This window comes from Macrotis lagotis, chromosome 1, assembly GCF_037893015.1.
Source record: "Macrotis lagotis isolate mMagLag1 chromosome 1, bilby.v1.9.chrom.fasta, whole genome shotgun sequence".
Taxonomy (NCBI): domain Eukaryota; kingdom Metazoa; phylum Chordata; class Mammalia; order Peramelemorphia; family Peramelidae; genus Macrotis; species Macrotis lagotis.
This window is the reverse complement of record NC_133658.1, coordinates 403,545,052-403,689,230: the sequence shown is the minus strand read 5'-3', so window position 1 is coordinate 403,689,230 and position 144,179 is coordinate 403,545,052. Positions and strand designations below refer to the sequence as shown.

Genomic DNA, 144,179 nt, shown 5'->3' with positions numbered 1-144,179 from the left:
TTTGGCCAGTTTTTATGATACTAGCTCTAGATGCCAAAAACTACATATGTATAAAGTTTCTTTACAATTCTTATGATAGCTTTAATTAATTATAGGACATTTTCTTTAATTCTTTATTGGAATATAATGTCCAGATTCATGGGCTGATAGGTTTGCAGACAGAAGGAATATGGAAGCCTTCCATTACCCTGGTATATAGTTTATCCATACATGATGACATGAATTGCTCAAGGGTAGATAGATAGGGATTTTCTTAATGATTGTGGAAATATTAGAAAATGTGGCTTAAATGTTTACAAAATTGAATTATGGTAAATTTTTAGAGTCTCTTTGAAAAGTTTGATTGAGTCTTCATTTAGCTAGTAATTTCTTCAGTTCTCCATTGTGCAAATATAAATGTACTCTATACAATTATTCAGTTTAATTTGACAAATATTTATTACATGGGCAACCAGGTGACACAGTGGAATGACTGGGCATGGAGTCAGGAACTTCCTGACATATATGGCCTTAGACACTTATTAGCTATGTGACTCTGGGCAAGTTATTAACCCTGTTTGCCTCAGTTTCCTCATTTGTCAAATGAGTTGGAGATAGAATTAGTATCTTTGCCAAGAAAACCTCAAATTGGGGTCATGAAATTAGACACAAATTGTAATAACTAGCAACAAAATTTATTAAATGCCTTCTATATGTTAGGTATTATGCTAGGTAGGTACTAGGAACATAATTGTTTATTCAGTCAGTATTGTATCCAACTCATTTTGACCCCATTTGGGGTTTTCTTGACAAAGTTAATAGAGTGGTTTGCCACCTTGTTTGTTATCTGATAGTGTCACTGCACCTTCTAGATGCCCCAAGGAACATAAAGACAAAATAAAATCAGTCTCTGCCCTCAGGTACTTTATATTTCACTAGAGAGAAACAACACATACTCAGATTAATACAAAACACATACCAAATATAAAAATCTAGCAGATAATTTATGCATATAGTATAGTAGGGATTCTTTGTGGGGTATGGATTGGACTAAGTGACCTTAAAGTCTGTGATAATTTTGAAGTTAAGAGAACACTACAAACTGGGTAAAAAAGACAAAGCCTATTTAGAAGAGGGCACCTGACATGAACCTTGAAGGGAGACAGATACAGGGAAGTGAGGGGTGGGACAAATTCCCAAGGTACAGATAGAGAGCATTCCAGACCCAGACAAAAGTATAGCAATGAAAAAGGAGATGTTTGTATAGGCAAGTGTTTACTGGTAAATGTTGAACATTTGGCTCTTCAAAAATTCATGACATAAAGTTTAATCCATCACTTTCTTAATCCTAGGTAATCAATGAAACAATAATAAATCAAGCTCTATTTTGTAGCAGTTGCAAATTTCCAAGGTATAAGTACTCATACTGAAAATTTAATAATTGGCTTGGAAGAGCCAGTCTGAACTAGTTCCAGCACACTACAATACAGTTAACAAGTGGGCCAGTTTAGGTACAACACAGAATGAAAGGGAATAGCATGTTATCAGAGTGGCAGAGAGAATGCCAGACAGGATATCTGATCCTTGAGGTAACAGGAAGCTTCTGAAGATTTATGAGTATGACACGATCAGATCCATATTTTAGGGATAGCAATTTGGCAGTTATGTTGAAGATGGGAGGGGAGAAGGGAGAGAACAGAGGTATCAGAAGAAGAGATCCATTAGAAGGTTCACAGTTCAGGTGAGTGGTAACTAGGGCCTTGGTTGGAGTGATGGTGATGTAAGTGGAGGGAGAGAATGATGTTCTAGAGGTATCATTTGCAAGACTTGGCGACTGATTGGATATGAACAATGAGGAAAAGTGATGGTTTGAGAATAACATAGAGATGACAAACCTGGACAATAGGAAGATGGTGGTGAAAGCAAGAAGGCAGGAAGAGTGCAGGTAGGCTTGGGGAAAAGAATTTATTCCATTTTGGATACGTATTTGAATTTCTTGTGGGCCTTCTAGGTGGAAATGGTCAGTGGTAAATAAGGAGAAAAAAAGAACAAATATTATGAAAAAATAGAAAGCAGAGAATATCTAAGAAGAAGGAATGAAAACTGACCCAAAAAAGGTCATGAGAAGTGGTCATTGAGATCATAGCTAACCTAGTGGAGAATAGTTTCAGTTCAGTGACATTGGCAGAAGTCAGGTAACAATAAATAAAAAGAATAAAGAAATAAAAGAATAAAAACATGAGGAAATATAAACAATTGTAGATATTTTTTCCTAGGAATTTGCCTGAGACAGAGGAGAAATATAGGACAGTGACTTGAAGAGATTGTATGATCAAGTAAGGGTTTATTAAGGATGGGGAGAGAACTGTTATGCTTGTGGAACAAGGAGGAATTTGTATTTATATGAGACATTACAGTGGGCAAAATGCACATTTGATTCTCATAACCCTAGGGAAATAGCTATTATTATTGTTTCTCTTTTCAATTAAGAAATTAAGGATGAGAAAGGGTAAAAGACTTGTCCAGAGTCTTAAAGTTTTAAATATGTGTCTGTCTAAATCAGGATTTGAATTCAGGTCTTCCTAATTCCAAGTCTAATAAGCCTACCCACTAGGAATTCTAGTGGTCTATTGAAGAATTCAGCAAATAGAGAAAGATTGAGGATTAGAGTGGGACTGTGGATCTTTTAGAGACCAGAGAGTAAAGGAAGGGATGGGGTTAAGAGCAAAAATATATTTCACACCATGATTAATATGGCTATGTTTAACATAGTTATACATTTATAACTTAGATTATTCACTGTCAAGGAGAGGGGTAGAGAAGGGAGGGAGAGAGAAAAATGTGGAACTCAAAATTTGAAAAAAATGATTGTTGAAAACTATCTTTGCATGTAATTGGAAAAAAATTTTTTTAAAGGCACAGGTTTACAGATCATCAACATCTTCAGACTGGAATGGGAGATGGCATTAAGAGGCTTTGAGATGTAGACTTGAAGAGGAGATTAAACTCATAATGGATGACTTCTATTTTCCAAGTAAAAGATTTTTTAAAAATTTTATTTATTTTATTTTGAATTTATGAAATAAAACAAGCATTTCTATAACATAGTAGAGTAGGATGAAAAAAAAGATAATTGTACATGAAACTGCAAATCCTGTTTCCTGAGAGTGATGAGCATTGTAGGTGTAGGTGACTTGAGGAAGGAAAAGGTTTGAAACAGCTACTATGGATATTGGAATAGAGAGTTAAAGAAAAGTAAAAGGATTACAGTATAGCAGTAAGGACCCTGTTAATATTAGATAGTCAGTAAATAAGAATTTATTAAATGCCTCCTATGTGCTAGGTATTGTGTTAGATACTGGGGATATAAAGAAAGGCAAAAGACAGTTCCTGCCCTCATGAAGTTTGCAATCTAGGTGAAGACAACATTTATACAACAATATAGGAATAAGTTAATTACAGGATATCCTGGAGATAATTGGCATTTTAGGAAAGGTACTTGAATAAAGAAGGATTGAGAAAGGCTTTCTGTGAAGGTGGAATTATAACTGGAACCTTAAAAAAACCAGGAGGTGGCAATGAAGAGGACATGGGGAACAGTCAATGAAAACATCTAGAGTCAAGAGATGGAATAAACAAAGCAATAATTCAATTCCTGATTTCTAACATTTGCTGATAACTAAGGTCTAAATATTCACACTGAAATTTTAACAATTGGTTTTCATTAGCTGGTTCAAGCTGACTCTGGCACATCCTTGGAGGGAAGGTAAGCTGCCAAGAAAGGAACAAAATGAAATAGATTTATACAGGACAATGAAATATTTGAATAAGCAATAAGGAAAAATTCCTGCTAATATAGATTACAAAATACTACCTTGTACTACTAATATTTTATATTCTGTTCTGAAAGAATAAAAAAACATGAAAACAAGAGAAGCACAGATTGAGGTAGGAATGAGTTTTGATCTGCATCACTAGAAGATCACAGAGCTCTCTAAGTATCAAAGAAGTCAACATTAGAGATGTCCCTACATGAAGGTAGAGGAATGGACAATTTCCTAGGCTTTTTGATCTTGTTTCAATAAGCACACTTCTTGGAAGAAACTGAGACTTTGACTCAATCCTCTTAGAAAAACTTGGCATTGTACTGTAAACACATCTATAATAGGAAAGCTCATATTATTAATAGTTGAGCTGTTTTTTAGAATCTCCTACTCCTGTTAACTGCTCTTAAAAATCTTAACTCACCACAAAAAGATACTTCAATCCCATAGAGTAATTGCTATACTCAAGTCCACATACATATGAAGCATGGCAATTGATATTATGACATGTATGATTTCTTGATGGAAGAAATGACCTAAAGACAGCTAGGTGGTACAGTGGATAGAGCAGTGGCCCTGGAGTCAGGAGGACCTGAGTTCAAATCCAGCCTCTGATACTTAATAATAATCTAGCTGTGTGATTTTTAGGAAAGTCACTTAAACCCATTGCCTTGTCCAAAAAAAAAAAAAACAAAGAAGAAATGACCTGAAGTTGGGGCTGATAGGGTTGAAGTTAGACATCAGAGGAAAGATAAGCAAAAAGAGACATTTCATTCTACAGACTATGTACTATATGAACAAGGTACAATAGGAAATGTTATAGGAAATAGCTAAGATATATTTTTTGTCCTCAGGAAACTTACAATCTTCTCTTTTTTTTTTTTAGGTTTTTTTTTTTTGCAAGGCAAACGGGGTTAAGTGGCTTACCCAAGGCCACACAGCTAGGTAATTATTAAGTGTCTGAGACTGGATTTGAACCCAGGTCCTCCTGACTCCAGGGCAGGTGCTTTATCCACTACGCCACCTAGCTGCCCCTAACTTACAATCTTCTAAGAGAAATAAAAAAATGTTCAGAAATGACTAATCCAACTTATAAAAATATTCTAATCACCCTGAAAAAAAATATCGCTTGCTCTGAGAGATTAGAGGAGGAGGAAAAGATTACTTTTTTTACAGGGGGGAAAAGGATCAGCTGACTCTTGGCCTGAGATTTGATTTTTCTGAGGTGGCTGCAAATGAGATGTAATTTGATGGCTATGAAGAAACACATTGCTCTTTGTCTTTCCCCATATCTGCCCATTTCCCCACTTGCACCCTCATACTTGGAATCCCCCTTTAAAAGTATGATTCCAAGTTATAAGGTCATCCCTGGTAGAAAGGAATTAACATTAGTACAATTTTTAAAATCTGTTTACTGGCTCAGTACTTAAACCCTCCACTCTGCTTGTCATTAGGTACTGAAATATCTAGGCAGGATTTAATGGGTTCTGACATTTTTCCCATAAGTCTTTGCTCTCTCCTCACCCTGGCCCCCCTCCCCATCCTAACATAGGAAGCCTCTAGTGCATTAATCTTAAAAGTCAAATGAAATGGACAGAGTTTTAAGTTGTTTCTTTTTTTAAGTAATAATACTTTAATTTCTCTTCACACACATGTTTTCCCTTTCCTCTACTGGGCTCAGATGCTAGCTGTACATTGCCACAGTCCAGGAAAGGACCTGAGGGTCTCCCTTGGCAGATGCTGCCACTGTTATAGCCTAGGGGCCCTGAAGGCAGCCCCTGGCAAAATTTTTAATTCAACATCAAACTTCAACTTGAAATTTGAAAAAAAAAAACAATTGACAAGATGTCACTGTCTCTGAACCTAGCAAGTAGGGCTTTTAAATGTACCCAATTCAGATTTTGTCAAGCCACAGAAGGGTTTATAATTCTTTTCTGAAGCCAAAGCTGACTGCTTTACTCTGGCCACAAGCTGTGCCCCATCAATTTGACTGCTAGAAAAGTAAAATGGGCCAAAAAGGCCACTTTCACTCAGGAAGAACCCCACAGATCTAACTTTCAGAGCCAATAAATTTAAGGCAGCTTTCACAGTCAATCAGTGACTGGAGATTGATAGTGAAAGTGCATTGAAAGGATGTTACATCAATCTCGGTTGCCTAAATATATTCCCTGGTTTCTTGGCTGCTTAGTACTCTATTTTTCACATCTGTTCCTTCTTTGATTCTCAATCCCCATTGAGCAACCTTTCAGTAAGAAGGATATATGTATAATACTTATTCTAACATCAGATTCAGAGCTAGAAGTGGCCATTGATTGACATTATTTAGTTTAAACTCTTTCCCTGGGAGATGAGACAACTGTGACAGAGAGATAGAACTGTAAAACTAGGGTTATATAGCTACTAGGACTGGAAACTAGGTTTTTTGGTTTGTTTATTCTTTACTCCCAATTCCAGTTCTTTTTCTACTATACCATGAGGGGACTTGCTAATAATCTATATAGATTGAATCAGATACTGCCAGCCCAGTTTTAATTGAGGACAATGATGAAAACAATTTCCTCTGGATCTCTATATATTTGGCTACCAATGGATAACCTGGTGCAGATGCCATAACTTTACAAGATCCTGAACTGCAATGTATTACTTGCCATCTCCAGTGCGGGTAAAGACCTTTAGATTCATTGTACTTTTATGGCCTTGAACAGGACTATTATAGGTTTTAATGGATTAACATTTCCATTAGATTTGCTCCTAGATGAAGGTCAGCAGGATGGTCCTACTTCCTATCTCACATCTAGCCTTGACCATGTTCTTTTCTCATCTCCTTTCCCTGTCACTATTGCTTTGACCAACCTGATGGCCAATTTGAATGTTTGGGCATGCATAGATTGAAAAGTATGAGGGGCGGCTAGGTGGCACAGTGGATAAAGCACCGGCCCTGAAGTCAGGAGTACCTGGGTTCAAATCTGGTCTCAGACACTTAATAATTACATAGCTGTGTGGCCTTGGGTAAGTCACTTAACCCCATTTGCCTTGCAAAAAAACCAAAAAAAAAGTGTGGAAAAATAAGAGAGAAAATACATTGAAGTTAAAGTTAGAAGCCTTGCTCCAGTCCCTACTTTGCTATTTACTACCAGTGACCTTGGGCATGCTACTTTCTCCTCTGAAAAACCAGGAGGTTGAAACAGAAGATTTCTGGGGTTCCTTCTATTCAGATAGTTAAAATGATGGTAATGCTGAAGAATGGAAGGAGGAGGGAAGAGAAGGTTGGAAATGCATTATGGGACATCTTATACCTCTTTAGAAGTGAGGGAGAGGGATGGTTCACAGCACAAAAAGAACATATCCAAGCACTTTTTAACCCTTTAGTCTCCTTACTTTGAGTACCATTTATATTAGTTTAATTAGTAGACTCATTCCTTGTTGTTCATAAAGAATGAAAAACAGGAAAATTTTGTACAATTCTTGTTAGGCATCCAAATTCAGGCCTCATTAAAGGTTTATGGATGGATGTCTCACTTCCAATATAATGTATTTACTGGCTTTGACTTATTACATAAAACATAGTTGACTCTAGTTATAGATTGAAATGAGAAATACAACTGAAGTCTTTTTCCCACAGAACAAGGAGACCATCAGCAGCTGCTTCCCCCTCTCAGTCCATGAATAATGTGGATGGTGATGATGGTGTTATTATTATCATTTGGTATTTCGCCAGTATCTTTCCCCGAAGTACTTAAGGCACTTTATAGACATTGTCTTATTATTCCTCACAAATACCTCCCCAGAGGTAAGGAGAGAACAGAGGTTTTATTTCCATTTTACTGACAGGAAACCTAAGACCAAGAGCCATGAAAGTGACTGCTCCCTTGTCACACAGTGGAGCAGAACCCAGTTCTTTAAACTTGAGTTCAGGACACATTTCAGTAAATTACAAATGTAAAGTAAAAAGAGAAACCAATTGGGCATTGAACTTATTTAAAAGACAGTATCAAAACTTGGTAAATTTGGTCATTATTACCACCATCATTGTTGACTTCTCTTTCTTCCTCTTCCTCCTTCTCCTTCTCCTCTTTCTCCTATATATTGTGTCTTTGAATCCTCCCAACAATCCTCTAAGGCTATTACTATTATAATCCTTATTTTATAGATGGAGAAAAGTGAGCTGTAAGTCACACAACTCTCAGAATCTGAAAACAGATTTAAATTCAGATTTTCTTGCCTCCGAATTCAGTATTACATCTACTATACCATATTATTTCTCCTTCTCCTAAAAAGTATTGATTTAATGTGATATTTCACATAGAATTGTGCAAAATGCTTTATAGACATTCACCAAGGCTCAGTTCAAGTTATTCTTCCTCCAGCCTGAAGGGCTATCTCTCATCCCTGGGCTCCTTTAGCACTCCAAATTGTACTTCACTGTTATATTTTAGCACTGAATAATTACATTTTGAATGGTTCTTGATTTCTGTAAGTAATTAGGTTATATGTTTATTGCTAATTAGAGTATATATATAAGCTCCTTCAGGGCAGAGATATGTCTTATACTTTTTTAATGGAGGCTTTCCCTACACATGCCCAGATTGACTAACATGGAAGCACTTCCCATTGTTCCTCTTACCATGTGTGCTAGAGTAACTTACTTTTATTGGTTGTAAACTGTCCAGATCGAGACAGTCACTCTCTTTCTGATCTTTTTCCTGATTCATCCAGAAGGTAAAGATTGCAATTTACCCACCATATGGCCACTGAGACTAGAATGAGAAGGAGAAGGTACCTTCTCACCCCTTTCTCATTTTTGCTAGCTCCAAAAAATAGATCTGGAGTTTCTGTTCTGTTTCATTTATTTTCAGTTTCAGATGCCAATGATGATCCTCATTCAACCAGGCAATTCAAGTCTTAGTGACCTTGGAGTCAAGATTACAGGTGAGTTGTTGCAACCAGCTAAACAGACCCAGAAAAGTAGGATGTTTGGGATATGGGTTCTGAGACTCGGATTTTACAACTGTAATTTAAGAAATTGAGTTAAAGTCTGAACCTAATTCTATTTCTCTTCCCTGAGACTAAGGTGGATAGAGGAGGAGAGGATTAAGCACCAAGTATTGGGGCAAATTTGTATATTTGTAGGTGAATATTTCTTTGTAAAAGTTAATTTGACAATTAGTATAGTTAGGAGCTCAACCTTGCTATTGTTCGTCCTTCTTTTATAAGAGGACCAATGATGTCCTAGGATTTATGTGATGTAAAGTTGCACAAAGTTGTCAATCTCACTCTCTCCTCCAGAATCATTGAAGTCCATTGGCAAGACAAAAGTCAAGGCTCTACACCTGAGGGGGCACTATCAGTGAGGAGTCATTTGTCATAAGTCTTATTATACCCAAATCCCATTTAAGGGAACTGGAAATCCCTGGGAGACTAGTTGATATGAACTATTTACTTGATTTTCAAACAGAGGGGAACCAGGGTAGCAAGTGTTACTTTTGTATCCCTGGCTGTGTCTTTTACATTGTTGGATACCCAATAGATCTCCAAGGAATATATATTGACTGAAGGATTGAATACCATAGATGCAAAAAATGTGCGTCTGGGAAATTGTAGTAGATAGTAAAGACAAGTGTTTTGCATGAAGACAAACATATTCTAAGAACTCAGTTTATGTTAAAGATAAGTATAAGAATGCTGGAAGATAAAAATTCCATTATCCCGGCTCTCTGACCCTATGTCTAATCCCTAGAAATAGGTTTGGAAATTCAGGACATTTTCACAAAATAAAGTCAGACAAGTCACTCTGGTTATGCTTAAAGCAGTAAGGAGAGTTTGAGACTTTTTATAAGAAACATGAGTTTGTTGGAAAAACAATTAAGAATACAACTAGGGAAGTTGCTGAATCTGGGAGCAGGCAACTTCTAGAAGAAGAATCAGTATTTACAATGGCCCTATAGAGAAAGACTGCCTCTAGATTTGAGTGCCCCTAGCTTTGCTAGTTCTCCATCATGTCTCATAGTCAATGTGGGACATAGCAGGATCCTCTCTCCTCTATACAGGAACTGTTCACAGGTCTGGTATTCTTCAAGTTTTAGAATCAAGTTCTGTTTGGACTCAGAGGGCAAAACCAGGAGCAATGAGAGTGAAAGTTACATTGAGGAAAAGTTAGGCTTAAAGACAAGAAAATTTTCCCAACAATTAAAATCAGCAGGTGTTGGATAGCTCCTTTAATTGAAGATCTTTAAACAGAGGACAAGTGACCTCTTGTCAAAGTAGGAATATTTTGTTCCCAGGTATAGGTCAAACTAAGATTCCTTCAAATTCTAAAATTCTTTGACTTTAATCTAACTACAGCTCAGTACAATAAAATTCAAATATCAAGAATTTATGAAGGATCTGCTACAGACAAGCCACTGTAGTAGTACACAAAGAAAAAGATGAATGGCTCCTGTCCTCAAAAAATTTACATCTTCTGAGGGATATAATAAGTAAAAACATGTAATAAATATATCCTGTACATTCCTTTTACAGGAACCTTCTTTTTCCTGAGGCTTCAGAATTTGGAATAAAAAACAGTCAATCATCCAGTGCTTCATCCCTCACAGTTTCATCCCAGATTCTTTGGGTAAAAGAGGTTCTCGAGTTTTTTGAATGTGTTGACAGTCTGGTGAAGGCTATGAATCTCTTCCAAGAATAATGTTTTTATATGCATAAAATAAAATGCATAGGATTACAAAGGAAATCAATTATTTTAAGATACATTTTCAAACTATATGTTTAAAAAAAAAGAACTTGATGGAGCCAAGTTAAGAATTTTTGGTTGAAGCATCAGTGTTGATCATGATATTTCACTTAAGGGTTGGTCCCTTTTCATGTTGGAGTCTATTTCTACTTTCTTCTACTTTTTACTTTTTCTTCTGCTTTCTACTACTCCCAAGTACCAAGAACTTTCCCCAAAGTAGGGTTATTCCACCCTTCAAATAGGAGTTCATTTCTAATTTCTTTAGTCTCCCACCTATCAAGAACTGACCAAAAAAATGGTGTTTTTTTTTTTATTAAACTATCAATTCAAAGAAAAGCAAAAGTAAGACAAACCAATGATCCATACTGATTGTGGAGAGCACCATCGAAACTGGATGATTTCCATTGTTTCAGCTTCATGGGAAACTGAACAGAAGATTTCTGGCTTCAGATCCCTTCTAACAGTGCTATTCTGTCCTATGGATTGGCTCATGCCAATCCTTGTTTATCCCTACACTGAAAAGGGATATATCTCAAGTACCAGATGGTAACATTCATAAGGTGCCATAAGTCTGACCCTGACAATAGCAGAACTACTGGTAAAGATGTATGTCATCCCTAACTGCCATTTCTCTGCCTTTCTCCTTCACTCTTGGGTCCTATGCACCACATCAATGTTTGATATCATGTCTGGCCATGTTGGCAACTAAATCAAGAAGGAATTGTCCCAAGACTGGCATCCCTGAGGAAACACTATTAATAAATAAAAGACAAGTTGAGAATAAAGAGAAAGTTAACAACCAGAGGGATATGAAAAAAATTTCTGGGAGATGTGTGACCTCTGAACTGAACTTTGATGAAAGCTAAAGATTCTAAAAAGTAGAGATGAGAAGAGATTCCATTGAAATCATTCAGGACCACTTATTCAAAGGCATAGTGGGAGGAGGCTGAATGCTAAGTTCAAGAAATAACAAATAGATCATTTCAGTTGAAATATAGCATCTATGAAGGGAAATAATATTTCTGGAAATGTAGTACCAAGTCATATTGTTAGGAACTTAAATTTCAATCAACAGAGTTATATTTTTCTCCCAAAGAGAATAGTTATAGGGCTCTTTAATGGCATAGAAACTATCAAAAATGGATTAAAGACTAATAAACACATAGATGTATGAATAGATAGACAGACAGATAGATAGACAGAAGACAGATAAAGATGGACAGATAAGTGGTAGAATGAAATCTTATTAAATATTATGTGCTAAGTATTGGCGATATAAATGCAGGCAAACTAGACAGTTCCTACATTTTAATGGGAAGGGAGAGGGGGAGCAATTTAGGTGGCAGTGGATAGAACACTGGCCCTAGAGGTAAGAGGACCTGAATTCAAATACAGCCTAAGACACTTGATTCTTACTAGCTGTGTGACCTTGAGCAAGTAATTTAATCCCATTAATTTACACACGAAAAAGGAAAAAAATAACAAACCCTCTCCCAACATTCTAACAGGGGAAAAATACATATAAAGGAACTAGGGGGAGAGAGAGAGAGAGAGAGAGAGAGAGAGAGAGAGAGAGAGAGAGAGAGAGAGAGAGAGAGAAAGCACAAACAGTAGGGAGAGGGTTAAGAAAAAACAAATTGGTCTGGTTCTAAGATAAGATAAAAGTTCATCTCTCAGAGTTCTCCAACCTGGGGTAAGGTCTAAGGTATCTTTGTAAAGGGGAGCCAGTATTTAGCTGGAGAGCATTAGCAGGTAGCACAGTGAGGAGATGGTTGAGATATAGCAAAATTCAGTTGATGTCAGAGATGGCAACCATGGATTTATCATTCATTTGATTGTTTCTGTTTGCCTGTGACTTTTTCTCCATTGGGGTCAGGTCCCCATCTAACCAGTTCTCAACCTAATCCCCCCATTTTACAGATGATGTAAGTGAGGATCAAAGAACAGAGGCAACTTGCCCTAAGTCATTCAACTGGCAGAGCTAAGTCTAGAATTCAGTTCTCCTGATCCCCATTCATTAGAGTCTGTGGTATTCCTTTGTTAACCAGCAACTCTAGTCCAAATATGTCTATTGTAGGGGTAAAGTGTAATCTGGACAGATAAATTGGCAATTGTTCTAACATAGCAAGTGACATGTTATGAGCAGTCCTACTACCATCATTTTCTACTTCCCAACATTTGCCACCCCTCCCATTCAATTCTTCCATGCAGATGCCATGATATACCACCTCCAAGCACCATAAATTGATTAAGCTTGAAAGAAAGAAATGTAAACAAAGATGAAAGATTTCAGTGAAAGACAGACAGTTACCCACTGTTTGGGAAGGATCTAAGCTATCATGTCTGGAAAAAAAAGCATTTTAATCTCCTGCAGAGAGAAAGCACCAAACACTTTGGAAGCTGGTGAGGGGGACACGTCTGGTTGACATGCATTTTTCATCTCCCTCTTTCTTTGCCACTCATTTTAATTCTCACTGCATAGGCTGAAGTGGTTGAAACTTATCTTTTGAAATTCTCACATCATTTCTTTAGAAAATAAAGAACTTTGAGACCAGTTTAAATCACTAGAAGTAAGACTACTTCTGGCCATTTCTGGAGTACATACCAACCACCAGAAAAGAGAATATGTGTGTTCTGTGTGGTTTCTCTGTGTGTGTGTGTGTGTGTGTGTGTGTGTGTGTGTGTGTGTGTGTGTGTGTGTATACTTGAAGGCAGTGGATGTTAGGAGTTCAGGGAAAAGGACACAATGACAAGATGATTTGTGGGCCTGGTGGGGCCTCTACTAAACTTCATTTTATCAGTTTTGTTAGAGGAAAAAGGAGAAGTAAAGGAAATTGAGGAACAGGATATGATGAATGATACAATGAAATCAAAGTCTGAGTCATTATTTATGGATATTTGAAGGGATCTCCATTCTACTTTCATCGAGTTGTATGGATGAGCTCTGGATTTGGAGTAAAATAAAATGTGAGTTTGCTTTTGCAACATTGGGCAAGTTTCATTTTTCTACTCTGGGCTTCAGTTTCTTCCTCTGCATGATGAGTGGGATGGGGATAGGTACCATGGGGAGAGTTCTGATTTGTAACCTGAGGGTCTGAATTCAAATCCTGATTCTGCTTTTTATTGCTTGGGTTAACTTGGGCAGGTCATTTCTCTTTTCTGGGCTTCAGTTTTTCATCTGTAAAACAGGAGGGTGATGAGAGAAAGAAATTAGACTAGATGACTTTTGTGCATTTCTTCCACTTACAAGCCAAAGTTCCTATGACCTCTGTGTTCACTTCTAGCTCAAAATCAGGTGATCATTTTTATATACATGCCAATATTACTTCCCTCTGCTGACTACATCTAATTTATCCTGTATGCAGTTGGATTGCATATAATTGTTTTCTTAGTATCTCCACCATTAGACTGTGAACCCCTTGAGAGCAGGGACTGTCTTTTACCTTCCTGGGTCTAAGTCTTTAGCATAGTGCCTGACCCATAGTAGGTGTTGAACAAATCTTTAATTTTGTTGCACGCATAAAATCTGTATGCTATTGCCATGAGTTTGATTCCTCTGGGTTAAACCAAAGCATCAGCACTAAATCTCCCATGAATATGTCCAGCCATGTGACCAGGAACCTCGAGGCTACGTAGGTTCACTCAAAAATGAACAGGTCCACTTTCCAATTTACTCTTCATATTAGAGGTCAGTATATCATAAATCCTAAAAACAACAAAAATGATAACAACAACAAAAATGATCAACTATAACAGCCCCCAAATCAGTCATGCATCTAAATAGGACCTTTGTCTAACTTTTGTAAGTGGCAATTCTAGATGTGAGATCTGGATTTATTAGATGCTTTTGTTTTTGTTTTTGCAGTGTCATGTAGACTGTAAGAACCAAGAAAATATCCCCTAAAATCCAGGAGCCTAAGTTTCTCTTGGGAGATATAAAATTATGTAGGAATGTACACTTTTTACAGAATCACTGATTTTATTTATTTATTTTTAGGTTTTTGCAAGGCAAACGGGGTTAAGTGGCTTGCCCAAGGCCACACAGCTAGGTAATTATTAAGTGTCTGAGACCGTATTTGAACCCAGGTACTCCTGACTTCAGGGCCGGTGCTTTATCCACTTTGCCACCTAGCTGCCCCAAAGAATCACTGATTTTATACACATATTTACTGAATCTCCAAGTAGGCAGGGAAGTTTTTGATACTCCTCCCTGCCCCCCACTTTGAACCCACAGGCCCTAAAATTCAATGTTAGCATAGACCCTTCAGATTTACACCTGACTACAAGCTCCCAGCACACCTAGCAAGATTAAGATGAAACCTAGAATATCTATGGATTGTGGTTTGAAACATTTAAATGCTAATTTCAGCCATTTAAGGGCTGAAAGTTAAATGAAAATGTATGCAATTTTCAGCTGAACAATGGTGGAACCACTTCAAGGATTGGGATAACACTGATGTAGGACCTTTCCTTCACTAAAATCCAGTTGCAACCCCTCTGTGCCTTAGTGAACAGTCCTATACATTGCTGTAATTGAAAACTACTTATTTTGGGGTTGCTAACCCTCTTCAGATTTAACTAGGCTGGTCCACAAACCTCAAATGATCACCAGTCTGCAGTTACTTGAGGTCTTTCAATGCCTTGATAGGATTTGCCTCTGCTTGAGCCCCAGAGAATACGGGGCTACATATCCATGCCTCAGTGAATCATTTCAGCTGGACTTTACTATGAAAATAATAGCAGTGATAGTAATTTCATTCATTCATTCATTCATTCATTCATTCAACAAGCATTTATTAAATGCTCATTTCTGTTGATGTATTTGGTGCTGAGAATAAGAAGATAAAATAGATGAGGCAATGTCCTTAAAAAGTTCTCATTTTTACAGAGATAGAGAGTGGGTCTGTGATTTCATTGGCATAGGGATTCTCCCAGGTGGAGAAGTTTCTTCTACAATGCAGATTGGGAGTTTCTCAGAAACTTTGAACCTTAGATTGTTGCCCTAAGATGCAATGATGGATTAAATGACTTGCCCAGGGACAAATATGTTCTGAGTGAGTGTGTGTGTGTGTGTGTGTGTGTGTGTGTGTGTGATCTGAACCCAGGAATTTCTAGTTGTAAGATCTACTCTCTATCTACTATGATAGGCTGCCTCTAATGAAGTCTATTTTGGGGTTCTCATTCCTTTTGTGTGTCAAAGCTGTCATTGACATTCTGGTGAAGTTATGGTTATCTTCTCAGGACATTTTATTTTTAAATATTAATGGAAAAATGGTAAATTTCAGTTAGAGATTAGTCATTCAGTCAATAAGCATTTATTAATGACCTATTAGGATCTAGACATTATACTAAGCAATGGGGTATAAGGCAAAATACTATCCCTAATCTCAAGGGGCTCATAGTCTAATGGGGAATACAGCATGAAAACTATGCATAAATAAGATACATACAGGACAAATTGGAAATAATCAATTGTGTGGGGGGGGACGGAATAGCATTAAGGAGACCAGGAAGGAATTCCTGTAGAAGACGGATTTTTAAGGACTTAAAACAAGAAAAGCCAGGAGGCTGAGATATGGAGAGAGAGAGAATTCCAGACTTGGAGCATCAGTTGGTGTAATCTAGAGATATCATGTCTTATGTGAGGAACCTCTGGTGTCACTGGATTACAAGGTCCTGTTGTTCAGTTGTTTCCAACTCTTTGTGACATCATTTGGAGTTTTCTGGGCAAAGTTACTAGAGGGTTTGCCATTTCCTTCTCCAGCTCATTTTACAGATAAAGAAACTGAGGCAAACAGAATAAAATGACTTGCCCAACTAGTAAATGTCTGAGGCTGTATTTGAACTCAGGAAGATGAGTCTTCTTGGCTCCACTATGCCACCTAGCTCTCCTCAAGGTAGATTAGTGAAAAAAAAATAAAAATGTCAATTTTCCTGTCCTGGACTCTGGGCTAAGAACCTCTGATCTACATCAGCTTTATGTTTACCAAAGCACTTTCGTATGCCTTTAACACAATGAATTACTAAAAATCCAGAGAACTGGCTTATAAATTTCACATTTAACCAACCTAGTCAATTTTTTAGAATGAAAATTTTATCTTTTTAAAAGGGATTTCAAGTTAATCATGAAGATATCCTTGATTGGAACAGTCTTCAAAAAAAGTAGGCTTGATTTTGTAAATGCTTGATTTCCAAAAAAGACAGATTGCATAGACAGCTTATTTCAAGAATGAAAAGTAATGGATGGAGAAACATTTGGATTAATTCATTCCTAAGACATCCCTTCCAACACAGATGAATGAAGAGATTCATATCCATGGAGCTAAGTGCATGAAAAGGTGCCATTTCCATGATTTTCACTTAGAGATGATTCCAACTCTTTTGGTCCAACTCTGTGATTTCATCAAAGTAAGGAACTCCAATTGTTGAAAAACCCTCAATAGATACATAAAGGCAAATCATTTGTAATTTATATTAGAGAGTTGCTAGGGTGGGACAAATGCAGTTAAAGGACTTTCCCATTGTCATTACTGACACATACTTACTAGTATACATCAGAAGCAAAACTTGAACCCAGTTATTTCTGATCCTTTATATTAATTAGGCCAGCATTGATAAATATTTTTACTGTGAAAAGTCCAAATTGTTTTAATAAACTCCAAAATAAAAAAAAATCATCAAGATATTAATATGCCTGGCTGTTCATGACCTGGAGAACAATTTCTCATATCACTTATGCATAACACACAGACATATGCAGACACAAGTGTTATTTAAAGAGGAAATTCCCGACTAAAGTAACAGCATCTGGATAGACTGCCATTCTAATAAATTGTTTGTTTAACTGGTTTGGGATGATGTGGTTGACAAGCCAACATGAAGCTTAAAAAAAAAAACGCTGCCAAGGCAATGTAGTGTGCCTGCGGCTCTTTTGGTCTCCAGTGCCTGCGTCTCTGCTACATTGAATTCACACAGGTCCCAAGGCTCCTTGCTTTAATCTTGGGGCACAATTCACTGACCCTGTGTCAGCCAGGGAGCCAGGCCAGCAGTTCTGATGACTAAGTATGGAAGGGACCTTCCCTTTCACTTAATGTTATTTCTGTACCCACCTGGGAAAGGGCCACCAGATGGAATCATGGCATCAAGGTCTAAGATGAGGAGGGAAGGTAAGGGCTTATCTAGGTGGCCCCCACCATTTTGAGTACAGACTTATTCCTGATAAGTTATCTGCAAATCAAATTTTTGTAAATTGAAGACTATTAAAATTTAAAAGAACCCTGGAGCAAATCTTTTTATAATTATAATAACACACTTATATAGCGCCAATTATTAACTGTGTGACCTTCCTTCAGCAAGTCACTTGATAATATCTATAACTTGTTCTTTAAAGCATACAAAGCACTTGATCTCACATCAACCATGTGGGGTAGACAGATAGTGCAAGTGTCATTATCCCCATTTTATAGATGAGGAAAATTAAGATTTCAAGAATTTAATGAATTTGTCTGTAGTCACACAGTTAATAAGTAACTGAACAAAGATTCAACTTCAGTTCTCACTTGACCTCAAATCACACATTTATTCATTCTTCCCACTACCACCAAAAATTAATATTAGAATCATAGAGCATGAAGAGACTTCAGAAAATATTTGGCTCTAGCCCTATTTGAGTGGAATTTGTCCCTTCTATGACATGACATCCTTAACAGATGGTTAGCTATCTTTGTTATTTTTTTGTCTTTTGCTAGGCAATGGGATTAAGCAACTTGCCCAAGGTCACCACCCAACTAGTAATCATTAAGTGTCTGAGGTCAAATTTGAACTCAGGTCCTCCTGACTCTAGGGCTGGTGCTCTATCCACTGTGTCACTTAGCTGCCCCAGTCATCTTTTTTTTTTTTTTTGCTAGGCAATGGGGTTAAGTGGCTTGCCCACACAGCTAAGTAATTATTAAGTGTCTGAGGCCGGATTTGAACTAAGGTACTCCTGACTCCAGGGCCGGTGCTCTATCCACTGCCCTGCCTACCCACCCACCCAGTCATCTTTTTCTAAAAGATCTCAAGATAAGAAACATTCATTTGGTCAGGTAAAGGATCATCCTCTAATTGTATGTTTACATACCATATTTACTTTAAAGTGAGGCACAATTATGAATTAATCAATAGCATCATTTTAAGAATATGGTCAAAGTGGCCATGAATTTATGGGTAGGGTGAAGAGAATTCAAGGAATTCTCAGTCCTGAGGTAGGGATGGCAAGAAGGGTCAGGCATAAATAAAAGGTGACCTGATATAGTGGAAAGAGGTTTGGAGTCAGTAGTGCTGGGTTCAAATCATGCATTTTTATTAGCTGTATGGAAGATTTTGGAAAAGTCATTTTATTTCTTTGTGTCTCCATTTCCTCATCTATAAAATGAAAGAGTAGGTCTAGAAATTCTATGGTCCTTATATAGAATACTTAATACTACAGGTCTAAAAGATGAGCTAAGGCAAAAAGCTGGGTGGGGTGGGGACAGAGGGAGGGAAGTTGCCTTGGACAGGATTCTATGAGGTTAGAGCCTGCAGGATTTGAAATCTGATAGTTTGTATTATTCAATGATTATCCTCAATTTTATTACTTTTTTTTTAGTTGAAAGAAGATATACTGGTAAGAACTTTAGAGATCATTTGGTCCAATGTCCTCCTTTTACAAATGAGGGAACTGAGGCCCAGAGAAGTTTAGTGATGTGCCCAAGTTGTCAGTGGCATAGCTAGACTTTTTGATTTCAAACCAGTGCAATAGAATTCCTTTAAAACAACATGATGCTGGCATATTGGAAGACTGAAGGAGGAGAAACCACTCAAAAAAAAAAAAAACAACGAACACACTATTCAGCCTCCTTTTCTGTTCACTATTTAGTTCAGTTAAATCACAAAGCTAACAAGACCAAGGTTTATGCTGATATGGTATCCTTTATTTGCAGGAAACAGAAGGCTTGTTTATTGTTAGAGGAAAGATATTGATATGCCAATATTATCATTCTGGTTACTAGTTATAAATCCTACTAAACTTAGTAACCAGTTGTCAGCATTAGAGAGATCACAATTTTTCTCTAGTGTCACCAAAAAAAGATTATAACAGTAAAATATTGGCTATCATAATAGAGAGAAATTGCATGTAATAAACATGTTAAGTTGCCAGAAAGAAAACAAAACAAAACAAAATCTTCACCAAAACAGAGAAATCAACGTCTTCTGCCAGATCACTTCCTCCATATAAGAGCAGGCTGCTCATTGAAAATATGCCCCCCATTTAACCTGTTTTAAATGGGTCAGCAATTGAAGTCAATGGGCAAACAGGTAAACCTTGATGTGCCTGCATATTGCTGTTCAGTTCTAAAATGCTTCCCACAGACATAGGGGATACACTAGACCACTCTGCAAATTCTTTGTAGATTCCCATCTGTGACTTGATGAATATTTGATGCAGTGGCCAGTCAACATACCCACATCAGTGATCCTTCTGCCCAGGAGCAATGGTGCAGTTCTTAACACATAAGAATGGAGTAATTAAAAAAAAAAGACCTTATTCATAAGCCACTTCAAAGTGCTTTTTTTTCCTTTTCAGATAGCAAGTCTGTGGACTTGAATATAAGCCTTGCTATCTACCAAATGACTGTCAGTTCAGAAAGGTAAGTATGAGCTCTTTCTCTTAAAACACATCTTCTTTTGATCATTAAAAAAAAAAAAAGGAAAAAGACCCACATGTACAAAAATATTCAAAGCAGCTTTTTTTGTAGTGGCAAAGAATTGGAAAATGAGAGGATGCCCATCAATTGGGGAAGGGCTGAACAAGTTGTGTACATGAATATAATGAAATTATTGTTCTATAAGAAACAATGAGCAGTATGATTTCAGAAAAACCTGGAAACACTTACATGAACTGATGCTAAGTGAAGTGAGTAGAACCAGGAGAACACTGTACATAATAACAGCAACATTGTGTGCTGATCAACTATGATGGACTTAACTGTTCTCAACAATAAAGTGATCAAAATAATTCTAAAAGACTTGTGATGGAAAATGCCATCCACAGCCAGAGAAAGAACTATGGAGCCTGAATGCAGATCAAAGAATAAAATTTTTACTCTTTTAAATTTGTTTTTTCTTTCTCAAGTTTTTTCTTTTTGTTCTTATTCTTCTTTCACAGCATGACTAATATGGAAATATATGTAACATGATTGTGCATGTATAATCTATATCATATTACTTGCTATTTTGAGGTGGGGGAGGGAAGTTTATTCACTTTATAAAGTGAATGATGAAAACTATTTTACATATAATTGTGATAATTAATTAATTAATAAAGCAAAAAAGAATCAGAAAAAATAACACATCTTTTCTCTATGCTTGCAGTCTATCAGGTAATTTGAAAAGGCTAGGAATGCCCCTCCTCCTTGTCTCTCTGTTGATCAACTATAAATGTCTTGTGAGTCCTGGGGTTAGGATAGTGGTTTTGATACTAAAATCTCAGAATTCAGGCCCAAACTCTAATATGATTTTATGATCTTGGATAGGTTCTTTGGCCTTGGTTTATCCACACAACTTGTTATAATTCAATTCCATTCCTCAAATATTTAGTCCTCCTTTATTGTGTAGTTCTAATGATAACAGGTATTTACATCAACCTTTAAGACTAGAAAAAGACTAGACATCCATAAAATCATTGAATCTTTATTAGAATTCTTCAAGTGGGTTACTATTCCTTGTTTTATGGAAGAGGTAGCTGAGAGGTTAAGGCTCACATAAAGAAAAGGTTCCAGAAGTGGGATTTGAACTAGGTTCTCAGGACTTACGACTAAAGCCGAACATTTTGGGAGTGTAGTTACAGTGGTTCTCGTCTTAGTTCTTTCTTCAGTTCTCCTGACTCAAGGTTAGGCTCTTTTCCCTACTATGTCATTCTAGTTTTTAATAGGTACCAAGGATACTAAGATGAAAATAAGAATTTCTGCTCTTGGGTAGCTAATTAATATAGCATCAGACCTGGAATCAGAAAGTTCTGGGTTCAAACAATAATTACCTAGCTATGTGGCCTTGGGCAAGCCACTTAACCCCATTGCCTTGCAAAAACCTAAAAAAAAAAAAAAAAGAATGGTGGACAAATATTCTGATAATCATCATCATCATCATTCTACATCACTTTCCCTGCCTGGTTTCAACTCCATAGAACAAGATATCCCCTGGTTTCTCCTTCACCGCTTTTCCTGACTCCTTTTATGTGTTCTCTTCCCTTAGATTGTAAGTTCCTTGAGGACAGAAACAGTTTTCTTTCTTTTTTTGTGGGACAATGGAGTTAAGTGACTTACCCAAGGTGACACAGCTAGGTAAGTAACAAATGTCTTAGATCAGATTTGAACTCAGGTCCTCCTGACTCCAGGGCCAGTGCTCTATCCACTGCACCACCCATCCCCACCTTTCTTTTTATTAATTATATTCCCAGCACTTTTAGCACATAGTAGCTCACTTAATAAATATGTATTGGCCTGGAGTGGCTTAGTTTCTCACCAATAGTAATAATTTTTTTCTTCTTACTTGAAAATGTTATACTTGAATTGCTCAGAATCTGAAGTCTGTGAAGGATGTCTACCCCTCATTCCAATTACAGAGGATCTAGCCATCTCCACTGAATCAATCAAAAGTAAACTGAATGAGAATAAGTCCATAATCAATTTGAAAAGATCAAAGGGGCTTTGAGTTTTTGATAAAGACAAATGACATAAGAAATATCTTGTGATTGGTTGAAGAAGATCTAGACATACTGCTTAGCTATAATATAAAAATAGCAAACTAATTCAGAGTCAGCCTGTCAAGTAGGAAAGGACTAGAAATTCAAGAGATAAGGATTCCAGGCCCCAAAGACAAATTGCTTCTGTTCACTAAGAGAAACTTCCTCTCCCCATTGACCATGCTACCAGAGAGATTGGCCTGGTAGGTCCTGGCTAGTATGAATAATAAGTCTTATGAAGTGATTACATTATTAAAATTTTCACTGTATATTTCCATTGAGCCAGAATGAATTATCATAATTTATAGCATTATAACTTTAAAGAGTGTTAATTAGAAAACATGCAACTACTTCATCAGATTTACTAATCAGGAACTAGTTATGGTAGGAATCAAAATCCACTCAGAGTAATGTCTCGTGTGTGAATTTTGGATTTAAGTGAGGCAGAGCTACACAAAATTGTCAGATTCCCTCTCTCTCCCAGAATCATCAGATTTCAGTGACAAGTCAAAGGTCAAGATTCAATTTTTGACCTTGATCTTTCTAAATTCAGATCTTTCCCAGGTCTCAGTATGTCTGAGACCACAGCAGCCATTTGATAAAGGCTAGGTAAGATTTGATTTACCTTTCCAAAAATATCAATCTGGGAAGGGCAGACCCTCAATATTTCTGGCTATAACAAAAAACAGTTAATACTGCATTCATGTGAAACATATTTCTATATTAGTCACCTCGTAGAAAAAAATTCAAACACACAAAAAAGAGAAAAATAGACTCTTCAGTCTGTAATCAGTCTTTCTTCAGCGACAGTTAACATTTTTCATCATTAGTCCTTTGAGAATGTCTTGCTGAGAAAAGTTAAGTCATTCACAGTTGTTCATAGTATTAGATTACTGTTACTATATACATAGTTCTGGTTCTTCTCACTTCACTACAATTCATATAAGTCTTCCCAGGTTTTTCCAAAATCATACTGTTCATCATTTCTTAAAGCACAGTAATATTCCATTATATTCATATACTACAATTTGTTCATCCATGCCCTAATTGTTGGGCATCCCCTCATTTTTAATTATTTGCTACCACAAAAAGAATTGTTGATTGCACAGAGTACTGTCATAGAAAACAGTATTGAACTTGGAGTCAAAGGATCCAAGTCTGACTTCTAGATCTCCTACTTATTTACCTTTGTAACTTTAGGCAAATAAACTTTCTCCTTATGGACCTTAGTTACTTCATCAGTAAAATGAAGAAGTTGGACTAGGTCTTTTCTAGGTTCATATACTATGGGGAACTTTGATGGTTCTTTTTTTTTTTTCCTTTTCTTTTCCTTTCTAATTACATGCAAAGATAGTTTTCAACATTCAACCTTTTGCAAACTTTTGAGTTCCATCCCTTCTCTCCCCCTTTCCCATGCAGGAACCAATCTGATATAGATTGTACATGAACAATTGTGTTTAACAAATTTCCATATTAGACATGTGATGAAAGAAGTTTTGGAAGTGAATGTAGTATGCTTTGCTCTGCATTCATTGATAGTTTTTTTTTCTTGGATGTGGTTGGCATTTTCCAAAATAGGTCTCTCAATACTGTCCTAGGTCACTGAATTGTTGAGAGGAGATGCTTCCATCATAGAAGATTATCTCACTATGTTGCTGTTAATGTGTACAATGTTCTCCTGATCCTTCTCACTTCACTCAGCATCGGTTCATGCAGAATTTTGATGTTCTAAATACTATGATGAACTGGTGTCATGTTTGTGCGCCTTCAGTGATAGAGACCTCACTAAACAATTGTTCTTTTTAGTAATTCTAGCTTGAAAGCTATTTAATGGGCCAACCAGATGATCTGTTATTTGTTAAATCTATGATTATAATATCTGAGTTCCATTAGGCTCATGGATCCAATTACTTTAGAGTTGGAAGAGATCATCTAGTTTATCTTTTCATCGTTGGCAGTCCAATGGGCAAAGAATTGAAGAGTTTACAATTATAGTAAAGAGATCTAAAGACTTTTGCAGCTATTTGGGTCTGGGGAAGCTAAATGGAGCAGGGGATAGAGATCCAGGCCTAGAGTCAGGAAGACTTATCTTCCTGAGTTCCAATTCGGCCTCAGATATTTTCTGCCTGTGTGACCCTGGGCAAATCACTTAACCCTCTTAGTCTCAGTTTTCTCATCTATAAAATGAGATAGAGTAGGAAATGGCAAACCACTCCAGTATCTTTGCTAAAAATTAATACCAAATAAGGTCACAATGAACTGTCCAAGCTGGAACAAAAACTCAACTTGGATCTTTTGACATAGAGCTCTAGACTCAATTCATTAAGTTTACATCCCTGCCTTTCACACTTAGTGGCTGAAGCAACTCCCTAGGACTTACCCAATAAGTGAAAGCCAGTTTGTACCTTATCATCTACTATTAGTGAAAAGATCCCCACACCTGAAGCTTCTTCCAAGGTGATAAAATAAGCAATCCTTTGTAGTTTTTGTCTTTGGAATCTAGACAATATGGCAGTTACAACTCAGGTCTCCATCTGAATGGCTCAGAAGTGGAAGCACTTGCATTTTCTAGATCAGGTCAGTGATTCCTGACCAGGTTTGTGAAAGTCAAGACTGACAAAAGTGATATAAACTATTGGTACTAATGTCAGCCCAGCATCAATGCTCAGTAACATGACTTTGCCCTGAAGTCAGAGGTAAGGTACCTTGTCATTTGAGGAAACTACAAGGCTTGGAAACTTTACTGATCTTTTTGAAGTTATATTTCAGGTCTGGACAAAATATCATCAACAGCAACAAGCAAAACAAAACAATGCAAGGAAATAAAAAGCCAGCAAAAGCCATCTGTGTTGAAACCTTTGGTGAAAAAGACTGAAAAATCAAAAGGAACTAAGTCAGAAATGGTAAAGTTAAGGCAAAACTAGCTTTCTGTAGCTTTCCCATTGGAAATGGATTGTTATTATTGTGTGACATAAATACAGCACCAAAAAGAGTATCTAGATAGGAGTTCTTATGGAAGCTGGCCTGGGGCAGCTTTCAATTCAGAACTATAAACAATATACTAGTATCTCAACCCTTTTCAGTCCCTGACACACCTGTGAGCTAATCTGCATACCTGAAGGGCTGGGGTGGGGAGACAGCAGCTTTTCTTTGCCTCAAGCCTTATCCCATTCCCCATCTGTCCAGTAATTCACTGGTGCAGCCATATGTTCAACTGTTTCAACCATATTATGTATACAGAGGCAGAAATGGCATACTGGAAAGAGCCTTGGATGTGGGATCCTGCCTTTGCCACTTTATTTCTGTGTGACCTTGGGCAAAGTACCTTAACCTTTCTAAGTCAGTTTACTCATCTATGAAATGAGAATAATAGCATTTGCACTATCTATGCCCAGGGTTGTTGTGACGAACAAATGATGCAGAGTATATGAAAGTCCTTTGTCACCAGAAACTATAAGCCATCCTTCCCATGTTCTTATAATATCTGTGCTTCCTCTTCTCTTCCTTCAGGATCTGACTTCTCACATCTTCCTGGTCACACACTGGTCAGGAAAGTAAAATTCTCTGCCTTCAAACTTGTTCTTTCCTCAGACTTCTTAGGTTCTTTATTATTTGCCCAGTTATCTGGGTTTGTTACCCCAGAGGCATATTTAAATCTTCCCTCTCTCTCTTACTTCCCACATCTCATTAGTTGTTATGTTCTTTTGATTCTATTTCCACATTCTCTCTCAAATCTGAACTCATCTTTCCAAAGCCTGATTCCTCCCTTTCCTGGAAAGACTACCTTTGTTGCCTGATAATAGATCTCAGAAAAGTCATGACCACTTTGTTTTATAGTTGAAACAGTCCCAGGGAAGTTAAGTGACTTAATCTATTCAGTTCTCATAGTTTTGGAACTCTTGCCTTGGGACTGAACCTAGACTAAGAACTGAGAATATGCAAACTTGCCTGGTTAACTTGCTCATCTGAGTCTAATAATTACATTAATACTACCATGAATTTTTGGAAGTCATTAGAGTTGCCCAACCTATGGATCAATTCATTATCCTTGACTCTCCAGAATTCCTTTCCCTGTCCACCACAATGCTATTCTTATATATGTTATCTTTTTCCATTAAAGTGAAATTGTCTGATTTTTTTATATTTGTATTTCCAGACTTTATCAGAGTGCCTGGCATATCATAAATGCTTAATAACTGCTCATTCATTCATTTATCTGGTATGACTTTGTGGTGCACAGAAATTTCCAGACTTGGTTAGTTCTATTAGTCAGATAATGGAATACATTTTTCATTTACCTACCAGTTCAATAGTCTTTCTTCCATTTCAGACATTTCCCTAATTATATGGTCATTATGAAATAAAGACTATGAGTTTTATTAAGAGCTAAAAATTAAAAGAACCACCATAGTAGACATGTTTATATCTACTAAATAAAATGTCTTATTTAAGTCCCATTTGTCTTTTGGGAAGTTTGAGTATTGAGGGAGAAATGACTGTCTTCTACCTTATGCCTTCCTAAACATGAAATTTAAGCATAATTTTGCAGCATTCATTTACTATTCAGTGAATATCTATTGATCATCCAAGATATACATGGTACTATTAATGCTATGGAAGTTATAGAGTTATGTAAACCATAATTCCTCCCTACAAGGAGTTTGCATTCTAGTTGGGGAGAGGTTGATGATGAAGATAATGATGGCTAATAATAATTCCTCTCAGACATAAGTCTTATCCCACCTTTCTTTACCAAAGGTATTATTGCCACTGATTTGTTTCTTGAGTTCGGTTCTGCCCTGCAATGAATTGCAGCTCAGAATCAGGAATGCAGGTTTTGGAAAGAAAATAGAGATTTATTAAAGGAAGTTATAGCATATTAAGAAAGTAATAGTAAAGTTAAAAAGTTTAAAGTGAAGATTACTTGGATTACTGATTGAATTGGCCAAGCCAGCTGGCCAGGGTTCAGCAGGAGACTGGAAGGTAAAAAGGGGCTAGGGTTTCCCTCCAATCTCCTTAAATTATCTCCAAGAGTCCATGGGAGAGGGTGGTGACCTGGGAATGACCCAAGTTCCTCATTGCCTCTAGGGGAGGAGTCTCTTTTAGGTGGTCTTCCAGGACCTGTACTCCCTGGCTACTCCTTCCCAAAACAAAACAAAACAAAACCATATAATCCAAATCAGGTTGAAGGTCAGGCCCTGGAGTATGGAAGGACCAGGAAGAATTTACATTCAGACTAAAGATTTACAAAGTTTGTTTCCTACTGATCTCTTCACTTCCAAGCCCAGGTTTCTCTGCATCTATATCACTTAAATACTATCAAAATACGAGAAAACCAGTGAAGCAAATGCAGGAAAGAAATGTGATGACCTGGACTTAAACTATGCCAATTGTTAAAATTTCCATGTTATTATTTACAGCTTGGAAACTGGCAAATCAGTGTTTGATTTATTATTTTGTTGAAAGTTATAGGGCGGCTAGGTGGCACAGTGAATAGAGCACCAGCCTTGGAGTCAGGAGTACCTGGGTTCAAATCCGACCTCAGACACTTAATAATTACCTAGCCTGTGGCCTTGGGCAAGCCACTTAATCCCATTGCCTTGAAAAATCTAAAAAAAAAAGTTATGGAGAAGTTGTTAATAAAGATAAAAGTTAGAAGTGTATTGTGGATATATATTTTTTTTCTGGAGAGCTGTTAGTTAAATATTTATTATCAGATTCTTGGATATGGAAGTTTGCATTTATATACTTTATAGAAAGAACTGGAAGCCTGTCTCATGAAAAGAATCTAAAATGCTTTTGAAAAACCCAAATATTCTCTTGACTGAGGAGCAAAAAGGGGTATGCCAAGAAGGACCAGGGGCACAAAGAGTTACTTGAGGGGATTGTTGCTATTTATATTATTCATCATCCCCAACCCAATCCTTCATGTGCCCTGAGACCATGGCAGTTTATAATGAAGATAGCTGCAAAAGCCTGGAAAGAATCTTGAATTTTGGACCAACAGGACTCTGATGTAACTGTTTGGGTTAGCATAAGCATAATGTCATTGCCCTTGCAAGTCACAAAAATAGATAGTGTGGTATGGAATTTGTTAGCTGGTTCTACATTAGATGTTCTTAACCTTTATATATCATGGACTCCTTTGACAGATAAAAATCAATGGTTAGGCAGCTAGATGGTACAGTGGGTAGAGCCCTGGCCTTGGAGTCAGGAAGACCAAAATTCAAATCCAGCCTCAGACACTTGATACTTTACTTGCTCTGTGACCTTGGGCAAGTAACTTAATACTGATTGCTGTGCAACCAGGGGCATCTCCAGCCGTTCTGATCCATATCTGACCACTGGACCCAGATGGCTCCAGAGGAAAAAGTGAGGTTCCTTAGCACAGGCACAGTATCCCCTCATTTAAATCTACCATATTTCCCCAAATATATGATACTTTAATTTTGGGGCCTGAAACTTGAAAAGAAATAAATTTTATAAAGTTATTGTACTCAAGTTTCATTGATCATGAAATTCAAGGACCTTTGCTAATAGCTTTCAGGCATCTTTTGGGCAAGTCTGATGAGTGGACATATGCTCAGTCCATTCTGTTTCATGAATCTGAAGCACCAGTAGTGTCCTCCTTGGAAATCAGTCCCTTCTTTTTCATCAGCAATTCTTCTGGTCTCCTGCTGAACCATCTTTGTGGACACAGAAATTCCAATGACCCTTTGCTCTTCAATCCATCTCTTCAATTCTCTAACTCAGGCCATTTGGCTGAGTTGCCTCTCGTGGTCTTCTTCTGCTGTGGCCGTTTCAGTAGGGTTTCTTTCTTCTACTAGCCAGTCTCAGATTGTTTTCTCAGTTGAAGGAGGACCAAACTGAAATTGAGCAGTGCACAGATTTCCATTCCCTTTTGCAAACTAAATCATTTTGAACTTGAATTCAGCCTTATATGAAAATCTTTTCTGAAATCTATCTGGGCAGAACCATATCAGATGGGAAACAATGAACAAAAAAAAAACACCAAGCTCCCAAAAGCAGGAAATGCAAGTAAAAAAATCTACAACCATTATGTAAGATGCTCCCAGTTTTTAGATCTCAAATTTTTCGAAAAAGGGCACATTTTATATGTGAGAAATATGTAGTGTTTGGGTTCCATAAGAATGTGAAGGGAACATTGTTAGTTTACATTTCAAAGACTGGGGTCTACCTGTATAATTGCCTATAAAGACTTAGCCTCAATCTGATCAAAAACTGAGATTAGTCCAGGTTTGCCCACCTAGTTCTGAGTTAATTTAGGGTCTAGCTATTCTTGTTCATTAGTAGAATGAGCAGGGAGGGGAAAAGGTATGGTGGTGAATGCAACAATTAGATTTGTGAGCCCAGCCAATGATTGACATAAAGGGGTAGGAACAAAGCCTTTCAAACTGCATATAAGACCTAAATTCCTCCCCCCCCCTCTCCCCTAGAGAGAGGTGTGTCATTTATTAAGATGTCTTAATAAAAAACATTTTAATCACTCTGGACTAAGTATTCATGAACCATTTGTAACATTATTCATGAAGAAATATGGTAATTCATGTACTTGTCATGGCATAATCTCCCTGATAGTCTTCTTTGAGAATGAAAGACAAACATCATTATCAAAATCAATGGACCTCTTCTCAAAATAATGTTTTTAAATGCATAAAATTAAATTCATAGGAATTGCAAAGGATTAAAAAGGAAACTCATTACATTGAAATAAAGTTATCAATATGTTTTTAAAAAACCAAACATCCAACCCCATTTAAGAACTCCTGCTATAGATAGATAGATAGAGAGAGAGAGAGAGATTGATAGACAGAGAGACAGAACAGTTATTAAGCATTTACTTTGTGCCAGAAACAATGATAAGAATTGGGGATACACACGCAAACAAGAAAAATAGTTCTTTTTTTGTTTGTTTTTGTAAAGCAATGGGGTTAAGCAACTTGTCTAAGGTCACATAGCTAAGTAAGTGTCATGTGTCTGAGGCCGAATTTGAACTCAGGTCCTCCTGACTCCAAGGTTGGAGGGTGCTCTATCCACTGTGCCAACTAGTTACCCCAAGAAAAATAATTCTTGCCTGCAAGGTGCTTATATTCTTACATTTCTTATAAGGAAAGGCAATACCTATGAAACAGAGGAACAAGGAGAGAGAAGGGTGTTCTCACATTGGTATGGTAGGAGGATATTTGGGAAATGCTTCCTTCTGAGCAAGAAAAAGTCAAAGCTGTCTTATCAAAACTCAGGGACAGAGTTCCATTTCTAGTGGGGAGGGAGTAGAGATAATAGCTCAGCAGGAGATGAATGGGGGAGGCATGGTTTTGTCTGGGAGCTGTTGCCTTGGAAACCTGGATTTGGTCAAGATAAGACCAACTCAAAATTGGTTTCATGATTTAACTGACATAGAAACATAGAATGGTTGTGACTCCTTCACAAGGACATAGCTTCTGTCACTTAAAAAGAAAAAAAAGTCCCTTTAACTTACCAAAAGAGCTCGACTATATTGACTAAGAAGCAAAAAGGCTATGCTAGGGCTGCAAAGTAACAATATAAATATTGTTGATTATTTTGAACAAGCTCCCTTAAAGCACCATAGCATTTACACTGTTTTACTGATTATCACATAACTTTTACTCCGTTCCTCACTCATGGTTTATTCATCTACTGTAAATATAACAAATAGACTTAAATATGATGAGAATATTTTATATCTCCATGGAAAACTCTTTCTCTGTTGTTCATATATTCCCAATACAATAATATAAAAAAATGATATTAAACTCAACATCTTTCATGGAGAAAGCTTAAATTTCTCCTCCAAAGCTTAAATTTGTTTTATTTTTGTTTTTGCCCTTTTTTTGGCTTTTGCAAGGCAATGGGGTTAAATGGCTTGCCCAAGGCCTCACAGCTAGGTAATTATTAAGTGTCTGAGGCCAGATTTTGAACTCAGGTACTCCTGACTCCAGGGCCGGTGCTCTATCCACGGTGCCACCTAGCTGCACCTAAGCTTCTTATTGTTATGTCTAGTTTTAACTAATTATCTTTTCTTCAAAATAGAACTGTGTGTGACTTTCTGCTTAAAGAGTGATTACACTTAACACCATTGCCCTGTCAAAAAAAAAGAGTGATTGATATAAAAATATTTATTAAGCACTTGATATAACATGAATAGCATAAAGTTACATGGCTCCACCAAAAACTAACTAAATAGTTTCTTTATCTTGTGGAATCTTTCTTCATATCAAAATATCATTTGGATGTGCTTAATGTAAAATTCTTAATCTAGGTCAAGAAAAGAGAGACTGAATTTACACTTGGATTCAGAGGTCAAACTGAATCAATGGAAGATGATACCAAAAACCTTGCATCCTCCAGACAAGATATCTCCAGGATTAAATCTATCATGTAAAGAGACTGACACCCTGACAACTATGTGAGAACATCTATAAAGTACCTATTCAATACCACCAATACTATACAATACCATATTATGATACTTTTTCAGAGCTAAGAAATGGATTATGAAAGATTTGGAAATCATCCTATTAAAATCCCCTACTATATAAATGAAGCACAAGGTTTATTATTTTAAATTAATCACTTTAAATCAAATTAATACTTTGACAAAAAGGAAAAAAGATAGGTTTGGGGTTTTTTTTAGATTTTTCAAGGCAGTGGGGTTAAGTGGCTTGCCCAAGGCCACACGGCTCAAAAAAAAGATAGTTTTAGGGCACATGATAGAGATTAAAAAGTTGGGGGTGGGGAAAGCTAGGTGGCACAGTGGATAGAGCACCGGCCCTGGAGTCAGGAGTACCTGAGTTCAGATCTGACTTCAGACATTTAATAATTGTCTAGTTGTGTGACCTAAAAGAAATTTAAAAAGTTATAGAAATACTTTTGGAGCAAGAAGAAATCATCTCATCAATCAACAATAAAGGGTAAAGGATAAATATATCATTGTTTATGCCAATGGAATTGTTAAAAGTGACCAAAAGTATTTTACCTCCATATGGAATCTATGAAATATTGAAGATTCAATAATGGAATCAAAAGATCCTTGATGGGTGATATCCACACGAATTCCACCAACAATATGACCATTAAACCCCCCCCCCCCAAAACATCTATCAAATGGTTGAGTCTTGAGGATTTGTTTATGGAAATTGGGGTGTTTGTAATGACAATTCAGGTCTAGGTCAAAGATATCAGTAATTACAGATATATATCTTTAAGGAGTATGGATTTATTGATTGATGAAAACTATACAAACGAGTTATTCCAGACCATTTCTTTGTGAATTCTGTCCAAATAAAGTAAGATGAACAACACTATGCTTAAAGTTCATAAAAATGTGTTTTCCTCAACGCAATAGTTATTTTCATTTTACAGGTAAAGAAACAGGTTTTGAGAGGAAATTTTTCTATAAACCCGCAAATGGTGTCTCAGAGGGTGAGATTTGAACTTAGAGCTTTTTATTTCAAGGCCAGTACTACAGATACTCCACCATTACAATATCTTATTTCCCATTATTTCTCCTTCAATCCAGAATTCAAGTTCTAAAACTCACTGGTTTCTCCCTCCATCCTATTCTTTCTCTTTCTCTTTTCAGTAGCAAAGATGAAATTAGTTCTTGTGTTTTTTGACTTTCATTTCAGTATTTTGGAAAAACAATAGTGACAAAAAGATTCTTTTCAGAACACAATTCAAGAAAACTGGCAGTAAAATATTCAAAGTCAGATAAAGACTTGGATAACCACACCCTTTTTTTCAGCATTCTACCAATAAATGCCTTCAGCCTGAGGGCTTTAGGGATTTAAGGTTTAAACTGAAGGCGCTGGTGCAGAACAGTTCCTGTATTTTCTAAACTACATATAGCAGTTTAAACACATTATAAAGTATTAGTCCCCAAACACAAACTTTATTTGGTATTTTAGGGAATCCAAGTAGGGTCTAATGCATACCAAAAGCATTCAATAACCACCCTTGTATAGTTCTTTTTTTTTTTAGGTTTTTGCAAGGCAAATGGGGTTAAGTGGCTTGCCCAAGGCCACACAGCTAGTTAATTATTAAGTGCCTGAGATCAGATTTGAACCCAGGTACTCCTGACTCCAGCCACCCCCCTTGTATAGTTCTTTTACACATTTCCCTTTCCACTCCCATCTCCACCCCCAACCCTCTGGGTCATTTCTAGAGCTGATGAATTCCATCTCCCCTCTCCTAGTCTAATCAACTATTAAGAAATGTAGTGATTAGTATATGAATAAGGGGAATTAGTGGCCACCCTGGTGAAATGATGGCTGTGAAGTAGGGGTGATCTATGATGTAAGCAATTCAACAAATTCTCCAAAAAAGGTGCTACTCTACTTAGAACCCTTCTTTGTTTTAGGCATATCATTGTATCTCTTCAGCTGCCCATCTGTTGTTTCTCATTCTCCCAAAAAAGATTAAACCACCTCCCTTTTGGTAACAGATGTCTTCCATGTTGTGTTTTGAAAGGTGCTATAGCCAGAAGCACTATGGTGAATCCAAAGTAGGAGGACTCCAGCTTTGGACAACCTGGGTTCAAATACTATTTTTCTTGCTATCTGTGTGATCTTGAGAAAATTTTCTATTATAAATGGCTCATTATAAAATGGCTTGAGAATACTTAGTTCAGAGTGATTAAAATGGTTTTTATTAAGATATCTTAACAAAATGGCACACCTCTCTCAAGGTGGGAGTGAGGGGCAGGGAAATCCCAACATACAAGCTCTTTTATGGCACTTTGAAAAACTTTGTTCCTGCCCTTTCATGCCAATCATAGGCTGGGGTCACAAATCTAATCAATACATTGGTTCCTACATGTTTCCCACCCTGCTCATTATACTAATGAGCAAGAACAGATAGATCTCTTTGAGCATGTGCAAAGAAGAAGGTCAAGACTAGGTTACTCTTTCTTGATCAGTTAAGGATTAGTTTCTTCTAATCTAGTTTGTCATTTTTGGAGTGAGATTAGGAGTACTCTCCCAGTTTTGTGATTGATTGGGGCCATTCCCCCTTTGTAATGGATTTCAAAGGGGCCCCCCTCCACACCCTGTGAAGACCATCAATGCCCTTCATTCCTCATATCCCCTAACCCAGGGACATTCTAATAGGTGTTTAAAAAGTGACCTTCCTCATACTGAAAATTTAATCATTTAGTAGGGTTAAACCTTACTGAATTTCTGTTTCCTCATTTATAATACAAGGAAGTTGGATTATATTATTTTTAAGGAGCTTCACAGCTCAAAATTTATGCTTCTTTTTACCTACTGTGTATTTCTCAGTTTTTTGAATTATATTTAATTTTTATTTTTCTTAAATTGTGCTGTTCCATGATTCCCACATCTACTGAATTCCTGGTGGAAATAATGATCTTTTGCAGCCACAGTCAGTTAAGGATTAAGAAAAAAAAAGGCCACTCAAATAACAAAGGAAGCACTGAACTTACAAACAGTGTAAAATATAAAAATTATTCTTAAAAAGTATGTAACAAGGTTATAAAAAAAGCAAAATCTAAAAACAATGATAGCAAGTAATCCCTATTTTGGGATTCTATGCTAATGCTAATGACTAATTACTTATATATATATGCAAAGTTTGGTTCATTGTAAGATTCCAACTTTGCTTCAGAAATGGAGGAAATGGTATGTACTGGATGTGAAAGTTCAGAAGAATGTGTTCAAAACCAAAATCTGACACCTACCAATTGTATGACTTTGGACAAACTATTAAAATCCTCTGAGCCCCAAACAACCCTCTAATACTAAATTATGTTCATATACATGGCAATATCCTGGACTCCTCAATGTCCCTTGCTTCAGAAATCTGATCAGGGGCCAAACCTCTCTATTTCTACCTTCATAACATCATTATGTAGTCACTGGCTGCTTGAGTTCAGTTCTGCTTATGAGGAATCAGAAAGCAAGGGTAGAAATAAAAAAAAATTTATTTAAAAGGTTACAAGACATAGGAAGGGCGGGGGGGGGGGGGAGAGAGAGAGAGAGAGAGAGAGAGAGAGAGAGAGAGAGAGAGAGAGAGAGAGAGAGAGAGAGAGAGAGAGAGAGAAAGCATTGGCTGAACCACAGGTCAGAGAAGACTGGCATCTCTGAACCAGGGTCCAATCCAGGTTTTTATGTCTTGCCTCTCATCCAGAGGGCAAAAGGTGAACTCCCTTCCCCTATACTGGACCTGGAATTAGGTAGAGGGTAAAACCTAAGGAAATCAATACAAATTTTTCATTAAACAATGAATCAATGGTAATGGTGATCTCCACCCAATTTGAGATTACAAATTGTTTCTGTTACAACTATAATTCTCTATTTCTAGTCAATTTATATCTCAATTTACATCTCCACCCAATTCCTACATTCACAATTCTCTTCATTTTCCCCCTGCATCAATTATATCTAAACTCTAATTTCCATTCACATAACTACCAACTCAATTCAGGCCCTCTTCACTTCTCACTTAAATTATTCCAACAGCCTCCTAATCAGTCTCCCTAATTCAAGTCTCTCACTACTCCAGTCCATTCTCCATACTGCTGAAAAATGAATTTTCATTAATCACAGATCTGATTCCATGGTTTCTCTACTCAACTCTAATCCAAAGATTTTTATCTTGCTCATAGGATAAAATAAACAGCTTCCTGGTTTAGTTTTTAAAGTGAAACCTGGCTTTCATCTATTTGCTGGGCCCATTAGACATTACTTTCCCTTTCACATACTGTGATCCAGCCAAACTAGTCATACTTCTGTTTTTCATTCTTTTTTTTTTCTTTGGAGGCAACTGGGGTAAAGTGACTCACCCAGGGTGACATAGCTATTATCAGAAGTTTTCAGGGTCCATGCTTTATTCACTGAAACACCTAATAGCCTCCATAATTTCTGTTTTTCAAGCAAGATACTCCATCTCCTTTCTCTGTAGCATTATACATCTCACATGCCTGGAATATTCTCCTTTTTTATAGTCATTTTATAGTCCTTCTCTCTTTTTTTTAAGAATGATTTTACTTATTTCGAGTTTTACAATTTCCCCCTAATCTTGTTTCCCTCCCCCCATCCCCCACAGAAGGCAGTCTATTAGTCTTTACATTGTTTCCATGGTATACATTGATCTAAGTTGAATGTGATGAGAGAGAAATCAAATCCTTAAGGAAGAAAAATAAAGTATAAGAGATAGCAAAGTTACATAATAAGATAATTTTTTAAAAATTAAAGGTAATAGTCTTTGATCTATATTCAAATTCCAAAATTCTTTCTCTGGATACAGATGGTATTCTCCATCACGGATATCCTAAAATTGTGCACTGATGGAATGAGCAAGTCCATTAAGGTTGATTATCACCCCCATGTTGCTGTTAGGGTGTACAAAGTTCTTCTGGTTCTGCTCATCTCACTCAGCATCAGTTCATGCAAATCCTTCCAGGCTTTCCTGAATTCCCATTCCTCCTGGCTTCTAATAGAACAATAGTGTTAAGCCATTCCCCAATTGATGGACATTCACTTAATTTTCAATTCTTTGCCACCACAAAAAGGGCTGCTTTGAATATTTTTGTACAAGTGATGATTTTACCCTTTTTCATAATCTCTTCAGGGTATAGACCCAGTAGTGGTATTGCTGGATCAAAGGGTATGCTCCTTTTTGTTGCCCTTTGGGTGTCAATCCAAATTGCTTTCCAGAAAGGTTGGATGAGTTCACAGCTCCATCAACAATATATAGTCCTTTCTGGTCATGATGGCTAGTCTGCCTCCTCTTCCTTTAAGACACAACTCAAACACTACTTTCTTCATAAAACTTTCTTTTCTTATACCTTTTTTTTAAGTTAACAAAATCCCTTTTCTTTCTTTCCCACTTCCACCCATTGGGAAAAGAAAAGTGAAAACAAACTTTTGTAACAAATACAGTCAAACATTTCCACATTAGCTATGTCCAAAAAATAAATTTCTCAATCCATGCACTGAAAACATTCACCTCTCTGTATGATGACCATATATAGCCTTTTCTGTTCTCCCCAATTGCTATTTTTCTTTTGTTTGTTTTTTGTGGGGCCATGGGGTTAAGTGACTTGTTCAAGGTCACAAAGCTAGTACAAACTAATTTCTGTTTAATGACTTTGTATAAATGTGTATTTGTCCTCTACAATTTTATATGTACTTGTCATTCCCATTCAAATGTAAACTCCTTGCAAGTAGTTATTTTGTTCTTTTGTGCATATCAAACTGAATGATCTATAGACATATTAAACATAATATATTATAAAGCACAACCCATCCTTTTAACCACTATTGCTGAGAATATAACACTCACTCAGGTGTGTAATCTAGGCGTCATCCTCAACTCCCCAATTCTTAATTCCCCTCCAAATTCAATCTGTTGCCAGTTTTTGTTGTATGCATCTTCATAGCATTTCTCTCAGGAAGACTTGAGTTCAAAATCACTCTCAGATACCTACTGGCTAGACAAGTCACAAGTCACCTCTGTTTATCTTAATCCACTGGAGAAGGAAATGGCAAACCAGTTTAGTATCTTTGCTGAGAAAAAGTTTGACATAACTGAACAACAACAAAAGAGAAGTTACACAAAATATATGGATATTGGACAAATTAGTGGTTGAGTAGAGAAGTCATACAGTCAGATCTGTGCTTAAGGAAAATTCCTTTTGGAGCAGTGGGGAGGATGATCTAGGGTTGGTAAGAGACTTGAATCAGGAAGACCAATAAGGAGGCTGTGAAATAATTTAAGTGAGAAGTGATAAGGGCCTGATTTAAAGTGGTAACTGTTTGGAGATATACAGACATAGATACATATCTCCAAATAGTTACCACTTTATTAGACACACACTTCACACTTCAAGTACATAGCCTAAAACCTGGCTGTCCTGGAGTTCTTTCCTTCCTCACCTCTATCTCCTGACTTATCTGACTACCTTCAGGACTCAACTCAGATCCCATCTTCTGTAAGAGATCATTCCTACCATCTTTCCTCTAACCTCACTACTGCCTTCTTTCTGATGTATCTTCCAATTGCACTGTATATTTCCGTACAGCTTTTGGATCCTTGGAAATACATTAACTTTAAAATTATGGTATGACGTTCCTTTAATAAAATACTTAGATAATTTGATTCTGTCCCTATCATTCCTTTCACCAGTACAGATTGCAACTTAACAGAAATAACCAAAGAGAGTTGGGTTCAGGCTCTAGTTTTGTCCAAAAGTAGCTATATTACCTTTAGGAAGTTATTTAAGAAGAAGTTAACCATTCTTTAATGCTTCTAGAGTATATATTCCTTATAACCATCCTTTGAGGTAAGTAGTGCAAATAACATGCCCATTTAGGAAACACATTCAGATTAATGAAATAACTTGACCGTTGCTTTAATGTTAAGACTATTCTCTTGAACTTAGGTCTCCTAAATTCAGAGCTTTCTACTTAACTCCATTGATTTGACTTGCCTACCATCTTTCTGTACGTTAGCTGCTCACATCAATATGATGTGGGTGATCCCTTTACCAGAGAGGATCCCTTCCTATTCATGCTGGCTCTCCTCTTGTGATTCCGGTTATCATCTTTTCAAAGTGTGGTAGAGGAGCTAGACAAAGTGCTGGAGTCTTTTTTCATCATGCCTTTCTACTTTTTGTACTGAGATTGTAGGATTCAAGTTATCAGTTACTCCTTACTGAGCTCATTTAAAAAAAAATTTATAACCCCTAGATGGTATTCTTTTGTAATTGACTTTATCTAGGTTGTTGTACTGATTACAATATGTAAACTTACTTGTTATTTGTCTAAAGTATGGGCTGCTTTTGAACATTAAAAAAGCCTTCTTGACTCTTTGTTAAAAGGTTTGGTTGGGGAGGGAGTTAGTCACTGTGGGCTAAAGTGAGGTTTGAGTTATTTGTGGATTTCAATTATCCTTGTGAACCAAGCCTCCCTATCCCCAACCCCCATTACCACTGCCCATTTAGAGTTGGCTGAAGCAGGATTTTTAACATGAGGTTTATTTCAGAAATACCCAACCTTGAAATTTATTCCAACTGAAGTTCAGGCTTTTAAGTGAAGCCACAGTTCAGTGGGAGCTCTAAAGTATTTGACCAAAAGAAATGCTGGGTTCTTCTTTGTCTTGCAGGTAAGTAAGGGATTTGGTGTAACAAGGGGATCCTCTAGTGACAAGAAGAAGAATGACAAATAGAAGCTCTCTGTTCTTCCATAAGGCCTTGGGAACAAAACAAAAAAATTGATATAAGTGGTTTCATATCATTCATTGAGTCATTCATTCAACAAGAATTTATTAAACTCTAACTATGTAGGCACTGTGCTGAATGCAGGAGATACAAAGATGCAGGAATGAATGAAAAAAAATTTATTAAGCACTTACTATTTTCTGCATGCAAAATAATGTGCTATGAAACACTGGGGTGTATCAATTGAGAAAGTAAGATAATCCTTGCTTTCAAAGAGCTCAGATTCTAATAGGCACAAATTCCAATAGAAAGTTTCAGGTACAAATTCAATGAAAAGTCCTCCTGGTGCTTAGGGCTATTAAAGTGGTAAGACAAATAATAATACAACTTCTTTAATGTCATTTTTAATAAAACCCTATCAGTTTCTGGACATGAGCAAAGAAGAATTCTGCCCCCCCACCCAAGTCTTAAGTACTTGTAGTTTCTGAGTAAGCAGAGACTGCAGCATCTGTTCGAGGCAACAGGTAGCATTGTCTCAAGAGTTTTCTTCCCCTTTATTAAGATTTTATAGCCAATCCATGGGATTCTGCTGGGCTCATACTTATCTGGTTATTGGAGAATGTTTGTGGTAGAAGTAGCAGGTCTCTTTTTCACAAGGGTTTAATCTTCCCCAGTTCTGGCTGTGAGGGTCAAGAGGGAAGCAGAACCATTATTCTGGGAGGTTCTGCTCTTCTTAGGGTTTTGGGGGTCATCACTGTCTCCCACCAGGGTCAGAGGGAAGGTGGTGGTCAAGTTGGTTTTTGGCCTGACCAGTATATGCTGCCTTCAGTCTTCCCTTAAGGTTTATTTGCTGCTTCATCTAGGATGACTTGTCTGCCCCATCAGTGATAGTCCTGGTGGGTGGTTGGTGTTGGTGTGGGATTATCAGGCCTCTTCTCCACAGAGATTGCTTCTTTTGATTCTAGCCCAGAACTCTATTTCTTCAAGCTTTTCACGGCATTGGAAAGGCATAGTCATCATATATGGTCAGTCATAAAGGCGGAGGATGTGGATCTGTGGTGGATGCAAGAAATAACTGAGGAAACAGGTTTGATCTTATGGGAATATCAATTTATTAAGCAATGTATGGCAATTACCCAACAAACTAGGACTAGATCTCCTCAGTTTTGACCTGGATGAATATAGAAGACAGATTTTTATACATTAAAAATAATTAATCAAATAAAGTCAGTTAATTAAAAGGAAACAAAACAACATTGCATAATATGATTTCTAATTGGATGACAGATTATAGACTTTCCAAGCTGAGAGGAGGAGAGTAAACAGGAGCAATTCCCTGAATTCAGGAAAGAAGGTGTCCAAGTGTCTGTGAATATGGAAACTAATTGGCCTATCGATATAGTGTCAGTTTTCAGATAAAAGATATGGTTTGAGATGTACAATTGTGAGTAAATTTGCATTAATCTTTTGCTCTAACTGGGTTTTTGGTCAGCACACTCAAGGTCCTTGGTTAAGGGATCTCTAAGTGGCAGGGAAAAGGAGTCCAGCTTCCCAACTATTGCAGAGTTAGATTTAAACAATGCACTAAAAGATTTTCTCTTAGTTTTCACAATTGAATAACATTTTCTCACAGGAAAGAAAGCATTTTGGACAGCCCTGACCTGTGCAAGGTATAGGGCTGAAGCTGGGGATATAAAGACGAAATGGCACATATTTTTAACCCTCAGAAGTTGGTTATATTCATATACACTATTTTGTTTAACCATTCCTCATTTGATGTGTATCCATTTAATGTCTAGGCCTTTGCCATACAACTGAATATGACATCTACTTTATGATACAATTTCTAGGAATGTATTCTGACATGTCCTGCATTTAAAAAATAGCAGCTTCACAATTTTCAAAATGAAATGGGGGGGGCAAGAAAGGAAGATGTAAATGAGCTAAAAAGTGTCTAGAGAACAAAAATGACCATGATTCCGACAATGAGTTAGTTGCCTTATACAGTCTGATTTTCAAGCCAAGGACTCCAGAGAGGGATAAAACTAAGATTAAAAAAAAGTTATCTTTAAAACATAAAATAAAAGTAAATATTTAGCCTAATATTGCTTTGCTAAGCTCTTACTAACAACTCCTCTAGTATAGAATTGGCCGTGGGTTCTCAAAGATTATGACAGATCATGAGCTCTGGAAGATCCCACTAAGCTGAAAAGCTCAGGAATATGGGCCTGGTGACAGACTCTGAGGAACAGCCTAGCTAAGTTCTGGGAATTTTGTCATCAGGTTGCTAGTATATTGATAATATATTGATGAATTTGGGGAATAGTAGCAACTCCTGAGTTCTGTGGTAGAGGAAGTATCTATACTAATTAAATTACTGATCCACTGAAATACTGAAGATTTATTCTAGATTTATCTCTTTTGAGCTCTGAGAGGTATCAAAAATTCAAATGTGAGGATCTAGTGAATAAGATAATGTTTATCCTTTCTTTTTTTTGAATTGGGCTAGACCTGTGATTTCATGGACTTGGGTTAAGTCCAATAAAGAGATTCCTTTTATTTATGCAGATCAGTATCTGACGTGCAAAAGATAGTTTGCTTTGCAAAAGATAGTTTTTTTAACTAAAATTTTAATTTCAGGGTCAAATTGTTTTTCTCCTTCTACTCCTCCCCCCACCCCCCAATTGAGAAGGTAAGAAATATAGTGCCTAAAATATAGGACTTAGGAGATTTGTCTGGTAGCCAGCTCCAATTTGAGTTGAGGGCTACTTCCCTGATGGTTTCTTTTTCAGATTCTACTTTCTGATAGTGGAATTGTATAAGAACCTCTCTCCAAAAATCCATTTTGGGGGTCTGGTATTCTAGCTGGACCCCTATGCATGCCTTTATAATCAATGAGCTTAAAGAAATATTAATAAAGGTACAAATTAACATGGTTTTGTTTTATTCTTTCTTGACACTTGAGTCTTATAGGCTAATGTTTATCCTTTTTTAGGACAAATTCTGGAGGTTAATACAAGTTTAATTTAATGTAATTAATTTTTTAAGGCCAAATTCATGGAGGTCAGGGGTGGCTAGGTGGCGTAGTGGATAAAGCATCGGCCCTGGAGTCAGGAGTACCTGGGTTCAAATCTGGTCTCAGACACTTAATAATTACCTAGCTGTGTGGCCTTGGGCAAGTCACTTAACCCCATTTGCCTTACCAAAAAAAAACCTAAAAAAATTAAAAAAAATTTCATGGAGGTCATCAATTTGACATTATGCAAAATACATGCAACTTATAGTCTTAAGTGCCCCAGGGCCACTGAAATCTGCCCAGGTTCACACAACCAGTTTAAGTCAGAAGCCAATCTTAGACCAGTTCTTTCAGATTTTAAGACCAGTTTGCTCTCTACCATACTAGACTTCCCCTCTTAATTTCACTATGTCATTTACCAATTGCATAGTTTATGTAATATATTATTCTGGAAAGAATACAGCCTAAAAATATAAATTTCTTCAATTCAGCAAGAATTTATTAATATGGTTATTGTACTAAGTGTTAGCCTTATAAAGATAAAAAACAAAACAGTCTCTATCCTCAAGGAATTAATTTTCTCCTGGGTTCTAGTCCAACTGTACTATTTCTCACATTCAGCACACCCTTTTCCTTGTTGTCTTATGTCTGGAATGAATTCCCTCCTCCATTTGAAAAAAACCCTTTTTTTTTTAAATTTTAAATCTTGACATAATTCAGTGCAACTCAATACATCAAAGATTATTAAATCCCTGTTGGAGATACTACACTCAGGTGTGACCTCCTCTGAAGCATTCTTTGATATTCCCAGTTAAAAATGTTTTCCCTTACCTCAAATTTTCCTTTAATGCTTTATTTTGATCTCTTAAAACAAAGAACCACTGACTTTCAGAGTTAGAATGAACCTCAAAAGCATCTCCATCATGTACCAGACATAAATGAGAATCTTTCCCATACCCTCAATCTCCATATAGCAATTGATCATCTAATCAGTGCTTGAAGATCTCTATTGGGGTGATCTCTGGAGAGAGTTAACTTATTAAAGCACCTTCTGTAGAGTATTCACCTCGCCAAGTTCACTTCTGAATTCATCATAGCCAGAGAAGAATCACTGCAGCTTCCTCTTGATTGACAGATCTATTCTGGGTCAAACAAGTCTTTGGGACTTTGTTCCTCACCATCTGGGCTTGCTAAAATATCTTGTATGTACTCTAGCTCCTAGACCTCTAGTGAATCACTGCTCTGACTTTTCAAAGCTCACGAAGTCTTAGCTGTCTCCAAAACTCCTTCACTAAAAGAGTAAAAATGGTAGTAGAGCTGTTTGGGAGAAAAAGACTTCAGAAAGTTTCTCTTCCCACCAAATGTTTCAAGAAATTAGTCCCTGCTTCCACATTTGAACACAGTTAAACAGGAAAGAGGAAAACTCTGAGACTTTAGCCTTTTGAATGTATTTTGGTTTCAGCTCAACAGTCAGCCAATAGTCCATCTTCTCACCATTATGTTAGTAGCAAGGAACCAGTTACAGAATACCTGTGCATTTTTCAATAGGGAGTAGAGCTATTCCATTGCATATCATCATGTTTTTCTGAAAACAGACTCTCCAGCCTCTTCCATGTGGACTGGCAGGAGGAAGACCAGCCTGTACATGCTTTGAGCATGGAAATCCCATTGGATAGATCTCCATTATATAGAGTTATAAGGACTTCAGAAAAAAAGTATGTTCAAGGTTCTTGTTATATAGATGAAGAATTGAAGAGCCAGAGACATTAAATAATTAGTTCTAGGTCACTGGGCTAGTTAATGGCAGTTTAGATCCAGAATCTTTCTACTTTCTTTTTCTTATTTATATTTAATCTATCTCATTGCATTTCTCTGTCTCTCTGTTGGTCTTTGTCTCTATTTCTCCTTTTTTCCCATCTCCCAAACTTTTTCTGGTAACAAATAGATATAGTCAAACAAAACAAATTAGTGTATTCAGTAGAAAGAATATTGTGTTTGGAGTCAGGAGGATTTGGGTTCATATCCTGCAATAGACCATACTAGCTGTGTGACCCTGGGCAGATCACTTAACCTCTCTGGACCTCAGTTAATTTTAAAAACTAAGGTTTTTGATCTTGGTGACCCAGCCATCCAATTCTAAATCTATTATCCTATGACTCTGTCTTTTTTTAAATTAAAATTTTATTTTATTTTTCCAATTATAGGTAAAAGTAGTTTTCAACATGCATCCAATTGCAAGTTTATGACTTCTACATTTTTCTACAACTCTCCCTTCCCTTTCCCTTCCCATGGTGTTGAATAATTTAGAAAAAGTTCAACAATTGTGTTTTTACATATTTCCATATTAGTCAAGTTGTAAAAGAGAAATTGGAACTAAGGGGAAAGAAAAAAAATCATGAAAAAGGAAGGATAATAATAAAGTTTTATAAAGTGAATATATTATGCTTTACTCTTGCATTCAGACTCCATACTTTTTTCTCTGGATGTGGAAGGCATTTCTATATTAGGTCTTTCAGTTCTTGATCTCTGAACTGCTGAGCAGAGCTGCATCCATCACAGTCGATCATCTTAAAATGTTGTAGCCTATGCATACTTTCTGTTAAACTGTTGATCAGTTTCCCCAGTAATTTTTATCAGATGTTGAGGGGTTTTCTTTTTGGCAAGGCAATGAATTAAGTGACTTTGCCCAAGGTCACATAGCTAAGGCTGGATTTGAACTCAGATCCTCCTGACTCCAGGGCCAGTGGTCTAGCCAGTGCACCACTTAACTGTAACTACCTTGAGTGGACATGTTGTTAGAATGCCAGACACACACTTGCCAAAAAAAACTATTTTATGGAGAACTCAGACAGTGCAAGTGCTCACAAGAGGGTCAGAAGAAGTGAAACCGAGACACTCTGAAAGTCTCATTAGAGAACTTTAAAATTGACTGCACAGCATGGGAGACATTGGCACAGGACCACCAGCATGGCATGCCCTCATCAGTGAGAGTGCTGCACTCTATGAGGGAGGCAGAATTGAAGCAGCTCAAAGGAAACATGACATACATAAACTTAGAGTACCCACCCCAGGGGTTCACATGGACTATTTGTGCCCAACTTGTGGTAGAGCATTCCAAGCTTGTATTGGAGGTCAGCCAAGTCGGACACCTTGTCATTTTTGTTAAACATAGTGATGTCATTTTGGTCTTTTTCAATAATGAAGGATAAGAACCAACCCACTAACAATGTTGTTAAAATATACAATGTTGTCTTGGTTTATGACTATGTTTTGAAAGATGGTGACCAGAATGCCCATTGTTCTGCATTCTCTGTAGCACTTTCAATGAGGGTAGGCTGGCATGGGAAACTACTAACAAGGGACCCTGGTGAAAAATTAGGAAGCCAAGTGTAGACTCTAATTGCCTGGTCTGGGGATAGGGAGACAGGAAGTTCCAGTTTATAGGAGAAGACAAACTTTCTATTGTGTTAAAAACAGCAACACCACCATATCAACAACTAGGGCTGACCTTGATGGCTCTACTCCAACAGTGAACTGTATCTCTCAACCTCTTGTTGCCTCCCTTGGAGCTGAAAATTCTGTACTTATATACAGGATTGCATATCACTCTGTGTCATTCAACCTTGATCAGTGACTCTTGGGCTGCCATGTGCTTGGGGAGCTTGAGAAGCTTAGACTTAGAGCTGGAAGGAATTTTAGAAATTATCTAAAAAAAAAAAGATTAAACTGTGGCTCAGAGACAAAAAAGTGATTGGTTAGCCTGAAGTACACAGTTAGTTAGTATTAGAGTTAGAACTCAAGTCTTTTGAAACATATCTAGCCTTTTTTCTATCATGCTACTTCATTTCAGTCAATCAACATTAGTTAGCACATAGTATTGATATTGTACAATTAAACAAGAAAACACAGGTGCTCCATCAGTCAGCACCAGCAGAATTAGAAATTGAGGGGATCAACATCAACTTTAGAATGGCTAAACAAGCTATAGTATATGAATGTTTGGAGTACTCTTGTAAGAAATCATGAGCAGCCTGACTTCAGAGAAGCAAGGAAAGACTTGAAAGAACTGATGCTGAATGAAGTGAGTAGAACCAGGAAAACATTATTTACCCTAACATCAACATTGTGAAATGGGTCAACTATGATTGCTCCGACTCTTCTCAGCAGTTCAGAGGACAATCCTGAGAGACATATTATGGAAAATTCCGTACACATCCAATGAAAAAACTATGGATTCTGAATTCAGAGCCATGTATACTATGTTCACTTTAAAAAAACTACTTTTATGCTTTTTATTTCTCATTTTTTCCCTCTTAGTTCTAGTTCTTCTTTCATAGCTTGACAAATAAAGAAATATGTTAAATATGATTTTACATGTACAACCTATATCAGATTATTTCCTGCCTGTGGAGCGAAGTGGAAAGGGAGTGGGATGGAAGAGATGTGAATCTCAAAAGTTTGCAAAATGATGAATGTTGGAAACTATCTTTGATGCAATTGAAAAATAAATAAATAAATGAATAAGGGAGAAAAAGACATGCTGAATTATAAGTGCTAACTGTTATATATACTATTAGTGGAGGGTATGATTCCAGGCACTTTTATTAATTGTGTGTTTGTTCTTTTGCTTAAGGGAAGTTGGCAGATCTCATTGAGAAGTGACTATTGTATGAAAAGCAATGAATTCTTTTTTTTAAGCTTCATGATGCTGTTTTATAAAAGTCATTATTTCAATCCTCTTAGATGTATGTCTTTTGCAAGAAAAAAATAAGAAAAGACATTTGAATTTAAAAAAAAAAGAGAGCGAGAGAGGCAAAGCTTCCAGGAATAATGAGGCTTTTGTATTCCTGAACACAGTCTGTAGAGTACAGGCTTACCTTGTTTTGCTGCATTTTGCTTTATTGTGCTTCACAGATATTTTTCTTTTATAAATTGAAAGTTTGTGGAAACCTGCATCAAGCTACTCTATTGGTGCCATGTTTCCAACAGCTTGTGCTCACATGGTATCTCTGTGTTATATATTGATAATACAATACGTCAAACTTTTTCATTATTATAGTATTTGAGCTTGGTGATCTGTAATCAGTGATCTTTTATGCTACTATTGTAATTGTTTTGGAGTGCCATATACTGCATCCATATAAGATGGTGAATTTTCTGACTGCTCCATGGAAAGGCTATTCACTGCCTCTTCCTCTCCTCAGGCTTCCTTACTCCCTGAGACTGAAAAATATTGAAATTAGGTCAATTAATGGCTGAATAAATTATGGAATATTATTTTGATGGACAACTATTATGCTATAAAAATGATGAGCTCATCGATCTTGGAAAAATATGGAAAGACTTGCACAAAATAACGAAGTACAAAATGAATAGAACCAAGAGAACATTTTATACAGTAACAGTAATATTATTTTAAGAATGTATGAGTGAACAAGTTACTTTATCTATTTTAAATGCCTAAATTAACTATAAAGGACAAATGAAGAAAGATGCTATCTGTATCCAGAGAAAGAACTGATAAATTGAAATATGTATAGAATAATTTTACATGTGTGTATGTGTGTGTGTGTGCGTGTGTGTGTATCTTTTTGTGTCTAATGGTAGTCATCTCTAGGACAGAATGTGGAGAGGGAAGAAAAAAATTTACCTGATAATTTTGCTGCCTATTTGAAAGGAATAGAAAGTTGTACAGAGAAGATTTATAGTTTCATGTTCTATCATCTTTTTTTATTGTACTATGTTAATGGACTATGTACTTGCTTTATTCATAAATGAAAAATAAAATAAAAAAAGAAATTAGGCTAATAACTCTACAAGGCAACTAAATGTTCAAGTGAAAGAGAGAGTCAATTGATGAGGAAAACTTCATTGTTATCTTGTTTTAAGAAATTGCCACAGCCACAATCTTCAGCAACTACCACCCTGATCAGTCAGAAGCATGGAACACCAAGGCTACAATATATCTACCTAAGATGGCCTAGGTGGGGCAAATTTCTGGGCGGGGTCAACAATATCCTTCAATGATTAGCAGTATATTCTAAAGGAATTAAAGAAATAGAAAGGAAAAAAAATCTTAACCTCAAGTAATATTTGGTTATTAACATAAAAGAGGAATAATCATTTCCCTCAGGTGTTAGGTTCCTTCTTGTGGTTTCTTTGGTCTTTGTTCATCTAAATTATTCAAAAACTATATTTGAAATCTTGCAAAATCTTACCCTCATAAAAGTCATTCAGTTGTACGGAAGTAGGGGTTTCAAAGACAAGAGACATTATAGCATGATATGTCTGCTGAGCTGGTGTTTTTCTCCATGAAGAAGAAATATCAAATTAACCAAGACATTAATGATGGTTTGGGTAAAGAATTTCCAAGACTTGAAAGGATTATTGATTTAGAAGTGGAAGGAACTTTAGGATGATCATCCAGTCCCATCCCTATCATTGTAACAAAGGGGAAGCTAAGGCCCAGAAAGATTAGGCGACTTGCTGAAGCATAACCTGGGTCTTCTGATACCATGCTACAAATTTGTTAATATGTCACTGAAGAATAAATTTTTTTTCCCTAAAAAAATAGATAAAATGAAATAAGGATTTTAAATTCTATAGCTGAAAGAAAATTGGGCCTTGACTGTTTATTAAAGGTTTGAGTTTTTATGCTTAAGGATGAGTTCTTTGTCAGAAATTGAAGCTATCTCTTCAACTCTTTTAAATTCTATCACATGGAATTGAGGGCGTGTTGGCAATGCAGAGCCTCCATTATATTCCAGCTAAGAAGGGATAATACCAGCTCTTCAGTTTTATACAACACTGGTACATTTCTCATTCTCTCAAGAGTCACTCAGTTGTGACTGTACTAATGATTATTTTTCTTCCTGGAAAAAAAATGCCATTAGTTCTCTTCAGTTTCTTCTGCTTTAAATAAAATCACGGAACATTAACCAGTGTGTGAATTTTGAGATTATACCTGTGATTTCATGGGTATATAAAATTTTTAGGGAGGAAGCTTCAGTACACTTCAGTTAGCAAGGTAGATTGATATCTTTTCTACTATCTTTAGACTTAGAGTTGCCTGGAAATTTAGAGATTTGCCCAGAGTCACAAAGTCAAGTCAGAAGCAGGATTTAAACTTAGATCTTTCTAGCTTCTATTCCACACAGCCTCTCTATATACCTCTCTTTTTTTCTCCCTTTCTCTCCTCTTACCTTTCATTCCCTCTTTTCAGTCTCCTTGCTGTCTCTTTTCCTCCCCTTCTCTTTTTCTTATGCTCCCTTTCCTTTTCCTTGTCCTATACTTCTCTTCCTTTCTCTCTTCCTTTCCCATTCTCTCTCTTCCTCCTCTTCTTTCCCTCTTTCTAGATCAGCTTACCTACCTTTTCTTCTCCCTCTCCCCCTCTTATCTCTTCTCTTCTCCTCTCTCTCTCTCTATTTCTCCTCCCTCCCTCTCCTTTCTCTCTCATTCCCAATACCTCAATCTTCTCTTTCCCTTTCCCTCTCAATATGTATGCATATATATATTTATATACATAAGTATCTATATATATCTGTATTCCACCAGTTATGTTTGATACCATGGAGGAGTCACTTAGCCTCTGTTTGCCTCTAGTTCCTCATCTATAGAATGGAGAAGATCTAATGGGATAACAAAGTGCTTTGAAAATCTTATATATAAATGCTAAACTATTATTCTATTTTGGGAGGATGGGGATTGTTTAATTTCTTTAAATATATAAATTTCTCAAGTTAAATTTGTTTGGGCATTACCATTCAGACTTAGACATTGCTTAGCATTCGCCACCCTCCTATTAGATTTCATGAAATGAAATAGCAGTTCCTTAGAAAATAATATGACAGGTGGGTCAATTTTCCCTATGAGAACCGAGATACTAATGAAATATAAAAATGGACAAGTTTTTTTCGCTTTCTTCAAAATACCATACAAACACATATTTATAATGTAATATATCTCCTTTTGAGAACACAGGCCAGAATTGACTTATTCTGGTACAAGTCTAAAACCCTTGTGGGGGCTGTGGTGATGACGTCAAGAACAAAAAAAAATCAGTTCAGAAGTAGCGGGAAAAATCATCTACAAAAATGGAAGGTACACAATACACCTCCAAAACATCTCAACATCCATCTTACCGTGGGGTTCAGTGTATTGCTATAGTTCACATATGAAAATTTAGCTATTACTCTTTAGTGTTTAATGTTCAAAGGGCTGTTGTGCAGATAGATGATTTTTGTTACTATTAATCATAATAGCTTGTCAATCACAACTATTTTTTCACAAGAGATATTAGTTTCAGTGCAATAGGAAGACCATATATATATATATATATATTTTTTCCAGGGTTCCTGGGTTGTGACTTAAACCAAATGACTGAGTAAAATTTCCAAAAGTATACCTGGATCATTTGAGTCACAAGAATTTCTTATATAAGGATTATTAAGATATCTTTGTCTCATCTCTCTACCAGTAGTAGTACTTCAGGCTCCATGAAGGTAAAGAATGTGTCTTATCTGAATCCAGATAAGCATAGCACTGCTTAAGAGAAGCTTTTTAAATGAAAGATTTTTCTTTTTTCTTTTTAGTAGTGATTTTATGGTTGCAGAGAGCTCCACTGACACAGAAAGAATCTCCTTTATAATGCATAATCTTCAGGGCTTTGGGCATGTTCATTTTCACACAGTTATGGTATCTGAAGCAGGACCTGAAGCCGAGATTTCTTGCTTAAGGTCCAGCCTTCACTCTGTCCTCTAATGGAGGAACTAACGATAAAGAAGGAATGAATGAAAAGGGCGGGGGGGGGGGGGGGTGTTGTTTCATTTTAGCTCTCAGTTCCTGGTGGAGGAAACACGTTTCTGAGATTTTATGATTTAAGTTTAATATAGTTAATGCATCTAGTATCCTGAAAAACACATCCCTTCTGGTTAATTTTTCTAATACTATTTAAATTGCCTCCCTTTACGAAATTCATAAGATTTAATTTGAAAAGAGGCTATTTATTGAACTAAGGATCAGGACTTGCAGCAAGAAGGAAGGAAGGTCGGTGGGAAGTTACAGATTGCTCGAACAAATGCTTGATGGCTCTGAAGACAAGGAAAACTTAACTCTGATTCGCGGACTCCAAGCAAAGTTCCCCGACTGCGCCGCAGATGGCCAATGAGACGACATAATTGGTTTTCCCAAGATCCGGCAGACACGTGGCTGGAACGGGTCTGGGGGGGGGGGGGGGGGCGATGGTGGGAGGACCGAGTTCTTCAGACCACGAGGGGGCGCCGAGCGGTTCCTCGCTGTTACGGTAGCGTTTCCCATAAATCCTTTAGTATAACCAATCAGCGAGCTATCTCCTCACCGCTTTCAAAGTCGGCGGGTCCTTTGCCCAATGGACAGATGCGTTCTTTCCCCGGCCGCCCGAGCGACTGTAGTGTCGTCCAGTTGTGTCACGGAATCGGGCAACGCCCGCCTCCCGGGGAGGGGATTGACGTCTTCTCCGCCCAATGGGACTCTCCTGGTCGGCGGGTGGGTGAGCGGGGGACCTGTGTAATGGCGGAACGCGGCGGGGACGGGGGGGACGGTGAGCGGTACAACACCGGGGAGCTCAGGTAAGAGGCGTCGCCGCGGTCAGCAGCCGAGCGTTGGGTCCTCGGCCCGGCCCGGCCCCCAAGCTGGGCGCCGCGGCCGTGGCTGGGAGGGCGCCCCGGAGCGGAGCGGGGCCGCATGTGTCTGCGCCGCGGCGCCGCCGCGTGTCCGTGTGCCGCGGCGCCCTGGGTGCGTGGGTCCCCGGGCGTGTGTGGAAGTGTGCTGCGGCTCGGGAACGGCCGGCTGGGCCCCGAGGCCTTGGCTTGGCTCCCTCGGCCCCCTGCCCCCTTCCAGGCGCCCCCTCCGGGCCGCGGCCTCCCGCCCCGCCTCACCCCGGGGCCCGCTGAGCCTTTCCTTCCGCCGGTGAGTGTTGGGCGCGCTAAGGCCCAAACGAACCAGCGCCTGCCCGCCGGGAGCTTTCCTTCTCTTAGAAATGCATTTGTTTTGCATTTTCCCTATGGAAAACCCGACGGTTTGGGGGATGGGAGAGGAATCCCTGTCTGCCTTCCCACACCCTTCTTAGACTTGGCTTGGCCGGGCTTCACCCCATCCTGCGCCGATTTCCCTCCGATCCGAGCAGCTTTCTGACCCCTCAGCGGGTCAGGGCCCCCGAGAATTAAATGACATCTTCTATCCTCAACTCCCCACCTCCCGCACTCCAAACACTCCCTAACACCAACCCCGTACATACACATCTAAGTTAGGATGGACTCAAGTTGTAATTTGTCTGTAAAAGATCATTTTCTTTTTGTCTATGAATCTAAGAAAATCTCAAAACGTGTATAAATGGGCTATTTGCTTTCTGGGTAGAACATCCTCAGATACAAATGTTTGAATTTTAAATGATAGCATTGTAAAAGGTAACAGAACTGGTAATAAAAGGAGCCTTGAATTTCAGTATTGTCCTATGTATGCTGAAATCCTGCTACATTCATCATAATTTCTTCTTTTACAAATCACAAGAGAAAGGGTCACTGGGTTATCAACTTGAAGTGATCTTTCAAATTAGATGCCAGCGTTGTATATGGCATTGGCATTTTATAACGTTTTACCTGATTGAAGCTTATGATAACCTGGCTTTTGAAGTGGAATAAAATCATAAATAAAATCCTACACTTGACCTCTCATGTTCCCTTTAGTAATGAACTTCACAATAGGTTACCATGGAGTCTTATTGTTAGTGATGAAAAGTTCATATCTTGATTTCTGTTCTCAAGTGAAGGTCACTTAGATAGTTTCATAGGGAACATCATTGAATTTTGCAGAGCAGTTCTCTGCAGCACTGTTACCAACAGTTTTTCAAATATGCTGTTATCAGAACTGAAGATGTTTGTTACAAGAGAGAATTGAATAGGGCTTTTATGTTAGGCATTTTATTGCATTTACTTGATTTCTTCCTTTTTCCTTTCCACTACTGCATTTAAGAACTTTTTCCTCTGTCATTTTAAATCTCTGATTGATTACTTTATGAAGGGAAAAAAAACCCAAAACTATTCTCCTATTATACCTATAGTTACACTACACCATTGGGAAAATATTTCCATTTTAAGTTGTTCGTTGATTACAGTGTAAACAGACTTAGTTTTTTAAGTAGAAAGTAAAGCATCTAGGAAACTTTTAATTTCACCATAGAATTTAGGGGTTGAAGGATGAGGAGTGCTGAATTAAATAATGATTGTCACCCAAAGCATAAAATAAGTTATAATAGGGAATAATTCACTTGGGGAAGGTTTGAGTTTTTATTTACCACGTTATTAACATGGAATCAGTCAGTAAGCATTTATTAAGCACCCTATTATGCTCCCAGCATTGGACAAGCAAATACAAAGAATAAAACAATGCCTGCTTTCAAGGAGTTTATTTACTTTCTAATGTAGAGTCAACAAGTAAATCTATTAGTATTTGTGGAATAAATAAATAAATAAAGGGAATAGGTACCATGATTTCACTAGTTTTAGAAATTGCTTAATAAGGAAACTCCTACCATTGTAGATTGAGACTTCTGCAAATTAGTATGAAGTTACCCAGGACAGTATGGCCAGTATGTTAGAAACAGGACTTGAACCTTGGCCTTTTTATTTTCAAGGCTAGTTCATTACATTGTGCTGCCTCTTGCAGATTAAATAAAGAAAGAGTATTACAAATACAAAGTAGTTGTAGAGAGAGATGAAGAGTACTAGCAATGGAAAGATGAAGAAAGACTCCTTGTAGAGGCTTGTTCTTGGTCTGTGTTTTGAAGGAAGAGAGGGATTCGGGGATGCATAGGGAAGAAAAAAATGTCTTCTAGGCATTCAGGACAGCTAATGCCACAAGCATTAAAAACTCATGATGGAATTCCTTCTGGCTGCTAGTGGAGATATCAGGTCAGTGAATAGAGATGAGAATCCTGTTTATTTTACTGTTTTTATTTTAGAAAGGAGTAGTAGGGGCAGCTAGGTAGCAAAGTGGAAAGAGCACCAGCCAGGAGGACTTGAGTTCAAATCTGGCCTTGGACACTTAATATAACTACCTAACTGTGTGACCTTGGGCAAGTCACTTATCCCCATTGCCTTGCAAAAAAGCAAAAAAAAAAGATCAGAAGCACTGAGTAGGAAAAAAAGGAAGTTAGAATCGAAATAAAAGGGTAGTTTTAACTTGCTTGACTATTGTAACTATCAACTAATTTCATGAAGTATAAGTTGCCAGATTTTGTGAAGTTAAGGAATAGACTTAGTTGAACTGTTCATATCAGTTCCAGTTTTTCCAGTAGCACACTTTAACCTCAAAATTGATCTGGAATGTGAATAATTTAGAGATGATTGAAAAAATAAACAAAGCTGATTAAAAGGTTGAAAACTAAGGAAGGCCTTTACAGAAAAACTGAAAGAATAGGATCAAATAAGGTTAGTAATTTGTGGTTTTCATTTCTTGTCTATAGACTTCACCCTCTACGTTAGAGGTAATGGACTAAAGCTATGATAATAATAATAATAATAATAATAATAATAATAATAATAATAGGAATTTTTGTATTAGGAATGTGGAATATATCAATAATGTGGGAATACTATGAGGTTCTTTGATCATAAGTGTCCTAATAGATTTTTGACTAATAGGACTATTTGTATGTGTTATTGAAGGAGATTGTAAACTTAAAAAATTATTGATCAGTATTTCTTGATAATACTAGTATATTTTGCATGATAAATTTAGGCTGTAATTTTTGTGGATGATGAACTAGATGATTTCTTAAGGAATCTTATATCCCTCTTTAATTGTGATTTTAAAAAAATTTGATGCTTTCTTAACTTCATGGACAAATTAACTGTCCTTTTGACTTTGTACGCAGAATGGCTCAACAGCAAGCATTGAGGTTTCGTGGTCCAGCTCCCCCACCGAATGCAGTCATGCGAGGTCCACCACCTCTGATGCGTCCACCTCCACCTTTTGGGATGATGAGAGGTCCACCTCCACCACCTCGGCCCCCCTTTGGTCGTCCTCCTTTTGATCCTAATATGCCACCAATGCCTCCTCCAGGAGGAATTCCTCCACCAATGGGCCCTCCACATCTACAGGTAAGGAATGAATGAGTCATAGCCTTTTTCCATTGATCAGTATTTAAGTATTTGATTCTTCACACAAGGGTATAGAAGTCTTTTTTTTATACAGATATGGTCAAGTCATTGCCTGAAAATTTTTTAAGGGATTCTCAGTTGCATAAAGCACAGATTAATTTGCCTGGTATTAAGGATTCTTCCCAATTTGACTGTCACCCTTCCTTTGAAGCCCTCATTATATCCTTTTATACCGTTGGTTTAGTCTATGCCTCCAGTACACTTATTATTCTTTGCTTGTGCTATTCCTTATTTCTAAAATACCTTCCTGACCTTTCCTTAAATTCCTACCTAAGCTTTGAAATGCAACTAAAATTTCATTTACCTCTGAATTTTTTTGTGCTAACCCTAATCTTTTCTTTTGGATCTCACTCATCTTTTTTTTCTCAAGTATAATATACTTAGCCTTTTTATCTTATAATTATCTGTGTTGGTATTATATTTCTTATCTTTTTAATAAAGATCCCTGTATGTTAAGTTAGGGATTTTACTTTTTATCTAAACTTGGCATTGTGCCTAGCACAGCGGTCTATAAGATGTTTGCTGTCTGTTGGGGTTTTTTTTTTAAGGCTTTTGCAAGGCAAATGGGGTTAAGTGGCTTGCCCAAGGCCACACAGGTAGGTAATTATTAAGTGTCTGAGAATGGATTTGGACCCAGGTACTCCTGATTCCAGGGCCGGTGCTCTATCCACTGCGCCACCTAGCTGCCCCTTTGCTGTCTGAATGATAAGGGTTTCCTGGACATAATGGCATTATATTGAATACTTGAGAAAAGATGTTTAGTGGACTCTCGCAAGTATAGATTTTGCCTTTAGGAGTTTCTTTTAATTTTTTTTTTCTATTTTTGGAGGCATTCATGATTAAGGGACTTGCCCAGAGTCACACAACTAGAGCTAAATATCTGCAGCCGGATTTGAACTTGGGTCCTTCTGACTCCTGGGTCAGGTACTCTATCCAGGAGCTACTTTTCAGAGAGAGAATCATTTTAGACACATGGAAAAAAGGGAGATAAAGAGATGAATGTTTAAATCATGAAAGGTTCTTCCCAAAGTGGATGTTGTAATGGTGCTAGAGGTAATAAAAAAGTATATAGAAGAAATGAATGCTAATTATGAATTCATTGTCAAATTAGGGACATTTTATTTTCAGTATTAGCATATAACTTCTCTTTTGAAAAAAAGAAAATAAATTAATGCATTTTATTTCTACTCTCAGAATAATCATAACAGAAAGTGAACCCTGTTTAAAGTAAATGGAGTAGAGAGAAACTCAGATTTAGTAAAAAAAAAAAAGATAAATTAGAGATGATTGCCCCAACCCCTAATTTTAGGAAGTCTCATTAGTTTCCCCCAGTGCATTAACAGTGCACAACTTCATTCAGAGTTTAAGAGATATATATAAAATATATATTCCTAACATCTAATACAGCTACTGCCATATACTGACCCTCAATAAATGCTAGTTGACTGTTTGATGGGTTTAGATAGGTGTGAACTACCAAGTACTATTGTTGATGAAAAGCTAGTAAGAGATAGTCCATTTAGTCTAATGGGGAACTAAAATAGAACACAAATAGACACACACACTATTCACAAGGTGAAAGTACAGTAAAAGAACTACAAAGAAGATGTTCTGAGAGTTAAGAGTAGAGTAGATTGTTGAGACTTCAAATTTCCTTCATCTTTAAAATGAACTCAGACCAGTCAAGTCAGTAAACTTTATTAAAGTGCTAATAATAGGCTAATCACTGTGCTTAAACTTTGAAAGGAAAGGCAAAAACAGTTCCTGCCCTTAAGTATGAGAGTACACACACTAATATAGGAGATAAATGTTAATAATGACATATAAACTAGAGTTGAACTGATTGTCCTAAAGGTGACCAGGGAAGGTATTAGTATTGAGAGGAATTGGGAAGACTTTTTGTAGAAGGTTGGATTTTAGTTAAGACTTAAAAGAAGCCAGGAGGGGAAGAGAAGGGAAAAAAACTAGATGAGAAGGATTGGATGACTAAGTAACTTTTTACTCTAAATCTATAGTCCTGTTATTCTACATTCAATAGATAACTTTTTATTTTTATGTTCTTGTATGCTGATTGCCAAACATAACATAACAGACTTTTTATATTATTTACATTTCTCCCCTGGCAATTTAACTAAACTGATAAATGAATGAGATAGTGTTTGACATGGAAATTGTTGAATTAAATGAAAATGTTTTTGTAGGAAATAGGTATTGAATGCTTAAGATGCATAGTAATTAATGCCATAATGGAAATCAGAGGGTCTGGATTGAAATTTTTACTTTTGATGCTTATTATGTGTACAATCTTGGGCAATTAATTTAACTTCCATGGACCTGTTTCATTATTTGGAAGATGTTGTAGTATGTCCCTAACAGCTCATTAATTATCCATTCTATGTCCTTTTTAAATTGTTCATTCATTGGTATGTTTGTATACAAACTTTTATGTAGTTATATATATTTTGTGGTTCTGATAATTTTATATTACTTAAATCTTAAAAAAAATTGTCTTCCTCATGTTGATAATTTTTAAGGACATAATATATTCTGTGATATTTATATGCCATAGTTTATTCACCAACTGTGAGAGAATTGGATAGTTTCCATTTCTTTATATTTTTAACTTATGCTACCCTCTCTATTTTTAAACTCATTTTTTTTCATTACAAAGATACTCTTAGGGTATATTCCCAGTAATTGGATTATTGGGTTAGAGGGCTTGAATATTTTTGTGATCATTACATATTGCCAGATTTCTTTACCAAAACATTCTGTCCTTTCCAATTTTATTAGCACAATCTAAAATATTCAAGAAATTTGTTGTACTTCTGATCATAGCATATTTTTCTGATCATAGCATATTTTTAAGATTAAGAAATACTTGGAAAAAATCTATTTTCATTTTCTATTTCTTAAGATATATGTGAATTTTATTCTGTTTATGCCATTTACTTACAGCTAGTGGGAGAATAGAGCAGTCTAATGTAGATACATATTTTGATGTAAGTAGATGCTTTCCAATGCAATGCTTCTCTTGGTCTTAATGAATAATAATGTCATTCTTTATTAAAATATATTATTTCTAGCTAATGATGCTTGCAAGATGTTTATAACATGTTTTATTCATTGAATATTATCTGTTCAGATCTGAAAAATAGGATGAATCTAAAAGAATAAATGATGAATGAGTTTCCCCCAAAAGAAATGACTCTACATCACTATTGTTGTATAAACTTCCTTGTTTTAATTGCATTTTAATGCCAACTATAAGTTATATAGAAAACGTTTTTGTTTTACCCTATTAAATTTTTTGTAAAATGTTATTATCTATGTTCCTACTTTTAGTATTTATTGTAAAATATAATGAACATAATCTATTTTGATGAATGAGACTGCTAGAGTGTCCATCACTGGCAGTTTTTTGTCCTGTTGATTTTAGACAGTTAAGATTTTTCTAAATTCAGAACTTAACTCTAGAACTTGATTTTTTTCCAGGACTTAACTTGAAAGCTAAGGTATTTTGACATTTGCTGGTATCAGTTAAATTTGTTTTTTTCCAAAGGTAGGAATATAAAAACCAAAAAAGTTTGTGGTTGAAGGTTTTGATTCATAACAAACAATGCTTTTTCCAACTGGTAACTTTATTGCCATCAGTGTTTTGTTACTATCAGATTTTTAAATGTAAATTTTCTAGCTAATAAATTTTTATATCATTTCCTGATTTGTTAAGGAATTTACTTTTTTTTTTTAAGTCTAAGTTTAGGGGCGGCTAGGTGGCACAGTGGATAGAGCACCGGCCCTGGAGTCAAGAGTACCTGGGTTCAAATACGGTCTCAGACCTAGCTGTGTGGCCTTGGGCAAGCCACTTAACCCCACTGCCTAGCAAAAAAATAAATAAATAAAGTCTAAGTTTGATGAAGGAGTTTATCTCCCCCCCACCCCTTCATGTTACCAGACTTTTTGTAAGCCATGACATAAAAGCCAAATACGAATTTTGAGCTGTTTAAGCACTGGTGCATTTGTCATCATCATCCTTAATAATTCTAGGGCCTGCAGCAGTTTTTTTTTATTTTTCTATTTTGCTTTCATGCAAATGAGTCTAGAATTTGTAGGTTTTTATAGTTTTGTTTCCTGTTTTGTGTTTTGTCAAATTCTGTTACAATGAACTTTGCTGGATGTTTCATTATACTGAAATCTTACATATATTTAATGAAAATTTGGTACCAGTAAAGGTTTTTTTAACGTCACATAAATTTTTTTGTTGTTATGCAGTTTTATTTTTTTTTATTATTATTATTATTTTTTAGGGTTTTTGCAAGGCAATGAGATTAAGTGGCTTGCCCAAGGCCACATAGCTAGGTAATTATTGTGTCTGAGTCCAGATTTGAACTCAGGTACTCCTGACTCCAGGGCTGGTGCTCTATCCACTGCGCCACCTAGACTTCTGCAGTTTTATTTTTACGTTTGTTTTTATAATATTATTTTCACTTAACTCTCCTATCTCTCCAAATTGAACCATTCATTCTTTGTAACAAAGAAAAATTTGTAAGGAAAACTAGTCAAATCAGTCACTTCCTTTGATAGTGTACATTATATTCTTTTTCCAAACTCCTCCAATTTATTCCTGAGAGATGTATTTTAATCATTTATCCTCTCTGGACCAAAATTGTTTTTAATAATTTGTCAGAATTCCATTGCGATTTAGTGTCATCATTTGCTTTTTTTTAGGGTGGTCATATTGTTTTCTTGGTTCTGCTTTCTTTACTTTTTAATATAGTCTATTGGTCTTTTTGTGTTTCTTTGAATTCCTCACAGTCTTGTTTTCTTATTGTGCAATAATATTCTTTTATATTTATATACTATAGTTTGTTCAGCCATTCTCTATTTGATGAGCACCTACTTAAAAGTTTTTTGCTACCACAAAAAATGTTGCTGCAATTGTAGTTTTTTTTTTTAGGTTTTTGCAAGGCAAATGGGGTTAAGTGGCTTGCCCAAGGGCACACAGCTAGGTAATTATTAAGTGTCTGAGACACTGGATTTGAACCCAGGTACTCCTGACTCCAGGGCCGGTGCTTTATCCACTATGCCACCTAGCTGCCCCAGTGATTTTTATTTTAACAGTTGCCTTATTGCTAAGATGCATTTTAGCATTTATATTTAATAAGCACAAAATAAAGGCAGCTATGAATATATAGTATCAAAATTACTATATTACCATTACTATTGTGATTTTTCACAGAGACCACCTTTTATGCCTCCTCCCATGGGAACTATGCCCCCACCTCCTGGTATGATGTTTCCACCTGGAATGCCTCCAGTTACTGCCCCTGGTACACCAACATTACCTCCTACTGAGGAAATATGGGTAGAAAACAAAACTCCAGATGGAAAGGTAAGATGTAAAAGTTATTTGAAGTGTATAGGGTGATAAATTGTAAGGCATATAGATTATTGGCAAGTTATCTATTTAAATGCTATATACTTCAAGTTCGATGTGCATTCCTTAGAGACAGTGGCTTTAAAAAAATCATTGTCATGCAGTGCTTTGTACAGTATAGGTACTAAATGTCTTTTGAATCAATCATGATTTTTTTTTCCCAAGGCAATGGGTTTAAGTGGCTTGCCCAAGGCCACATGGCTAGGCAATTAAGTGTCTGAGGTCAGATTTGAACCCAGGTACTCCTGACTCCAAGGCCGGTGCTCTATTCACTGCGCTACCTAGCCACCCTGAATCAATCTTAGTTAATTGAATCCTCTATGTAGATCATAGATGGCTAAGGCAGCATTATCAGGAACAGCTCAAGATTGAATTAGACAGTCATTACAGTGACTTTTCAGAATCTGACTTGCTTACAGTTTCAGCTATATGTATCTAAATCAAGACAGATTTGTTATATTAACAACTTTATTTGCCTTCTCTACAGGTATATTATTATAATGCTCGGACACGTGAGTCAGCATGGACCAAACCAGATGGAGTTAAAGTTATTCAACAATCAGAACTAACTCCTATGCTGGCTGCTCAGGCTCAGGCTCAGGCCCAAGCTCAGGCCCAAGCTCAGGCCCAAGCTCAGGCCCAAGCTCAGGCCCAGGCCCAGGCCCAGGCCCAGGCCCAGGCCCAGGCCCAGGCTCAGGCTCAGGCTCAGGCTCAGGCTCAGGCTCAGGCTCAGGCACAGGCACAGGCACAGGCACAGGCACAGGCACAGGCACAGGCTCAGGCTCAGGCTCAGGCTCAGGCTCAGGCTCAGGCACAGGCACAGGCACAGGCACAGGCACAGGCTCAGGCTCAGGCTCAGGCTCAGGCCCAGGCCCAGGCCCAGGCGCAGGCTCAGGCCCAGGCCCAGGCCCAGGCCCAGGCGCAGGCCCAGGCACAGGCTCAAGCTCAAGTACAGGCTCAAGTACAAGCTCAAGCTGTAAATGCATCTACTCCTACAACTAGTAGCCCAGCATCAGTGGTTTCTACTTCAACACCATCATCTACACAATCTTCTACCACTTCTACAACAACAACAGCAACTTCAGTTTCACAGACTGTATCAAGTAAGTATAATTTATGTTTAATTTCTTTCCCAAGGAAATTTAAAATGGTGTCTTTACGCACCAGGAACATCTAATTGATTTAGGTGGAGAGAGAGAAGATTAATAGGCATGAATCAATTAGAAAATAGTTGTTTTAGGCTTGAGACAGCATGTAAGTATTAAGTTATATGGTAGAGACCAAAGGGATTTAGAAAAGGGATATAGCCATGGGATTCATGGAGGAACTGAAAAATACTAGCTCTTGAAGATGGTAGAATAACAATTAGGTGGAAAAGAGATGAAAAGTCATTTGAGGCCTGGGAAATAGCATAATCAAATGAGCAGAGGTGGGAATGAATATGGAGTTGTTGGGAAAAATAAGACTGTCATGAATTTAATAAAGGACAAAATATTCATATTTTCACAAAATTTGCAAATCAGGATCTATATTTTGTCTTTAAACACTATAGAAAACTTCATTTTACACAAATAAATATTATAAGGGAAAGAAGGACTATGATTTCATTAGTATAGGGATGAAGAATTTTCTTTACTGATTTATATCCATAAGCATTTGTGTTTGCACATCACTTCCTTTGCTTTTCTCTCTCCCTCCCTTCATGTCAACAGCCACCCCTTGTAACAAAGATCAACTCTTTTGCAACTTAAGATGTCAGAAATCTGCCTAGATCAGAAGTATCAACTACCTACTAGCCTCAATATTTTACTCTCAGTGGGGGCTGAATTGGATTAAAATATAATTGGAAAATATTTAACAAAATAAATAAAGAAGCAGTGCAGGATAGATAATGTTTATTTTTGGTTTTCTGGTCAACATCCTATCTGTAGGGTTAAATTTCTATTTGAGTTTGACATAGTTGGCCTGTACTATTGAGAGGCAAAAGAATCTAACCTGGGCTTACATATGTCTGCATATATCAGAGATAGAATTTGAAAACAGATCTTTCAGACCCCTTGACTAACTATTACACTATACTGCCTATGAGATGTGATAAAATTTGTCTCTGTTAAAAAAAAACTCATTATCAAGATGACTATAAGGTGTTCAGATTCAAACCCTTGTTTTCATGTGAATCTCTTATCTTTTCTTGTTCAAATGGAAGAAGATGCAATGTGTCATAATTGTCCATAGTAGTTGATCTCCTTATCCATTAATATTTAGAAATATTTAGGTATTCTAAATTAAAAGGAGAATTCCTTCTGAGAACTGGTTAGATGTTGATAGCCATTTTCAAGACAGATCTTGAAATATGGTTGTAACTTTTTCATAAATGCATTTATGTTATCCTTTTGGATAAGAATATAAATTTGAGCAATTTGAATTGATTTAAGAGTGATGGGAGATGGGGAAGAAATCTTTTTTTTAAATTTAATATTCTCATTTTGTACAATTTTTTTATACATTAATAAAATCTTAAGAGTAAACAAAATACTCCTCCCTCCAAAAATATAGACTCACTTGAGTGATAAAGGGGAGAGAAAAAAATTAAAATTAAAAAAATAATAGTAATAATTGTAGGTATGGCTAGGTGGTGCAGTGGACAGAGTACCAGCCCTGGAGCCAGGAACACCCAAGCCCATATCCGGGCCCGTACACTCAACAATCACCCAGCCATGTGACATGCAAGCCACCCCAACCCCACTGCCCTGCATAAACCAAAAAAAAAGAAAAAAAAATCCTAAAATAAAATGGTAATAATAGTAGGGGTGGCTGGGTGGTAGACAGAACACTGGACCTTGAGCCAGGATCACCTGGGTCCAAATCCGGCCTCAGACACCCAACGATCACCCTGCTATATGGCCCCGGGCAGGCCACCCAACCACATTTGCCTTGCACCCCCCCCCCCCCATAGTAATAATAAAAAATGTGCTTCAGTCTTTGTTCCAACACCACCAACTCTGTTGCGGGTGGATCACATTCTTTATGATAAGTCCATCACAAAAGTTACTTCCATATTTTCCATATTTATCAGGGCAATTTTCCTGTAGTAATTCTTTGAAAATGATGTCAAGGCTCTTTTCCTGATCATGATTTTCAGGTATTCCAATAATTTTTAAATTATCTTTCCTAAGTCTGTTTTCCATATCAGTTGTTTTTTCAATGAGATATTTCACATTTTCTTCTAATTTTTCATTCTTTTGGTTTTGAAGCATTGATTCCTGATTTCTGGTAAATTCATCAATCTCCCTGAATTCTATTCTTTGTCTGAAGGATTTGTTCTCCTCAGAGAGTTTTCTTATCTCTTTTTCCATCTGGCCAATTTTGCTTTTTAAGGCATTCTTCTCCTCAATAACTTTTTGAACTGTTTTATCCATTTGAGCTAAGCTGGTTTTTAGCATGCTATTTTCTTCAGCATTTTTTTGGATTTCCTTGACTAAGCTGCTGACTTCATTTTCATGTTTTTCCTGCATCTCTCTCCTTTCTTTTCCCAGTTTTTCTTCCAATTCCCTCATTTGATTTTCAAAGTCTTTTTTGAGCTCTGTCATAGCCTGAGCCCAATTTCTGTTTTTCTTGGAGTCTTTAGATGCAGGAGCTTGTTCTTCCTCATCTCCAGACTGAGTATTTTGATCCTTCTTGGGCTCACGGGAAAATATTTCTCAATGGTGTTCCTCTTATTTCTCTCCTTGCTCATTTTCCCAGCCTAAGCCTGTTTTAGGGGTGCTTCCTGAGCTTTTGGGACACTCCTACAAGGATCTCAGTATGTGAAGCTCTGTCCTCCCTCCTGGTCTGTGAATGACCATATGCACCCCCCTCTGCCATGGGGTCGAGGTGGTGGGGGGCCTAGACTGCAATCAGGATCTGAATGTGGTCAGAACCCCAGATTCCTGTTCCAGGGGCAGAGCTTGGCAGTCTCTCTCTTCACTCCCCTCCCTAGGTTCAATGGGCTCATGCCCTGGGGGCTCCTTCTTACCAGCTCCGCCTGCTTATGTTTCCTGTATCTGGACTGCCTTGGCCAGTCTGCTCTCTGTGTGCCCTGAGGCCCCTGCTGTTCCCCAAATTTGTACCTGGTGCTCCCTGGGGCGTAGGTCAGGAAACTTCCCCGCTGTTGTGAGCCATGGCTCCTAGTGTCCTGGGACTGCTTCTGGGAGGCTGAAGTTCTTTCGCTCTGGCGGGCCACCCCTCCGACCCCGGGGAGCAGAGTCTTTCTGCTCTTTTATAGGTTACGTTGAGTAGGAGAACTGCCTCACTGGGTCCCTCTGTGGGTTCTGTCTCTTGAAAATTTAGTTAGAGTCCTTAGTTTAGAAATTTTATGAGAGAGCACCTAAGACACTGCTCTTGTCCCAGTCTTATTTTTCAATTGACATTTTTAGAAGTCAATTAGGCTTTTATTTTTAATTTTTTATTTATTTAATAAGGTAGTAGGGTAAAGTGACTTGCCCAAGGTCACACAGCTAGGCAATTATTAAACCGTCTGAGGTCAGATTTGAACTCCAGTCCTCCTGATTCCAGGGCTGGTGTTCTATCCACTGTGCCACCTAGCTGCCCCATCAATTAGACTTTTTAGGGTTTTTTTTGCAAGGCAATGGGGTTAAGTGACTTGCCCAAGGCCACACAGCTAGGTAATTATTAAGTGTCTGAGGCTGGATTTGACTCAGGTACTCCTGACTTCAGGGCTAGTGCTCTATCTACTGTGCCACCTAGCTTTCCTAGACTTTTTAAAAAAACACTTTATTTCATTGATACCTTATCTATCCTCTTCCCTGTCCAGAGAGGCAAAAAAAAGTTTTCCAAAAAAAGTTTAAAAAGAAAAAAATAGTTCTTCAAAACCAACCAATACCATAGCCATTGGACACTAAATATGGCACAGATGCCATATATATTCCTCACCCATAGCCCTTCATCTCTAGTAAGGAGGAACATGAATTTTCTCAAAAACTGATTTTTGAACATGAAAAACTTTTAATTCATTCCCTTTCTTTCTCTTCTCTCTCTCTCTCTTTTTTAAAGTTTTATTTAAGGTAATGGGGTTTTTAAGTGACTTGCCCAAAGTTACACAGGCAATAATTAAGTGTCTAAGGTCAAATTTGAACTCAGGTCCTCGACTCCAAGGCCAGTAATCTATCAACTGCGCGGCCTAGCTGCTCCCTTCTTCTCTCTCGATATTTTTCCCCCTCATTTTTATTTCTCATTGAAAAAGTGATTGTGACACTTGCAAGGTGTCCAAAGGTCCATGCTTTTAACTAGTTTTTGTAGATCTGCATTTCATTGTGAAGTTTGTTGCGCTTCTTCCACCTTATATCATTTTCATTTAAAAGCTAAGTTACAATGAAAATTTTTCTGAATGTGGCTTTGCCATTGATAGTTTTGCAAAGTAACATTATGTCTAACATCAGATTCACTTAGGTATCACGCATATAAGCAAATGAGCATCTTTTGTTGCATTTGTTGCTTAGATCCCTTTTAAGTTTCTTAGTTTATTGATTATGATGGTCTTTAGACACATGGACCATTCTCTTTCCCATCATGGTATGTGGAGGTAGAAGCATTCAAGGCTGCTTTTTTATATGATTTGTTAGACATCATTGTAGCCATACCAAGAGATTTAGAATTATTTGTCCTATTGATGATCTCAGAGCAAAATTTTACATTATATCCTTATTACAGTTAAAAGTTTTTCAGAAAAGAAAGTTTTTGCTTAATAAAAACATCTAATTTTCTCTGGAAAAATTCTTGTTTTGTCAGTGTAGTCTTCACATATCCTTTTAAGCTGATTTTTCAGTTTATTAGTTTTCTTGCCAAACACATTGGGCTTTTCTTACCATCAGGAACAGGACTTGTGATTCTGATGATAAATATATTGAATCTTATTTTCTTTTGTAATCTGTTTCAGTTGATCAAATTGCACTTCAGTTGATCATATTTTATAATGTGCTTATTACTGTGTTCTAGACACTGTATGCTAAGCATTTTGTGAGATTTCTGTTTTCATTACTGTCTAGTCTAGAATACTAGGTATTCAGTACAGAAGGTTATCTCTTTCAGAACAAAACTCAAAAATTTAAGAAATTTAATTGTTGAAATGTTTAGACTAGATTTTATTTTTTTAATTAAATTTTTTTATAATTTTATTTTTTCAATTAAGTAGTATTTATTTTCTTTTTCCTCCTAGTCCTCATTAGAAAGAAAAAACAAAAAACAAAAACCTTGTAACAAAATTCACATGGTGTATTTCATATCCAGAAAATGTCTCATTCTGCATCTCAAATTCATCATTTTTGGGGGGGTTGGGGAGATAGATGGCATGCATCTTAAATTGATTTTCTGGTCATAGCATTGTTTAATGTCCTTAAGATTATTTTGGTTTTTTTCCCCTAGTTTATACAAAGTTGTAAGCAATTTTGGAAACAGTGTATATTTTAGTTTTTCAAATGATGATTTTGATCCATATAATAGGTATTATGATACTTTGAATAGGAGAGTTGCTTAACATTGAGTTTATACATAAATCGAAATACAACTAACACCATGACAGCACAGATTATCTATGCTCCTTTGTCCCTTTTATGTCAGATAATTTACTCCATTCTGTCTCTCCCTTTTTCCCAGGGAATTCTTTCTCATCCCTTAGTTTTATTTTTTTTAGATATTCTATCATATTCAACTCCTATTGTCATATATATATGTGTATACACACACACACACACACACACACACACACACACACACACACATACACACATGTCTTACTGCCCTAATAGTGATAAAGTTCTTAGTAGTTACAAATTATCATCTTCCAATGTAGGAATGTAAACAGTTTAACTATTGAATCCCTATGAGCTGACTTTCCTGTTTACCTTTTTTTATGATCCCTTGAATCTTGTGTTTGAAAGTCACATTTTCTGTTCAACTCTCGCATTTTTCAACAGGAATGCTTCATCAGGAAAGCCCCTCTGAAGAATTTTTTTCCTCTTTTGAAGGATTATACTCAGGTATATAGCTCTCTGCTCCTCTGCACCTGCAAGGTGCCAAATCCCATGACTGTGGCTTCATGATAAGAAGTATTTCTTTCTGGCTGCTTGTTTTCTCTGACCTGAGAGCTCTGGAATGTGATTGATATTCCTAGCAGTTTTCATTTTGAGATCTCTTTCAGAAGGTGATTGGTAGATTCTTTAAGTTTCTATTTTATTCTCTGGTTCTAGGATATCAGGTCAGTTTTCCTTGATAATTTCTTGAAAGATGTTGTCTAGGCTCCTTTTTTTTGATCTTGGCTTTCAGATAGTCAAATAATTCTTAAATTATCTCTTCTTAATCTGTTTTCCAGGTCATTTATTTTTTTCCAGTGAGATTTACATTTTCATTTCCAATAGATTTAGATTTCTTTTTTTACATTCTTTTGATTTTGTTTTATTGTTTCTTGATATCTCATGGAGTCATTAGCTTCCACTTGCCCAGTCTGATTTAAGGAAATATTATTTATTCATTCATTCATTCATTTATTTATTTTTTGCAAGGCAGTGGAGTTAAGTGGCTTGCCCAAGGCCACACAGCTAGGTAATTATTAAGTGTCTGAGGTCGAATTTGAACTGAGGTCCTCCTGACTCCAGGGCAGGTGCTCTATCCACTACGCCACCTAGCTGCCCCAAAGCAATATTTTCTTATTTATTCATTTATTTATTTAGTCTTTTTTTAATTCTCATTTTGTACAAATTTTTTTTTTTACATTAATAAAATATTCTCGTTTAAGAGTAAACAAAATACCCCCTCCCCCTCATGAATATAGATTTACTTGAGCGATAAAGTGAAGGGGAGAGAAAAAATTAAAATAAAAAAAAATAATAGTAATTATTGTAGGTATGGCCAGGTGGTGCAATGGACGAAGCCCCAGCCCCAGAGCCACAAGCACCTGAGCCCACATCCATCCCCACAGACCCAACAATCACCCAGCCTTGCGACATGCAAGCCACCCGATCCCCACTGCCCCGCAAAAACCAAAAAGAAGAAAAAAAAGACCCAAAATAAAATAAAACAGCAACAGTAGTAGGGGTGGCTGAGTAGCGGACAGAGCATTGGCCCCTGAGCCAGGAGCACCGTGGTCCAAATCGGGCCCCAGACACTCAGAGATCACCCCGCTATATGGCCCCAGGCAGGCCACCCAGCCCCACTTGGCCTGCACCCTCCCCCAAACAACAACAACAACAAATGTGCTTCAGTCCTTGCTCCAACCCCAACAACTCTGTCATGGGTGGATCACATTCTTTATGGTAAGTCCATCACAAAAGTAACTTCCATATTTTTCCAATGTTGCCATTGCGGATCGCAACTCCCTCCTTTCTTATTTCTCCACTACCATGTACTGTATTTTCTCTCTCCTTTCACTCTGACTCTGCTGTAGGGTAGCTGAGTGGCGCAGCAGACGGATCCCTGGTCCTGGGGCCAAGAAGCCCTGGGCCCCCACACCACCCATTAGGCCCAGAATCCACCTGGCCCCATGGTCCTGGACAGGCCTTCCAATCCCATCCCCTTGCAAGAAGTAAAAAAGAAAATGTGTTATATCTGACCACTCTCCCCCCATGGTCTATCCTCCCCTCCTTTATTCACATCCCCACCCCTTCTCCCTGCTCCCCCCCCTTCTTACTCCAGATGTCTATACCCCATTGAGTATATATGCTGTTTCCTCTCCTAGCCATCTCTGATGAGAGCAAAGGTTCCCTCATTCCCCCTTGCCTCCCCCCTTCCATATCATTGCAATAGCTCATTATAATAAAAAAAATCTTTTTATATGAAATATCTTGACCTATTCCCCCCCTCTCCTTTTCTTTCTCCCATTAAATTTCCCTTTTTTTCTATTGACTCCATTTTTACACCATATTTTATCTTCAAATTCAGCTTTCTCCTGTGCTTCAACTATAAAAGCTCCCTCTACCTGCTCTGTTAACTGAGAAGGTTCATATGAGTATCAGTGTCATTTTTCTATGCAGGAATACATGCAGTTCATCCTCATTAAGTCCCTCATATTTTCCCCCTCTCCTCCAATCTCCATGCTTCACCTGAGTCCTGTATCTGAAGATCAAACCTTTTGTTCAGCTCTGGCCATTCCAACAGGAACATTTGAAATTCCCCTGGTTCATTGAAAGTCCATCTTTTTCCCTGGAAGAGGACATTCAGCCTTGCTGGGTAGTTCATTCTTGGCTGCATTCCAAGCTTTTTTACCTTCCGGTATATTATATTCCAAGCCCTACAAACTTCCATTGTAGTTGCTGCTAAATCCTGTGTGATCCTGACTGCAGCTCCACGATATTTGAACTGTGTCCTTCTGGCTGCTTGTAATATTTTCTCTTTGACTTGGGAGTTCTGGAACTTGGCTATAATATTTCTAGGGGTTGGTTTTTTTGGGATCCCTTTCTCGGGGGGATCGGTGGATTCTCTCCATTCCTATTTTGCCCTCTGCTTCTAGAATATCAGGGCAATTTTCCTGTAGTAATTCTTTGAAAATAATGTCAAGGTTCTTTTCTTGATCATGACTTTCAGGTATTCCAATAATTTTTAAATTACCTTTCCTAAGTCTGTTTTCCATATCAGTTGTTTGAGATATTTTACATTTTCTTCTAATTTTTCATTCTTTTGGTTTTGAAGTATTGATTCCTGATTTCTGATAAATTCATCAATCTCCCTGAATTCTATTCTTTGTCTGAAGGATTTGTTCTCAGAGAGTTTTGTTATCTCTTTTTACATCTGGCCAATTTTGCCTTTTAAAGCATTCTTCTCCTCAATAACTTTTTGAACTGTTTTATCCATTTGACCTAAGCTGGTTTTTAGCATGCTGTTTTCTTCAGCATTTTTTTGGATTTCCTTGACTAAGCTGCTGACTTCATTTTCATGTTTTTCCTGCATCTCTCTCCTTTCTTTTCCCAGTTTTTCTTCCAACTCCCTCATTTGATTTTCAAAGTCTTTTTTGAGCTCTGTCATAGCCTGAGCCCAATTTCTGTTTTTCTTGGAGTCTTTAGATGCAGGAACTTGTGCTTCCTCCTCTTCAGACTGAATATTTTGATCCTTCCTGGGCTCATATGCAAAATATTTCTCAATGGTCTTCCGCTTGTTTCTCTGCTTGCTTATTTTCCCAGCCTGGGCCTGGTTTTGAGGTGCTTCCTGAGCTTTTGGGACACTCCCACAAGGGTCTCAGTGTGTGAGGCTCTGTCCTCCCTCCTGGTCTGTGAATGACCATAAGCACCCCCCTCTGTCACGGGGCTGAGGTTGGGGGGCCCTTGCTGTTCTATGGGGGGGCCTAGACTGCGATCAGGATCTGAATGTGGCCAGAGCCCCAGAGTCCTGTTCGGGGGGGCAGAGGACAGAGCTCAGCAGTCTCTTCACTCCCTTCCCTCAGCTCAATGGGATCATGCCCTGGGGGCTCCTGCTTTCTGGCTCTGCTTGCTTCTGTTTCTGGATTAGGGTTGTGAAACACCAAGCTGCTCCCTGTGTGCCCTGAGGGCTGGCCTTCATGTGCTCGCTCTGGCAGAGGTCCCCAGCTGTTCCCCCACTTTGTGCCTGGTGCTCCCTGGGGTGCAGCTCAGGAGACTCCCCCGCTGCTGTGAGCTGAGGCTCCCAGCGCCCTGGGGCTGCCTCCAGGAGGCTGAAGTTCTTTCGCTCTGGCGGGCCACCCCTCTGATGGGCTGCCCCTCCGATCCCGGGGGAGTAGAGCCTTTCTGCTCTTTTCCAGGTTACCTTGAGTAGGAGAACTGCCTCTCTGGGTCCCTTTGTGGGTTCTGTCTCTCAAAAGTTTAGTTAGAGTCCTTAGTTTCAAAGTTTTATCAGAGAGTGCCATCTTGGCTCCGCCCCCCAGGAATTATTTTCTTCAGTGAACTTTTTAGTTCCTCCTTTTTTGTGCTTATTTTACCACTTGACCAATTCTTGTTTTGTTTTGGTTTTGTTTTTGAGTTTTTGCAAGGCAATGAGGTTAAGTGGCTTGCCCAAGGCCAGACAGCTAGGTAATTATTAAGTGTCTGAGGCTGGATTTGAACTCAGGTACTCCTGACTCCAAGGCCAGTGCTCTATCCACCGAGCCAAGTAGCCACCTGTCTTGTTTTTTAAGGTGTTAGTTTCATCATTATTTTCTGTGCCTCCTTTAACCAAGTTATTGACTAGTTTTTCATGATTTTCTTGCAGTAGGGTCAGTTCTTTTCCCAGTTTTTCCTTTTTCTCTTACTTTAGTTTTAAAAATCCTTTTTGAACTCTTCCAGGAATTCTTTCTGAGTCTGAGACTACTTCACATTTTTTAAGCTTTGGATGTAGCAGTTTTGACTTTGTTGTTTTCTTCTAAGTTTGTGATTTAATCTTTTCACTATAATAACTTTTTGTGTTTAGGGTCTTTTTTTGGTTGTTTGCTCATTTTCCATGCCTATTTCTTGACTTTTAACTTTAAAGTTTTGCTTTTTTTCCTTGAGTAAAGGGGGCACTGTTCCAAACTTCAGATTTTTTTTTTTTGTGAATCTGTTGTCAGAGTCAGTTCTGATAATCTGCAAGTTTTCAGTTCTTGCGTGCTCTAAGGACAGGTATGTTTACTACTCTCCTGGCCTGTGCCTTGTCTGTTAGCGACCATAAGCACTCTTTTCTGCCTTGCACCCAGGCTCTTTACTTCCCAGCTGCTAGTGTTTTTCCTTGTCTTGGGACTGTGACCTGGAGGTCAGTATCACAGAGTCCTATACCAAGTGTCAGTAAACGGGCCCTTGTTTTCTGCTTCTAAAAGTTGTTTGATCTTCTTACAGTCTGTGGACTGAAAGCTCTAACAGATTCAGTTGTCCCCAAGGCCTGCTGCTGGCTTGCTCAGGTGTCACCTCACTGCTAGCTTATTGAATGCAACATGGGTTGTCTTAAGATCTCCTCTCACTCTAGTGAGAAACTCCTACTGATCTTCTAAGTATTTTGGACTGGAAAATTGTTTCTTCCCTTCTTTTTTGTGGGACCTTTTGTTCCAGAATTCATTTTGAAGTGTTATTTTAAAGTTTTTTGGGAAAACTTAGGTGAGTCCTTCTAGCTTTTCTCTGCCATCTTGGCTCTCAGAGCTTGTAATTCAAGCACTAGCCTAGCCAAATTTGGTAAGACTCATTACCAAAGAGGTGGGTTGCCAGGTAATAGTTTTCTAAACTGGTAGGTATAAATAGTGATCAAAATTATTGGATATTTTCAAGTATTCTAAATCACTTCTAATTATTTAAATTCATATTGTGATCCTGAAGAATAAAATAACTGCATTTGCAATAATACAGGATTTCTCTGTACTTTAATTTTTCAAAGAATCTGTTTTTGATCAACTTGATCATTCTCCTAAATAAATAAAAAAATTTTTGTTTTATTTTTCTTTAAAAATTTATTCTGATGAATAAGTAATTGGTTTCAGAGATAGTGGAAATGAAGAAATCCCCAAAGTACCTGGCATGCAATAGGTGCTTAATAATAAATGTTGACTGATCAATTGAAGCCCACAAAAGAAAGTAGGTTCACTACATTTATCAAGGTCTGCTACTGATGGTGAGGATTGTGTTTATTTTGAGTTAATACTTTAACTGTAGGTAGCATGAAACCTGATAAATTGAAGTCAACTTGAAAAGGTACATGATGACCATACTGGCAAAATGAAAATTTTTCCAGATAAAAATTAGTACCAGATACTTAAAATTATTTCTTTCTTTCTTTCCCATGCCTCAAAAGACTTAATACAGTTCTAATTAAGTAAGCTTTAGCTGCACTACAACTTCTTGGAAACTTATATATAATTTTCTCATGTAGCCCTGCCTCCTGTCATTCCATATAATAAAGAATTAAAAAATTGGGAAACAACAATTTAGCATAACTTAGGTACTAGGATCCACAGGGGAGCATTCCTTTTCTGGAGGAAGAAAAGGAGATTATGAGAGAGAAAAAGAGAGTCTGTTTAGGTTAGTGAGGTAGCAAAAAGTTCCTTTCCTAAAAGTCCTATAAGTAGTCATGCCAAATACAGCATGATTCTAGATGATAATTGTACAGAGGCCATTATTTCTTGCTTTTATCTTCAGGAGCTGAGCTGTTAACTCTACAGGGTGTGTCTGACTCTCAGAATATACTTGGTAAGAGTAAAAAATGAGCTAATTTTTTCACATATTTTATGCTATATTAGTCTACCTAATTTTTACTATGAAATGATAAATGTTATCATTTTATAATCATTTCAACTAAGGATAAGAGTAAAATTTTGCCTAATTTTGTAGAATCTTGTGTTTTGGATAGTTACTGACTATATTTGTTATTTGATCTAATGGAATTATATTTTGTACCAGATAAATCTATATACATTTTTTATTTTTAATCATTGTTTTATTGTTATGTGTAGTATGATTGAAGAAGTAAGATTCTTGTAAGTTTTGGGAGACCTTAAAAGACCATAACAAAGAAATTGCTTTTTGGGCATACTTTATCTTAATAATTTTATTACTACCCCCTCCCAAGTTAGTAAACAATCAGATATGGTTATACATGCATAGTCATGTTAAACATATTTCCATATTAATTATGATAGGAAAAGAAGAATCAGAACAAAAAGGAAAAACCCTGAGGGAGGAGAAAAAAAACAAAGAAACAAGAAAAAAATGAAAATAGTATGCTTTGTTCTGAATTCAGATATATGGTTCTTTCTCTGGATGTTGTTGGCATTTTTCATCACAAGTCTTTTAGAAATGCCTTAGTTCACTGTATTGCTGAGCAGAGTTAAGTTTGTCATGGTTGATGATCACACAATGTTGCTGTTGTTTGTGTACAGTGTTCTTGTTCTGTTTACTTCGCTTAGCGTCAGTTCATGTCTTTCCAGATTGCTCTGAAATTTATTTTGGCACACTTTATTACACCAGTCAATCCTGCCAACTTCAGTAGAAATATAACCTTATCTGTGGGCAGATCCTCATCTACATTTTCTGTATTATATCCATGCCATTCTTATTTTTGTTTTTGTTTTTGCAAGGCAGTGCGGAGTTATGTGACTTGGCCCAAGGTCACACAGCTAGGTAATTAAGTGTCTGAGTCTAGATTTGAACCCAGGTACTCCTGACTCCAGGGCCATTGTTTTATCCACTGTGCCACCTTGCTGTCGTCATTAGAAATATTTTGACCTATTTTTGCCTACCTCCATCTTTAGAGTATTTTGCATATTAATTCTTTGAAAGTAGTGATATTTCATGGCTCAGTTGTAGCTGTATGCTATCATCAAGAGAATATTATTGATAAAAGATTTTTTTTTGAGTGTGATCTTCTTTGCTAAACTAGAGTTGCCTCTGACTGCTTTGTCTTTGTACTTGCCAGGGAGATCAAGTGTCTTCTGACTGAGATATTTCTGGGCTCTTTTTAGATTTTTATTGTTGCAACTTTCTGTTACACTTGTTTAAGAAATGACAGTAATCAGAATTAATGTCTTTACTGTTGTCCACTTTCCAGTTTTCACAGTCAGTAACTTATTTAAACAATGTTAGAGCTGTTTTAATTGAATCCCAACTTTTTCTTCCAGTTTGGTACTAATTTAGATTTACAATAAGTGCTTTGCAATGTGTATGATTCTCAAATCAGTCAGTAAATGGAAATTTTCTGTCTGTTAAGAGAAAAGGTCAGTCTGTCCCTCCCTCTTTCCCTTCCCTTCCCTCTTTTTCCTTTCTTCCTTTTTTTTTTTTGAAGATTTTTTTTTTTGAAAGGCAGTGGGGTTAAGTGGCTTGCCCAAAGGCCACACAGCTGGGTAATTATTAAGCGTCTGAGGTCGAATTTGAACTCAGGTACTCCTGACTCCAGGGCCAGTGCTCTATCCATTGTGCCACATAACCACCCCCCTTTCTTCCTTTTCACCATATTTCTTTTGTTTTTTTGATGATATTTTAAGATGTTTTTAAAACATTTTTACTTGAAGTTTTAAGTTCCAAATGCTATCTTTGTCTCTCTTCTTCCTCCCCTGCCTAAGATGGTAAGCCATTAGATATAGCTTATATATGTACATTTACGTATTAGTCATTTTATACAAAAAGATTTAAATAAAAAAATAAATAAAAAGAGTATCCTTGGGAGTAGCTAGGTGGCACAGTGAATAGAACACTGGCCCTGGAGTCAAGAGGACCTGATTTGGCCCCAGACACATTATACTAAACCCCATTGCCTTGCAACCGCCCAAAAAAGAGCATGCTTTATCCTATCTTTAAATAATATCAGTTCTTTCTCTGGAGGAAAATAGTGTGCTTTATCATTAGTCCTTTGGGATTAGATGATTTTTATTATTTGACCTCTTTCATGTCTAATCTTTTACTAACATACTATTGTCCAGTTTCTCCCATAAAGCTTGCCTTTTCATTGAAACCAGTTAGAATACAAGGGTATTATGTTGACTTAGAGGAGCTTATTAGGTTCTTCTAGAATTTCTTATCACTTTATGAATTCCAACAGCAAATTCATTACCTGCAATGATCCTCATCATAATATTTTTTGCTTAAGTTAATTTGATTATGTTAATCATAATTACAGATACCATTCAAGGTTGGAAGGTCAAGTTACTGGTGAAGTGATATATAATTAATTCTTATTTGTGGATCTGTATTTGCAGATTTACCTACTTTCTAAAATTTAGACATAGAAGTATATGAAAATTTAGACTTATAATCCAGAAATTAATACTCTCAGTATTTTAAAAATTTTGAGTCATCTGATGCATATATTCCCAGCCCAGTTGAATAAGGCAATGCTTTGCCTTCTTGCTCTCACACAGTAAACAAGTATCCTTTTTATAGTTTTATTTAGTGTCATGCTTGTTGCATTTTTGTGCCTTTTTGTTGATGATTTTGCTGTTTAAAATGTCCCTGAAGCATAGTTCTGAAGTCTAGTATTCCTACAAATGCTGTGACATGCCTTCGGGAAAAATTTGTGTTTTTATTGGCCTTGAGTTCAATATTAATGAATCAGCAATATAGTACATTCAGAGAAAGAGAGAGAAATTCATTGGTCTCTATGTGAGGCCACTCCAGAAAGTGCTAAAGTAAATATGACTAGAGGCTCACAGCAACTTAATAATACTATATTTCCCCTAAGTAGCCATGGTACAGTATTCACAAATTTAGTGTTCCCAGTGACTTTATAGAACATAACTATTATAAATGGTGAGAATTGATTGTATCATTTTGCCTTTGGGCTATGATGAAACCAATTTTACCTACTCCTATACTTGTCTGTTCTCATTGACTAGCAGTTTTATTCCTATAATTTTTTTTTCTTGTCTTAGTGGTCTAGGTAGCATTTCTAAAAATAGTATTGAATGATAGTGGTGATAATGGAAATTCTTGTTTCACAACTCTGATCTTATTTGGAAGATTACAAGTTTATTCTTGTTGACCATAGTGCTTGTTTTTGATTTTAGATAGATACTACTTTTTTTTTAAGAAGGGACTAGTTTCTCTAAGAGGAAAGTGAGCTGTCTTTCCATTTATTTAGCTGAAACTTCCCTCTGTCTTTGTTTTTGTTTCATTTCATTATTTGTTGTGCAGAGAACTTCTCTAAGAGAAAAGTGAGCTGTCTTTCCATTTATTTAGCTGAAACTTCCTTCTGTTTTTGTTTTTGTTTCATTTCATTATTTCTTGTGCAGAGAACTTAATATTTAGAGTACCAGTAGTTGGAAGGGAATTGAAAGTGAAAATTAAATATATACATTTAGGTATATGTTACCAGTGTATATGTACACAGTCACATCCACAAACACACACATACACATACAAGAAATCCTGGCGAGAGACAAAAATATCAAGCAGTAAATTTAATGTTTTTAAAAGAAATATTTAGACATGAAGCACAGTTTGTCATAACCTTTTCAATTTGGCATAGAACTTATCAGAATTCTGTAGTAGAATAGCCTTTGAAAGTCTAGGATAGGGGCGGCTAGGTGGCACAGTGGATAGAGCACTAGCCTTGGACTCAGGAGTACCTGAGTTCAAATGTGGCCTCAGGCACTTAATAATTACCTACCTTGGGCAAGTCACTTAACCCCATCGCCTTGCAAAAACTTAAAAAAAAAGTCTAGAATAAATGTTAGACTACAATGAGACAGAGTAGAACTTAATATGAGCCATAACAAAGAAATTGCTTTAGGAAATTTTGCCAAGGATGCTTTCAAACTAACCAGCTCTAGTCACAGAACTGTCATTTTTTTTAAAGAATTAAATAAATAGGAAAAATGAAAAAAAAAACCTTGATTACTTTATTTCAGGGGTTGTTTTCCTGTTTTCATTTTTATTGTTAAAAATTAAATTATTTTTAATCAACAAAAACCTACTGCTCTTCCCAATACCTTTACCCTTTGAGATAAAAATAAGAAAAAAAAATCTTGTTATACATATGTATATTAAAGCAGAAGAAATTCCCACATTGACCATGTTCCCCACAGTGTCTCGATATGTACTCTTGAGTCCAACTCTTCTCTCTCAGGGTGATTTAGCATGTTTCTTCTTGAGTCCTTAGCAATCATAATTGATCATTGTTTATTTTGTTAATCAGAATTCCTAAGATTTTCAAAACTTTTTTTCAATATTATTATAGGATAAATTATTACCCTGGTCCTTTACATTCTGCATCAGTTCTTGCAGTCCCCAGGTTTCTCTGAACTCCTTCCTTTCATTTATTACAATATATAATAATGTTCTTTCACATTCCTAAACCAGAATTTATTCAACTATTCTTGTATTAATGGATGCTCCCTCAGTTTCCAGTTTTCTGCAGTGAAAGCTGCTATAATATTTTTGTATATATGGGTCCTTTTTTCTCTCCTTATCTTTTTTGGAGTATAGATATAATAAAGTGGAAATCAGTTGGATCAAACAGTTTATTAACTTTTTAAAGCATAGCTTTATACTGCTTTTCAGAATGGCTTGGATTAATTCATAATTCAATGAAATGCATTAATGTACCTATTTTCCCATGGTTCTCCAGCATTGTTCTTTTTGGGGGGGGGGAGGGACAACTGTCAGCCTTTGGGTATGTGTTGTTGTAATGTTCGTTTCTCTACTTATTAGTGATTTTAGAGCAGTAGTGTCAAATTCAAACAGTAATGAAGTCACTCAACATTACATAAGAATCCCTATTCTGGGGTAATTTGTTAAATACTTTCAAGTTACATTTGAATCTAGTTCAAGTCTGTGCCTGTTTGACATCTCTGCATCCATTGATAGTTTGGATTTTTTTCTCTGAACAGTATTATTTTATTTTTTCATATCATTTTGCTGTTTATCAGTGAGGATTGACTCTGATTTTTTAAGTTTGAATCATTTCTCTAATTCTAGAAATGGGTTCTTAATCAGAGAAAGTTGCTGCAAAAACTTTTTCTCCCTCGTTTACCTGCTTTTCTCAATCATTTTAAAATGAATTGGTTTTATTTGTGAAAATGAATTAATTTTGTTTGTGAAAGAATATTTTCATTTTATGTAATCAAAATCATCCATTTTGCCTCATTCACTTTTCCTCTATACCTTATTTGCACATGAACTCTTTCCCTACTCATAGATAATTTCTTTCTGGATCCTCTTAATTTCAGGGTTTATGTTGCATTCAGGTTGAAAGTGTCCTGGCTCTTCAGATCTAATTTCAAATTTATTTATTTAAGACAAATTTTTAAAAATTTTGGGTTTCAAATTCTATCCTTAACTCTTAACTCTTCCATCCATTAAGAAAGCAAGCAATGTAATTTAAATTATACATATGAAGTAGTCTCGAAAAAACATACTTCCATATTAGCCATGTTGGCAAAAAAAAAAGGCAAGAAAAACAAAATGAAAAAATAATATTCCAGTTTAGATTCAAGAGTAGTTCTCTCTGGAGATGGATAGAACATTCTTGGATCTTTATATTGATTAAAGTAGCTAAGTGTTTCACATTGATCAATTACCATTACAATTGCAATGTAGTGAACTCCTAGTTTTGCTCAAATCAGCTCATAAAAGGTCTTACAGGTTTTTCTGAAACCATCTCTCCCATTGATTCTTTTATCAAATAGTACTCTATCCTAGTCATTTGCCACATTCCTCAGTTGATGGACATCCCTTCAATTTCCAGTTCTTTGTTATTACAATAAAAAAAAAGTTGCTAAAAGTGTTTTTCTGTATATAGGACCTTTTTCTTTTTTGATTTCTTTGGAATCCAGACTTATAAGTGAAATTGCTGGGTCAAAGGGTATGTAGTTTTAAGCCCTCTGGATGTAGTTCCAAATTATTTTTTATCTCTTACAGCATTTGTCATTTTCTTTTTCTGACTCATTAGTCAAACTTAATTGGTATAAGGGGTATACCTCAGTTTTTAAAATTGGCATTTTTCTAGTTATTGGTGATTTATACCATTTTTAATGTGACTATTGATAGCATTAATTTCGTATTAAAACCTGCTTGTTCATAGCCATTTATCAATTGAGGAATAACTCATTTTTATAAATTTGACCCAGTTCCCTATATATTTGAGACATTATTATAAACATTTTTATTTCTTAGTGTACCATTTAATAAAATACACATATATATTTTCTCTGATTATCTCTTTTAATTAGGGAGAGTTTTGCATTTGCAAATCATGATTGCCTGTCTTCCCTTCTTCCCTTTCTACTTCCTCTTCTAACCTGTGGGATAGAAGACACACACACACACACACACACACACACACACACACACACACACACATATTCACTGTACGCTTTTTGATGTAATTTAATTTAGAATGAGGTTCATATGCTGACCTACTCATATCCTTATTTTCTATTCCATTTAAGCCCTTCCTTATGAGATTTTTTTCTGTGCTCTTCCTCTCCCTTCCTGCCTTTCCCAGTACATCCCTTTTTTCTTACCCCTTCATTTTTTTTTGAGATCATCCTAACATAATTCAGCACCCCTAAGAATGATAAATTCTTAGGAATTGCAAGTTACTATTTTTCCATGTAGGAATGTAAACAATTTAACCTTTTTTTGAGTTTTTTTCAAGGCAGTAGGGTTAAGTGACTTGCCCAAGGTCACACAGCTGGGTAATTATTAAGTGCCTGAGGCTGGATTTGAACTCAGGTCTCCCTGACTCCAGGGCCAGTGCTCCATTCACTGTGCCACCTAGCTGCTCCGAACACAGTTTAACCTTACTAAAATTCCTGAGTTCTCTTTCCTTGACCTTTTTATGCCTCTTTTGAGTCTTGTGTTTGAATTTTGGAATTTCTATTCAGCACTTTTCATTAGGAATATTGAAAGTCTTTTATTACATTAAATACCAGTTTTTCTCCCCCTTAGGATTACAATCAGTTTTGCTGAGTAGTCTATTTTTGGTTGTGATCAATTACCTTCCTGGAATATCCTATTCCTAGCCCTCTGCTCTTTTAATATAGAAGCTTCTAAATCTTGTGTGATAACTACTGTGGTTTCTTGATACTTGAGTGGTTTCTTTTGAGTGATGGCACTATTTTTTTCCCCTTGGCCCGAGAGCTCTGAAATATGGCTATAATATTCCTAGAAGTTTTTCATTTTGGGATTTCATTCAGGAAGTGATTGGTGTATTTCTATTTCTATTTTATCCTCTGGATCTTAATATCAGAGCAGTTTTCCTTTATAATTTCTTATAATATGATATTTAGACTCTTTTTATGATGAAGGCTTTCAGGTGGTTAAAAAACTGTTAAATCCTTAATTCATTTTCCAGGTCATTTGTTTTTCCAATGAAATATTTCCTATTTTTAAAAAAATTTTAAAATCATTTTGACAGTTTTATTTTTTCCATGATGTCTCTTGATGTTATTAGCTTCTATTTGCTCATTTCTTATTTTTAAGTAATTATTTTCTTTAATGAGCTCTTGTTCCTTTTTTCTACATAACCATCAAAAAAATTATTTATTTAAGGCAGTAGGTTTAAGTGACTTGCCTAAGATCTCACAGCTAGGCAATAATTGTTTGAGCCAAATTTCTTTTCCAATTATATACAATGGTAGTGTCTACCACTCATTTTTTTGTAAGATTTTGAATTTTCCCTCCTTCCCATCCCTGCAACAGAAGACACTTTGATATAGTCTTTTTTTTTTTTTTTTTTTTTAGGTTTTTGCAAGGCATATGGGGTTAAGTGCCTTGCCTAAGGCCACACAGCTAGGTAATTATTAAGTGTCTGAGGCAGGATTTGAACCCAGGTACTCCTGACTCCAGGGCCAGTGCTTTATCCTCTATGCCACCTAGCCACCCCTTGGTATAGTCTTTACATTGTTTCCATGATATGCATTGATCAAAATCGAATGTGTTGAGAGGAAAAACAGATCCTTAAGGAAGAAAGTATTAACAAAATTGTGTCCTTCTTTGGATACAGATAGAATTTTTCATCATGGATCCCCTAAAATTGTCCCTGATTATTGCATTGATGGTGTGAGCAAGTTCATCAAGGTTGATCACCACCCCATGTTGTTATTAAGGTGTATAATGTTCTTCTGGTTCTGCTTATCATCACTCAGGAAGTCTTTTCAGACTTTTCTGAAATCCCATCCCTCATGATTTCTTATAGAACAATAGTGTTCCATCACATACATATACCAGATTTCTTCAGCCATTCCCCAATTGATGGTCATCTCCTCAATTTCCAATTCTTTGTCACTACAAACAGGTGCTATGAATATTTTTATACACGTGGGGTTTTTTGTGATCTCCTAAGGATACAGACTCAGAGGTATTGCTGGATTGAAGGGTATGCACATTTTTGTTGCCCTTTGGGCATTATTCCAAATTGCTCTCCAGAAAGTTCTTTTCTTCAGTGGATTTTTGTATCTCTCTTACCATTAGGTGAATTTTGGTTTTTAAAGTATTATTTTTTTTATCAGGATTTTTGTGCCTCTTTTTCTAAATTGATTCTTTTTTCATTGTTTTCTTGCCATCTCCCTCATTTCTTTTCCCAATTTTTCTTCTACCACATATTCTATTTTTAAAATAAAATTTTTAGTCCTTTTAGTAATTCTTATTGGACTTGTTTCCAATTTGCTTTTTTTCTTTGACAATTTCCTTCTGGCTGTTTTCATGTTCTCTTCTCCTTTTATGTCTTGGTTTTCCCTGTTACCACAATACATTTTTATGGTCAGTTTTTTTTTTTTTTTGTTATCTACTTATTTTTTTCAGCCTATTTCTTGACTTTAAACTTTATGTTAAAGTTGAACTCTACTCACCTGGCAGTGGGAGGACAGTATCTTAAGCTTCAGATGTTTTTGATGCTGTTTATTAAACTAGTTCTGCAAGTTTTTGATGGTTCCAAGGTGGTATGAAACAGGGAGAGTGGTGATCACTGCTCTCCTAGTGCACTCTCCTGTTGGAAAGGCTGTTTTTTCTCTGCAGCCACAAGTACTAGTGCTCCTTTCTAGTCTTAGACCTGATTTTTGCTACTGAAATTGCAAAAGAGCACCTGGTCCTGTATTAGTCTTAGTACTTCTAATATTTTGAGAGTTTGCCTTTTTATGACACAAAAACTGAATGCTTATAGAACCCATTTGACAGTATAAAAATTTCACCTGAACAGCTGGGAGGATGGGAATAAGAAGATGTATTTTTATTTATTAGAATTTTCTAGTTACATGTTGTGAAAGTTTTTCAACATTCACCTGTAAGCATTTGCATTTTTTTTTAGGTTTTTGGCAAGGCAAATTGGGGTTAAGTGGCTGTAAATGGTGTACCATCTTAGTAATTGTCATATTTTGATCTTAAATTAAGGTAGTGCTTGCTTTCTTACCTGGAGACCTTAGGACAAGTAAATAATATCCCTGGGGCAGCTAGGTAGTTCACTGGATAGAGCACTGGCCCTAGCGTCAGGAAGATCTGAGTTCAGATCTAGCCTCAGACTCTTAATAATTACCTAGCTGTGTGACCTTGGGCAAATCACTTAACCCCACTGCCTTGAAAAAAAATTAATACTCCCTGAAGGCTGGCACTCTAGTGAATCAGTTTAGAAAATAAATTCATTGATTTGTAGATTTGTTGTTGAAAAGAACTTTTTCTTAGTTCCCTAACTTGTTTTGACTCTTTCTTTTAAAGATTACTCACCTCATTTTTGATATAGGAAGTCCTGATTAGGCAGACTTAAAAGAATGAGTTGGATAGGTATTTAAATTAATTCCACTGCAGCATCTTTATCAGGATGAAATTTGACATTTCTGTCAACTTTTTGGTTAAATTTTGTTACCATTGTATCAACTTTGTTGTGTAATATGCAATGTATAATATACAAACATGAGTATACAATTATTTTAAAGTGTTTAATTCAGTTACCCTATGGATAATGTATAGAAATGAACATTATAAACCTCCCAGTCTTATCCTAGTTCTTTATGGACTTAGTTGTCTTACTTTCTGCAATCTCATAAAAAAATGAGGTAGTGCTAAATTGATTTTCATGGGAAAATAATTGAGGAGAGTAAGATGGTTATTTCCATAATTCCATAATTCATATTACTAGACACCCATTACTGTTTTTAGTAACTTAATATTTGATACTTATTTAAAAAACAATATAACTAGACACATTTTTGCTGTTTCTCCAGTATAATATTTTGAAGATTTTTATATGTTGATTTCCTTTTTAATGCTAAATGGAAATAATTGAGAACTAGTAAAATGTTATATCAGTTAATTTTATTTTTTGTGCAGTTTTGAAATTATATTACTATAGTTCTTATGTCCTAAGGCCTGGTCTGTGCTATATAGTTTGCTTTTTTGGTTCCTCCCAAATAGTTATTTTGGCCCCTTGCCATTTATTTTAGAATTTTCTATAAATTATTCACATTTCTTAAGGTTAAATGAGTTTTCATATATATGTGTGTATAAATATATATATTGACTTTAAATTATGTGGTGGTGTCTGTACTTGGCCTATTCTGTATTTGACACCACCATCTTCACTTACAAACTTCTATTTAAAGACATTTAATTCTAATTAAATAGTTACAAATTGCATAGTGGATTTTTTTCCTCTTTCCATCAAATAAAAGCTAAAATTGATTTTTAACATTGACTTTATAAAAAACACTTTTGAAAAAGATTTTATTTATTTTGAGTTTTACAATTTTCACCCCATTCTTGCTTTCCTCCCCCATCCCCCACAGAAAGCATTCTGTTAGTGTTTACATTCATTCCATGTTATCCATTGATCTCAGTTGAATATGATGGCAGAGAAATGATGTCCTTAAGGAAGAAAAATAAAGTATGAGATAGTAAAATTACATAATAATATAATGCTTTTTTTCCTAATTTTATGGTAATAGTCTTTGGTTTTTGTTCAAAGTCCATAATTCTTTCTCTGGATACAGATGATATTCTCTATTGCAGATAGCTCATAACTGTTCCTGCTTGTTGCACTGAAGGGATGAGCAAGTCCATCAGGGTTGATCATCATCCCCGTGTTGCTGTCAGGGTGTACATTGTTTTTCTGGTTCTGCTCAGCAAACCTTTCCAGGCTTCCCTGAATTCCCATCCCTCCTGGTTTCTAATAGAACAATAGTGTTCCATGACATACATAAACCACAGTTTGTTAAGCCATACCTCAGTTGATGGACATTCACTTAATTTCCAATTTTTTGCCACTACAAACAGGGCTGCTATAAATATTTTTGTACAAGTAATGTTTTTACCCTTTTTTATCATCTCTTCAGGGTAGTAGTGGTACCAGTAGTGGTAGTTCTGGGTCAAAGGGTATACACATTTTTGTTGCCCTTTGGGCATAATCCTAAATTGCTCTCCAGAAAGGTTGGATGAGTTCACAGGTCTACCAACAATGTATTAGTGTCCCAGATTTCCCACATCCCTTCCAACATTGATCATTGTCCTTTCTGGTCATATTGGCCAGTCTGAGAGTAGTGAGGTGGTATCTCAGAGATGCTTTAATTTGCATTCTCTAATATAGTAATGATTTGGAACAATTTTTTATGACTATGGATTGCTTTGATTTCCTCAGTTGTAAATCGCCTTTGCATATCCTTTGACCATTTATCATTTGGAGAATGGCTTGGTTACAAAAAACACTTTTAAGTGAAAGTTTAGATCAAGTGATTTTTTTTTGATGTTTATTTAATGTATTTCATGTATTTAACATTTCTATAAACATGTAAGGTAATATGGTTTATGAAGGCTTAAAATGTTTTTTGTTTCATTTTTTATTAGCACCAACCACACAAGAGCAGACACCAAGTTCTGCTGTTTCAGTTGCCACACCTTCAGTTAGTGTTTCAACCCCTGCTCCTACAGCTACACCTGTACAGACTGTTCCCCAGCCACACCCCCAGACGTTACCTCCTGCTGTTCCTCATTCAGTACCTCAGCCAACAGCAGCGATACCTGCTTTTCCACCAGTAATGGTACCTCCATTCCGTGTCCCCCTTCCTGGCATGCCTATTCCACTACCAGGTAAGCCAGCATCTGATAATTTTCTTATTTGCTGTTTTTCATATGTCAGCAAGTTTGTTCTCATGTGTCTGTTGCATATGGAAATTGCCTTGAATCTTAGTCATTTTAGAATGGTTTTTTTTTTAAAGATTCATGGCCAGTTGTAGTAGTTTTCTCTTTTAGTTTTCGGTAAATGTATCTTTTGTTTTTGTATTTTCACACCTGATATATACACCATTTGTTAAAGTTAGTCACATTGAAAATGTAGTTCTCTTGAATATTAGCTTCAAATGTAAGAATTGATATCTTTTTTGCATTTTACATGTTTTAAATTCAGTTATTTTTAAGGGACCAAGTCTATTAATGGAGTAAAAGATGTTACACATTTTATGGACATTAAAGTATGAAATAGAGTGCAAACCATTTAATTTAAGCAGAAAAACCTCCACCAGACCCTAGAAAACTCTTTCCATAAGATAAAGGCCTGGACCTTATCTTAAGCTGAAATCAAGGTAAAATTTAATATTTTATACTAATTAAGAATTTTAATACTTGAAAGGGGGTGGTGGTAAAAGTAGTGAGACAACTTTAAGGTAGTTGAATGGTGTTCCTTTATAAAATATAAAATAGTGATAGTATTGGATATTTCTAATTAGGTACTTTTGCATTGGACATTTAGAATAATGGAATCTGATAAGTGGTCCTTAGAGTTCTTACACCCTTGATTTTATAAATGAGAAAATTGATAGCAATACAGGTTGTAAGTTATTGTGGAGTATGTAGTTAGTAGTAAAGCACAGTTCCCCAGACCCAGTCTAGTGATTTTTCATTATATAGTGCTATTTAATATCCCATGTTGATTCCATTTTATGCTAATGTCTTGAGTCAAGATATAGAAGTAGTTCAGAAATAATTTTTAGGTATATATATATATCTGATATAAGCATGAATACTTCCTTAGATTTAAATATTTTGGTTTTTGAAATTAAAGTAAAAAGATTTCTTTTTAGATAGTACCCTTTAGCAAGAATATAACAAGAATGTTTTTTTGTGAGCTAATTCTTTATATGATCCAAAATGATAAAGATCCAAAGCTTGAAAGAATCCATATTTTCATCTATAAATAAATGATTGTAGAGAGTAGCAAGACACATCAAATAGAATAAATGTAAGAACAAAAGACAATATGTTCCTTAAAGACCTTGTTCTTGCAATAGTTTCTCTTTTAGTTTTCAGTATACGTATGTTTGTTTCTGTATTTTCACACCTGATATATATATATATACCAGTTGTAAAAGTCGCATTTAGTTCTTAGATAATGTTTTCCAAACTGTTGAAAATAACAGGCATTACTTAGAAATTACTGCCCTATAACTAATTATAGTTTTTAGATAATTGTCATAATGTTCATATTTAGTAATAATCTGTGATGACCTACTGCAGCTCAACAGTAGTTCAGAATCCAGAGCAGCCTAAAAGAGGTAGGAGATTCCTTGTCTCCAGGTGCCCAACCCTCTTAGAATATGAATCACTGGTTTGGTTTAATTTTGTTAAGGCCAATTCTAAAAACTGAATTTCTATTGTCTCCCAAATAAAGGTCACACTTCTGACACTAGTATTCAGGCCTCTGTACAGTATGGTACTACCTTAACCATTCTAGCTTTTTTTCCTGCTACCATTTTCCTTTCACATACTGCAGCTCAACTCAAATATTTTCACCCCTATTTCAAATCCCATGTTCCTAGACTTTGTGACTTTGCTAATTTTGTATATTACCAAAACATAAATTGTTTGTAGTTTAATTTCCTTTATATTCAAGAAGGGGGGGGGAAATCTGATTTTTTGCAGTTAGATTGATTTTGACTTGTCTATAAAGCTATCATTTTTTCTTTAGGAAAACTAAAGAATTAGTGGAAGAATTTTCTGAAATGGGGGAAAAACCCCTTCCTCTCATTTTTATTTCATTTTTTATTGGTTCAATAGCATAAGATGAGTTCCCAAGTTTTGACCAGTTGAAGGAGTTGGGGGTGTTGAATTTAGAGAAAATGAAGGTGGGGGAAACAGATTAGTTGCATCCCAACATTTGAAGCCTTTTTGTTGGAGATTTATTCCTTGTGCTCCTGAGAGAAGAGCAAGGATTAGTGGGTAAAGGTTATATAGGTAGACAGAATTTGGCTCAATAAAGACCTTTGTAAAAATCAGAACTGTTTGGAGATGCTTGCATTCTGAAGTAGTGACCTTCCTGTCACTGGAAGTAATTTGTTAGGAATGTTGTTGAAAAGATTACTACATTGAGAAGATGGGTGGATTAAATAAACTCCATGGTACCTTCTAAAGTTCTATGATTTTTTTGGGAAAAGACATTAATGGAAGAGTGAAAGTAGAATTATAAAATCTGTCACTTCCTTTCATTTCTCTTAATTCATTCTTTCAAAACGCTTCACTTTAAGTTGGAGCAGGAAATGTAGAAATACCACTCCACTTGTATCCCTTCCTAATTCAATTATCCTTTCCTTATTTTTAATCTCCTTTCCTTCTTCTATACTCTTGAACTATCCAGAGACAAGAGAAGCAGGAAGCCTACAACAAGAGCAGTAATTAACTTTTCCATAAATTTATTTGCTTAATTACATGTAAGAGCACCAGTTCAAAGTAAATGAATTAAGGAAGACAAATAGTGATTAACATAAGGGAAAAGAGAAGAAATAGGGGAAATTTGAAATAAGTAAAGGAATAGGAAGGAGCAGTGATAAGGGCCATAAGTTGGAATAGGATTTTAGAATTAGATTTCCAATTTTAGAACTTGAAAAATCTCATTGGTTTAGAAAGTTCTTTTAATACATAAAATGAAGTGGAATCTGCCAAAATTCCTACTGTAATTTTCTATGGTTAAAAGCCAATAACTTAATAAAAATTGTTTTTCTTAAAAGAATTTATTTTGAAAAATGAATTTTTCTAAAGTTGGACAGTTGTTCCCTTAAAAATAGTTGACTTAAAATATGTAGGTTTTTCATCGTATGTATATGACCACCTAGATAGGCAAACTGTCTTTTTATATGTTCAACACTTATTTTTTAAATCTGAATATTTAATTATCCTCTATAGTTTTTTTAGCTTCTTCTCTTTTTTGTTTTTTGTTTTTTGCAAGGCAAAGGGGGTTAAGTGGCTTGCCCAAGGCCACACAACTAGGTAATTATTAAGTGTCTGAGGTCAAATTTGAACTCAGGTACTCCTGACTCCAGGTCTGGTGCTCTATCCACTGTTCCACCTAGCCGCCCCCCTCTATAGTTTTCAAATGAAATAAGTCCAGTTTGGCCTGGTTAATAATAAGGGCCAATAATCCCTAAAATTAATAGGTCTCATTTTTATATTTTTTTCATACATTTAAAAATTAAAAATCTATTCATTGTGGTGAGGATAATCTTCTGAACTTAGTTAATTAAAAAAGTTTATCTACAAACTAAAATAATTCATACAGTCATCCTGCAGATGGCAGTGTTTATTGATTTAGATCTGATACATGCTATAACTTCCTTCACAAAACGAATTTTTACAATGTATTCTTTTAACCAGTAACTCCAAATCTGATTCTGAAACTAAAGTACTTTGTCCAGTACTATATAATAGAGTGTTTTTGTTTCTTGTTTCAGATTTAACATTTTTAATAGCTCTTACATTAAAAAGTTTATTAAAATTGAAGACTTTTCTTTAATCTTTAAAACCAATTTTCTTTTATGTTTTATTGATTTTCAAACCCAGGGGTTTAATTTCATCTTAAGTGTTAAGAGAATTAATTTTTCCCTGTCCTTTTCAAGGATAACAGATACTTTGAAGGAACCCATGATTTTTATTTTGTCTTCTTGCCAAAATGTAGTTATTTCCATCAAGTTCTCTATTTTACTTTTGTCTTTGAGTCTTCTTGAAGCTTAAACTAAAATGGTTATAATTTACTTTTTGGATTTCCAGCTTTTCCTTTTATCTTCTCTTCCTCTTCCACAACAATTATGTAGCAAGAGAATTATTTTTCTGGAAATTGCATTGGGTGCAATTTTCTTCATGGTATAGTTTACTCATTGTTAATTCAAGTTAAATTGCATGATTATTTCCATGTAGACATAGTACTAGGAGCAGTTAGGTGGCTCATTAGAGCAAGCACTGGCTTTTGGAGTCAGGTGGATGAGAGTTTCGATCCAGCCTTAGATACTTACTAGATGTGTGATCTTTGGCAAGTCACTTAAACCTGATTGCCTTGCATCCAGGGCCATCTCCAGTCATCCTGATTCATACCTGGCCATTAGGTACAGATAGCTCTGGAGGAAAAAGTGAGGCTGGTGACTTAGCACAGCATCCCCTTACTCAAATCCAATTCATGTGCTTGTCATGTCATCACCTCCCCAGTGTCATGGTCTTTGAGAAGGAAGGATAAACATCAGTACTTAAGGGTTAAGAGAGTGGCAGATTTATTATTCTATGCTGCCTTCATAACCAACCTGAGTAATTCCATAGAACAAAACATTGCCATTCCATGGGACTGAGCATTGCCATTGTGCCGCTAGTTTAGTTTCACCCAGGTCTTCTGTACCATTTATAAAAAAATAAGCTTTGCTTTGAGACATTTTCATTTATCCTCATTCCTCACTCTTCTTTGCCTTATTTTCCCCTGCATGAATGTATCATGCATCAGCTATTGCATGCAATTCCTAGAAGCACAAACAGGAGAGTGTATTGTCAGTTTCATGCTGCATCTGCTTCCCCTGGTTTCTAAGCAACAGCAGCATGGGTTTTGATATCCTGTGGGAAAATGTCCCTTATGAGAATTTTAAATGTGTATGCATGAAAGAAGAGATCTTTATATATTGAATTTAAACCCCTGAGACTCCTTCATATGTTATTATGATAGCTGTTTCAATATAGAGGTAAATTGTTGCTGTAATTTATAGCTCATATTATTGACAATTTGGCAGCACTTCTGAAATGTCAGAGTAATAAGAAATTCTTTGCTGTGGTATTTGTCTTTTGCCATTGAAAATGGCATTCTAAATTGTACTGGTAAATTATTATTAACCTGAATCCCAGTGGTAGCTGACATACAATGGCAGCTTTCCAACATGCTTGCTTATCCATTTTACAGGTGTAGCAATGATGCAAATAGTCAGCTGCCCGTATGTAAAGACAGTCGCTACCACCAAGACCGGTAATTTTTAAAACCATTTTAGTTCGTTTTGTCTGTAAGTTGGCATGGTAGTGAATGTTGTTGTTTATATTTTTTCCCAAGTGAGTGATTTTTTTTATATTTTAATTTCTAATGAGCAATATAAATGCAGATGTCACATTTGGCCAACACTTAATTTACCCGATAGATTTAGTTTTTCCTTTGGTTCACAAAAGCAAAATAAGGTTATATTATTTTAATTATTACTTTATGTAATAAGTGTGAACTATTTCATTGCCATATATCATATCATTTAAATTTTAGTTTAAATTTTGGTGTGTGTGTGTGTGTTGTGTGTGTGTGTGTGTGTGTGTGTGTGTGTTGTGCTTTTCAGTTAAATTAAAAAATCATTTCCATGTGTAAAGTGATGTGTTTGTGCTTGCATGCTAGTAGGTATGTATGTATGTATGATTGTACATAGAGATTAACTTTACATTTTTAAGCTACTGAATTAAGGTGTGTAGCTGAAATTTTTGTCATGTTACTACTAAACTTGGACTTCTGTATATTTATTTTAATTAGTTTGTTAGTTTGTATCTTGTTTATTCTGTAGGACATGATAATATATTTTCTTTATTTAATATCTAGTTTGTAAAAAGTAAAGACTTTAAAAACTGGAGCACATTTGCTTTCCTTAATGAAAATAAAAAATTGCATTTTGAGAGATAGTTGAAGATAACAAGTATTTTGATTGAAGTTTAGTGTGTTACATAATGAGATGGATATGATAATATCAGTCATTCATTACAAATATGAATTTATGGATGTAGTGATTATTACCTTTTGAACCATAAGATTGTTTGAAATTTTTAATGCTTTTTATTTTTTCATTTCCAAAAAATTGTATTTTCCTATTGATAGTATAGTTTATGTACTTTTATCTTGATAATGTAATGTTTCAACTGCTTATTTTAAAATTATTTTTAAAACATATTATTAGAGGAGATTAAACTTTTGACAATTTTTTGTGTTACATTTCAGAATCTTTGAATTATATGTATTAGTATTTCAAAAGGAAGAAAATCAGACATCTTTGGAACAGTACTATGAGATTTTAGTCCCACCAGCTCCATAACATACAAGTTTACCAAAATTCATTTAGTTCATTTTAAGATTGGTTGTTTTACTTTGCAGTTGATACTTTATTGTTTTATTTTTCATTATTCTTTTTTTAGGTGTATTGCCAGGTATGGCCCCTCCTATTGTACCTATGATACATCCCCAGGTTGCTATTGCTGCTTCACCTGCTACCTTAGCTGGAGCAACAGCAGTTTCTGAGTGGACAGAATATAAAACGGCAGATGGGAAGACATATTATTATAATAATAGAACATTAGAATCAACCTGGGAAAAACCCCAAGAACTAAAGGAAAAAGGTATAGTAATTTTAATGACCTGTCAGATTGTCCTAGTCTATTTTGATAAAAACTATTCTGAGATACTTTACCCTTAATCATTTAAGATTAATTTCTAAACATAATATTGAAGGGAGATTATTTCTTCATTGTATCACTCTTTTTGGATTTGCTTTAAAAATTTGATAAAAGATCTTCTACATGTTTGCAGTTTTTTCCAATTTGGAAAAGTTGTAATTCTTTGGAGACATTGAAATCCTTTTCCCATTAACTATGTATTGTCAGGAATATGTGTAATTTGTTTTCAGATTTGTTTGTTAGGACTGGTGATCATAATGGATTATGTTGCCTGCTTATTTTGGGAAATACATTGTATCTTAGGCTACAAGAGTCTATTTTGTATCTTATTTCTTTCATTGCTATAAAAAAACTACAATATAAAATTTTTTTCTTTTCCTTTTTGGAGGAGCAGACTTTGAATATTAGTACTAAGTACTTTCATTGTCAAAAACTGAAACTGGAATACTATAAAAACATCTTTAATAATCACAGCAGGATTAAGTCAATATTAAGAAGGATAAGATTGGGGTGGCTAGGTGGTGTAGTGGATAAAGCACCGGCCCTGGAGTCAGGACGACCCAAGTTCAAATCCAGCCTCAGACACTTAATAATTATGTAGTTGTGTGGCCTTGGGCAAGTCACTTAACCCCGCTGCCTTGCAACCCCCCCCCAAAAACTCGATAAGATTAGTTTTATAGTTAAGAAAGACTTGGTTCTCTAAACCTTTTTATAATGATAGAATTTTGACCATAATTATTATTGAATTTTTGTCTTCTATGAAGACACATAAAATTTTGCTAACCATTTGGAATAATTGTTTTTGCATTGTTGCCTGGAGAACAGAGGGGTCAGTTAAGAATCATTGTAATGGAGACATATAAAGAAAACCAGATGCAGTAGATAGCAAAGAGAAGAAATATAAAGAGACTTAACATTTACATGGATTAAATGAGTGCAGATGAATTCATATATCTTCTTTTAGCGGTTGTCCTGTTAGCTTTTCCCTCAAATGCCATCATGTTATTTTTCTTAAAATATACCTCAGAGTGCTCAAATACTGATGGAAACTGTTTAAGGTGATTGATATATAGTTTGTTGTACAGTTACATATATATGTATATTATATATACACACACATATACATATACATATATATATTGTATTTTATGCAGCTAGAACTTATTGCCTCAGGTTTATTGAATAATATGTATAAAAGAATCATTAACTTTATCATTAGCTATTTAACATCTAATTTGATGACGTATCTCCTCAGTTAAGATATATCGTACCTTGGATCAAGATTAATTAAGACATAAAATTTTATATTTAAAATCAAAACTCCACTATATCTGTATTAAAGGAGATTAAACTTTTAATAGAATATCTTTTTATAGAAAAATTAGAAGAAAAAATTAAAGAGCCAATCAAAGAACCTCCTGAGGAGCCTCTACCAATGGAGACAGAGGAAGAGGAACCCAAAGAAGAACCCATAAAAGAGATCAAGGAGGTAAAGTACTATGAACCAAATGAGTATGAGATGATTTTTGAGTATTTTGCCACACACACTTTATTTATTTATTTTTTAGCTCGAAGATTTTATTTATTTTTTTATTTATTTGGAGTTTTGCCATTTTCCCCCTAATCTTACTTCCCTCTTCCCACCCACAGAAGGCAGTTTGCCAGTCTTTACATTGTTTCCATGGTATACATTGATCCAAATTGAATATGATGAGAAAGAAATCACATTCTTAAGGAAGAAATATAAAATATAAGAGATATCAAGATCAGACAATAAGATATCAGGTTTTTTTTTTTCCCCTAAATTAAAGGGTCCTTGGTCTTTCTTCAAACTCCACAGTTGTTTCTCTGGATACAAATGGTATTCTCCATTGCAGACAGCTCCAAATTGTCCCTCATTGTTACTGATGGAATGAGCGAGTCCATCAAGGTTGATCATCGCCCCATGTTGCTGTTAAGGGTATACAGTGTTTTTTTGGTTCTGCTCATCTCACTCAGCATCAGTTCATGCAAATCCCTCCAGCTTTCCCTGAATTCTCATCCCTCCTGCTTTCTAGTAGAACATTAGTGTTCCATGATACACATATACCATAGTTTGCTAAGCCATTCCCCAATTGAAGGACATTTACTTGATTTCCAATTCTTTGCCACCACAAACAGGGCTGCTATGAATATTTTTGTGCGAGTGATGTTTTTACCCTTTTTTAGCAGGGTATAGACCCAGTAGTGGTATTGCTGGGTCAAAGGGTATGCACATTTTTGTTGCCCTTTGGGTTTAGTTCCAAATTGCTCTCCAGAAAGGTTAGATGACTTCACAGTTACACCAACCATATAATAGTGTCCCAGATTTCCCACAACCCTTCCAGTCATGAGCAGTATCCTTTCTGGTCCAATTGGCCAGTCGGAGAGGTGTCAGGTAGTACCCCAGAGAAGCTTTAATTTGCATTTCTCTAATAAGTAATGATTTAGAACAATTTTTCATAAGATTATGGATTGCTTTTATCTCCTCATCTGTAAATTGCCTTTGCATATCCTTTGACCATTTGTCAGTTGGGGAATAGCTTTTTTTTAGAAATTTGACTCAGTTTTCTGTATATTTTAGAAATGAGTCCTTTATCAGAAACAGTTGTAAAGATTGTTTCCCAGTTTACTACATTTCTTTTGATCTTGGTTACAGTGGTTTTTTTCTTTGCAAAAGCTTTTTAATTTAATGTAATCAAAATCAATCTAGTTTGTTTTTAGTGATGTTCTCCATCTCTTCCTTAGTCATAAACTGCTTCCCTTCCCATAGATCTGACAGGTAAATAGTCCTTGATCTTTTAGTTTGCTTATAATATTTTTTTTATGTCTATGGATACAACATTTGGATCTTATCTTGGTATAGGGTATGAGGTGTTGGTCTAATCTAAGTTCCTTCTATACTAACTTACAATTTTCCCAGTAGTTTTTATCAAAGAGAGAGTTTTTATCCCAATAACTGTACTCTTTGGGTTTATCAAACAGCAGATTACTATAATTGTTTCCTGCTATTGCACCTACTCAATTCCACTGATCCATGACTCTATTTCTTAACCAATACCAGGCATTTATTTTTTCTTAGGTTTTTGCAAGGCAAATGGGGTTAAGTGGCTTGCGCAAGGCCACACAGCTAGGTAATTATTAAGTGTCTGAGGCCGCAATCGAACTGGGTTACTCCTGACTCCAGGGCTGGTGCTCTATCCACTGCGCCACCTAGCTGCCCCTCATATATACATTTTTAAATGTAGGTGCTTAATAGTTTCTTAAATTGACATGATGTGTTTTTGATATAATTGAACATACTATATTTGAGAGCTGAAATTTAAGACATCTAGAAATTATAGTTGGGATTTTACTTGAAAATTTTTTCTTAAATTCTTCTCTTTTAGTCCAAATGAATTTGTTAAAAAGTGTTTTTTGGATAGTTGACATAGTGAATTAACTTCATTCCTTTCTCCTTTTCTGCTGTTAGTCTACCTTTTTGTAATTAATGATAATATACAACTCAGCAAAATGCTTTTTTCTCTGGAAATATTTTATTCTCCAATAAGAAAGAGTGGGTTTCAAAGTCTTTCTAGTTCAGTTGCATTTCATTTAGGGACAGGACCACCTATATCAGTCTTCTGTTTTGGATGGGGGTGGGGGGGCAGTTTGATACTAGGGAAATGAATGTGAAAAGCATCTATTAAGCTTTTTGATTTTCAGTCACTGAAACATAATTTGCTGTCTCCTAGATATATATATCAGTCAAGCAAGACAACTTCACTGGAGTTCCAAAGCTCAGTGCTTTTGTTCCTCCATGGCATGTTTAGAGAGTGTTGAGAGTGTGTCCAGAAAGCTAGTAGCAGAGCAGTTGATGAAGAATAGAGCTAAGAAAGTGACAGAGGTGAAATATGGTGGGGAATCTTGGGTAGACTGGATAGAATAGGAAGGTACAAGATCTTTTCTAAAAGTTGAAGTTGATATTTATTTTTTTTCAATGTTGAGAATTTAATTAGGCAACGGATGGGATGGATTAAGCAATTCTATGCCTCTTTTCTTTGTTATCTGAAAACCAAAAAACCCCCAGAACTTTACCAGTTCTATACAATTGCATTTTAAAATTTCATCTTAAATATTAACACTTTTTAGAAGAATGAGGTTGAAAAATAGCCAACCTAGGTGGAAATCTACTATTTACTGAGCTTTAAAGAGAAATTCAAATCATTTTGAAGTTGTTATTTAGATTTTTGATCAAGGTATCTTATCAATGTAAGTGATAGTCCTGGAGTGAAATTTATAGAAATTTGTGATTTTATTTTTATCATTAAACTCTTATTATGAATTAAATGGAAACGACAATATTAGGAGGTCTTAGTGTGTGACATTTTATCCATAGGAGCCCAAAGAAGAAGAAATGACAGAAGAAGAAAAGGCTGCCCAGAAAGCTAAGCCAGTAGCAACCACACCCATTCCTGGCACTCCATGGTGTGTATATATTTTAATTTCTAGTAATTAATGATTTTTATGCTTTTTTTTTCCATGTTTCTAATATAAAGTGATTTTAATTTTTTTTGTCCTTATACATTAAGAAAGTTTTCTGAGAGGGAAATATGTTAAACAATTATACATTTATAACTTATAATAGATTGCTGCCAAAGGAAGGTTGGTAGAAAAATATGGGACTCAAATTTGCAAATGGATAAATGTTGAAAACCCTCTTTGTGTGTAACTGAAGAAAAATGAAATAAAATGATTTTTAAAAAAAAAGAAAGTTATTTCCTTATAGGGAAAGGCATATTTCCAACTCTGAAGAATTGTCTATAATTTTAGTAATTTTTATACTAATTATTTCAGCCCCAACTCATTTTACTAAGTCTAGAATCTAAAGATCCACATAGTTTTATAGCCAGAGCTTTACCACTTAGTAGTAATTTGTAATATCCTCTATCATTCAAATTGATCATCCTGAGACTTCCAGATCTCAACATTATCTTCTCAATTGTCAGAATTTAAAAGAAAACTTGTGAAGATTTCTAGGATATGGCTAAAGTAATCCTCAAAGGAAAAGTTATATCCCTGTGAACAACTGTTTTCAAAATATAGAGGGTCAGGGAATTGATTGTACATTAAATTAGAAAATCACATAATTAAACCCCAAATAAATACAAAGGAGGAAATCATAAAAATTCAAGGACAATTTTTTAAATTAGAAGTTCATGTATGCCCTTCATTCTTTTTGGTTTTCTTTGCAAGGCAATTGGGTTTAAGTAACTTGCCCTAGGTCACACAACTAAGGTGTGAATTATTATGTGTCTGAGACCAGATTTGAACTTAGGTCCACCTGACTCCAGGACTGGTACTCCATCCTTGGTCCTCTTCAAGAATGAAGGGCTGGAGCAACTAGGTGGTGCAGTGGACTGTGTGATATTGGGGTAGGTGCTACCATTGCAAGCACATGGATTAAACTTGAGTGAGGGGGTGCTGTGCTAAATCCCCAGCCTCATTTTCTCCAGAGGTTTCAGAGACCAGTGGTCAGATATGAATTGGGATGACTAGAGATGACCCTGGGTGTGAGGCAGTTAAATGACTTGCCCAAGGTCACATAGCTAATAGGTATCAAGTTTTTGAGTCTGGAGTTGAATTCTTGTATTCCTGACTATGACTAGAGATGACCCTGGGTGCGAGGCAGTTAAATGACTTGCCCAAGGTCACATAGCTAATAGGTATCAAGTTTTTGAGGCTGGAGTTGAATTCTTGTATTCCTGACTACAAGGCCAGTGCTCTTAGTCAGTGTACCACCTGGCTGCCCCTAAATTAGAAGTTAGATTAGCTTCAGTTACCATTTTCAAGTTGAATATTCTCTTGTATTCTGATTCTTTCAAACTTCGTATTCCTTCTTTGTTGTTATGATCTGGGACCACTAGGTGGTGCCATAGTGCATTAAGTGCTGGACCTGAAATAAGGAAGGCTCATCTTCTGGAGTTCAAATTTGACCTTAAACACTTTCTAGCTGGGCAACCCTGGGCAAATCACTTCTCCTTGTTTCCTTCAACTTCTCTACTGTAGAATGAACTAGAAAAGGAAATGGCAAAACCACTCCTGTATCTTTGCCAAGAAAATTCCAAATGGGGGTATGAAAAGTTGGACATGACTGAAATGACAGAACAGTAACAATATGTGATCTTTTTTTTTTTTTTTTTTTTTTTTTTTAGTTTTTGCAAGGCAATGAGGTTAAGTGGCTTGCCCACGGCCACACAGCTAGGTAATTATTAAGTGTCTGAGGCCAGATTTGAACTCAGGTACTCCTGACTTCAGGGCCGGTGCTCTATCCATTGCACCACCTAGCTGCCCCACATATGATCTTCTTAAAGCAAAAGTTTGACCACTTCTCTCTAAGCTCTCCATGCATTTTCTTCCAGGGACTCCTAGTTACCCCTGCAATCAAATATAAAACGGTTTTTAAAAATTGTTTTCCTTTTTTAGGTTTATTTTTTATGTTATTACAATAATCTTGTTGTAAATGTAAATGTAAACCCCTCTCCCCTTGAGAAGTGAACCTCATGAAAAGTGAAATGAGAGAAAAAAAGTGAACCTCAAAAGAAGTGAAATGAGAGGGGAAAAAGTGTACTTCAGTCTATGTTCAGATTCCAACAACTCTGTCTCTAGGATGAGTTGCCTTCTTCATCATAAGTCCACTAGAGAAGTTGCTTTGATATTTTTTCTCACAGTCACTATCACTAGCTGTATTTCCTTCCATTCTAATCCTCTCCACTCATTATTTTCTGTTCTCTCTCTCCTTTCACCCTGTCTTTGATGAGAAGTATTTTGTAGCTGATTATGCTCTCTCACAGTCTTCTCTCTCTTCTATCACCTACTCCCACTCTCCTCTCCCCCATTCCCCTTATCACATCCCTTTCCTCTCGTTTTTCTCTAGGGTAAGATCGATTTCTATACCCTATTAAGCATGTGTGTGTTATTTATTCACTGAGCCATTTCTGATGAGAATGAATGGCTTACTCATTCCCCCCCTCACTTTCCCCCCTTTTCCACTTGTAAAAGCTTTTTCCTTTACTCCTTTATGTGAAATATCTTAACCCATTCTACCTCTCCTTTCCCTTCCTCCCAGTACTTTCCTTTTTCACCCATTGACTTCATCTTTATACTGTATTATGCTATTATATTCAGTTCCCTCCTGTGCCGTGTGTGTGTGTGTATTCTTTTTAATTGCTTTTATAAGTGAGAAGGTTCATATGAGTTATTGGTATATTCTATCCATGTAGGAATACACATAGTTCAACATTCAGTTCCTCATAATTAACCCTTGTCATCCACTTTCTCTGTACTTCACCTGAATCCTATTTGGAGATCATACTTTCTATTCAGCTCTGGTTATTTCAACAGGAAAGTTTGAAAGTTCCGTTTCATTGAAAGTCCCAGGGGCAGCTAGGTGGCACAGTGGATAAAGCACTAGCCCTGGAGTCAGGAGTATCTGGGTTCAAATCCGACCTCAGACACTTAATAATTACCTAGCTGTGTGGCCTTGGGCAAGCCACTTAACCCCATCTGCCTTGCAAAAACCTAAAAAAAAAAAGTCCCATCTTTTCCCCTGGAAGAGGATGTTCAGCTTTGCTGAGTAGTTGATTCTTGGATGTAAACAAGATCTTTTACCTTCTGAAATATCATATTCCAAGTCCTACGAGCCCTTAATGTAGGTGCTGCCAGATACTGTGTAATCCTGACTTATAGAGACATGGTAGTTGAATTGTTTGTTTCTGGTAGCTTTTAGTATTTTCTCTTTGACTTAGGAGTTTTGGAATTTGGCTATAATATTCCTGGGAGTTTTTCTTTTGGGAATCTCTTTCAGGAGGTGATTGGTAAATTCCCTCAATTTCTATTTTACCCTCTGCTTCTAGGATCTCAGGGCAATTTTGCTGTATTATTTCTTGAAAAATGAAGCCTAGGCTCTTTTCCTGGTTGTGACTTTCAGGTAGCCCAATAATTTTTAAATCATCTCTCCTGGATTCAGTATATATACTTCTAATTTTTTATTCTTTTGTTTTATTGTTTCTTGAATTCTTGCAAAATCATCAGCTTCCTTTATCTCCATTCTACTTTTGAAGGAGTTTTATTTTCTTCAGGGAGATTTTTTTTATCTCCTTTTCTAGTTGGCCAATTCTTTGGCCTGAACTGGTTTTTAACATGTTATTTTCTTCAGTATTTTTTTGTATTTGTTTCACCAAGCTGCTGACTTGGTTTTCATGTTTTTCCTGCATTTACCTCATTTCTCTTCACAATTTTTCCTCTACCTTCGTTACTTATTTTTCAAAGCCTTTTTTGAATTTTACTGTTGCCTGAGCATTCCTATTTTCTATTTCTCTTGGAAGCTTTGGATACAGAAGCTTCAACTTTGTCATCTTCTGAGTGTGTATTTTGATCCTCCATGGGACCAAAGTGATTTTCTTGGTCAGGTTCTTCTTTTTCTGTTGTTTACTCATTTCCTCAACCTATGACTGGTTTACTGCACTTCAAAGCTTTGGGGGTTTTTTGGGACACTCCACAGAGACCTTAATTCCTCCAAGGCCTTATGAGAGCCTCTGACTGCTCTTTTGCCTTGCCCTCTGTCCTAGAGCTATGATGAGGGCCCCTGCTCCTCTGGTGGTATGGGGGTCCAGACTGTGACCTGGATCTTAGTGCGGACAAACAGCAGAGGGACCTGCAGTCTCCCCCGACCACCTTACCATCTGTGGAGTGTGCTGTCTGGGTGGCTCTGCAGTTTCTCATTGCAGGTTCCCATTGAAGGGCTGCTCTAAGGTAGGTGCTGACTAGGACTCTCACTCTGGTGCCGCAGATTTCTCTCACAGCCCCTTCAAGACATCCCTGGCAGTCCCTGGGCCAAGAGGAAACCCTGGAAATCCCTGGAAACCACCCCCTCTGCCATGGACCCAAGCACTTCCACGGACCCTGGCAACCCTGCAGGCTGTTCCTGGAAGGTTGGGTCAGGTTTTCTCTTGCTCAGCTTGACTGCAGCCTGGCTGCGCTGCAGCTCTTTCCAACTCCCAGTCCTAGTGAAACAGATCTTTCCTGCAGATCTTTTAAGTTGTCTTAAACTGGGAAATAGTATCACTGTCTTTCTGTGGGTTCTGCTCCTCTAAATTTTGGCTCAAGTCATAATTTGAGAACTTAGAGAGTTTTTTGAGTTTCTGGGAATTTCTGTTCTCATGCCCACATCTTGGCTCTCATTTGTTTGGTTTTTAAAACCCTTCACAACTTTTTTCCTTTTCTCTTTCCAGTCTTCTTACTCTTTAGTCTCTTCCATATTTCTTTTCTCCCAACTAAGAATTTTCTTCATCTTCTCTATTCCTACATAAATGACAGTGTCCTATTCTTATCATCTCTCTTCTTCTAGCCTTCTGGGTTCCTGTATGTCTCAACTAAAATCCAACCTCTTAGAAGAAGCCTTTCCTGATCTTCCTTAATGCTAGTGCCTTCCCTCTGTTGATTTCAGTTTATTCTATCAATATCTTATTTGTAAGCTGTTGCCCCCAGATTGTGAGCTCTTCAGGGCAATTACTATCTTTTCCCTTTTCTTTGTAGTCCCAGGAATTTAACACAATGCCTGGAATGCTTTGGATATTTAAATGCGAATTAATTTGATTTGAGTTAGCAGAATATTAATTTCGTCAGAGTATAGTTTTGGAGAGTATAGATTTTGGAGGGGTAAATGTCTTTTTTTATAAAGAGCTATTTGTTACATTATTTTTTTCATATTAATAGCCAACATTTATATAATGCTAGATTTATTTGCTTTACATAAGTGATTCTCACAACAGCCATATAAAAGTAGGTACTGTTATCCACAATTTACAGATGGAAACTAAGAATTGCTTATTGACTTTCTGGAAGTCACCTAGCTAGTTAGAATCTAAGGCAGGATTTGAATTCTGATCTTTCTTACTTTTTTATGTACAGTATTCCTTTCTAGCTTATCATTTACACAGATTAGAGTACTGTTGATGTCTTTTTTAAATTAGTTTTCAGTATTTTCCTTCCTTGTCCTTCCAATTTTTTTAAATCTCTGCATATCTTATACTCTTTAATTATTCTTTTCCCCACATATTAGTAAATAAGTTGCCAGAGTTTTTTATTCTACTATCTTCTATTCCATCTCTTCATTCATTCATTAATTCATTCATACCAGTTATCACTTTAATTCAGGCCCTTATCAACTCTGGCCTAGATTAATTGATCTCCCTGCCTCTAGTTTCTCACCATTCAAACATACATTATACACTTTTTTCAAAATAATTTTCCTTAAGTGCAGATATTACCTTGTGATTCCCGTACTCAGTAAACACAAATGATTTCCTGAACCCCTAAAGTAAAATTCTCCTTAGATTTTTTTTTCCCTGCACTATATAGCTTCAGCTTCTCTTTTTGGCCTCCTTGAGCGTTCATTACTCCTCCTCCTCTTTTATTTGATTCAGACAAAATAGTTTTTCTGTTCCTGGCTTAATTCACTCCATCTCCTACCTCTATAGTTTTGCCCTTACCAATCTCCATGCTTGAAATGATACTCCCTTTTTTCAGTCAGAGAGATAATTATTTCGGGGTGGGTGGGGTTGGGTGGAAACATCATTTTTTATTTTATTTTCCAATTAGATGCAAAGATAGTTTTCATCATTCATCCTTTGGTAAGCTTTTTGAGTTCTCTGTTCCCCCTTCACATGGCAGCAACCAATCTGATATAGGTTGTACATGTACAATCGTATTTAACATATTTCCATATTAGTCATATTGTGAGAGAGGAATTAGAACTAAGGGGAGAAAATCCATGAGAAAGAAAGAAAAAACCTAAAAAGTTTTAAAAAGTGAACCTAGTATGCTTTGCTCTGCATTCAGAATCTACTAATTTTTCTCTGCATGGTGGATGGCATTTTCCTTAATAGGTCTCTCAGGAAGGTCCTTGATCACTGAACTTCTAAGAGGAACTGATGCAGCCATCCTAATTGATCATCTTCTAGCATTGTTATTAGTATGTACAGTGTTCTCTTGGTTCTGATTACTTCACTCAGCATCAGTTCATAGAAGTCTTTCTAGGCTTTTTAGAAACACTTTCAATTTAAGACACAACTCAGGAACTATTTTCTGCATGAAATTATAATTGTTCTTCTCAACTATCTTCTCAGACTACCTCACATCTATCTGTAGATAGATATATATGTGTTTACTAACATTGCATTTTTGCTGTACATATTTTTATACATTTTTGTTTTCTCCCCATTGTAAGATAAGCTCATTGTAATTAAGAATTGTTGTTGGCATTTGTATCTAGTATACCTGAGCACATGATATATGCATAATATATACATACATGTGTGTGTATGTGTGTGTATGTATACTTCCTGATTGACTTGTTGTCAAAAGGAAGAATTCAGATTGTAAAATTGAAATTACTTATACACATTATTACAAAAAACTTCAAATGGAGTGTCTTTCTTTATAGTAATTTGTGGTCTTTGTTTTGAAATGGAATTCTGTTCCATTCTGTGATCCTTATATATTGCTCTGTAAATTCAATGGTAATATGTGACTTAACATTTTTCACTAGAGGGCTTCCTTGGACAGAAATAACTCATTATGAAGAACTCTATAGGAATGGTAGGTGGTAGTGCAATTGAGCAGATCTATCAAAATTAATGTGTGGTTTAATAAGAAGATATTTATGTTTTACTATGAAATGCTAACCTCAGTATTTATTAGCTAGAAAAGCTTACATGAGGTTTATTTTAAAAAGATGGAAAGATCAAACAGTTACTTAATAAAGATATTGCTTAAACATACACTGTAATTGAGTGCTAAGGGTTTTATGGTAATTTATCTTGTAAAAGATACCACATTTTAGACTCTGGAAGAATGAAGTAGAATATAGTCATTCTTGTAAATTACTGAAATACTCTAATTTTAAAAATTCTTATGTTTTCCTGAAGAATCATAAGTCTAGGTTTCTTCTTGTATGCTCAAAGTGAGCTTTCAGCAACATCTAAGCCTTCATTTGTATATTTAATGTGCCCTGCTTTGTTATACATATATTACACATCTATTATATAATGTGTGCATTGTCTGTGTTTCTTTTCATTTTTACAGAGAGGAAAGAGATTTTTTCAATAAGAGTTTGCATTTGGTCAGCTGATGTTGTGGAAAATAATTGAATTTATTTAAGTTCCTTAGCACTCATTTAAATTTCTTGTTTCAAAATTGCTTAATCATCCTCTGTCACAATTTGTTGACATTTAAATTTAGCATTCTAAAGCCAGATTATTTCTTAGTAAGGATTATGCTTAAGTAATCTTTAAACAATGCTTCAGCCTGAAGTTCTTAATGCTTCCTATTTTTTTCAGGTAATAACATAGTTATTTTCAAATTAATTTTTAAATATGTCCTTTACTCAAGAAGCCATGTTTTGTTCTTTGTGTTTAAGTAGAATTAGATCAGAAAAAAAGTTATTTCTTTCAAGATGTCATTAAAACAACTGACTACAAAGGATCTCTAAAAATATAACTTTGGAATTCATTCTTAGGTGTGTTGTTTGGACTGGTGATGAGCGAGTTTTCTTTTATAACCCCACAACTCGTCTTTCCATGTGGGACAGACCTGATGATCTGATTGGAAGAGCTGATGTTGACAAAATTATTCAGGAACCTCCTCACAAGAAAGGAATGGAAGAAGGAAAAAAATTAAGTGAGTGCAAAGTTAAATGTTTATTTTCTAATATATTTTGTTGTAATATGAATTTCACTTTTTCAAGGAACATGGACATTAGAATAGCTAAAAAATAGGCTTTGATATGAGTTGTTATATCTGAAAATATAAATATCTACACACACACACAGGACTGAATGGAATAAAGATCAGGTTTAGGTAGTAATTTGTTATTTTTAACATAATTATCTTAGTATTTCCAGTACTTTGATGAATAGCAATTAGCAGTAAGACTAAAGTATTAATTAATGGGATTTTTAGCACTTATTTTGACTAGAAGTAAAATTGCAAAATATTTTTAAAAAATTTATTTTCTGTTCAGCATATTATAGTGTTTCTTATATAGAAAATCAGTCACTGTTTTCAGGTCCTTTTAGTCCAGAATAAAGTAAGAAAAATAGGAGATGAAATTTTGAGAAATAAAATAATCTAGAAGGAAAAGGAAGCTTCATTGAAAGAGTTCATTGAATTTTGCATTATATACATTATTTAGAAATGAAATGAAATTTCTAATTGTAAGTATTTAAAATTTTTTTAAGTTGTTCAGCATTCACTTAGCATATATAGTTGAATTTGTGTCGATAAAAGGATTTATGTCTCAGAACTTCATTTTGTTTCATTAATCCTTGACAGCTAAAGGAGTGACCTTGCTTGGTGGAATTTTCATTCAGTATTTTGGAGTATTTTGGAAACAAAACCAATTATTATTTCATATATATATATATATATATATATATATATATATATATATATATATATATATGTAGCACAGAAAAGTTGAACAATTTTTTGGATTATAGAATAATTCTACTCTAAATTTCTGCTTCCAAAGTTCCTTCCATATGTCCTTAAGAAACTGTTGCATATATTGCAGTTTCCTGAGGTCACTTGCAAACCTTTGTTTTCCTCCTTCAGATATGATTGTTTACTTGCCTAAAATGAACCATAGTGTCTTTAATCAAAGTGTATTTTTCAAAAAGTGATTTTTTGGATACTTGGTTGATATAATTTGTATCAAATCACAAAAAATATGTTTGTTATCTTTTGCCAGGACACCAGACTCCAACCATGCTGTCTATCCAAAAGTGGCAGTTCTCTATGAGTGCAAGTGAGTGAACTAAATAACAATTGCCATTTATAAGAGGGGAAATTAAAGTAAAATGACAGTGATAGTGTTAATATTATAATAACTTGCATTTATATTATCCTCTAGAATTTGCAAAAGAATCTTGTAATAATTCTTTAACACAGAGTACAAGCATACAGAAGTACCCCAAACTGGATTAAATCTATCCTATGTTTTAAGAAATAGAATGCAAATAGAACTTCAGATTAGAGACTTTGTATTGAAAACTTTATGCATAAAAAATTAGACCATTGTTTGTTTATACATATCCTTATAAAAGCTTTATATTAATTTTGTAGTTAAAGAAGAGCAAGAATCAATAGAAGAAGCAAATGAAGATGAACCAATTAAAGCCAAAAAGAGGAAGTAAGTTAAATCAGAGTTTGCAAGATTTGTTCTTCCGGAATTCATATAATTCATGTGGAAAAAAATGCAGATAGAATAAATGAGTTGTTGATAACAGTGAATGATAGCTAGACTTTTCTTATGATAGAAATTTTTTTTGTATTAAGTAATTGTTAATATAAAGGAATGACTTAATTAAAACTTTGGAGAAATTAGGAGGTGTGACAGATTTGTTTCAAGTTTCTACCCCATAAACACATTTTAAGAAAAACCATTCTAAATAGCTTATACCTGCTACTTCAAAAATATTTATTAAATGGAACACTATTTTCCTTTATATATCACTTTACCAAATAATCACTTGAAATAAGATTCAAAACTGTCGTTAGAAGATTGATTGTCAGAGTTGGAAACTGACTTTTGCTTCATAAGAAGGGAAGGAAGTGCCAGAGATAGCTGTATTACATTGATTATTCCTATTGTTTTAGATTGAGTTATATGTGAATTTGACCTTATATTCTTTGAGGAAGAAAGAAAAAAGAATATTATTGCCATGAAGTAGTTATACAGCTAATGGAAAGGTAGAACTCATCATTAGGAACAGATGAATTTTACACCCCCTTTTTTTTAGGAAAGGAGATGAAAAGATGATGGAAAATATAAGTAAGAGTTGCCAGTGTAAAGGAAATGAGACTGAGTTAACACAGTTCTAGCAGATTTACAAATATTATCATTTCGAGGTTGTTGCCTCAGTTTGCCTAGTCTTCATTGTTTATTAGAGTCAGAACTAAATATGTATTTTCCTGGCTAAGAATATAGATTTTAATTTTATTTGTGGCATAGGTAATAAATATATATGTTCAAGAATTTTCAATTGGCAAGATTTGTTTCAGAACCTGATGATACCCTCAGGTCCCCATGATATATTATAGTAAGGGCTTCAGTGGAGGCATTTTATGCCCAATACTATAAAGGAAGAATTTTTGTTTAAGCTATGATCTTTATGGTTTTTATGTTAACTAGTGCTTAGTTTATTTGGATCACTGAAATCACCTGAAATGCAAAGCCCAGGTCTTGTGCTTACTTTTGTGTCTTCCTAATGCTTTCTATATAATTCATTAGTGATAATTGATTGGCTCAGTTTCTGTATTTGTCTATTAATCTTAGATAATTTTTAAGTATTGTATTGACCTTCCTTTAAGCAGCTAACATTTCACTCTCTTCTCTTATTCATTCTCATTTAAATTGGTAATGTGTACCAAGGAAATATAATCTAAACTAAATATTTCCTTTAATAAATTGAGCCTACTCTTCCTAGAACATTTTATATATTTTAAAAACATAAATAGGTATTAGATTATCTGTTTTGGATTATTTGCATCACATCTCTTATTTATTAGATATAATTGAAAACACTTTCCTCAAATTGGCTTTAATTCTAATGTCCATTTTTGTAGGAACAAGGAGTAGTTATTGTTAAACAGTTCTAATCTCTGTTATTGGGACAGCATTAATCTGTGGGCTCTAGCCCTTATTCTATATTTTTCATTCATTATCCAGAAAGAGTAATAGAAGTGCCAGGTAAGTATCTCTAACTTGTTCATGTGATCAGGGTTGCTAATCTCTTATATAATAATACATATGTGTAATATACAAACTTTAAAATTTTAAAGTCATGAATAGGATTTGTTAGATGTTCAATTTTTAATATTTTAGTCACAAATAAAGTAAATAGTTCTTGGAATTAGTAGTTTTCCTGAAGGAAGTAGGAACAAAACTTTTCTTAACCAATTAAAAATTCTTGTAGGAACAATTCTACTTTTAAATCCACCTGATGTTTTTTACGTCAGAATTGAATGGTACCTTTTTGTTTTAACAGAGAAAAAAAAATTCACCTTCTTCCTAGTTTTACAAAGTCTGATGTTGATATGTTAGAATACATAATGATGGCATTATTTTGTCAGTCTTACAGTGTGTCATTAATAATGACAGTCTTAGCTATAATAGCAATAAAAGAGCTATTCCTTTTTTTATATTATGATGGGATATGACCTACATTAGGTTTATTTTAACTAAGAAAAGTTTTGATTCTTATTGTGTTTTCCTAAAATATGCTTTTTTTGAGAATAATCTCTTTTTAACTTTGAATTAATAATTTATTATCAGTTGATAGCTTTATGTTGCATTCTTACAGGAAAGATGATAACAAAGACATTGATTCGGAGAAAGAGGCTGCCATGGAAGCCGAAATTAAAGCTGCCCGAGAAAGGGCCATTGTCCCTCTGGAGGCCCGAATGAAGCAGTTCAAGGACATGCTTCTAGAGAGAGGGGTCAGAAAACAATCTTTGGGGGAGATATTTCTGTTTTGTATAAGTAATATAATATGTCTTGCTAAAAGGTCATATTCAAGGTTAGTGATCCTATTGGGGATGGGGGGAGAAGGGGCAAACATAGCTCATAAATTTTTTTTTTTGAAAGCATCTTTTCATGGCCAAGTCATTTAATGTAATGCCTATTATTGTTCTCCTTAATAAACTTTTTAAAAAAAGCTTTTATTACTTTATATTATTAAAATATCACAAGTTTTATTTAATATTAACAACAGAATAGTATCAGTTGAAGGGATGGATTTAATTGTTTTTCTGGTTAGAGCAGATTTGTTGATACTATGTAAAGTTCTGTTAAAGGAATTTAACTGAGAAGGAATTTTAATCTTTTGGTTCTATTAAGTTTGATTCTATTCAATTTGACTAAGTAAAATTGTTTAGTTTTAAATCATTTCCTATTCTGTAAAAGATTGGAGCAAGCTTGGGAAATCAAAATGCAAATCTTCAAGGCTCTTTTCTGATGTACTGATTTTTAAAATGTCACCCAGTAGTGGTTATTTTAATTAGGTGTGTGTTACAGCTATATAATGATATAGAAATGTTCAGAGCCAATTAGTGGGAAATTTGTCATTGCTTGCCTCCCACTGCTTGTCATTTATTAGTGATGGAAACTTGAGTATGGTTTTTGTCATATTACTTTTTAAATAGATGTCCTGTAGATTTCAAGAAAAAAATTATACTACCTTTATATTTTAGAGCAAATTTAATGATTAGGAAATATCTTTTTTTATTTTAAAGGTTTCTGCCTTTTCAACATGGGAGAAAGAGCTTCACAAGATAGTTTTTGATCCACGTTATTTGCTTCTTAATCCTAAAGAGAGGAAACAGGTAAATGAAAACTATGATTCACTTAAATGTTACATCCTTGAGCAGAGACAAAATTTTAAAAAATAGGATTTAAAGCATTTCTGATTTTCTCAGAGAAAAGTCCTGAGAATTTTTGTCCCTCTCTCTCCACTAGAAAAAATTATACATAGAATTTTTTTTTTAAAATAGGAAAGCAGCTTGTGAAAATTTCTTCTGGAAAATATTTTGATATTTTCTTTTAAGATTCCTTATGACAGCTAGGCTGTATTTATAAGTTTTCCAAATGCACCCTTAGATGAAATGATTCTTTTCATTTACATGATAGATGGATTGTGATGGCTGACATTTTGTTCACTGCCATATTATGGACTAGAGGTATCTGGTAGAAGCAATTTGCCACTTGGGATGTATTGATTACAGATGTTTTGTTGACATTTTCATGTGTCTTTTAAGCATTTGAACATGCCTTCCTACCCTTTAGAATAACATTTGACTTGAATGGATCTTCCTGATATGGCTATCTTTAAAAATATTCATGAGTGTGGTTTTGTGAAATATCAGTGATGTAGCCTTTACCACCATTAATCATTTTATAAAAATATTATGATTGCAGTTGCACTCTAAATTGTTGTGCCACTGTGTGTTCAGCCGTAATTTTTTTCTTTTCAAGGAAACCAGGTATTTGCTATCTCAGAAATGGACTTAAATGGTTTTAACAGAGAGCAAAATGTTGGAGATATAACAGAGCACTTTGAAAATATAGTATTGAAATTATGTTCCAGGCAGAGTTTTTGTTTTTAAGCAGTAGTTATGTGACTTTATTGATAGAACTTTCTAAGATATGTTTCCACTTTTAACAAAAACTTTGTGCCAGTAGTTGTTAAATGTATTACTTATTATACATTTCAATTATTCAGTGATGCACATAAAACAAAATTCAATCCCCCTGAAGTCTTCTATTGTATGATTTTTGATACAAGTTCTATTCATGGAAATGTAAGTATTAAAAACAGCATTAATCACAAAATAGTTTCTGATTGGAAAAGCTTAATGTAACTGATATTAAGACTAAAAATGGACTATCTTCTTATTCAAGGGTAAAGTTAGAAGTTCATGATACCTTAAAGTATGGTGGAATTTAAAGAGGAAAAGTATCAGACATTGGTGTGATAATCTCAGTTACAAATTAAATTACATTTAAATATCTCCTTGAGTTATAGTTTTCACAGACATATAACATAAAGAGTAGAAATGTCTTAATATATCCATAATAGGGATATATGGCAAAAACATGTTTATTTTGGAACCCCAAAGACTATTACATAATAAGTCCTCAAAATAGTTGATTTGCATTAGAACTTGTGAAAAATCAGGTTCAAGTCCCAATATTACAAATCACAGGTTACGTCAGCAAACCAGGTTATAGGGGAGCAACAGTGCCAGGAGAACTGAAAGATATTGTATACAAAGTCTTTTCATGAGACAAAATTGCCTTTAAAACTTTGTTTTCAGAAGCATGAAAAAAAATCTCTCCTTTTTCATATTCTGTATGCTTGAATGTTATAGATAGGGTTGCTATTTCAAAAAATGGTCTTGTGACACATTCAAATCAGTATACCTTGGGATTAGGTTGATGTTTTTCCATTTGTGATGTTTTTCTTTGATATTAGAAAAAAGTATATATAATAAAAATCAACAGTAGCAAATTCCTGCACTTTGTATCATAATTTTTATTTTCTCCAGAAAAAAGAATCTTTTGCTTAGAAGTCATACATTACTTCAGCTGTTGGGTTTTCCTTTTTATTTAAAAAAATTATTTTGTTTCACTTAGGAAACACCCTGTATTCTAAATATAAATAACTGCAAGTACATCCTTTTCATGGATATATAATTGTTTTTGAAATTTTCTAGATTGCTCATATGCAATTTAACTGTTACAACAAAGAAATCAACCCTAAGTATTTGTTTTTTTTGTTTTTTGTTTTTTGCAAGGCAAACGGGGTTAAGTGGCTTGCCCAAGGCCACACAGCTAGGTAATTACTAAGTGTCTCAGAACGGATTTGAACCCAGGTACTCCTAACTTCAGAGCAGGTGCTTTATCCACTACGCCACCTAGCTGCCCCATGTATTTGTTTTAATTATTTCTGTTTGGGCCATAATATAGTGAATTTTTTTTTGCAACTTTATTTATTAAACTGTAAGTAAACACTTTTCAAAATAAAAAACCCCTCTTTGCTAGCATTTACCTAGTGATTTAAAATTTTGCCAAGAATTGTACAAAATATTAACTTATTTTGGTTTCCCTAACAACCCTTTTTAGATACGGATTGCTGTTATGCTCATTTTATAATTGAGAAAGCTGAGGCAGGCAGAGATTGTGACTTGCTCAGGGTTTCACACTTAACAAGTTATCTGTGGCTGCATGTGTACTATCTTTTTGACTTTTGGTCTAGCACCTTGCCCATTTCACCACCAGCTCTAATTTTCGAGATTACATTATCTTAAGTCCCTCATTTTACAGATGAGGAAACTAAAGCACAAGAATTATTTTTCTAAGGTCTCCCAACAGTAAAACCTAGATCAATACTCATCTCTGCTGATGTCTTAACTCCTTCAACTAGGTCATATTAGTTTCCATTTTGTTCTTTTGGGCAACAGTTATGTTTATTTAGGCAAGTAGTCAGATATTCCTGTAAATTCACCAAGGACTTGGAATCTTAGTTACTTGAGTTTAAGAAAAGTTTGAATGACTGAAGACCATATTCAGCACAATAAGTAAATATCTGTGTTAAAAATTGAATCAAGTTTAAACTATATCCAAATGTCACACAGTTCTGCTATGCCACATCAAAATTCACTTGTTCTACTATCCCACACAATATTCACTTGTTATAGAAAATAATGCTAATATTTTCTGTGATGCAGAAATTGGTAAATTGATGAAATAAATAAAGTGAACTTATGTAATGAATCTAAGGTACACCTTTGGGTAGCTTTTATTTTATTTTGTGTTAATTTGTATAAAAAAAAGAAAAAACACATCCAAGAAGACTAGTTATATTTTATTCTTGTATTACATATTCCTGTATGATTATGAAAACTTAGGAAAGATTTTATGTTCTTAGTTCCCAGTCCAGTTTCATATTTATGAAAGTCCATTTTTTTATCTGCCTTTCATTCTATTTATATTTTAAATACTCTGAGGTTACCATTTAAAGTACATTTGTTCAGTTTTGTCATTTATTGATTCAGCCAGCATTTTACAGTGAACCAAAGGATCTACTATGTGCTGGGTATACAAAGGTGAAAATGAAATGGCCTCTGTCCTCAAAGATCTTACAGTTTTTTGGGGGGTAAGGGGAAGAGCATGGACATAGAAAATTAAATACAAAATAATTTCTGGGAGGGCATTAGGAAGTTGGATGCATCAGAATAGGTCTCTTGTAGGAGGTAGTAAATGCTTATTAGGTGAGCTTGATGGTTTTCTTACCTATGTTTATTTCTTATTTATCCAATTGGGTAATATTCTTATAGGTGTTTGACCAATATGTGAAAACTCGAGCAGAAGAAGAACGAAAGGAAAAGAAAAACAAAATTATGCAAGCAAAGGAAGATTTCAAGAAAATGATGGAAGAAGCAAAATTTAATCCAAGGTATGTGGGTCATTTCCATATGGAAGAGAACAAAGTTTTATAATCCTTTTTTTCCTTTCTGTATCATATTTTAAAATTATCAGTATGAATTAGAAAATTTAAAACATTGATATGAATATCTCCTTTATTTTATGTTTGTTCCATTTTTTCCTTAATGTGTCTGCTTTAGAGTACAGTGGAATTTCAGTTGTTTTCTGTGTCAGCAATATGTAGATAATCAATGCTGAGAAAAGTGCTTTATGCAGTCTTTAGAATTTCTTCAAAGAAATAAATATTAATGAAAATTAAATATTACCCTATAGGAAAGCTTCTTATTTATTAAAGTATGTACAATTAGAATAATATTTATTATTGAAAATACTCGGTGAAGACCCTTTAATTTCAAATTGATGTGTTTGATATACACATTTTGATTATATGTGAACAGAATATTGATTATTTACTTAATGAAAAATAACTGATCTATATCTGTTACTTAAGACATTCACAAATTTGAACACAAATATCAGAATTAGAAGTCTCTAAATAATTAACAGATTATTGGAAGATAAGGTATTTATAACAACACAATTAAATAGCTCACCTAATTGCTGCCAAACTTCTTTCCTTAGTTAGGCCATTGCTGAGAGGTGAAGTTGGAGACTAAATAAAATCTTAACAGCTTTAGGACAAGCATCCTTAGAATGGAAGAGAGAAGGTTAAGGATAAGGGAAAATGTTGGAGAAAAAAAATGTTGTCTTTTGCTCCCTTTGAGTTGTTTGGTTATAGGAGATGTGATATTTTGGTATTGATAAATAGCTCTAGCACATTGGTATTTCTGAAATTTTGATAATTTGTTTCTACAAACAAAAATGAATGCCTTTTTCTCGTATATTATTTATATAGCTTCCTTATTAGCTGAAGAAAATAGGTCTGCATGTTGGAGCATGTATCCTAATTACATTGCAAAAACTCACTTGAATAAATGTGGGGTAGTACTTGTGGTTAGAGAAACAACTTGGTTCATTTTAGTCCTGTAGTCACTTTAAGATCCATTCCTCAAAGGATCTATTGGGCTTGCTAACAAAATAGGCTAAGAAAATCTCAGTTGCTCTAGAAAATCTTTAGAGGCATATAATCATACTTTGAATTGCAGAATGCAGTGTTATTTTAACTAAGGATTTCAAAGAATATGATAAGTGATGATCCCTGTTGGGTACCTCGGGTTATGCTCTACAGTGATTTAAAATAGTCTTTTTTTCTGAAGCATGTCCATGGGAATATAGTACTAATACCCTTTTTTTTCTAAATAGGATAGTGTTCCAGAAAATTATATAAATAGTGAAATCTTAAACTTTTAAGGAATTAAGTTATATTCTCCCTTCCTTTTTCTAGTCTTTCTGAGCAGGAGTTGGGTGTTTTTCTTTGTACTTTGTTCTGTAGATGAACTTTTGCACAACTTATCTTTGTTTCATTAAAACTTTACTGTGATTTCAAATACATTTTATTCATTTTTCAGACCAGAATTGTATCCTATCCTTTGGCTGAAAAGTTGAATCATACAATGTGTTTTAGTTGTTTTGTTAAAAAAAAAATACTGCGTACATGAAAGACTACTAGGATCTCATTCTGACTGTGAAAAGGGTTTGAAAATTTTAAGTTTGGTGCTAATTATTATGGGATTCCTAATGTTTGGTTACTGTTTTAGAATCTATATAAGCTGCATTTTTTTCTGTACCTGTACAGTTTGGTGATTTGCAGTTTATCCATGAAAATATTATTTTAATTTTTCCCTTTAGTTACAAGGTGAAAGTTTCAAAATTCATTTCAACCCTCATTAAATGTATGTAAGATAGAAAAGTTACTTTTTATTTTTAGTCTAGCTTGTTTTCTGTACTTCCTTTCTTTGGGCCTTATTTTCCTCATATGTAAACTTGAGAGTAACCCAGCTGATCTCTTAAAATTCCTTCCAGTTTTAACATTCTATGAGCTTTTGAGCAATTTTTTGGGGTAGATATTTTATCAAATGCATGTCTTTTGTTATGTGTGCTTTACTTTTTTTCCTGCTAATGCTTGAACAGTAGAACTTATCTAACAGCATTTCTATTATCTAGTTCTTTACTACTTTGGTAGTCCAGTGTTTATTATTTATTACTTATAGGCAGATGTTGGGGACCACATTTCTCTGGTATATGTTTTTGCAGGAAAGCTGGCATTTTCTGCTATACCTTTCCACCAGCAAAAATAGCTCTACCAAATTAGCACACTTGCCATTTTGTTACAGAGCTACTTTTAGTGAATTTGCAGCCAAGCATGCTAAAGACTCCAGATTCAAAGCAATTGAAAAGATGAAAGATCGAGAGGCCTTATTTAATGAATTTGTAGCAGCTGCAAGAAAGAAAGAAAAAGAAGACTCGAAGACCAGAGGTGAGAAGGTAAGGTGGTTTTAGTTCCAGTGGTGTGATTGTTGGGAGTATGAATGGATAGTGACTAAATTGGTGCTGGATTTCTAGTTTATGGAATAGTTCAACAGTTTTACAAACTGTTAGGCTTTTTGTTTTCTTCTAAAATTTCATTGTATATTCTTCCTTCCCCTTATAGGTAGAATTGCATAGATTAGTGATTTTTAAGTGAGTTATGGTAATATTGTTTTAATTGGTCTAATATTTAGTCTTTTAAGCACAAATAGTAACATTTTTAAAATGATGAAAATGAGAATTTACTTTTTGGGCCTGGAATCCATAACTAGTTATTTTCATGCCTCCTTATACTCAGTGGTAGCAGTATAATTTCAGAATTCTTTAAAAGTGGTAACATTTAAAATTCAAAGAACTTTTTTATCTCTGTCCTGTGAAAAGGTAGCATTTTAGAGACTTCTTAATCATTCAGTAAACATATCTTACATATAAATTACTGCTTATCAAAATTAAAGGTCGATCATTAAATTTTAATAAATTCCAAATGTCATTTGACAGCAATGTCAAGTATGGAGCAAGACTCACCACTGGGAAGGCAGGCTGGCAGGGAGGGGGCATCAGTAGTGTACCATCAAAACATCCAGCCACTTTCCTTAATGTCCCTGTATGTTGTGTGAATGGAAAAGAATAACCTCTGGAGCCTAATCATTCTTGACATTTGAAATAGCTAACACTCTCTAAAGTAGAAGTAATGCAAATTTGATCTCTTAGGAGTTGATGAGAAGAAAACAGTCTTGCTTCTAGTAATCATACTCTGATATGTAATATTCAAAACAATATGATAATATATACTTGTAATTTAAATGACTATTATAAATTGCTTTGTCATACTTATTTGAGTCTTCCTAATTAGGTTTTTTTGGGCTTCTGTCAAAGTAAAATTGTTCAAATTTACCATTGACATTTTATTTAAATGATTATGCTTCCCAGAGAAAATATCTACAATTAACTATTATATAACCATTTTATATGCTATATTAGAACCATGCCTATGAAATTATTAAATTACTTTTGAATTTTTAAAATAGTCAATTTCATGAGTTAAAGAAAAAAACTGTTTTGATATTGCATGACTGTTCTTAGAAAAGTTGATTGTTTCTTTTTGCATTTAAAAGTACTGTTCTTTTTCTAAAAACCTTTTGTAACCATTTTATGTATTCTGTTTTATAACAAGTGGATAGACTTTACAGTTTTGTGCTGTGCGGCCTGTCAATCAGTTCAGTCTGACAGCTGTCAATCACTGACACGCAAAGTATTATGGGATTCCCTAGTGAGGAAAGAATTGGTATCTCTGTGTGGTGACTTTAGCCTCCCGCAGTTCCGGTACTTTACATTTTTTTAGTTTTTTTCCTTGTGAAGTGATGAGAGTTGTGCCCAGAATGTATTAACTGAAAAAAAAATTAAAGAGACAATTACATCTAAATACACCTAAAATATTTTCAGCCTTATTTTCTTTTGCTTTTAAAATTTTAATTCTTAAAATTCTAACTGATTTTGTACCATTAAAAATAAGGCGACAAATGATGAAAGTGAAGCTTTCTCAGCCAGTATTAAGTTTGCAAATTTAATTAACTATGAATTCTACACAGAAATCTTTAAAGTAAGGGTTTTAATACAGTAGGTTTCACTTTGATATTTTGAAAAGTGAGGTCAGTAAACACTTGAATATTTTTGTTAACCATTTTCACTCTAAATTTTATGTTTTTGAATAAAAAGAACAGTAACAATAACAAATCTCTATATTGGCAGTATGATTTACGACTTACTAGTTCTTATGTCTGTGGTCCTGGCCTTTGTGGTGTTAAAGTGATTGATTTAGATAGCTAAGATAACCATGTTTCAAAATTTGCTTTCATGCATTATACTTTGGCCTTACTTTAGAGTCACTGAGAAATACTATTTTTCTGATGAAATGTATGCTTCTGAAGACTTTTGTAATTTAAAAAAAAAGAGCTTGTAGTTTCAAATGCTGTCCATTTTGCTTTGTGGACCCACAAGTATCTCTTCCGCACTGCTGTAAATAATGGGCCTCATATTCATGTTTTTGTTTTTAAATCTTGTGGAAATGCTCTTAAAATGTAATAATGCTTTATTTTTTGACCGTAATTATCATTGAAGCAGTTCTGTATTTTTTTGTTTGGTTTAAAATAGAAAAAACCAAATACCTTAGAATTCTTATTTATGAACAAAGTGACCAAATTTGGTGAAATTGTGGCCAGAGAATTGGCTTGTAAACCTTATTCAACAGTATAGTTCTTTCAAGAAGAAAGAACTCTACAGTTTTGGGTCTGCTTCAGATATGCTCCATTTTGATCCAGAAATTTGTTTTAGGTTTTCCCTACTCAGTCATTGAATATTAGTAATGTAGTGCAAAGACTTTTCCTTCTTGCTCACATAAATAGACGCTATGACTGCAACCATTTTCAAAGAAAATAGAGTAGGGAAGAATGTGAGTGAATTGGTTTCAGTATTGGAATCACATTGTATAGATGTCAAGGCACAGTTTTAGAACCACAGCTAACAATAATTAATTTTTTTTACCAATTATTTAAGTAATTCTTTCCCTTTGAATAGTACCTAGAATAAGTTTATCAAGATTAAACCTGCTATGAAGGGAAGGTGGAATTTTATTTCAAATATTTTACAATATTTCTTAGTTATATATATATCACCCTTGCCAAAAAAAAGCATACCAATACCCTTACTTTATAGGCTTCACTTAGGCTATTTGAAAGTGCTTTTAATTTATATAAATTCCTATGGCTTAGAAAGATTCATGTTTGATACTGCTTGCATGTTTTATTTTACTTTGAAAGACAGATTTCATGTAGTGAAATGTTTCACAAAGATTTTATATTCATCTTGTCAGATTCATAAAAGGCAGATTAGTTAAAACCTCAGTGATTTGCTAAACTATATATGTATATCATCAAATGGTTTCTCACTTTCTATTGAATAAAAGATCTTTAATGGTTCTGATTGACCTAAACGTCATTGAAAGTCAAGTTCCATAGTATAGAAATGCCTGCAGCTGATTGGTTCTATCTTTTGATTCACTCTATTACAAGGGAAAATCTGTTTTATAGTTTAAGAGTCTTGGAACCTTTCAGTTGTCCAGAAAGGCAAATAGTTTCATAAACCAGCATCAATTTCCCTTGTGATATGAAAAATCTTGTGATATGAAAAATTAGAGTGTGGGGTAGAGGTGATGAGGAATGTTTAATTTATTTTTGTATTCACACATTTCATCATTTTAGTGATGAAATTGACCTGACTCCATTCCTGATTTCTCATTTTCTGTGTCATCAGAGTCTGAGAATAATAGTATGTTTAATATCTGGGGCAATGTATACCTACTTTTGAAAAGTGAAATCTTAAGATCTTTTGACCAAAAGATAAAAACTGCCCTGAATGACTTCCAGAATGAGAATACCAAGTGAGGTATATAATTCCCCGTAAGGGCATAAATATACATCACTTTTTTCCCCCTTTCTGTTTTAGAAATAGATGTTTCTTTGTAGCAGTATTAAAGATTAATGCCATTGAGTATCTGTGGTCTAATTTGATACTTCATAAAGTTTCATGATCTGTAGTGATAAAATAACACATATAGTGATAATTAAGTAGAAAAATATAAGCCAAGCTATCTTTTCTTAAAATAATTATACATTATGACAAACATACATATATATTGTAAATGTTGGTTTGTGCTTGTTAGTTAGAATAGGGGTATGAATATATTTTTCATTAAATTCTGAAATAAGTAGTACTGTCATTTATTATAACTATCCCTTTTGCCCTCCCCATCCACCACATTTCTTTTTAAGACTCTTAAGCATTTGCTTTTTCTATTGGATTTTTTCTAGAAAATTTAATGAAAATGTACTTAGCCTCTTCGTTAATATTTAAAAATACAGAAAAATTTTATTGTGTTATGATAGCAAAAACATTCATTACTATTATATCAGACTATTAAGTATTTCACTGAAAATCATAAAGATTTGGCACAAAGTCAATCTTAAATTGATACTTTATGGAAATATCTAAGACATAAAATTATAGTTGTGCAAGAAATTATCCTCATTTGTCTTAAATATTGTTCACCAAAGAAATAATTTATTTTTAATTTGATAGATTTCAGTTAAGAACTTTTATGATTTGGCACATTAAAAAAATCATAAAAAATTGCTATCCTCTTTTCCTTAAAATTAGTCAATAATAGATCAGATACTTTGTAAAATTTTATATATTTCTCATCTTTAAGGTAAGTCAGCATTTTTTCAAATGCAATTATTGGTAAATTTAACTTCTTACAGTGTGTTTTTTTTCTCTGTTTCGTATTTAAAATATAGATCAAATCAGACTTCTTTGAGCTGCTATCTAATCATCACTTGGATAGTCAATCTCGATGGAGCAAAGTAAAGGACAAAGTAGAAAGTGACCCACGTTACAAAGCAGTAGATAGTTCATCAATGAGAGAAGATCTTTTTAAACAGTATATTGAGAAAATAGCCAAGGTACAGTATATATTTATTTGTAATAATTAGTATTCTTAAATGGTTAAAAAGTATATTTGGCATATTCACAAATAGTGTTTTAATTCGTCAATAGAAGTCTATTTTAAAAAGCATTTTGGAAATTCATATTTTTAACAAAAACTCAATTTGGAGAAATATTAGATAAGCTAATTATTCTAATGTAGTTGGTAGAAACTATAATCTTGCTTTTTAAAATATTTTTTTTTAAGAATTTAGACTCAGAAAAAGAAAAGGAACTGGAGAGGCAGGCTCGAATAGAGGCAAGTTTACGGGAACGAGAGCGGGAAGTTCAAAAAGCTCGCTCAGAACAAACAAAAGAAATAGATCGAGAAAGGGAGCAACATAAACGTGAAGAGGCAATTCAGAATTTCAAAGCTCTTCTTTCAGATATGGTGAGTATTAATGTTTTTTTTTTTTACTTTCCTATTCAGAATTTTTAAAAATTATATTCTGTGAGTCTCTTAGGTTTTACTTTAGATTAAACTTAACTGTAAATTATATTATTTGGTAAGTTGCTTGGAAAATTGTATAGAAAAATAAGGTGGGGACACTATTACACTTATTTATTCCAATAAATAATTTTAAAAATTCCATTTTTTCAAAAAAAAACCCCTGAAAATAATATACTATTGATATCAAAACTTTAATTTTCAACTTTTTTTTTGTTATAAATCTTTCCCCGCTATTCATCTGTCCACTATTCCTGTCACCATTTCCTCTTTCATTTCCTCTTTCTACATTTTTTTCTCTTTTTTTTTTCAATATGGCACAATGGAAGGAATTCTGGATTTAGAGTTGGATTTATGTTAATGGATCTTCTTTTCCATTAACTCTGTCCTTGGGCAAGTTGATTTGCCTCAAATTTCTTATTTGTAAAATGACTTTTGTAGCTGACTTGAGGTCTCTTGTGGTTTTTTTTATATATATGTAATTTAAAATTTTTAAATTTTCTTTTTTCTTTTTAGATATAGCTTTTACTTCTTTTCTTTTATCCTATATGGGATTCAGTAGCATTAGTGAGCCATGACTTTTCTCTGTTGAAGTAAAGTTACCAAAAACTTATTTGTTAAGTCACAGGCTTTTTCAGTTTGTTGAAAATGGTTCTTGAGTTTTTATTCCTCAATATTACATAATAATATACTGGTGTCTTGAAGCAATTTTATTCTGATTTTGCTGAAAGACCTATTGATTTATTTCTTTGAAAAAGTTATTATAGCAAATTCTATTGCATAGCATCCCATATATTTTAGTGCTTAAAGGATCTAGAATGTGATCAGCGCAGGCTAACTTAGGTAGTTTTGAGAAATAGAGATATACTGTAGCTGAAAAAGTCATCATCCTCTAAACTTATGTAAACTCTAGGTCCTTCTTTACTCAGTGATTTTACAACTTGGTTGTAAGACCTTGCCTGAATATTAACTCTGCTGATATGGCTTTCAAGATGGCAGGCTTATCTCAATGGCTATTGAGGCACTGGGGAAGAGTTTAAATGAGTGTATTTCTTATTTATTCTAATCTGATATATTACTATTGACCCACCTCATTCCTCTATGCTACAAGTGATAGCATTTAGAACTTGTTTTTGAAGGCTGTTTCCTATGAGCCTTTAAGTTTTAACAAGGTCCACCAAACTGGAAAATTTCCATTTATAGTCCTGGTGAAAACATCTTAGCCATTTCAAATCACCACTCATTTATGCAGTCTGTTATCTAGAAGACCTTTCTAGATCCTGAGGAAACAAAGCCAAACAATGAAGCAATCTCTGCTAACTGAAAGTGCTAACACCTGGAGGATCAAGAAAGACATTATGTAACTGGCAGATGAATTGTGCTTTGAAGGAAGCTATGCATTCGGTGAGGGAGTACAAGTGAAGGAGGGGTCCTGACATGGGGATCACTTGTGCAAAGATATGCAGGTAGGAGTTGGAGTATGGGGTCTAGGAAGTTCTAATAGGCCTGTTTGAACAGAGTGCAAAAAGTTGAGTTAGAAATGAAACTTGGAAGAGTTGGGGGCTACATTGTAGAATGCTTCAAGTGCAGGATTGAGGAATTTATTGCTTTATCCTAGAAGCAAAAGGAAACCATTGAAGATTTTTGAGTAGAAGGGTGATATGATCAGATGTGTTTTAAGAATATAGTTTTAGAAGTTATAATAGAGTATAGATTTGAAATAAAAGAGTCAAGGGAGAACAATCTCTTCACAGTTGGATTGACAACACTTGATGACTGATTAGGAATAGAGATTGAAAGAGGGAAAGAGTCACAGAAGAATCTAAAATTGTGAAACCTTGTGATGAAAAGGATGGTGATGTGTGTTAAAAGAGAACATGGGAAAGTTCAAATATGGCTTTAGGGGTGCAAAAAGTGAGTTTGATTTTAGACATATGTTTGACAGTTTATAAAAATCTATGTGGGGAAAAAGATTATGTGTAACTAAGAGGATTGAAATCTGTAATAGGAATAGCGAAACTAGTTAAAATCACATTGTAATTTAAGTTATTCCACTGATCATCAATTAAGATGTCTTCTTTGCATGGAATATGTTGAAAGTATCTTTTTTCTTGAACCTTTTCTGAATGACCTTGATATTTAAATATTGCATTTGAAGTTTTCCATTTTCCATAGGTTAATCAGCTTGATATTCATAGTATTGAAATATGAAAGGTTATCTGAGTTTGGTAAAATGTGAAATTGCTTTTTTTTTAAAAGGTTCGTTCTTCAGATGTGTCATGGTCTGATACTCGGAGAACTCTCCGAAAAGATCATCGATGGGAATCTGGCTCCTTGCTAGAAAGAGAAGAGAAAGAGAAGCTTTTCAATGAACACATTGAAGCACTTACCAAAAAGAAGAGGGAACACTTTAGGCAACTTCTTGATGAAACTTCAGCGGTAAGAAATGGATTCTTACCTATTTGTTACGTTTTATTCTAGATAGAAATAATTAAATAACTTGAAAAAAGAAAATATTAATTTTGACAGTTTTGGTCTTTAATTTTTATTGCTACTTCCTCAAATTCTTTATTTCACATCTCCCTTCTCATTTTCTACTTTTTTAGAGAAGTCTTGAAATAATTTTTATTCAACTGCCCTTTTCAGAGATTCTGTTTAGCTTCTTTTGAAGTTTTTAATGTTATGTTTGTTTACATAATTAACCAAAATATCCTTTTTTTTTTGGTGATCATTGATCACACTTCTCTTGGACTTAGATGTCCTTCCCTTCTCTATTTTTGATTCAATGCCATGGCCCATTTTCCTGCATTTTGTGCACGTTGTTATCCAGGTCTTGCTCCTAAGTAACTTTTCTCTTTTTGGTGAATGGTATCTTCAAAAGTTATGATGTTTGCCCGTGTAAATGCAGGGTTTGCAGGTGAAATGTCTTAGGCCACCTTGAAAATATGGCCATGAAAATAACTCTTGTGGCAAGCCAACAAAAAGAAATTGCATTAAAGCTGCCTCACTGTCCCTAACTAGTCCTGTTACGCTTGGGCATTACAAGAGATCTCAGGTCAGTGTGTAATATTATGTACCATATGTGCTGCAGTTTGAGTTTCTCAAAAGAGTGAGCCACATTTATATTTTTATTCATTTGTCTTTTTTGAAAGATTACACTCACATCCACATGGAAAGAAGTTAAAAAAATTATCAAGGAAGATCCACGGTGCATTAAATTCTCTTCCAGTGACAGAGTGAGTTTTTCGATTTGTTTTTATTGACATTTGTTAAATATTTTGTAAATAAACACTGGATTATAAATTATAACTATTAATTGACCCACTTGCTGATGTTTTGAGTCCATAGTTTAGGTTACCTTATTATATAGTAATTTTGCTAATCATGATGATGATGATGATGGCGTGTGTTAGGGAAGTATTTTTTAATCTTCCTTTTCTTTTTTGACAAGGCAGTGGGGTTAAGTGACTTGCCCAAGGTCACAGCTAGGTAATTATTAAGTGTCTGAGGCCAAATTTGAACTCAGGTCCTCCTTACTTCAGGGCCGGTGTTCTATCCACTGTGCCACCTAGCTGTTCCCTTTACTCTTACTTTTAATTTCTTAGTTTGTTTGTAGCGTCATCTAAAGATAAAATATACAGTGGAAATTCTTTTGAAAAAAAATTTAAATTCCTGTACTAAACTTGTGTGGATTTAAGCTGTATGTATTACTACAGATTATTTCTGAACATATAGTATCCCTTAACAGTGCTTATTACACCTCATATGGATTCAGTAAATGTCAGCTGCCTATTACATATTTATTTGTGTCATTATGTGCCATGGAAATTTTTATGACTATTAGTTGTTGTATTGCTTTAATTATTGAATAGTATTTATTTCAAATTTTTGCTTCTTTCCACTGATTTTTAATGTTTGAGAATTTTAAATGTGTAGAATTTTGACCTGCTTTGTCTATATATTTAGAATTGATTTTACTATGATTACATCCCAAATTTTATAAAATAAAAATATGATATAAATGTGTAATTCATGAACTTTTGGATGATTTATCAAATATTTTAATAATAATTGATTTTCTTCCTGCAGAAGAAACAAAGAGAATTTGAAGAGTACATCAGAGACAAATATATTACTGCCAAAGCTGACTTCAGGACACTTTTGAAAGAAACCAAATTTATTACATACAGGTGTGTGCAACAGATTGTTTCATATCAGTGACCATTTTGTCTTTACTAGTCCTTACTGAACAGGCCAAATCAAACTTTTCATTCACACACATGTTGACATGTTAAGTTTTAGGAATAAGAGGCCAGATGCTCGGATCTAATAACTGTGGGCATAATTTTTTTTTTCTTTTTTGGAAGAAAGGGCCCAGATATTTATTCTCATTTTGTCTAGCCCTCCCCTCCCACCCAGCCAGTGTCTTTAAAAAGTGATCTTTATTTTTATCCAACAGTTTATCTGTTATATTCTACTACAGGATGAAAACCACATCCCTTGAAAATACTTTTTTTCCTCACTTCTTTTATAAAGTAATTTTTTTTCTCCCTAAATTATTCAATGTAGCTGAAACATTCTATAGCTATAAAGTCATCAGTTTAGACTCAACAGAACATTTTTTCTTGTGAAAAAGCAATTTTATGAATTTATTAAAGTGAATACATGAAATGTAAAAAATAAAATTGGATTGTTCTGCAGCGTGCTCAGTTCTTTTTTTCTCCCCAATAATTGTCATCAGTAAAATACACATTTTACATTGATTTAGCAATCAGTTTGCAGAGAAGCATTGTTGTACTTGTGCTTCTACCTGGCTTCCTTTAAAAATATTATTTGGAACGTGATTTAAAGGGTACATGCATGGGAGGATAGGTAGTGCTGAGGGTGTGGTTTTTACGTATTTTGTCATTTGATATGGCTTTTGGACTTTTTGGTCAGGGTCCTTAATGTTTTGCATCAGCTTGGGCTTTTAAATTAGATGTGAAGTAAGACTTCTTTCTACATTTTTATAGTTAATTTAGTGAAAGATGTGAAAGTGAAAGCTTGTGAAAGATGCTGGGATTGGCAGCCCCGCAGACTGAAGTCCTCTGTTCATCCACAGAACAGGTACAGCACGGGCAAGATTTACCCACCCACCCTCAGCCCTGATCTGGAGGGACCACCACTAGGGGTGGGAGGGTAATTCAGCTTCTGAGGCCCTTTCACTCCTTGAAGTCTTTGCTGAGACGACCTACAAAGGTGACCACTGCAGTGAAATTTTTCTTTTTTTAAAATATGGAAACACAATTAGGAACTAGACTTACATCGCCAGCTCATTTCTGAAAGGCCTGTGGGCAGCAGTAAGTAATTCTTGGGATTTTTTCTCTTATTTCAGATCCAAAAAATTAATCCAGGAGTCTGATCAGCACTTGAAAGATGTAGAAAAGATTTTGCAGAACGACAAGCGTTATTTGGTACTTGACTGTGTGCCAGAGGAGAGGCGCAAACTCATTGTGGCATATGTTGATGATCTGGATCGACGAGGTCCACCTCCACCTCCAACAGCCTCAGAACCTACAAGACGATCAACAAAATAATTCTGACATAACTCTTCACACCAAGGGTATCTATTAATTCAAAATGCTTGCATGAGCCACCTGTCAGATTTTTACATAAACATATATAAGAGTCAACATTACAAATCCATCTGAAGAACAGAGGAAGGAGCAGCATTTGTGAACATGGTTTTTGAACAAAGAACTTTGGAAATATTTATGCTTTTCTTTGTGTGGCATGACTGACATAATATTCAAACATCTAGACTGTCTCTAGTAAATATAAAAGCTTGAAACTAAAGATTATCCTTATATGAGGTGTGGAAGTCAGTGATTCTTGACATTCTTCCTAGCAGTGTTATATATGCAAGACCCAAGGAGTGGTTTTTGGTCTGAACTTGTTAGATACAAGTGCCACAAACTTGGAACAAATCCAAGTTGTTTTTGTAAAGCAGGTAAAAGAAAAACATTGTTAATTAAATTCTCAGCTGCCAGAAACAGAGGCTAAGAATATTGTAATGCTCCTGCTTTTGCCCCAAATCTCTAGAGACCAGTTTAGTTGGAATTTGTTCACAGATGTGCTTTGATTATCCCTCTGAATTATAGGCAAAAATCTTGTTGCTTTGTCTAAGTGAAGATTTTTCTGGTAATTTCTTCTTGGATATGGAAACACAGTCAATTACAATGCTTACCAGAACAGGACGGTTGTATAAACACATTTTTGTTCACCATAGAGAAGTGATCTTTATCATTTTCTGGATTAGAGCGTAAATTGCCCTTCTGGGTAATCCTTGTAAACTATACTCCTGTTTGAATGTTAAACTTGTGTTTCTAAAGTTTAATTTTGAAATGTTTGAATTGTTCAGTTTATGTATTTGAACTACAATAAACCAACCCTTTTTATATGTGGATTGTATATGCTTAATGTTAAATAACTTGTAAAGAAATTTTGTTTTAAAATTTGTTCTTAAAAGAAGAAATGGAAACTGCACAAATGAAATCTGCTTTAAAACTTTTGATATTGCATATTTTTTTTAAAACCTTGAATGCATTTTTTAAAGAGCTTTTGAATATGTTATGGAATTATTTGCAGTGCAAAAAGGAATTTGAAAGGATTCTTTTTGTGTTTACTTCCTTCAGCTATATTTTTCTTGTCTCATATAGTAAACAAAAACCACTTTTTTTTGCTTTTCTTATTTTAATTGATGCTTTATGCATTTTCTTGCAGTTCTTTCAGTGTATCATGTGTATTTCTGTGATACTATCCTTTGACTCCCCATCACTTTTTAGCTCTGCTGTCCCATCTAAAACATTAATCTCTAATCTCTTCATTGTTTCCTCTGGAGAAGGTGAGATGGGAGTATGTTGCATTTCAATGAGTGGTATTTCCCTTGTTATTTTAGCATTACTGTTATTTTCCCCAGTGCCCACTTTAAAGGAAAATGTGGCAGATTTAGACATATACATGTATGTTTATGTGTGTATGTATATATGTGTATACACATTATCTTCCCCAGTGCCTACCATGGTACCTTGCATATAGTAGGTGCTTTATAAATTTTTGTTCAGTTATATTGAATTATCCAGTTATGCTATTTAGATGCACATAGATATGTGTAATTGTATGTATAGAATAAATTATATTAGAATAAGTTGGAGCTCCATAAATTTTATACAGTATTTAACTAGGTTGTTTTCTTTCCCTTTATTTTGCAGTTCACTTCTGCAAATCCATTGATTAACGTTGAGTTCTATGAGGACGAGTGGCCATTTTCAAAACTGGAAGAGTTTCTGTGCTATTTTAGAAAATACTACTTAACTGTCCTAGGGAAGATTTTTTTTTTTATAAAGTGACTAGACTGTCTAAAAGTTTTTGCCATAACTGAATTCTGCAAACTTAGTCATTGCTTTCCTCCTGTCTCATACTGAAATTTTTGATACAGATGAACTTGCTTTCATTTAAGTAATTATGTCTTGAAATAGTGGGAGGATTATTTGTGTAGATTGGGAATCAGTATGTATTAATGCAGAAGCTCCAAAGTCCAAGTTGCTTTTTTGTAAGGTATCAAAACTGAAGCATGGGATATCAAAGCTGGGATGGTATATCAGATGCTTACTTGTAACAAATATTCAATTAATTGATGCTTAGATAGCAAACTGTATTTTGACAAGACTGAATTATATAATTTAAATTCTTCTTGGAAATTTCTTTGCTAGAGACAAAGCCAACCCTGCCTGAAAAACAAACAAATCTGTTTATGCCAAATAACATATTTGGTTTAACAATTATAAGAATAAGATTTTGGAACAATAGATATCTGCTGAGATAAATTGAATAGATGCAGTATTGCATGTTTGTTTTTTATTTGTTTACAAGTGAAAATGACCATCAACAATATCATCTTAGATTTCATATTTAAGGTACAAAGAGATCATAAAACACAAGTTTATACAATTTATAATAAAGCATTGAAAGTTACCTTATCTGTAAGATACATGTATCACTAAGGAATTCTTTGGGATTTTGGGGAAAGTAGTACTACTGTGAGTTATATTTCTATGGTCCCATGAGCACAGTGAATCTTTTAAAGACTCAATTATAGGGTACAGGTAAATATAAACAACTCTCCAATTAAGCATCTATGGTATGAAACTACACAAGTTTTCACTTATTTAAAAAAATGATTCTTTTCTCTCCACAGAATCCTCCTACATACTCTTAATTTCGCTTTTCTACCTCTGTCCTTTCCTTTTGCCTTAAGGCATGTCTGAGGGATCCCTGCGATGGAAATATACTTTGAAATCCCATGAGAATTCTGGGAATAAAGGTTACTAATCCCAATAGATACTTTTTTGTGCTGTAGGAAAAATGATGCTTTTATAATTACCATGCATGTGGGAGATAATATTTAATCAATTATAAAGTTCTGGACTGGTAAAGTGCCTAATATCGGCATTTTCCTGTGTAGCTTTATGGTAACAGAAAAGTCAGGTAAGTGTTAGACTTTCTTTTCCAAAATTTCCCATTTTTTTCTTGGCCTTTTTTCCTGCATTGTCATTGCATTTTTTAGTTTCTGTCCCTTTATTAAACCAAGTTTGCTGTATGCCTTCTCTTCCCTATTAATATCCACTATTATTGTGATTTGGAGAACCTATGTTGTTCTAATTGTTAAAAGTGAATAGATTCAGTATCATGGGTTCAGTTTTAGCCCTGTTTTTATAATTCACTCCAGTCTTTAGACTGGGAAAAACATAAACTTTTCTACCCCTGGTAACTTCTGTAGTATACCTTCATTTCTAAGGGAGGTTCTGACATGAAAGCAGAAAGTATTTAGGAGATACTTTCACAATCTTAAAAATTTCAGAATAAGAACTATATCCTATTTTTCTAGCAGTAATAATAATAATAATAGCATTTTTATAACACTTTACATATATTTTAACTCAGAAGGAGTGGTTAGGCAGAAGTAGCCTTTAAGATTGATTAATAACTTGTTAGAGAATGGTCTTTTAATTTGAGATTTTCTTACTAAGTGAGATAAATCTTAAGGTTTATACCTGAAGGGTTTTCAGGTATTATGTTTAGTGAGATGGGAATAAAACTTTTAAGGAGAGCCACACAGTAATCTTGTACTTTCCTAAAAAGAAAGAACAACAACAAAATGCCAAATTACATGAGTGATTCAAATCAGTAACATCAAGTAATTCCTAGTGTATAGCTTTCTTATAGGCAGCTGGTTAGTTGAATTTGCTAGCATTAAATAAATTTGTATGTTGATACTTTGAAAAAACTGAATTCTGAATTTGTTTATATTTTGCATTCTAATTGTAGAGTAATTTGAAACCATATGTATTTTTAAATGGTTTCATGGCTTGGCCTCCTTAGTGCTAAGGAAGACAAAAGTAATGGGTTTAAGTCCACATCATCAAGGCCACAGTTTTGTGTGAAGAATCACTTTATATAGCTTCAGATTGCATTCCATTCTCCAACCAGCTCTGCTGTCAGGTCAGTGGGATAATAAGGGAGAGAAAGGGTAAATGACATAAACTAACCTCTGAGGGGGAAAAACAACTTAAAATACAAAAGGTTGCACATTATACTTGACAATTTTATTTCAAGTAATCTAAGCATCATAAAGATTTCCTCTTATGTTGTTCCTGCTAACTGGAAATAAGATTTTGAAAACTTCAACAGTAGAACATTTCTTGAACACGAACAGGAGCAAAAATAGTATTACCAGATTTTTACCTAGCAAAATTTTGAGCTCTATTGATAAGCAACAGTATAACAAATAGAATAGTCATTTTCCTTGGTCTTCAGAACTTGTAATTTTATTTACTACAACCTGCTATCTCAGAATCATCATGTTCCCAAGGAATAGGATCATTGTCTTGCTCGGAAGGAATTACGTCCCTTTCATGCCAAAACTGTTCCACATCGGGTAGGACAGGAATCTCCTTGACTGTTTTCTCCTCACCAGGTGGGGAAGATCCAGGTTTCTCTTTGTCTGGTACAGATGGCAGGGACTCTTGAGATGGGATCTTATCTGTGATGACCTGTGAGTTACTGGGTGGTGTTCCTTGAGAATCTGGGTCATGTAGAGACTTTTTTGATGTCAACCATTTCCAGAAATCTTTGAAACTTTTGAATTCTTCAGACATGACTAAAAAAATGAAAGGGTTTGCAGAGGAGATGGAAAACATAAGGACTTGAGATAAGGCTATAAAACCTTGAGGTGGAACAGGGCTTCCTGTCTTTAGATGCCATACCCACAGCCAAGCTATCCATTCTGGTAGCCACATGATGGCAGAGGTTACAGCAACACTTAACAACATTATTGTGAGTCGCCTAGATCGGATCTGGTTTCTTAGATTTTGAGTCTTGGTTCCTCTTTGTTGATACTGGCAGTAAGCCTTCCAAAAATACATCCCAGTGAAGAGCAAAGGGAGGCAAAATACAAGTAGAGGGTAGAGCTTACCGAACATAGAAGTGAATTCCTGGGCCAGAGCTGGTACATCCATGATGCACATCTCCACACCTTCATAGTACCTAAGGGTACTAAAGAACCATTCAGGCAAGGGTAAGAGGCAGGCCATGGTCCAGATGACTACCAGCACCATCCATATTGTGCAGTTGTTGGTATTCACTTGCTTGACTGGGTTGCTAACATACATAAGGCATGCTTTTGCTATCACAACAATTGTAAGACTCTTGGCTGCCATGCACATGTGAGTGAACCAGTCAGAAGATTTGCAGACAAACCATCCCATGTCCCAAACACCTTTGGAATATGCTGCAGCCCTCAGGGGTGCAGAGAATAGCAGAAGGAAGAGATCAGCTAGGCTCAGGTTTAAAATCAGGGAGTTGATCATGGATGATTTTCCTTTCCAAGCACCATGTAGGAGGATGCCAATCACACACAGGTTTCCTGCAAAGCCTACTAAACAGATTGCCACCAAGAAGGCAGGAATGATGGATCTCCAGTCCTTGGAGTCGGAGGGCTGATAGCCTCCTGCAAAGTGGAGTCTTGCTAATGAAGTATTCATGGTGCTGAAGTTGGAGTCGACTGAGTCTGCTGCTAGCACAGCCTTTTCTTCTAGGAACTCTCCCTTGTCAGCTAGCTCCTCCTACAGATGTGTTCTTTAGCTCTTTTGCACAGGAAATATTCTTTCGTCAGATTTATCTAACCACCCATTCAAGTCTCCCAGAGCTTTTCTGACTGCTTCATATCATATACCTGCACCTCCAGTGATTGACATTCACCATTGGAAGCAGGTTGGTATTTTCTTATTAGCAAGTCTTAATAGCTTGCATTATCACTCCTGTGGAGTAATTAAAACAGACTTCATAAATGATAGATAAGATAAGACACACATGTTAAGTGTATATATGTTATATTCATGGTACTGCTGTGAGCAAGTTAATCCACTTATTCATTGAAAGCTATATAAGCCCCAGGATCAGTAAATGTTAACTACATACCTTAGCCTTTTAGACTAATATATTCTTTCTCTTCACAGAAATGAGCTTACCCCTATCCCTATTATAACCAAGCATCTGGCTCTTTCTAATTGCATACCAGAGCCCTTCAATCAAGTAATAGAACTAAGGAAAAGAAACCTGGGAGAAGTTTAATCATGAACATTTCTATATTTGTTCCAAAGATTGTGAGTTCCTTACAGGTGTATAATTTAGTGTAGATATATTAAATTGGATTTTAAAGTGCTTTAGTTATGAAGGCAATTGAAATATGTAATCTCCTAACCTCATTAGTGTCCAGGAAACAGGATTTCATTGGTTTGCTGGATTTTCCATACATTTATTGATAAATATGTAGGTAGAGATAATTCTATATTTTTCTCTGTAGAAAAGAAAAGTGAAATTAAAAAAAATCTGCACTTGAGTAAGGTTATGAAGAAAAGAGAAATGACCTGTCTAAAAGTTGTTTTAAAAATTAAATTAGATCTTAGTATGTATAAATTTAATATCTTTGAGCTTGAATAGTAGGCAGGGCTATACTGTGGGGTTTTAAATATTTTCAAAAGTGGCTTCAAATACAAATTGATTTAATGCAACAAGATCTATACTGATAGATCTATACTGATGGGTTTTAATTCTTCTGTTATGATTACCTGAATGATCTTGGACAAGCTATATCTCTAGTTCTGTTTCCTCCTTTATAGTGAAAAGACTTTGTGATTTAGATCTTTTCTAGTTCTCAAATTCTTTGACATTTTGAAGTATCTTGTAGCTTTACCATTCAACAAAAACAAAAAACCTTGCTGATCTTTATAATGGAAGTGTTTTTGTAATGCCAATTTTATATTGTGTGTTCAAAGTCACTGACCTGTGTTTTCTTGATTTGGGAATATCTTTATGTTTCTATAACCCCATATTGACATATACATACACACACATATATAGTTATATGTGTTTGTATTGTTCACTCATTTCAATCATGTCTGACTCTTCATGAACTATTTTGGAATTTTCTTGGCAAAGATACTGGACTAGTTTGTTAGGTGACTTGCTCAGGGTCACAGAGTTAATAAGTATCCGAGGTTGTCTTTAATTCATGAAGATAAGTCTTCTGATTCCAAGGCCAGTGTTCTGTTTACTTTGTTGCCCCATTTGTGGGTGTGTATTTATGTATATATGTATGTATAAATATACATATATGTGTATATTATATATGTGTATATGTATATTTTTCTGTCTGTGTGTGTTTGTGCATTACAAGATGGTTAATAAATGTTTTTCATGACTTCAAAATTTTAAAAATTTTAAAAAGTTGAAAAGTTTTCTTACATGTAATTAGTTAACAAAATAAATAAAAACACATTAAAAAAGTAGGTTAAGATCAAATTTAAAGGTTTTAAAATCCAAATAGATATTTTTTTCCTTAGAAGCAAAAAGGAGCTGCTGGAATTTCAGATTTGCATTTAAGGAACATCATTTAGACAAATGTATGGAGAATGGATTGGAATGGAGAGAAGCTTGAAGTAATTAGACCATTGCAATAGTCTAGACAAGAGGTGATCAAGGCCTAAACCCAAGTAGTGGTTGTCTGAAAAGAGTGTTGTTGAGGAAGAAGCTGTGAGATTTTTCAGCTAATTGATTGGTCATATGGGATGAAGAACAGGAAGGAAGGAAAAAAGGAAAGTTAATGCTGAGATTATGAACTTGGGAAGCTAGAAGAATGCTGGTTCCCTATTTATTCATCATTAATCAATCAATTTATAATTTTATTTAAGTCAATGGGGTTAAGTGACTTGCCCAAGGTCACACAGCTAGGCACTTACTAAGTATCTGAAGCCAGATTTGAATTCAGGTTCTCCTGACTCCAGGGTCAATGCTCTATCCACTGTGTCACCTAGCTGCCCCAGTGGTTCCCTATTTAATAGAAATAGGAAAGTTTGCAAGACAAATGGCCTTTGGGCATGACATTAGTTTCCTGTTTAAAATGCCTATAATGATAGTTGTTTTGAGATCCTGGTAAAAAATGTTTTGCAAACCTTAAAGTGCTATATAAATGGTTTCATTCTGGAGGTGATTGTTCCAGGGGTGCTCTGTTGTCGTCATTGGTCTCAGTGAGAGTTGTTATGGAATAAAAGTTCTTGAGGGCTCAGTAGAAAGGTGGCCAGGGAAGAGGATGAGAAGAGGATGAGAGAATAGGAGTTGGCCTAAGAAGAGTTTATTTTGAGGTATCTGGTAATGATAGTAATGATAGCTAGAGTAATATGTGCTGAGAGTTTGCTAGCCATAGGAATAATAGGGGGATCAGATGAATTTATTAACACAGTTTTCATGATGTTGCTGTGGGATTGAGCTTTAGTAGCTACTTGCTTTTCCTAGTGGTTAGGGGCAGATAAAGGAGTATGGCACACACAGAATATTTGAGGGAAAGGAACTAACAGGGAGATTAAGGAAAGGCCTCATGAAGAAAGTGACACTTGAACTGAACTTTGTAGGAAGCTAGAGATTGTATGAATAATAGGTGAGGTCAGGAGTACATTTTATATTTGGGAGCTAGCCTATGCAAAGGCATGAAGATAGGTAAGGGGGAAATATGTTAGAACAGCAGGAAGGATGTTTTGACTGAACTAGACAGTGTGAAAGGGAACAATGTGTGATAAGGTTAAAAAGGTAGGTTGGAGCCAGGTTTCAGAGGATTTGGATAGAGCCACTAGAATTTGTTGTGTGAGATCTTGGGATCATACTAATTGAGGCTTCTTGGAGGATATACCCACTTGTGTTGAGATGTTAAGAGAGTTAGGGCTTCTAAGAGGCAGAGGTGAGGAGCATTCCGGGCATGGGAATTTCACCTTTGTGAAGGTTTGCAGGTTCATACATAGTATATATTCTTGTAGAGTAACTAGCAAGTGACTCTGAAATGTGATGGGAATATTATAATCCACCTAGAGGTAGGCTGAAGGCACATTGTGAAAAGTTTTAAATATCACACATTGGTAAATCCATCTGAATTTAAGTTATTACCTTGTTAAATCAGTGTTTGGTGATTTAACCCATACCTACCTATTTATAACACTTTTTTTTTTAGGTTTTTGCAAGGCAAATGGGGTTAAGTGGCTTGCCCAAGGCCACACAGCTAGGTAATTATTAAGCATCTGAGGCCAGATTTGAACTCAGGTACTCCTGACTCCAGGGCTGGTGCTCTATCCACTACTCCACCTAGCTGCCCCTTTCTTGTTTTTTGTTTTAGAAAGGTTTTATTTATTTTGAGTTTTACAATTTTTTCCCCCCAATCTTGCTTCCCTCCCCCCACCCCCCACAGAAGGCAGTCTGTTAGTCTTTACATCATTCCCATAGTATGCATTTAACTAAATTGAATGGATTGAGAGAGAAATCATATCTTTAAGGAAGAAACATACAGTATGAGATAAAGCAGAATTACATAATAAGACATTTGTTTTAAAAATTAAAGGTAATAGTCCTTGGTCTTTGTTCAAACTCCACAATTCTTCCTCTGGATACAGATGGTATTCTCCATCACAGATAGCCCCAAATTGTCCCTGATTGTTGTCCTGTTGGTATGAGCAATTCCATTAAGGTTGATCGTCACCCCCATGTTGCTGTTAGGGTGTATAATGTTCTTCTGGTTCTGCTCATCTCGCTCAGTATTAGTTCATGCAAATCCTTCCAGGGTTTCCTTTGCCACCACAAACAGAGCTGCTATGAACATTTTTGTACAGGTGATGTTTTCACCCTTTTTCATAATAAACCATTCTTGTTAAATAGATTTAGTAGAATCTTGGAGTTGTTAGGGACTGTACAAGACATTGAACACTAATCCAGATCTCCTTTCTCTGTTTCCTCTCTCTACATCCCCTAATGCAAGAACCTCTTCTCTAACATCCCTGACAACTAGTCTTTAACCTGTTCTTCAACTCTTTTTTTTTAGGGTTTTTTTTTGCAAGGCAAAGGGGGTTAAGTGGCTTGCCCAAGGCTGCGCAGCTAGGTAATTATTAAGTGTCTGAGACCAGATTTGAACCTAGGTACTCCTGACTCCAGGGCCGGTGCTTTATCCACTATGCCACCTTCAAATCCTGCTTCAGACACTTAATAATTACCTAGCTGTGTGACCTTGGGCAAGTCACTTTAACTCTATTGCCTTGTCAAACACAAACAAAAAACAAATTTTTACTGCATATTCCTTTGGAAGAGAACTATATTTAATTTATCATCTGTGCCTTTGCCATTCATTGATAGATGTTTTTTCATTGGAATGATATTAGCATATCAGAATAAATTTCTCCCACATAGCAAACTTCAAGATATATGAAGATAGCAATTTTGCCCCTCTTCTCTTTCAAAAAATTCATTTGGTCTCATAAGAATCACTTATTCCTTTTTATCTAATCAGCTTTTATCTTTGTGGCATTATTTAGCTTTTTCTTAGGAAAGCATTCACTTTATTTTTATTTTTAGTTATTTTTTTATTTTTTTAGGTTTTTGCAATGCAATGGGGTTTAAGTGACTTGCCCAAGGCCACACAGCTAGGCAATTACTAAATGTCTGAGGTCAGACTTGAACTCAGTCCTCCTGATTTCAGGGCTGTTGCTCTGTCCACTAGCTGCCCACAAAGCATTCACTTTAACAAGATTACAACAAGTTCACAAGCTGTGAAATTCAGTTGTATTAAAAAATTAGTGTTGTAGAGGAAAGAATCAAGAATGCTTCCTACAGGTATGTGATATTTAGTTTTAAAAGAGTAGGAATTGTGGTTCCTTAAGTGGATTTGGAGAGATCTCTTTGGGTCTTTCTTTATTCAAATATATCAGATGAACCTGAGAGCCAGATTAGGCAAGTGAAGAAGAATTGGATTTACAGAGGAGGAAACCAATAAAAAGTAGAAGTAAAGAGCAGAAGAAAGAAGTTGAAACCTGTTCCCCCATCCTTGACTATTTGGAAGTACTTCTCTCTCTCTTTAGAAGCCATCCTGAAACTATGCTGAAGGATACCAAATTTCCTCTCTGGCTAGAATTGGCATTTGTCTTTCTGTCTTCCAGCAACCCCTACCCATGCAAGGACCCTAGTGACTGCAGATCTGGCTTCCAAGTTTTTTAGATTGAATTAAGCTTGGCTGTCTCCTTGTAATGTCTTAATTTCACTACTCCTACTTTGCTATAACAGCAGTCATTTCTTTTTTCTGTGATTATAGTTCCTTTGGATAAAATCCAAGGAAATGTATTACCCCCATCCCCCAAGAGCTCATAATATTGAGTTGCCATGATTCCATAGGACAACTCAAAGCATTTTAGGAGTTGTAAGATTACTAAAAGTAACTGACTTTTTGTTCTGCCCTGTGTAAGCATAAGATACAAACTCCTTACAACTAGGCATTCAGCTTTCAAAAGGACATAGACAAAGTGAGTTTTGATCATTGTTATATCTATCATCTAGTAAAATACTTCCTATAAGTATGAGCATTCTCTTCAGTGTGGATTGCAGTCTCTTTGCCTTCTCAACTAGGTCTGTGTGATTCTTGCTAGCTTGATGGGAGTTTGTTTAGATGAGTAAAACGAAGCTTTCTCCATGTTATAACAACCAAACAAAATCTGAGAAAACAAATTTTGAAAAGTTTAATGAGTCAGTGCCGAAACATTACTAATTCTGAAATAAATTTCAGGGCTCTTCAGAATATTAAAGTACAGTGAAAACATCTCTTTCTTAACTCAGTTCAAGAAATTGAAGGAATAGTCTATTCAAGACTGATTCCTAGAAAATAGAGAAACTGAAAATTTTCCAGTCCCAATATCTTGTTATTCAAAATGTTCCCTGCCAAGGAAACTGCCTTGAAGCAAATCATGATTGTTTATAAATTTGTGAAATAAATAGTTGGAGATAATGAATTACCTTTCTTACTTTTCCTGTCCCCATTGTATAAGAATGTTTCATGTAATGTTTCATGTAAAGCTAAGCATTAGAGGAGATAGAGTTAATTAGTGGCTGTTCTTGACATAAGAAGACAAGTGGTCTCTAATTTTGTAATTTTTTTTCCTTTTAGGTTTCAAAGGTCAATTTACTGGTTGTGATGTATTGGAAGAATTCATTTCTTTGTTTACTGACTCTGTCTGAATCCTTTCAGAGTGCCCTATTTTCCTTTGCTTACTTTTCCTTTACTTGCATGATTTTCTTCTCTCTCTTTAAAAAAACTTTTTTTTCACTCAGTTACATACAAAAACAAGTTTCAATATTCATTTCCAAGTCCATGAGTTCCAAATTCTCTCCCTTCCTTCCACCCCATTCCCCTCATTGAGAAAGCAAGTTACTTGATATGGAAAACATTACCACATTAGTCATGTTGTAAAAGTAAACACTTGCATGATTTTGCCAGGAGAAACTTCACCTCTGGAAGTTGCATTTTTCCCCCAGAGGAGCCAGGTTGCATGTTTCAGCTTTTACCTACAAGTGGCCAATAGATACATTCACACATAAGCCTAACTGTGTTCTAATAAGTTATTCAAAGACTTGGGAATTAAAAGTCTTTAAAGTGTTAAAAATTAAAGGAAATAAAATTCAGCCAGCATATTAAGCAAGTACTATTTGTAAAGTTCTGTACCAGGTGCTGAAAGTAGATAATATAGAGGCAGCTAGGTGGTGCAGTGTCTTGGAGTCAGGAGTACTTGAATTCAAATTCAGTCTCAGACATTTAATAATTACCTAGCTGCTTGGCCTTGGGCAATCCAGTTAACCCCAATGCCTTGCAAAAAAACCAAAACAAAACAAAACCTAAAAAAAGATAATATGAAAAAACACTTCTTGCCTTTAAAGGGTTTATATTCTATTGTTCCAGAGAATGGCTTTCAAGCTTCATTTAGTGAGTAAATACAATAAGGGTTTTCAGAAAGGGCTTCCTATTAGAAGTAGCACCTGAATTGAGCCTTGTAGGAAGCTAAAAGAAAAGTTCTCCATTTATTACAAGTGAATTTCCTGCTTTGTAGTTATCTATCCTCAGTTTCTCTTCTCTCCATCAGCTACCAAACTTCTGATCCCAGGGCCAACCTGAACAAAGGTAGGTATGCATGTGTTTGTGGTTGCTACAGGGATGTTGTGTGTGTGTGTGTGTGTGTGTGTGTGTGAGAGAGAGAGAGAGAGAGAGAGAGAGAGAGAGACAGATAGACATAGATAAACAGAGATAACAAAGAGGAGGAATGAGTTGATCTCTGCAAACCAAGTTATTTTTATTAATCTCTTCTGTATTATCCTTGCCAATTTTTTCTTCAATAGTAACAGTTGGGGCAGCTAGGTGGTGCAGTGGATAGAACAGCTCTAGAGTCAGGATGACCTGAGTTCAAATGCGGCCTCAGATACTTAATAATAACCTAGCTGTGTGGCCTTGAGCAAGTCACTTAACCCCATTGCCTTGCCAAAAAAAATAGTAACAGTTAATGGAAAATCAGTTATAAAGTCCATTTTAACCCAATGTGTGAGGGAAAAATTCATGCTCTCAAGTCTAAGGAATTTGTTGCAGGTCCCCTTATTATCTTCTCTCCTAGCATGCTTTATCCCTTTAAAGCAGAGAATTGCTCAGAATGCAACAAAAATAATCAAAATGAACAAAAATCATCTTTTTCTGGAAGCAAAGCCTCTTATAAAAGTACAGATAGCAAATAAATAAATTTTATGCTGAGAGAGAAGCTCATGAGTTAGCAAAACCAGTTCACCAGGCAGGGAAGATCAAGGGAGAGAGTGGTGGTGGAATAGCTTAATGTTCTAAAACTTGCCTAGCAGGTACACATGCAAATAATTTCTGTATAGGCAAATCACACCTGATATGGGTCGATAAACCAGAAAATCTTCAATCCCTCATGATTATATTTGGTTCAAGGTAACTAGATCCTTCCTTGCCATCAGCTCAGAATTGTTGTGACCTATTCCTACTTCTGTTTTCAAAGAGAGCAAAATTCCTCATGTTCCATGGCTTCCATCTCCATGATCCTTTTGGTCTTTCTTCCAGTTGGGAAAAATTACCCTTCCTATCCCCTTGCTAATAAGAGGCTATATATTATAAGAAATATACCTTTTTTTGGGGGGGGGCTAGGTGGCACAGTGGATAGAGCACAGGCCCTGGAGTCAGGAGTACCTGAGTTCAAATGTGACCTCAGACACCTAATAATTACCTAGCTGTGTGGCCTTGGGCAAGCCACTTAACCCCATTGCCTTGCAAAAACCTAAAAAAATATGCCTTTTTTTGCAGTAGCTATATGGCACCCACACAAAAACTGACCATGTATTAAGGGCATTAAAAAAATCTCTCATTCTCAGATTATGGTGGAATAAAAATTACATGTAATAAAGGGCCATGGAAAGATAGACTAAAATATTAATTGAACAATAAATAACCTAATCCTAAAGAATGAGTGGGTCAAACAACAAATCATAGAAACAATAATTTAATCCAGGCAAATGACAACATTCCCAAACCTGCAACCAAAGCATTTATTAGGGGAAATTTATCTCTAAATGCTTACGTGAATAAAATACAGAGGAGAATGAACTGGACATTCAGCTAAAAAAAAAACTAGAAAAAGAACAAGTTTAAAATCCCCAACTAATACTAAAATAGGAATCCTGAAAATCAAAGGCAAAATTAATAAAATAGAAAGTAAGAAAATGTATAGAACTAATAAAAATTAGTCAATTTTATGAAAATGTCAACAAAGTAGATAAATCTTTGGTTAATTTGATTGAAAAGAAAAAGACTGAATTGCCAGTATAAAAAATGGAAAGGGTGAATTCATCACCAATGAAGAGGAAATGAAAGCTATTATTTCGAAATATTTTGTCCAATTGTGTATCAATAAACTAAGTGAAATGGATAGATATTTACAAAAAAAATAAACTGCCCAGTTTAACAGAAGAAGAAATAAAATACTTAAATCACTTCATTTTAGAAACAGAAATTGAACAAGTCGTCAGTGAATTCCCTAAGAAAAAATTTTTAGGGCCAGATGGATATATGCATGAATTCCATCAAACATTAAAAGAATAATTAATTCCATCCAATACTCTATGATCTACTTGAAAAATAGATGGAGCTCTACAAACTCCTCTAATGACACTAATATGGTGCTAATACCTAAATTAGGAAAAGCCAAAATTGATAAAGAAAATTATAAACCAATTTCCCTAATGAATATGACACAAAATTTTAAAATGTCAGCAAAGAGATTACAGAAATTTATCACCATAATAATACACCACAACCAGATGGGATTTATATTAGAAATTCAAGACTGGTTTAATATTAGGAAAACAATCAGGATAATTATATCAATAACAAGACTAACAAGTCATACATTATTTTAATAGCTGCTGAAAAAGCTTTTGACAAAATATAACTAACACCCATTCTTATTAAATGCAATAGAAAGCTTAGGAATAAATAGAATTTTCTTTAAAATGATAAAGCAGTATTTAATACCAATAGCAAGTGTTATATTTAATGGGGATAAACTAGAAACATTTTCAATAAGAAAAATTTCATTCAAAATAACTATAGACAATATAAGTTATTTGGGAGTCTATATGCCAAAACAGTCCCAGGGAACTATATGAATGCAGTTATGAAACTTTGCACACAAAGTCAGATCTGAACAACTGAAAAATATCAATTGCTCATAGCTAGCCTGAGCAAATATAACAAAAATTACAATTCTACCTAAATCCACTTATTCATTGTCACACAAAAATATTTTATAGAATTAGAAAAATGATTACAAAATGTATCAGGAAGAACAAAAGATAAAGAATATCAAGGGAATGAAAAAAATGAAAAGGAAAGGAACTGTGTCAGATCTAAAACTATATTATAAAGTGGCAATTATCAAGACTCTTTGGTACTGCCTAAGAAATAGAGTGGTGGTTCATTGAAATAGATTAGGTTCACATGACACAGTAGTAAATAACTCTAATAATCCGTGTTTTGATAAACCCAAAGACTCCAGCTTCTGGGATAAGTCACTATTTGACAAAAATTGCTAGGGAAAATTGGAAAATAGTATGGCAGGACTAGGAATAGACCCTCAATTCACATCTCATACCAAGACAAGACTGAATTGTGAACATGGTTTAAATATAAAAGATACCATAAGTCAGGAGAGCAGGAATCATTTATCGATCAGATCTAGAAGTTCAGATCAGAGGAGAAGAAATTATGACCAAATGAGATAGAGAACACTGAAATACAAAGTGGATAGTTTTGATTTTATTATACTGAAAAGTTTTTGCACAAGCAAAACCAATGCAACCAAGATTAGAAGGAAAGCAGAGAGCTTGGAAACAATTTTTACAGTCTGTTTCTGATAAAGGCCTCATTTCTCAAAATTGTAAGACAGCAAGTCTTTTCCTAATTTATAGGCAAAAATACGAACAGGCAGTTTTTAGATAAAAATTAAAGCTATGGTCATGAACAAAATAATCACTACTAAAAATGAAAATTATTACAATTCTGAGGTACCATCTCTTAACAGGTTGACTGACAGAAAAGGGAAATGATCAATGTTATGGAGGATTTGGGAAAACTGGGATACTAATGCACTTTTAGTGGAGTTGTGGACTAATCTAAGCATTCTGGAAAGCAATTTGAAACTATGCCCAAAGGGCAACCAAACTCCGCATAACCTTTGATCCAACAGTTCACTAGTAGGTCTATATCCCAAAGAGATCACAAAAAGGGAGAAAAAAAAAGCCTACATGAAGACATTTATAGCAGCTTTTTTTTATATTTTGTAGTGGCAAAGAAATGGAAATTGAGAAGGATGACCATCAACAGGAGAGTAGCTGAACAAGTTGTGGTATATGAATGTAATGGAATATTATTGTTTTATAAGAAATGTAATTAGGAGCGTTT

General features: G+C 35.3%; 2 protein-coding genes across 15 annotated transcripts; one reads left to right on the top strand and one right to left on the bottom strand.

Moving 5' to 3' along the window:
- Nucleotides 1-51,782: 51,782 nt before the first annotated feature.
- Nucleotides 51,783-134,433, top strand: TCERG1 (transcription elongation regulator 1). Of its 14 annotated transcripts, none has more exons than XR_012473782.1 (25): nucleotides 52,032-52,136; nucleotides 55,442-55,667; nucleotides 60,967-61,119; nucleotides 61,652-62,267; nucleotides 68,136-68,198; nucleotides 74,256-74,306; nucleotides 86,382-86,624; nucleotides 91,735-91,797; nucleotides 92,991-93,191; nucleotides 94,610-94,737; nucleotides 97,645-97,733; nucleotides 105,826-105,986; nucleotides 107,059-107,115; nucleotides 107,433-107,499; nucleotides 109,673-109,808; nucleotides 110,604-110,693; nucleotides 114,207-114,325; nucleotides 116,589-116,739; nucleotides 121,134-121,298; nucleotides 121,529-121,711; nucleotides 124,028-124,207; nucleotides 124,921-125,004; nucleotides 125,858-125,958; nucleotides 126,781-126,874; nucleotides 127,143-127,229. XR_012473782.1 is itself a non-coding variant. In XM_074212677.1 (25 exons), the coding sequence occupies exons 1-24, from the start codon at nucleotides 52,078-52,080 to the stop codon at nucleotides 127,342-127,344; spliced, it is 3,588 nt and encodes a 1,195-aa protein (XP_074068778.1). In that variant the 5' UTR covers nucleotides 52,032-52,077; the 3' UTR covers nucleotides 127,345-127,370; nucleotides 129,019-134,433. The 14 variants fall into 14 exon arrangements, 13 of the variants coding, with proteins under 13 accessions (XP_074068788.1, XP_074068778.1, XP_074068779.1 ...); XM_074212677.1 differs by lacking the exon at nucleotides 126,781-126,874 and adding an exon at nucleotides 129,019-134,433 and having other exon boundaries at nucleotides 127,143-127,370; XM_074212687.1 differs by lacking the exons at nucleotides 52,032-52,136; nucleotides 126,781-126,874 and adding an exon at nucleotides 51,783-51,832 and having other exon boundaries at nucleotides 127,143-127,603.
- On the bottom strand, nucleotides 131,635-132,888 carry GPR151 (G protein-coupled receptor 151). The gene has a single exon (XM_074212689.1). The coding sequence runs from the start codon at nucleotides 132,847-132,849 to the stop codon at nucleotides 131,635-131,637; it is 1,215 nt and encodes a 404-aa protein (XP_074068790.1). The 5' UTR covers nucleotides 132,850-132,888.
- Nucleotides 134,434-144,179: the final 9,746 nt, after the last annotated feature.

What these genes read in the sequence shown, in the direction of transcription:
- TCERG1 (XM_074212677.1), top strand. Translation starts at nt 52,078, where the DNA reads ATGGCGGAACGCGGCGGGGACGGGGGGGACGGTGAGCGGTACAACACC. An exon ending in ATCCTAAAGAGAGGAAACAG is followed by an intron (nt 110,694 to 114,206) that starts GTAAATGAAAAC and finishes ATATTCTTATAG; the next exon opens with GTGTTTGACCAATATGTGAA. An exon ending in CGAAGACCAGAGGTGAGAAG is followed by an intron (nt 116,740 to 121,133) that starts GTAAGGTGGTTT and finishes TTTAAAATATAG; the next exon opens with ATCAAATCAGACTTCTTTGA.
- GPR151 (XM_074212689.1), bottom strand. Translation starts at nt 132,849, where the DNA reads ATGAATACTTCATTAGCAAGACTCCACTTTGCAGGAGGCTATCAGCCC.